The 144,179-nt window shown below is 37.8% G+C and overlaps 2 protein-coding genes across 3 annotated transcripts; one reads left to right on the top strand and one right to left on the bottom strand.

The window, feature by feature from the left end:
• The first annotated feature begins 71,859 nt into the window (after positions 1 to 71,859).
• LOC107786561 (putative ubiquitin-like-specific protease 2B) lies at positions 71,860 to 97,892 on the top strand. 2 transcript variants are annotated; one of them, XM_016608052.2, is made up of 16 exons: positions 71,860 to 72,317; positions 76,955 to 77,244; positions 77,337 to 77,424; positions 77,521 to 77,570; positions 78,202 to 78,402; positions 78,493 to 78,568; positions 81,694 to 81,790; positions 82,378 to 82,452; positions 86,144 to 86,275; positions 86,533 to 86,733; positions 86,814 to 86,869; positions 86,946 to 87,042; positions 88,333 to 88,423; positions 92,325 to 92,447; positions 94,131 to 94,541; positions 97,021 to 97,892. In XM_016608052.2, exons 1-16 carry the CDS (start codon positions 72,218 to 72,220, stop codon positions 97,621 to 97,623), a joined length of 2,691 nt encoding a protein of 896 aa, XP_016463538.1. In that variant the 5' UTR covers positions 71,860 to 72,217; the 3' UTR covers positions 97,624 to 97,892. The 2 variants fall into 2 exon arrangements, with proteins under 2 accessions (XP_016463538.1, XP_016463536.1); XM_016608050.2 differs by having other exon boundaries at positions 81,679 to 81,790.
• Positions 97,893 to 101,186: 3,294 nt separating this feature from the next.
• On the bottom strand, positions 101,187 to 109,188 carry LOC107786562 (eukaryotic translation initiation factor 3 subunit I). Its single transcript, XM_016608054.2, has 8 exons — positions 108,930 to 109,188; positions 107,535 to 107,750; positions 105,612 to 105,739; positions 105,070 to 105,189; positions 104,810 to 104,899; positions 104,223 to 104,309; positions 104,011 to 104,090; positions 101,187 to 101,510 (listed from the first exon to the last, which is right to left on the bottom strand). Exons 1-8 carry the CDS (start codon positions 109,111 to 109,113, stop codon positions 101,435 to 101,437), a joined length of 981 nt encoding a protein of 326 aa, XP_016463540.1. The 5' UTR covers positions 109,114 to 109,188; the 3' UTR covers positions 101,187 to 101,434.
• Between the last annotated feature and the right edge of the window lie 34,991 nt (positions 109,189 to 144,179).

Raw genomic sequence — 144,179 nt, 5'->3', positions numbered from 1 at the left:
TAAAGGCAAATAGAATGTTGCACACCTCAAGCGATTTTACTTCTAGACTCCATGGTTTTGTTTCTCTATCTATTTCAACTTATATCTTGAACTTGTTATCTTATACTAACATTCTTAGATGATGGGAAATAAATCGGCCTGGCCTGGATGATGACCCCAAAGACTTTTCCGACATAACCAATGCACCTCCGTAGTTCTACGCCAAGGTCAAATTTTCTGATAACGAAAGGACCTGAGTACCATCTTTATCTAAAGAATACTCCCCCAATCCCCCAAATTTCTTATGCAGGAATTTGATCGGAATAAATTGTTGGCACCAGATGGCATTCTAGGGTCCGAGTCTTCATTCCTCAAACCCGAACACTAGGGGGAATGACACCATGTATAAGGTTCATACATGAACACCCAGAATGAAAAGAACATTAAAAGATTGGGGAAAAGGCGATTGGAAGACCTCATGAAAAAATGGAAGACCCATGTTCCCAAAGCCTCGAAGGTGCATTGCAACCAGACGACCAAAGACCCCAAAAAAGGAAAAAACGGTCAGGATCCTTCGAAATATGTCTCCCCAAAAAGGGACATAACTGCAAATTTAAATTAGCATAAGACATCTTTTGATTATATTGCTGAAAATGCACCCAATATGATAAACGTATTCAGAGACATTGTCTCGTTCGAATAAATGAAATTGTATTTATTTTTTCTACTTATGTTTCGCTCTTATGATTTTCGAAAATCATTCCATAAAGCATAATATAACGGCCATATCTGTGAGAAAAACTTTCATTGCAAAGTTACGACTAACAACGAATACTCCCAAAGCAACGAATCTAAGAAGTCTCTGAAATCAAACAAAAATTAAAGAATTTGACGGAAAGGAAATAGGCACAATTGAATTTTCAAGAAAAGACACGTGTATACAAAATGGGATCAGAACTAGGAAATACAATAAAGCGCCTAAGAAAAACTACGGACTTGGGCTATGGCAGAGGGCTTGAGAAGTGAACGTACATGGGGCATTTGGGTCATCATTGGTTGTCAAAGAGATTGAGGAGTCAGGATCAACCTCTTCCCCTTCCACGTCTTCATCATTGAGTCCCTCCTCATACAAATCAGTACTTAACCCCTGCCTGTCAGGGGAAGGAACGCCAAGCAATACCCGAAGCTCCCTCGCCTCAACCTCAAGTTAAGAAAGCACGAGAAAAATATCCAACTCTACAATTCCCCCCCCCCTTCCCCATAAAGGGTATTAAGGCGAGTGTCCACAACTACCCATGCCCGATCAGCGACCATCCTCTTCTATAAATTCATGAAGGCCTATTAAGCAGAGTCCTAATTAGGGGTGGGTATCGGTTCGGTTCGGTTATGAATATTATCGGTTTAGCATATCGGTTATCGGTTTACAAATATGATAAACCGATAACCAAATCAATAAGATATTAGTTATCGGTTATCGGTTATCGATCATTATCGGTTCGGTTATCGATTTACCCGAGAAGATAACTCAAGCTAGAGTTAAGCAAAAAAGAGAAGAGTAAAACAATTTTAAAACTCGTTTCTGGCCACAACTAAAACAGTTTTATATCGGTTATGGACACAACTAATATTTGAAGCTTCTGCTCGGAGAAACTAATATTCAATTTGTTGAGAGTTGTAAAATAGTTTCACTTCAATACTGACGTAATAAATGGAAACCTTACTATTGGTATTGAAACAATTTGACAACATTTCCAGTTTCCAACACTATTGGTGCTACTACAACTTTCCAGTTTCCAACACTACAAACATCAACATAATGTTGCTGCTAAGCCACAAAATCTGCAACTAATATTCACATATTGAAGTAGTCAAGAATGGTACCAATTCAATAGAATCAAACAATTTAAATTCAAGTAGTAGCAGTTCTTCAACAACAATTGTCCAATTCTTCAAACACAACAATTGTCCAATTGTTTGAAAGAGTAGGGATGACATCGATAGAATCAAACACAACTAATTGTTCAAAAACATTAATAACAATACAAAGTAGTAGTAATTTCACCTTAAGATTAACAAGTCCAAACATAGTACTAATAGTTCAACTTAAGATGAAGATGAAGATGAAGCAACTAAAAACTTACACAAAGAATGAAGATGAAGCTGAAGAATGCGGCTGAGAAATGTGAACTTTGAAGCAACTGAAGAGTGAAGAGTCTGAAGAATGCGGCTGAGGCTGAGAAAGAATAGGAAAGACCAAAAGAATGAAGCCCTAGAATATCTCCATATGTATATACTTAAGGGTAAAGTAGTAATTTTATTAATCCTTATTGGGTTATCGGTTAACCCATTAACAGAATTGCCAAACCGAGGCCCGAACTGATAACCCAATAGTGAAAAAATTCTAAACCATTACTGAACCGTTAACCCAATAACCTAATACTGATAACCCAATAAATAATTAATGGTTCGGGTTATCGGTTTTACCCGATAAATGCCCAGCCCTAGTCCTAATCTCGGTTGTTGGCTAAGCCCCTCTCCTCAGGCACTTCCCATTCTGGCTGTAGTTGTCGAACCTCGTCCTCAAAATCAATATTACTTAAATCGCACTTCCATGTTCGTCTTCGAATCCAGCTCCCTTTTGAGGATTGAAATTCTCTCAAAAGCCCTAGATCGCTCAACCCGAAGGGCAACCTCGCTAGCAAAAACTTCTTGCACCATTTAATTGACACTTCTTTCTCCAGCTTTCATCCCCGCCTAAAGGGCCTCCTTCTCAGCCCTGAGCTCATCAACCTCCTTCTGGAGCTTCTCATTTTCAACCTTCAGAAGCTTATCGTACCTCACCACCTCCTTGTCCATGGCCATCTCAAACTAAACTTTTTTTAGTCCCCCGAGGAGAGGGCAACAAGTTGCTTTGAAAAATGAAGAAGAAAATAGGAATGAGAAAAATAACTCCAATAATGCGAGTGCAAAATGAAAATTGTCCATAATGTAGTTTACCTTGGAGGCTTCGTGGGTTATCTATGTCACCAACACCGCGGAGTTGGAATACATCTGAGCCCAGTCATACTGATTCAGCAACTTGGGGAGTTGCACAACTATGGGCCCGGGATTCGCGAAAACGTCAGCACCACCAGGCAAGGAAATACTAATAACCATCTGGTCGTCAATGGTTAGGCACGACGAAGTGACCGGAGCCTGAACCGGCATCTCAGAAGCATCCCCCAAGGGCGCCCTCTCATCCGTGGACTACTTTGTGTACGAAGGTAGACCTTCCAGACTCGAGGGAGGGGGGAGGGTGACAACCATCCTTACCTTAATTTGGGCGGGTTGCCCGATTATTAATCCCTCTTTTTGGGATAAACTCTACTACTTCCTTGGGCCTTAAGATTGCGAGATGAGGGGCCTCTTCGTTAGACTCAATCATGGCTCGGATAGGGTCACCATTCCTTTTTCAACCCTAGGGTGAGACGTTCTTATCTTGGAAACTCGTGTCACGACGGGGAGGGAAAGCACTAATTGTCTCCTCGCGTCACTTTAGAAAGTAGCTCTCGGAGCAGCCTGGTAGCGTCGACCACGGAAGGAAGACATGCTGGGGCTTGTAGTTGAAAAGGGACCCTCAACCCAAAGTGAAAATTGTTAGGAAAAGAAGATGGTTATCGTGGTATTGCGCTCGAATATCGCCAAGTGCGGTAGCGATAGATTTCCAAGTCCTCAAGCAGTTGTTTGAAATCTACATGATCTTGGACACCTAATACTCGATGTCGGGAACCCTTTTTAAAGGCACAATTATAGCTGCGAAGTTCAAAAAAGAAATGAGGATCAACGATGGTTCAAACCAAAATAAAGCAAAGATATTCATACACTTACGATTGTTGTTCCATTTCTCTGGAAATCAAATTTTGTCGTTTGCGTAAAGAAACTTGGTCGGAATAACAAAGCACCTTTAAATAACTAATGATCAAAGTCGTCCCCCGTAGTCCGAAATAAGGGCCTTCGAACCCCGATGCGTCATTTTAATTACTCCTCGTCGTTGGATCTTGGGAGAATACAAATGGAGCAGATGCTGATAATATAAAACTACACCCGCCTTTTAGGACAGATGGCAAAGACATATAATGAGCCTCCATCTGAGGGCCAATTTGTGCCAAACATAGTTTATACCAAATACACATTCGGCAACCACGTCATCAATGTGAAGGGAAATTACATGGAAAAAGGTACATGGTTATAAATGAGTATCCTAGACGATGGCTGGTTAACCTTTTGTTGTAGTGGGGAAGATCTTGGACAAGATCCGTCCAGTCCTCCCACCCGCAATCCTTCTGAGCACGGGAAAGAATTTCATTGGTGATAAGATTGAGGTAGTGGAAAACATGAATATTCTGATCCCCCATCGATTTTTCCTTAATGTTGAAGTCATTGTCCTTTTTTCAGCTCCCTAGGTACAATGTCAGGGACCGTCCTCTCTGGTTGAGAAGATAAATACAACCTTTTGGTTGTCCTCCTCCTTGGTGGTGGAGGGGCGGTTAAGACCACCATCTTTTCTATGTCGGTGTGGTACGAAAGCTTTCTCTCGTGCACCAGAAGGAGAAACGTACGATGACTGATCTAAATAGCACTAATTGTGAGAATCCATTGGGAAAAAATGAGAATTGATTTTATGGAAAAAGGGGTTGAGTTGTAAGGGAAATGACATTTGAGATTTAGAAGAAATATCAAAACTGAAGGCTAGAAGGGATGAAAGGACAAGCAATGAGCCACCCCCTCCTTTTATACTCGTCCAATCGGTACATCTCCCAAAGACGATTACAATTGGATACGACCCCGTGTCAGTTACATTTAATAGGTACTACATCAAATGCCAAGTAATTGAAAGGATGTCTAAACAGAACAATGCGCCTTTTCAAGTTATCCTTCCTGAGAAATGACAAACCTGGCTCGAAAGCTGCAAATACCGAACACATATTCTGATAGCTAATAGGAGTTGGCGTCGTATGAGCATCGCGTGTCGCCTCACGTGTATGCTTCCTAGAGAATTAGATGAGACTATCCGAGGCTCAGAGAGGCATGGTTAATGTAATTCAGAATCACAATTTGTCATGAAAAGAGTAAAGAAAAAAGTACTCTTCATTAAAGCAAGATTTATTACAAGACTAAGATATAACCTCAAACGAACGAAAAACAAGGGGAACATAACTTGGCCAACTAGGTAAAGCCTTAAGACTCGTGCATGTTAGAACCACGCTCTCAATGGTACCCACCTGAGGATTGTCGCCATGAGATCTATCCCATGGGGTCGAAGGGCCAGGGCGCGAACTCGAAGGTCCTGTGTCGCCTCCTTCCGAAGGGACACAATTTCTTCATCCCCGAGAATCCCCCTTCGAACGGTAAAACCTATGATCCTCTTAATGGTATCAAAGCCATGTTGAGCATCAAAGGCTAAACCTCTTATACTGTCTTTAGGGTTCGTCGAAATCTTGTTATCATGTTCATGTTATAATTCTTAGATATTTCTATATTGTTCATTTCTGCATAGGTTTACTGTTCATCTTCTTTAAAGCTTCTGATCGTATTCTCTAAGTGTGAGGTCATTGTTCTATGTTCATAGTATGAGGGATCCTTGTAGGATGTCGATTAAACCTTATTAAACTGCCGTCAGCTGCCGTCGTCCATAGGCTAGGGAGTGCCGCGAGAGACAGGACACAGTTAACACGTTTAATCCCCAACCCCCAAGATAACTTAGAACTAAGAACACTACCAAGATAACTTAAGAAAAAGATCAATATTGAAGAAGAAGATAAATAGTAGACACTATACAGTTAAGAACATTATAGAACTATTAAGGACTAATATTACATGATAGGATAACAGAGAAAGTAGACTTACGCCTTAAAGATAGTATATCACTCAAATACTGATAAAACTTTGAAAAGTTTTTGAAATGAAAAAACATCCTTCTTTTAATAAAATAAGATTATTAAATAGAGGCAAATGGATAATTTTAAAGGGATTAAGAAAAATTGATAAAAAAATATCCCGTGCTGATTACAATATTCAGATTTATAAGGAACTTGTTTTTGTTGAACCAAGAAAGCAAACTTTAGAAGAAATTTCTTAAGTAATAAAAACTTTAGTACAAAAATTAGATGATTATAAAAGTAGAAGATTTTGTATTTTACTTAATCTAAAAGTAATAAACATTTGCCTTAGAAGGTACACGACCCTTTTTAAAAATGAATAATTCAGATAAAAGTAAAATTCTGAATAACATAAACCAATCTCTGGCAGTAATGAATATTGCCAAAATAGAAAATGATTTACAAAATTGGAGTATTCCTAGAGAATCCTATAGTACAATCTATCATACTGGTAAGTTTGATTTTATAAAAAAATTATAATATCAAAACTTGCGAATCTACTATTGCCATCAATAACTCGATAGAAACAATCAAGTTATTAGCTGCACAAGATATTCAACAATACAGAAAGAAATTCAATTTCTTCACATCGGATTAGTACAGGTGGCAGTCAAACCTTAATATAGATTAGGTTTAGACACCCCCCTGTCTATTACTAAGAGATGACAGACTTCTTAACTTTGATGATTCATTATTAGGAGTTCTGCAAAGTAACCTAGCCCAAGGCCCGGTATACTTTAATTGTTATCCAAACTTTTCAGTTGACATAAATGACCAGAATGTTTTGGATACCTTAACTCTTAATATAAAAACTAAAAATATGAACAGCAAAGTTAATACAAGAGAAATAGTTGTAATATATAGAGTTTATTACAAACTAATGATGTAATGACCCAACCGATCATTGTAACTTTTAGAATCCCGTTTTCTAAAATAAAACTTTCTGTAGGTCCTTGTAATGATTTATGACTTGCGGGGATAGTTGGTTCGGGATTTGGAAGTGTTTGGGGTGAAACCAGAATACTTAGTTCCTTAAGTTGGCCTTAAAGTGCTAAGTTTGACTTCGGTCAATATTTTGTGAAAATTACCTCGGAATAGAATTTTGATGATTCCAACAGCTCCGTGTGGTGATTTTAGACTTAGGAGCGTGTCCGGAATTTTATTTGGAAGACCGTAGTTAAATTAGGCATGAAATGGCTAAAAACAAGAGTTTAAGTTTGGAAGTTTGACCGATGAGTTGACTTTTTGATACCGGAGTCGGAATCCAGTTCCGAAAATTTTTATAGCTCCGTTGTAATTTATGACGTGTGTAAAATTTGAGGTCAATCGGAGTTGATTTGATAGGTTCCGACATTGAATGTAGAAGTTGAAAACTTTTAGTTTCATTAAGCTTGAATTGGGGTATGATTCATGGTTTTAGCGTTGTTTGATGTGATTTAGAGGTTCGACTAAGTTTGTATGATGTTTTAGGACTTGTTGGTATATTTGGTTGAGGTCCCGAGAGCCTCGGATGAGTTTCGTAGGGTTAACGGATCAAAAATTTGAGTTAAAAAGCTGTTGCAATTTTTCCTCTTCTGTTGGACATTCTGGGCTGTGATCGAGCCCAGATATCGAGCCCATGATCGAGCCCTGAGTCGAAGCCAGGGACGAGACTCAGTATCGAAGCCTCGATTGAAGGCAAGGCTCGAGGGCATGATCGAAGGCAAGGCTCGAGGGCATGATCGAAGGTAAGGCTCGAGGACTAGGATCGAGACCCAAGTTCGATGCCCTGAGCGAAGGCCCAACCTCGATGCCCTGAGCGAAGGCACAACCTCGATGCCCTAATCGAAGGCACATGTTCGATGCCCTGATCGAGGCCGCGATTGAGGCCCAGTTCGAGGCCCATTTCTGAAGGTTGCTGGGCAGTTTTATAAAAAGAGGGGATTCGTCCCATTTGTCATTTTTGACGAACTTGAGCTTGAGTAGAGACGACTTTTCGCAGTTTTCAAGGGAAAAATATTGGGATAAGTGATTCTAACTCGGATTTGGTCTACATATACAAGTATATTATTTTTTTCACCATAAATTAGTGTTTTCAGATTTAAATTTGGGAAATTTTTAGAAATCTCATAGAAACTAATTTTTGAGATTTCCGTATCGATTCGAAGTCGGATTTGAGTGAAACTGGTATGGTTGGACTTGTAATTGAATGGGTTGTCGGATTTCATAACTTTTGCCAGATTCCGAGATGTGGGCCCCGCGGGCGAATTTTTAACTAATTTCGGGATCTTTTCTTTAAAATATAGTATTTTCTTATAGAATTGATTTCTATAATATTTAGTGATTGTATCGAATTATTTTGGCTAGATTCGAGCCAGACGGAGTTGGATAATCGTGAAAAGGGCCTGATAGTGGATTAAATTGGAGCAAGACGAGGTAAGTCTCTTGTCTAATCCTGTGAGGGAGAAATTACCTCATAGGTGATTAAAATTAAATAATTGTTGCTAATTATGGGGGGGGCTACGTACGCACGAGGTGACGAGAGTCCGTGCGTAGCTACTATTAATGCTAAAGTTCGGGTAGTTTAGGACTCAAAGCATGTCTTACTTGTTTAAATTGTATTCTTTGATTTATTTATATTAATTGATATCTATATGAATATATTGTGAATTGTTAGATAAAGATATTAAAGGATGGAAATCTCATAGGCTTGATTGTTTGTTTAAATCAATTAATTGTTAAAAGAAATTGTTCTCCTCCCGAATTTACCTTATAATAAATATACTCTCCTTCCGGAGGCACATAAGAAAATGTCCTCCTTTCTTGTGGAGCGGGCCTAACGCCTCGGCAGAATAGATGCATCTATGGATCACGACGCACGTCTCTCGACAGTGTACACGACACTCTGGATCGGGTCGTACGTCCTCGGCAGAAATCGTGCTTAATAATAATAATTACACGATACTTTAATAATTTATTTCAGCTTGTGAAGCTAATTAATAAATTAGAAAATCCTTGGAATTTAATGAATTATTATTCTTGCTTGTTAAGGAATTAATTGTTACTCCTGTAAATGAGATTTAATTGATAAATTGGAAATTATTTGAATCGAAGGAATTTAATTAATATATTGAGAATTGTTACATTTGAAGGAATTTGATTATTTCCGCTGATTAAATAAATTATTGTAAATTCTGTAAATCATGCTGATTTAAAAATCCTAGTTTTATTTCAGTTATTATTATTGACCCATAGTGAGTGTCAAAGTCGGCATTAGGCTTGATACTTACTGGGTACACTTTATTTACGTACTCATACTACACTTGCTGCACTTTTGTGCACGATCTGAGACAGGTACTAGTGTAGGACATATCATCACATACCCACGTCATCCCGAGGCATAGTGGTGAGCTGCCTTTCTGAGCTGTTCTGCAGCTACCAGTGTCTCTTCTTATATTTACATTCTGTCTATTTCATTTCAGACAGTATTTGGAGTTTTGTATAATCTACTAGATGCTCGTTCACTTGTGACACCAGGTCTTGGCACACACATTGGTAGAGTTTGGATTTATATTTTTTTGGTTTTAAATTTTATCAATGTATGCTTAATTTATTAGTTGGCTTGCCTAGCTGTAGTGTTGGGCGCCATCATGACCTACAGGTGAAATTGGATCGTGACAAATGAAAACAACTTTAGCCCCAAAAGATAAAATAGAAAGTAATAAAAGAGTTACTATGCTCATGGAAGCAAACCAAGAACATAGTAATACCTTCGTCCCTAGAATGATTCAGTGGGATGAAATTCTTTCGAAAATTGAATGGAGTTTTAACGCCATCACCCAACCAAATTATGAACCTGAGAGTTCATACATTGAACAAGTCATTCAATATCCTTCTGGAACGATAGACTTAAAGTTCTTAAGTCCAGGTTCAACTAGTGAAGCTTCTTCCAGCAGAAGAATGACCTTTACTAAACCTGCTTCTTCTAAGGATAACAAGAGTGGCGGAGAGTTAATTGAAGAAATTGATACAAAACTTAAGGGAGTAAACTTTAATAAAACTGTTCCCAAAGCTATTTATCAAAATAGACCCTTTGTAGCCACTCCAAGAAACCCAACTACAGAGACAGTTGATCAATTAACTGTAATCCGAGCGGATGACTTTGAAATAGATTGAAAAAGTCTAGATGCTCAGTGGTTACATCCCAACAACATTATTAACAGAAAATGGTACGTAGATACATATTCTTTAAAATAAAGATTATATTTTAAATATAAATGGATAAAAGACTTAAAAAGAATCAAATGTAATATTGAATTCTTTAAATGGTTTGAAATAACAGGACAGATTCCAAATCAAAAGGAATCTTTACAAATGATAGTTAATAAATGGTATACCAAAAACAAAGGTATAATATAAGCCGTTAATCCACCCTTAGAAGAAATTCTAATACCAGTTCAAAGCGAAGTAATCACAGCTTCCCCTTTTAAAAGAGAAAGTGTTCATACTGATAGTGGACCAACTAACAAAGATATAAATAAAATAATTGTGCAAAATAATTACACAAATAATTTATTACATGTAGTTTCAAATCAATTAAAGGATTCTAATAAATTAGGAATCCCTACAAGATCCATAACAACTTCTAAAATTGAAACACATCCAATAATAAAACTTCCTGAATATTCTAAAGAGAAGTTTCCCGAATTAGAAGAAAAGTTCGATTTTACAGATAAGCTTCTGTAACAAATCGAAGAAAGACTTAAAACAAAGTTAACAATCTCTAAACCAGAGACAACTTTAAATCAGGCTAGTACTAGCAAAAATAATAAAACCATAGAACTTCATAATTTAATAAAAAAAATTAAGCTCTATTGAAAAAGAATATACTGATTTAAGAGCAAAAGAAGATTTCCCTGGTAAAAAGGAAAAACTTGAGTATTTAATACAATGTTCCAAAAGAACTTCTGAAGATATTAGTAAAATATAAACAGTCTCCACAATCAAATCCATTGATTCTGAAATCAATAGAATTACTAATGATCCAAGACATTCTAATAAAAAGAATTACTATGAAAGAGCATCTTTCCTAGATGTCCAATTCGAAGAAGATATTTATTTAACTAGTTCTAGTCATGAAGGAACTGGTATCACAGAATGGAACATAGATGGATTGGCAGAAAGTCAAATATATAAAACAAACTACACGAAATTGATATTGCAGTAACTACCTATAAAATTAAAAGAGCGTCGCATAAATATGCCGCAACTTTAATTATTTCAGGATTTACTGGAATGTTAAAAAATTGGTGGGATAATTATCTTACAGAAGATAATATAAATCAAATTCTAGGAGCTACTACAATTGCAACTGTAATAAAAACTGAATCAAAAATGCAAGTTGCAGAACAAGAAGCTAGAGAAGATGCTTCTGCAACCCTAATCTACTGTATTGCTAAACACTTCATTGGAGAACCAAAACTTTTCCAAGATAGGAGTTTAGAACTTCTTAACAATCTCAACTGTGATAACCCAAAATGTCATCTTTAAATTTAATAATTAATTATTTGTTCTAAGACCTCGAAAATTACTATTTATCATTCCTCGACTTGTGTGCGCAATCCGTAAAATTTCATGGAAATTTTTTAATGTGAAAAATGGATTAAAATGTGGATTAGAGCTTTAAAACTCAATTGAGTTAACTTTGGTTAATATTTTTGAGCAAACGGACTCGGATCAGTGTTTTGACAGTTCTGGTAGGTCCGTATCATGATTTGGGACTTGGGCGTATGCCCGGAATCAAATTCCGAAGTCCCTAGCCCGAAATATGGAATTTTGAAGAAAAATTAAAATGTTTAAGTTTGAATAGTGACCGGATGTCTAATTATATGAAAACGACCCCGGAATAGAATTTTGATGATTTCAACAGCTCCGTATGGTGATTTTGGACTTAGGAGCGTGTTCGAAATTTTATTTGGAAGTCCGTAGTTAAATTAGGCTTGAAATGGCTAAAAACAAGAATTTAAGTTTGGAAGTTTGACCGATGAGTTGACTTTTTGATACCGGAGTCGGAATCCAGTTCCGAAAATTTGCATAGCTCCGTTATGTCATTTATGACTTGTGTGTAAAATTTGAGGTCAATCGGAGTTGATTTGATAGGTTCCGACATTGAATGTAGAAGTTGAAAACTTTTAGTTTCATTAAGCTTGAATTGGGGTATGATTCATGGTTTTAGCATTGTTTGATGTGATTTAGAGGTTTGACTAAGTTTGTATGATATTTTAGGTCTTGTTGGTATATTTGGTTGAGGTCCTGAGGGTCTCAGGTGAGTTTCGGATGGTTAACAGATCAAAAAATCGGACTTAAAAGCTACTGCAGTGTTTCCTCTTCTGTTGGATATTCTGCGTTGATATCGACCCCAGGTATCGAGCCCAGGGTTGACGAGGCTCAGGCTCGAGCTTGAGATCGAAGCCAGGATCGAAGGTCCAGCTCGAGGACATGATCGAAGGTAAGGCTCGAGGGCTAGGATCGAGACCTATGCTCGATGCCCTGATCGAAGGCACATGCTCGATGCCCTGATCGAAGGCACATGCTCGATGCCCTGATCGAAGGCCCAACCTCGATGTCCTGATCGAAGGCAGGCCATGACCGAGGTCCAGGCTGGAGCCTGTGATCGAAGCCGCGATCAAGGTCCAGTTCGAGGACCAGTTCCGAAGGCTGCTCGGCAGTTTTATAAAAAGAGGGCATTCGTCCCATTTGCCATTTTTGACGAACTTGAGCTTGAGCAGAGACGACTTTTGGCAGATTTTCAAGGGAAAAACATTGGGGTAAGTGATTCTAACTCGGATTTGATCTACATATACAAGTATATCATTATTTTCACCATAAATTAGTGTTTTGAGATTTAAACTTGGGAAAGTTTTAGAAATCTCATAGAAACGAATTTTTTTGAGTTTTCGGTATCGATTCGGAGTCGGATTTGAGTGAAACTGGTATCGTTGGAATTGTAATTGAATGGGTTGTCGGATTTCATAACTTTCACCGGATTCTGATATGTGGGCCCCACAAGCGAATTTTTAATTAATTTCGGGATATTTTCTTTAAAATGTAGTATTTTCTTATAGAATTGATTTCTATAATATTTAGTGATTATATCGAATTATTTTTATCTAGATTCGAGCCAGACGGAGTTGGATAATCGTGAAAAAGGCCTTATAGTGGATTAAATTGGAGCAAGACGAGGTAAGTCTCTTGTCTATTCTTTTGAGGGAGAAATTACCTCATAGATGATTAAGATTAAACAATTATTGCTAAATTGTGGGGGCTACGTACGCACGAGGTGATGAGAGTCCGTGCGTAGCTACTATTAATGCTAAAGTCTGGGTAGTTTAGGACTCAAAGCATGCCTTACTTGTGTAAATTTTATTCTTTGATTAATTAATATTAATTGATATATATGAATATATTATGAATTGTTAGATAAAGATATTAAAGGATAGAAATCTCATATGCTTAATTTTTGTTTAAATCAATTAATTATTAAAAGAAATTATTCTCCTCCCAAATTTATCTTATAATAAACATACTCTCCTTCCGGAGGCACATAAAAAAATGTCCTCCTTTCTTGTGGAGCGGGCCGAATGCCTCGGCAGGATAGATGCATCTATGGATCGCGCCACACGTCCCTTGGCAGTGTACACGACACTCTGGATCAGGTCGTACGTCCTCGGCAAAAATCGTAATTAATAATAATAATTACACGATACCTTAATAATTTATTTCAGCTTGTGAAGCTAATTAATAAATTAGATTTTTTTTTGGAATTTAATGAATTATTATTCTTGCTTGTTAATGAATTAATTGTTACTCCTGTAAATGAGGTTTAATTGATAAATTGGAAATTATTTGAATTGAGGGAATTTAATTAATATATTGAGAATTGTTACATTTGAAGGAAATTTGATTATTTCCGCTGATTAAATAAATTATTATAAATTCCGTAAATCATGCTGATTTAAATATCCTAGTTTTATTTTAGTTATTATTATTGACCCTTAGTGAGTGTCAAAGTCGGCCATCTCGTCTCTACCAATTCGAGATTAGGCTTGATACTTGCTAGGTACACGTTGTTTACGTACTCGTACTACACTTGCTGTACTTTTTGTGCAGGATCTGAGATAGGTACTAGTGGAGGACCTATCATCACATACCCACATCATCCCGAGGCATAGTGGTGAGCTGCCTTTCTGAGCCGTTCTGCAGCTATCAGTGTCTCTTCTTATATTTATATTCTGTCTATTTCATTTCAGACAGTATTTGGAGTTTTGTATAATGTACTAGATGCTCATTCACTTGTGACACCAGGTCTTGGCACACACATTGGTAGAGTTTGTGTTTATATTTTCTTAGTTTTAAATTTTATCAATGTATGCTTAATTTATTAGTTGGCTTGCCTAGCTGTAGTGTTGGGAACCATCACGACCTACAGGTGAAATTGGGTCATGACATTAACTGTCCAAAATTAACTGATTTTAGATGGTATAAAGATATATTTATAGAAAAAGTAATGATTAGAGAAGGTTGCGGTAGTGCTTTCTGGAAAGAAAGATTTATCAGCGGTTTACCAAGATCATTTGCTGAAAAGGTAAGAACCAAAATCAAAGATAAATTCAACGGTCTAATCCCTTATGACAATCTTACATATGGAGATTTAATCGGTTTTATTAATGTAACAGGCCTTGACTTATGTACAGACCTAAAACTTAAAAGTCTTATTAAAAAGACAGACTCCAATCCAAAACAGAATTAGGAAGCTTCTGTCAAGACTTCGGATTTAAAACAATTGATGCTCCATCTAAAAGAGCAAAACAACATAAAAAATCTTCTGAAAAATCAAAAAGACGCCATAAGCGTAAAGAAAAGAAGGAAGGAGCTCCTAAGAAGAGAAGATTTAAAAGACGTTCTAAAAAAGAACATGATGACAAATGTTGGTCATGTGGAAAGACAGGGCATAGAGCTAATGAATGCCCAGTCACCAACAAGAAAAAGAAAAAGGTTAATACCTTAGAAATTGATGAAAATGTTAAAGAAAAGCTTTTTGCTATTCTTGAACAAAATGAAAACAGCACATCATCGTCATCATCAGATGAAAGCTATTCTGACAGTGAAGATGAAATGATAAACATGGCATATAGCTCAGACAGTAGCAGTAGTTCTAAAGAAGACAATTGTAGCTGCACTGATGCAATATGTGTGTGCGGACAGAATTCTATTAAAGTCCTTACTAATGACTCTAAAGAAGTCTTATTTGATATCATTAATCACATAGATGATGAAGATATTAAAATAAAATACTTAAAAGAATTAAAAAATATCATCACTAATTAGAAATAAAATCATCATAAAATAGAACCCTTTAATATGAAAGAGGTAATGAATAGATTTTCAGTCAAAGATGATAAACCTACTATTCAACATCTCCGAACAGAATTAAAATCTGTAAAAGATGAAATAAAAATGGTTAAGCTTAGACTTGACAAAATAGAAATGGAAAATCTTACTAGAGAAGTATTACAAGCAGCCAATAAGAAAGAAACAATTGGTGAATACTTCACAGAAGATGATAATTCAAAAAATGATGAAGAATCAATCAGCAGTACAGCAGTGGCAAAAATTACTAAAGTAAGAGCCTATAGCTATCATATTCCTATTACCTTAAAGGTAAAAGATATTACGATAAGTAAATTAGCATTATTAGACTCATGTGCAGATAGAAACTGCATAATGTAAGGAATAATACCAACCAAATATTTTGAAAAAAGTATTATAAAATTATATTCTACCATAGGAGAAAAATTAAAGATAGATTATAAACTATCAAAAACCCACATTTGTAAGGATGGAATCTGCTTTATAAATGATTTTGCGGTAACTAGGGATATTAATGAAGAAATTATCCTAGGGATACCCTTTATAACTCAGATTAAACAATATCCTAATAATTTAGAAGCTATTTATACCACAATATTAGAAAAGGAAATAAAATTCCCTTATCTTAGTTCTATCTCCAAAGAGGAAAGTGACTTCCTCAAATCAAAAACTATTTTAAAAATAAACCTGCTTTCAAATCAGGTAAATTATTTTAAAAATGATATAAAAGTTCACAAACTTTAAAAACCCCGGGAATGGAGGAAAAGATTAAAAATTTCCAAGAAAAACTTGAACTTGAAGTTTATTCAGAATTATCCAATGCCTTCTGGGAAAGGAAAAGGCATGTAGTTGAACTTCCTTATATAAATGAATTCACTGAACAAGCCATACCCACAAAGGCTAGGCCTATTCAAATGAATCATGAACTCATGGAAGTTTGTAAAAGTGAAATAAATGATCTCCTTAAAAAGAAGATTATTAGACCTTCTAAATCACCTTGGAGCTGTGCATCTTTTCATGTTAATAAAAGCGCAGAAAAAGAAAGAGGATCTCCCAGACTTGTTATTAATTATAAACCATTAAACAAGGTTTTACAATGGATTAGGTACCCGATACCTAATAAAAGAGACTTATTAAAAAGAACTTATAAAGCTAATATCTATAGCAAATTTGATATGAAGTCAGGATTTTGGCAAATTCAAATTAGCGAAAAAGATAAATATAAAATTGCCTTCAATGTCCCATTTGGACAATAAGAATGGAATGTTATGCCTTTCGGGTTTAAAAATATCCCATTAGAATTTCAAAACATTATGAATAACATATTCAATCCATACAGTAATATGTCAATTGTTTACATTGATGATGTTTTAATATTTGCTGAGGATATAGACTCTCACTTTAAACATTTAAATACGTTCTTTAAAGTCATAAAACATAATGGATTAGTGGTAAGTGCTAAGAAGATTAAGTTGTTCCAAATAACTATTAGATTCTTAGGACACGATCTATACCAAGGCACCTATAAACCAATATGTAGAGCCATTGAGTTCTCTTCTAAATTTTCTGATGAAATCTTAGATAAAACATAATTACAAAGGTTCTTAGGAAGCCTTAATTATGTAGCAGACTTCATTCCTGATATTAGAAAAATCTGTGAACCACTATACAGACGTCTCAGAAAGAATCCAGTCCCATGGAGTCAAGAACAAACTGACACTGTCAAAAGAGACAAATTTATTATTCCAAAACTTCCTTGTCTAGGTATTCCTAATCCTGAGGCATTCATGATAGTTGAAACTGACGCTTCTGATGAAGGGTACGATGGTATTCTCAAACAACGAGTCTCTTTAAACTCTCTAGAACAATTAGTCTGTTTCACTTCCGGAATCTGGAATTCGGCTCAGAAAAATTATAGTACAGTCAAAAAAGAGATTTTGTCTATAGTACTATGTATTACAAAGTTTCAATACGATTTAATAAATAAAGAATTTTTATTAAGAGTTGATTGTAAATCAACTAAAGAGATTTTACAAAAAGATGTTAAAAACCGCATTTCAAAACAGATTTTTGCCAGGTGGCAAGCACTATTATCTAGTTTTGATTTTCAAATTGATTTTATTAAAGGTGAGGAAAATTCTTTACCCGACTTTCGAACCAAAAGGGTCCCTTCAGGGCCTCACCAAAGAGAGAAAATAGGTATTCTGCACTTGCAGATAATTACCCGCATTTACCCGTGAGACCACCTATAAATATAATGGTAACCCCTCCGAGAGTTCCCACTACAAATAAACCAGCAACAATGGCAGTCCTTGGTACTATTCCAAAAATAGAAGGACCATTCCAACAAGCTTCCTCGAAAGCTTCGACAAGCCAAGCTGGTAAGATACTCACCAGTTCAAATTACGAAATGAAGACCCTAGAGTCATTCGCACAAGCAGTCAAGCCAGAGACACCATCCAAAAAGGAAGGTAAAAAACCAGTTTCTCAGGAGAAAGAAACATTTGAAATAATTTCCAAAGAACCAATTAAAGTGGTAGCATTAGACAAAGGTTACAAAAACTTTGATAAACAAGATTCAATCAGACCCTGTTACACAAACAGAAACTATGTTGAAACCAGTGACCCCCTAAAATCAAGGAGGTATTATGAATTTATTCTTACAGATATAGGATCAGTCACTTTTAAGCATACCCTCAGAGATGACAAAGACCGTGACAGTATTAGGTATTCTAGATTTACCATTCATAAAATTATTAGCCCTTTTGAATGGGGAATGGATCACTTGCACACCCCGATTGTGATCTCTGTACAATTCAGACCCCAAACATATAATTTCAAAGATTACATGTACGCCTGGTATAACTTTATTTACCTACGCCCTGGTTCACACACATGGTTCGTAAAATATAGCGAACAAGCAGCTAAGTCAGTCATACCAAGATGGTTTTATGACTGGTGGAAAATATTTGGAGGAATAGAGCAATCAATGCCTCGAAGCTTCCATATTCATTATGAGATATTCCATAAAGAACAGGAAATCTCTACTCTGCCTGACCACATTAAAATCTGCAAAATTAGAAGAAAAGTTCGATTTTACAGATAAGCTTCTGGAACAAATCGAAGAAAGACTTAAAACATAGTTAACAATCTCTGATACCAGAGCGGATGACTTTGAAATAGATTGAAAAAGTCTAGATGCTCAGTGGTTACAAAGGGTCTATTTTGATAAATAACTTTGGAAACAGTTTTATTAAAGTCTACTCCCTTAAGTTTTGTATCAAAGTCATTCAATATCCTTCTGGAGCTATAGACTTAAAGTTCTTAAGTCCAGGTTCAACTAGTGAAGCTTCTTCCAGTAGAAGAATAACCTTTACTAGACCTGCTTCTTCTAAGGATAACAAGAGTGACGAAGAGTTAATTGAAGAAATTGATACAAAACTTAAGGGAGTAGACTTTAATAAAACTGTTCCCAAAGTTATTTATCAAAATAGGCCCTTTGTTTTAAAGAATAGGTATCTACGTACCATAAGATTCTCTAGGAATACTCCAATTTTGTAAATCATTTTCTATTTTGGCAATATTCATTACTGCCAGAGATTGGTTTATGTCATTCAGAATTTTACTTTTATCTGAATTATTCATTTTTAAAAAGGGTCGTGCAAGGCCGAGTCTTAAACTCCAACTCCTAAACTCAAAACTGGCCGGAAATACCCATTTTGAGCTCGCTCATCAAACAAGGATCGTCCATTTAGACGGTTGAGATTAACTCAACAGAAATCTGAAGTCTATGTAAGACTTCCACAAAATTGTAATGATCATCCAAAATATTTCTAAGATTTTCCCTATCTTTTCTCTCCCCTCTGTAAAAATGTTCTCTTATGTTTGAATAAAGCTTTTAACAAGTAAGTGTTTCTGTCTTACTATTTTAATTCTGCATTTATTTTATCTAGTCTAAAGATAAAACCTATGATCCTCTTAATGGTATCAGAGCCATGTTGAGCATGAAAGGCTAAACCTCTTATACTCTCTTTAGGGTTCGTCGAAATCTTGTTATCATGTTCATGTTATAATTCTTAGATATTTCTATACTGTTCATCTTCTTTAAAGCTTCTGATCTTATTCTCTAAGTGTGAGGTCACTGTTCTATGTTCATAGTGTGAGGGATCCTTGTAGGATGTCGATTAAACCTTATTAAACTGTCGTCGGTTGCCATCGTCCATAAGCTAGGGAGTGCCGCGAGAGACAGGACACAGTTAACACGTTTAATCCCCAACCCCCAAGATAACTTAGAACTAAGAACATTACCAAGATAACTTAAGAAAAAGATCAATATTGAAGAAGAAGATAAATAGTAGACACTATACAGTTAAGAACATTATAGAACTATTAAGGACTAATATTACATGATAGGATAACATAGAAAGTAGACTTACGCCTTAAAGATAGTATATCACTCAAATACTAATAAAACTTTGAAAAGTTTTTGAAATGAAAAAACATCCTTCTTTTAATAAAATAAGATTATTAAATATAGGCAAATGGAGAATTTTAAAGGGATTAAGAAAAACTGATAAAACATATTGTGTTGATTACAATATTCATATTTATAAGGAACTTGTTTTTGTTGAACCAAGAAAACAAACTTTTTAGAAGAAATTTTTGAAGTAATAAAAACTTTAGTACAAAAATTAGATGATTATAAAAGTAGAAGATTTTATATTTTGTTTAATCTAAAAGCAATAAACATTTGCCTTAGAAGGTGCATGACCCTTTTTTAAAATGAATAATTCAGATAAAAGTAAAATTCTGAATGATATAAACCAATCTCTGACAGTAACGAATATTGCCAAAATAAAAAATGAATGGAGTTTTAACGCCATCACCCAACCAAATTATGAACCTGAGAGTTCATACATTGAACAAGTCATTCAATATCCTTCTGGAGCCATAGACTTAAAGTTCTTAAGTCCAGTTTCAACTAGTGAAGCTTCTTCCAATAGAAGAATGACCTTTACTAGACCTGCTTCTTCTAAGGATAACAAGAGTGACGAAGAGTTAATTGAAGAAATTGATACAAAACTTAAAGGAGTAGACTTTAATAAAATTGTTCACAAAGTTATTTATCAAAATAGACCCTTTGTAGCCACTCCAAGAAGCCCAACTACAGAGACAGTTGATCAATTAACTGTAATCCGAACGGATGACTTTGAAATAGATTGGAAAAGTCTAGATGCTCAGTAGTTACATCCCAACAACATTATTAACAGAAAATGGTACGTAGATACCTACTCTTTAAAACAAAGATTATCTTTTAAAGATAAATGGATAAAACACTTAAAAAGAATCAAATGTAATATTGAATTCTTTAAATGGTTTGAAATAACAGGACAGATTCCAAATCAAAAGGAATCTTTACAAATGATAGTTAATAAATGGTATACCAAAAACAAAGGTATAATATAAGCCGTTAATCCACCCTTAGAAGAAATTCTAATACCAGTTCAAAGCGAAGTAATCACAGCTTCCCCTTTTAAAAGAGAAAGTGTTCTTGGTTTTCTTCCATGAGCATAGTAACTCCTTTATTACTTTCTTTTTTAGCTTTTGGGGCTAAAGTTATTTTCATTAGTCTGTAATAAACTCTATATATTACAGCTATTTCTCTTGTATTAACTTTGCTGTTCATATTTTTAGTTTTTACATTAAGAGTTAAGGTATCCAAAACATTCTAGTCATTTATGTCAACTAAAAAGTTTGGATAACTATTTAAGTATACCGGGCCTTGGGCTAGGTTACTTTGTAGAACTCCTAATAATGAATCATCAAAGTTAAGAAATCTGTCATCTCTTAGTAATAGACAGAGGGGGGTGTCTAAACCTAATCTATATTAAGGTTTGACTGCCACTTGTACTAATCCGATGTAAAGGAAATTGAATTTTTTTATGTATTGTTGAATATCTTGTGCAGCTAATAACTTGATTGTTTCTATCGAATTATTGATGGCAATAGTAGATTCGCAAGTTTTGATATTATAATTTTTTTATAAAATCAAACTTACCAGTATGATAGATAGTACTATAGGATTCTCTAGGAATACTCCAATTTTGTAAATTATTTTCTATTTTGGCAATATTCGTTACTGCCAGAGATTGGTTTATGTCATTCAAAATTTTACTTTTATCTGAATTATTCATTTTTAAAAAGGGTCGTGCACCTTCTAAGAAAAATGTTTATTGCTTTTAGATTAAGTAAAATATAAAATCTTCTACTTTTATAATCATCTAATTTTTGTACTAAAGTTTTTATTACTTAAGAAATTTCTTCTAAAGTTTGTTTTCTTGGTTCAACAAAAATAAGTTCCTTATAAATCTGAATATTGTAATCAGCACGGAATATTTTTTTATCAATTTTTCTTAATCCCTTTAAAATTCTCCATTTGCCTATATTTAATAATCTTATTTTATTAAAAGAAGGATGTTTTTTCATTTCAAAAACTTTTCAAAGTTTTATTAGTATTTGAGTGATATACTATCTTTAAGGCGTAAGTCTACTTTCTATGTTATCCTATCATGTAATATTAGTCCTTAATAGTTCTATAATGTTCTTAACCGTATAGTGTCTACTATTTATCTTTTTCTTCAATATTGATCTTTTTCTTAAGTTATCTTGGTAATGTTCTTAGTTCTAAGTTATCTTGGGGGTTGGGGATTAAACGTGTTAACTGTGTCCTGTCTCTCGCGGCACTCCCTAGCTTATGGACGATGGCAACTGACGACAGTTTAATAAGGTTTAATCGACATCCTACAAGGATCCCTCACACTATGAACATAGAACAATGACCTCACACTTAGAGAATAAGATCAGAAGCTTTAAAGAAGAAGAACAGTAAACCTATGCAGAAATAAACAGTATAAAAATATCTAAGAATTATAACATGAACATGATAACAAGATTTCGACGAACCCTAAAGACAGTATAAGAGGTTTAGCCTTTCATGATCAACATGGCTCTGATACCATTAAGAGGATCATAGGTTTTATCTTTAGACTAGATAAAATAAACGCGAAATTAAAATAGTAAGACAGAAACACTTACTTGTTAAAAGCTTTATTCAAACATAAGAGAACATTTTTACATAGGGCCGAGAAAATATAGGGAAAATCTTGGAAAATTTTCGGATAATTATTACAATTTTTTGGAAGTCTTATATAGATTTCAGATTTTTGTTGAGTTAATCTCAACCGTCTAAATGGACAATCGTTGTTTGTTGTGTGCTGCTTTTCTGAAAGGTCATCTGCTTTTTTGAAGAGGCAGATACTGTTTCTGTCTTCTTATGGTTGTCGTTGTCAGGTGACTTCTCCTTTTCCGGAAAGTCATTTGTCTTTTGTCTGGAGAGTTATTGTCTTCTGATACTATTCTTCTTCTGCATAGGCACGGTAGGCTTGGACTATACCGTGTGGGTCTTACATGTCCCCATTGTCTTGGTTCTCTGTTGAAGAGGATGCTGATACTGTGTCTACCATAGCTTGTATTTCTACTGGGCTTGCTGTCTCAATGTTTGCCAGAACTTCCAAGAGTCTCTTTTTTAATTCTGCTTGTGAACTAGTAGATCCACTTCTGCTTGCTGGTTTGGGTTTCTTGATTTCTCTTGATTCAGCAACCCATCCTTTGATTTTTGGTATTTTAACTAAATATTGAATTCGTTCGATCTGTTCAATTTCGAACGTCCAACTAATAATAAAAGAAATTCTTTTTTCAAAGTAATATTTGCAGATTTTAATGTGGTCCGGTAGAGTAGAGATTTTCTGTTCTTTCTGGAATCTCTCATAATGAATATGGAAGCTTCAAGGCATTGATTGCTCTGTTCCTCCAAAAATTTTCCACCAGTCATAAAACCATCTTGGTATGACTGACTTAGCTGCTTGTTCGCTATATTTTACGAACCATGTGTGTGAACCAGGGCGTAGATAAATAACGTTATACCAGGCGTCCATGTCATCTTTGAAATTATATGTTTGGGGTCTGAATTATAATCTGAACTGGTGATTATCTTACCAGTTTGGCTTGTCGAAGCTTTCGAGGAAGCTTGTTGGAATGGTCCTTCTATTTTTGGAATAGTACCAATGATTGTCATTGTTGCTGGTTTATTTGTAGTGGGAACTCTCGGAGGGGTTACCATTATATTTATAGGTGGTCTCACGGGTAAATGCGGGTAATTATCTGCAAGTGCAGAATACCTATTTTCTCTCTTTGGTGAGGCCCTGAAGGGACCCTTCTGGTTCGAAAGTCAGGTAAAGAATTTTCCTCACCTTTAATAAAATCAATTTGAAAATCAAAACTAGATAATAGTGCTTGCCACCTGGCAAAAATCTGTTTTGAAATACGGTTTTTAACATCTTTTTGTAAAATCTCTTTAGTTGATTTACAATCAACTCTTAATAAAAATTCTTTATTTATTAAATCATCTTGAAACTTTGTAATACATAGTACTATAGACAAAATCACTTTTTTGACTGTACTATAATTTTTCTGAGCCGAATTCCAGATTCCGAAAGTGAAACGGACTAATTGTTCTAGAGAGTTTAAAGAGACTAGTTGTTTGAGAATACCATCGTACCCTTCATCAGAAGCGTCAGTTTCAACTATCATGAATGCCTCAGGATTAGGAATACCTAGACAAGGAAGTTTTTGAATAATAGATTTGACTTTTTTGACAGTGTCAGTTTGTTCTTGACTCCATGGGACTGGATTCTTCCTGAGACGTTTGTATAGTAGTTCACAGATTTTTTTAATATCAGTAATGAAGTCTGCTACATAATTAAGGCTTCCTAAGAACCTTTGTAATTGTGTTTTATCTAAGATTTCATCAGGAAATTTAGAAGAGAACTCAATGGCTCTACATATTGGTTTATAGGTGCCTTGGTATAGATCGTCTCCTAAGAATCTAATAGTTCTTTGGAACAACTTAATCTTCTTAGCACTTACCACTAATCCATTATGTTTTATGACTTTAAAGAACGTATTTAAATGTTTAAAGTGAGAGTCTATATCCTCAGAAAATATTAAAACATCATCAATGTAAATAATTGACATATTACTGTATGGATTGAATATGTTATTCATAATGTTTTGAAATTCTAATGGGACATTTTTAAACCCGAAAGGCATAACATTCCATTCTTATTGTCCAAATGGGACATTGAAGGCAGTTTTATATTTATCTTTTTCGCTAATTTGAATTTGCCAAAATCCTGACTTCATATCAAATTTGCTATAGATATTAGCTTTATAAGTTCTTTTTAATAAGTCTCTTTTATTAGGTATCGGGTACCTAATCCATTGTAAAACCTTGTTTAATGGTTTATAATTAATAACAAGTCTGGGAGCTCCTCTTTCTTTTTCTGCGCTTTTATTAACATAAAAAGATGCACAACTCCAAGGTGATTTAGAAGGTCTAATAATCTTCTTTTTAAGGAGATCATTTATTTCACTTTTACAAACTTCCATGAGTTCATGATTCATTTGAATAGGCCTAGCCTTTGTGGGTATGGCTTGTTCAGTGAATTCATTTATATAAGGAAGTTCAACTACATGCCTTTTCCTTTCCCAGAAGACATTGGGTAATTCTGACTAAACTTCAAGTTCATGTTTTTCTTGGAAATTTTTAATCTTTTCCTCCATTCCCGGGGTTTGTAAAGTTTGTTCAAGTTTGTGAACTTTTATATCATTTTTTAAATAATTTACCTGATTTGAAAGCAGGTTTATTTTAAAAATAGTTTTTGATTTGAGGAAGTCACTTTCCTCTTTGAAGATAGAATTAAGATAAGGAAATTTTTATGTCATTTCCTAATATTGTGGTACAAATAGCTTCTAAATTATCATGATATGGTTTAATCTGAGTTATAAAGGGTATCCCTAGGATAATTTCTTCATTAATTGTAATGACCCGGCCGGATATGGACCTATATGTAACCCTGTTTTCCCCATTCCTACTTATTTTTGTGTTATTCAGCTATATTATGTTATATCGGGTAAGTTGGTTCGAGTCCAAAAGGAACTTGGGGTGAAATGAGACACTTAGTCTTATAATTGAAAATTTTAAGTTAGAAAAGTGGACCGGATATGGACCTATATGTAAACGACCTCGGATTTGAATTTTGATGATTCCAATAGTTCCGTATGGTGATTTTGAGTTTAGGAGCGTGTCCGGAATATTATTTGGAAGTCCGTAGAGGAATTAGGCTTAAAATGCCGAAAGTTTTATTTTTGAGAAGTTTGACCGGGGGGTTGACTTTTTGATATCGGGGTCGGAATCTGATTCTAAAAATTGGAATACCTCTGTTATGTCATTTAGGACTTGTGTGCAAAATATGAGATCAATCGGACGTGATTTGATAGGTTCCAGAGTTGCTTGTAGAAATTAGAAATTTCAAAGTTCATTAGCTTTGAATTGGGGTGTAATTCATGGTTTTAGCATTGTTTGAGGTAATTTGAAGATGCGACTAAGTTCGTATGATGTTTTAGGACTTGATGGTATATTTGGTTGAGGTCCCGAGGGCCTCGGGTGAATTTCGGATGGTTAACGGATCAAAATTGAACTAGAACAACTGCTGCAATTTCCTTCTGTTGGAAATTGCTTCTGCCTAGAAATCGAGCCCAGATCGAGCTCAGGGTCGATAGCCACGATCGAAGCCCAGATCGAGCTCAAGGTTGAGGGCCATGATCGAGCTTAGGGTTGAGGGTCATGGTCGAAGGCATGATCGAGCTCAGGGTCGAGGGTCACGATCGAAGGCATGATCGAGCTCAGGGTCGAGGGTCACGATCGAAGGCATTATCGAGCCCAGGGTCGAGGGTCACGATCGAAGGCATGATCGAGCCCAGGGTCGAGGGTCACGATCGAAGACATAATCGAGGGCCAGGACCAAGAACCAGGATCGAGGACCTCGATCGAAGGCCAAGATCGAGGCAGAACCGAGGATGTCTGGGCAGAATTATAAAAAAAAAGGGGCTTCGTCCTATTTGCCATTTTTGACAAATTGGAGCTTGGGGAGAAGTGATTTTTGTTATATTTTCAAGGAAAAACTTGAGGTAAGTCCCTTGTGATCATTTCTACTCCATAATAGTGAATTATCATCGAGTAATCCGACTAGATTACATGATTTTGAGGTGTAAATCAGAGATTGAAACTTAGAAATTTGGAAATTTGATTTGTTTATTTGAGGGTCGAGTTAAGGTCGGATTTTGGTAAAATTGATATGGGTAGACTCGTGGTTGAATGGGATTTTGAATTTTATAATTTTTGTCGGGTTCCGAGATGTGGACCCCACAGGCGATTTTTGAGCCAATTTCGGGTTTTTGGTCTAATTTTGAAGCTTTTCTTGTGGAATTCATTCCATTAGCGTATATTGATGGTACTATATTGATTGTGAATAGATTGGGAGCATTTGGAGGCAGAGTCCAGAGGCAAGAGCATTGCGGGGTAGAGATTTGACCGGTTTGAGGTAAGTAACGATTGTAAATCTAGTCGTGAGGGTATGAAACATCGGATTTTGTATCATTCTACTATTTTTAGTGACGCACATGCTAGGTGACGGGCGTGTGGGCGTGCACTGTTGGGGATTTTTTACTTGGTCCGCCCCGTAGCAACTGTAAAGTTGCATACTTTGTTGAAACCATTGACACTTATATGATTTAGAAAGATTTTATGTAAATTGGGCTGAATGCTATGTTTGGGCCTTGCGCCAATGCTGTTTGGACCCTTAGGGGCTTTTTCATATCATCCTCTCACTGTTTTCGATTGAAAAATCTATACTCAGTCATGTTTATACTTGTTTACTGCATAACTCAGTTTTATGACTCTATTTTGATGCATATAAATGTTTTGGGCCGAATGCCCTATTTTACTGAAATGCCCGAGTGGCTTGATTTATGAGGATGAGTGTGGATCGGGGCTACCCGCCTGCAGCATACTTATGACTGAGTGAGGCCGAGGGCCTGATTGGTGAGGATGAGTGTGGATCGGGGCTGCTCGCCTGCAGCATACTTTATTATTATCGCACATGAGTTGTCCGTGCAGATTATAGCGCTTGGGTTGAAGGAGCCCCTCCGGAGTCTGTACACCCCCCAGTGAGCGCAGGTACCTACTGAGTGCGAGTGCCGAGTGATGAGTGACTGGGAGGCAAGAGCGATTGTGAGGTATGCCCGAGTGGCAAGAGCGGTTATGAGGTATGCCTGAGTGGCAAGAGCGATTGTGAGGTATGCCCGAGTGGCAAGAGTGATTGTGAGGTATGCCCGAGTGGCACGAGTGACTGTGAGGTCTGCCCGAGTGGTTGTTTATGATTTCATCATTTTTGCTCACCTTTGCATTGAGCCTTTGTTTGAAAAACTATTGGAAAATAAAAAAATGATTTTTATTGGAACTGGGTTTTACACGAGATGTTTGATTCAAATCCTGATTTTTAAGAGCATGTGGTATTTTACTGAGATTTCCTGATATGAACGTTATATGCTTCATTGCTCGTCACTACTGCTCAGTCTTTATTTATTGTTGTTACTTACTGAGTTGGCATACTCACTTTACTCCCTACACCTTGTGTGCAGATCCAGGTGTGGCTGGACACGGTAGCGGATATTGAGTGTTCTGGTTGCAGATTTTCTTGGAGATAGCAAGGTAGTTGTTTGGCGATCGCAGCCCCTGCTCTTCTCCCTCTTATCTTTCTCTAGTAGTATTTAGCTATTTTTCCAGGCTGAGTTAGCCTTGATATTGTTAGATAGATTATAGTAGATGCTCATGACTAGTGACACCCCGATGTCGGGCTTTTTCTTTTCCGCACTTCTATTTTTCTTTGATTTGAACTCTTTAAATGGAGGTTTTTATGTTAAATAACCTTGAAATTATCTTTGAAATGAAAATATCATTTGTTTTGGAAATGAGTCGGCTTGCCTAGTTCCACGATAGGCGCCATCACGACAGGGGGTTAGTTTTGGGTCGTGACAGATTAGTATCAGAGCCTAGGTTACATAGGTCTCATGAGTCATGAGCGAGTTTAGTAGAGTCTTGCGGAACGGTACGGAGACGTCTGTACTTATCTTCAGGAGGCTGCAGAACCTTTAGGAAACTCCATATTAGTGAATTCTTGTCGTGCGAATCTGTTGATTTTAGTAACTAAACATCTGTTGTTTCATTCTCTCACAAATGGTGAGGACTCGTGCTACCGGTCAGGAGGGTCAACTACCAGTACCACCAGCCAGGGCCACGAGAGGCCGAGGCCGCGGTAGAGGCCGCGGTAGAGGCCGTGGTAGGGGCAGAGGTACAGCCCGTATAGCAGTTGGGGCAGTACCTACAGATCCACTGGTTGTCCCAGATCAGGACCAAGTTCCAGTTGTTGATGCACCAGCTCAGGCACCACATGTGCCTATTGTGATTCCACGCCTTCAAGAGGCCTTAGCTCAGATTCTGACAGCGTGTACTGGCCTTGCTCAGGCGGTCTCTATTTTGACGGCCGCAACCACTTCTCAGGCCAGGGGAGGCACTCAGACTCCCATCGCTCGCACACCCGAGCAGGTTATTCAGGGACTTCAGACAGCAGAGGCACCACCAGCCCATCCGGTTGTTGTTGCTCAGGATTATGTGTTTCCTGCTATGCCTAAGGATGATCAGCGTAGGTTGGAGAGGTTTGGGAGACTTCAGCCACCACATTTCAGTGGCACAGAGAGAGAGGACGCTCAGGACTTTTTGGACAGGTGTCAGAGGATACTCCGTACTGCTGGTATTTTGGAGACTTGTGGGGTCTCGTTCACTACCTTTCAGTTTTCTAAGGCTGTACTCAGATGGTGGGAGACTTACGAGAGGCGTAGGCCTGTTGGCGCAGCACCCCTTACTTGGCAGCAATTCTCCGTGTTCTTTTTGGAGAAGTTCGTGCCTCGATCCCACAGAGTGGAGCTGTGTAGACAGTTTGAGCGGCTACGCCAAGATGATATGTCTGTGATGCAGTATGAGATGCGGTTCTCCGAGTTGGCCCGTCATGCTATCTAGTTGGTTCCCACGGACAGAGAGAGGATCATGAGGTTTATTGATGGCCTCACTTATCAACTACAGTTGCTCATGACCAGGGAGCGAGTTTTGGGTGCTACCTTTGATGAGGTTATCGACATTGCTCGGCAGATTGAGATGGTTCGCGGTCAGGAGAGGGTTAAGTAGGAGGCCAAGAGGCCTCGTGGTCAGGGTGGATTCAGCGGTGCTCCTTTTGAGGGTCAATTCCAGCACGGTAGAGGTCGTCATTTTAGACAGGCTCAGTCAGCTCGGCCATTTCATCGGGGTGCATCATCTGGCCATGGTTCTCACAGTTCTCATCAGGGCCACTCATCACTTAGTGCCCTTCCAGTTCAGAGTTCGTCCTGTGCTCCACCTGTTCAGGGCTCTTCCATGCCAGGTTCTTCTACAAGTCATCCCGGTGCTAGGGGTTCCCTTCAGTTTCTGCCACCAGCACCAGGGAGTTGTTTTGAGTGTGGGGAGCTTGGGCATATGTGGAGGCATTGCCCTCGTTGTCATGGAGGTCTATCTCATCAGAGGAGTTAGCCTCCGACTACAGCACCAGCTACCTCACCACCCGCCCAGTCAGCTCGGGGTGGAGGTCAGTCAGCTAGGGGTCGCCCTAGAGGGGGAGGCAGATTAGGGGGTGGTCAGGCCCGTTTCTATGCTCTCCCTGCCAAACCAGATGCTATTGCTTCACATGCTGTGATTACAGGTATTGTCTTAGTTTGCCACAAAGATTCCTCGGTATTATTTGACCCTGGTTCCACGTATTCATATGTTTCCTCGTATTTCTCCCATTTTCTGGATATGCCCTGTGAGTCTTAGTTTCATCTGTACATGTATATACTCCTGTGGGCGATACTATTATTGTGGATCGCGTATATCGGACATGTGGGGTGACTATTGGGGGTTTGGAGACCCGAGTAGATCTATTGTTGCTCAGTATGGTTGACTTTGATGTGATATTGGGCATGGATTGGTTATCTCCATGTCATGCTATTCTAGATTATCACGCTAAGATGGTGACGTTGGCTATGCTGGGAATTTCGAGGGTTGAGTGGAGCGGTTCTATAGATTATGTACCAAGTAGGGTGATTTCATATTTGAAGGCTCAACGCATGGTTGAGAAGGGTTGCCTATCTTATTTGGCTTTTGTGAGGAATGTTAGTGCAGAGACTCCTGTCATTTATTCTGTTCCGGTGGTACGTGATTTTCTGGATGTGTTTCCTGCAGACCTACCGGGCATGCCGCCTGACAGGGATATTGACTTTGGTATTAATTTGGTGCCGGGCACTCAGCCCATTTCTATTCCACCGTATCGTATGGCACCGGCGGAGTTGAAGAAATTGGAAGAACAGCTTCAGGAACTCCTTAATAAGGGGTTTATTCGGCCTAGTGTGTTACCTTGGGGTGCACCGGTTCTATTTGTGAAAAAGAAGGATGGTTCCATGAGAATGTGTATTGATTACAGGCAGTTGAACAAGGTCACAGTCAAGAACAAGTATCATTTGCCTCGTATTGATGATTTATTCGACCAGCTTCAGGGAGCGAGGGTGTTCTCCAAGATTGATTTGAGGTCCGGTTATCACCAGCTGAAGATTCGGGATTCAGATATTCTCAAGACAACTTTCAGTACCCGATATGGCCATTATGAGTTTATGGTGATGTCTTTTGGGCTGAACAATGCCCCAGCAGCATTCATGCATCTGATGAACAGTGTATTCCAGCCCTATTTGGACTCATTCGTCATTGTATTCATTGACGACATCCCAGTGTACTCTCGTAGCCAGGAAGAGCACTCTCAGCATGATTTACAGAATTTACAATAATTTATTTAATCAACGAAAATAATCAAATTTCCTTCAAATGTAACAATTCTCAATATATTAATTAAATTCCCTCAATTCAAATAATTTCCAAAGATTTTTCAAATTTATTAATTAGCTTCACAAGATGAAATAAATTATTAAAGTATCATGTAATTATTATTATTAAGCATGATTTCTGCCGAGGACGTGCGGCCTGATCCAGAGTGTCGTGTACACTGCCGAGGGACGTGCGACGCGATCCATAGATGCATATATCCTGCCAAGGCATTCGGCCCGCTCCACAAGAAAGGAGGACATTTTCTTATGTGCCTTCGGAAGGAGAGTATATTTATTATAAGATGAATTTGGGAGGAGAACAATTTTTTTAACAATTAATTGATTGAAACAAAAATTAAACATATGAAAATTTCATATTTTTCTACTTTTCATAACAATTCACAATATATACATCAATTATTTTTAATTAATAAAGAATACAATTCACACAAGTAATTCATGCTTTGAGTCTTAAACTACCCGCACTTTAGCATTAATAGTAGCTACGCACGGACTCTCGTCACCTCGTGCGTACGTTGCCCCCGCAATTAGCAACAATTATTCAATTTAATCCCTATGGGATAATTTCTCCCTCACAAGATTAGACAAAATACTTACCTCGTCTTGCTCCAATTAATCCACTATAAGGCCTTTTCCACGATTATCCAACTCTATCTGGCTCGAATCTAGCCAAAATAATTCGATAAAATCACTAAATATTATAGGAATCAATTCTATAAGAAAATACTACATTTTAAGAAAAGATCCTGAAATTAATTAAAAATTCGCCCGTGGGGCCCATATCTCGGAATCCGACGAAAGTTATGAAATCCGACAACCCATTCAATTATGATTCCAATGATACCAGTTTCACTCAAATCTGATTCCGAATCGATACCGAAAACTCAAATAAATTCATTTATATGAGATTTCTAAAACTTTCCCAAATTTAAATCTCAAAACACAAATTTATGGTGAAAACAATGATATACTTGTATATGTAGACCAAATCCGAGTTAGAATCACTTAACCCAATGTTTTTCCCTTAAAAATCTACCAAAAGTCGTCTCTGCTCAAGCTCAAGTTCGTCAAAAATGGCAAATGGGACGAATGCCCTCTTTTAATAAAACTGCCCAGCAGCCTTCGGAACTGGTCCTCGAACTGGGCCTCGATCGCGGCTTCGATCACAGGCTCGAGCCTGGACCTCGGTCATGGCATGCCTTCGATCAATACATCGAGGTTGGGCCTTCGATCAGCGCATCGAGCATGTGCCTTCGATCAGGGCATCGAGCATGGGTCTCGATCCTAGCCCTTGAGCCTTACCTTCGATCATGTCCTCGAGCTGGACCTTCGATCCTGGCTTCGATCTCAAGCTCGAGCCTGAGCCTCATCAACCCTTGGCTCGATACCTGGGGTCGATATCAACTTAGAATATCCAACAGAAGAGGAAACACTGCAGCAGCTTTTAAATTCGATTTTTTCATCTGTTAACCATCTGAAACTCACCTGAGGCCCTCGGGACCTCAACCAAACATACCAACAAGTCCTAAAACATCATACGAACTTAGTCAAACCTCTAAATCACATCAAACAACGCTAAAACCATGAATCATACCCCAATTCAAGCTTAATGAAACTAAGAGTTTTCAACTTCTACATTCAATGTCGGAACCTATCAAATCAACTCCGATTGACCTCAAATTTTACACACAATTCATAAATAACATAACGGAGCTATGCAAATTTTCGGAACTGGATTCCGACTGCGGTATCAAAAAGTCAACTCATCGGTCAAACTTCCAAACTTAAATTCTTGTTTTTAGCCATTTCAAGCCTAATTTAACTACGGACTTCCAAATAAAATTTCGAACACGCTCTTAAGTCCAAAATCACCATACAGAGCTGTTGGAATCATCAAAATTCTATTCCGGGGTCGTTTTCACATAATTAGACATCCGATCACTATTCAAACTTAAACATTTTAATTTTTTTTCGAAATTCCATATCTCGGGCTAGGGACCTCAGAATTTGATTCCGGGCATACGCCCAAGTCCCAAATCACGATACGGACCTACCGGAACTATCAAAACACTTATCCAAGTCTGTTTGCTCAAAAATATTGACCAAAGTCAACGCAACTGAGTTTTAAAGCTCTAATCCACATTTTAATCCATTTTTCACATAAAACATTTCCATGAAATTTTACGGATTGCGCACACAAGTTGAGAAATGATAAATAGTACTTTTCAAGGTCTTAGAATAAATAATTAATTATTAAATTTAAAGATGATATTTTGGGTCATCACAGTTGAACCAAGAAAACAAACTTTAGAAGATATTTCTTAAGTAATAAAACTTTAGTACAAAAATTAGATGATTATAAAAGTAGAAGATTTTATATTTTACTTAATCTAAAAGCAATAAACATTTGCCTTAGAAGGTGCACAACCCTTTTTTAAAATGAATAATTCAGATAAAAGTAAAATTCTGAATGACATAAACCAATCTCTAGCAGTAACGAATATTGCCAAAATAGAAAATGATTTACAAAATTGGAGTATTCCTAGAGAATCCTATAGTACTATCAATCATACCGGTAAGTTTGATTTTATAAAAAAAATATAATATCAAAACTTGTGAATCTACTATTGCCATCAATAACTCGATAGAAACAATCAAGTTATTAGCTGCACAAGATATTCAACAATACAAAAAGAATCCAATTTCCTTCACATCAGATTAGTACAAGTGGCAGTCAAACCTTTATATAGATTAGGTTTAGACACCCCCCTCTGTCTCTTACTAAGAGATGACAAAACTTCTTAACTTTGATGATTTATTATTAGGAGTTCTGCAAAGTAACCTAGCCCAAGACCCGGTATACTTTAATTGTTATCCAAACTTTTCAGTTGACATAAATAACCAGAATGTTTAGAACTTGAAGTTTGTTCAGAATTACCCAATGCCTTCTAGGAAAGGAAAAGGCATGTAGTTGAACTTCCTTATATAAATGAATTCACTGAACAAGCCATACCCACAAAGGCTAGGCCTATTCAAATGAATCATGAATTCATGGAAGTTTGTAAAAGTGAAATAAACGATCTCCTTAAAAAGAAGATTATTAGACCTTCTAAATCACCTTGGAGCTGAGCAGCTTTTTATGTTAATAAAAGCGCAGAAAAAGAAAGAGGAGCTCCCAAACTTGTTATTAATTATAAACCATTAAACAAGGTTTTACAATGGATTAGGTACCCGATACCTAATAAAAGAGACTTATTAAAAAGAACTTATAAAGCTAATATATATAGCAAATTTGATATGAATTCAAGATTTTGGCAAATTCAAATTAGCGAAAAAGATAAATATAAAACTGCCTTCAATGTCCCCTTTGGACAATATGAATGGAATGTTATGCCTTTCGGGTTAAAAAATGCCCCATCAAAATTTCAAAACATTATGAATAACATATTCAGTCCATACAGTAATATGTCAATTGTTTACATTGATGATGTTTTAATATTTTCTGAGGATATAAACTCTCACTTTAAACATTTAAATATGTTCTTTAAAGTCGTAAAATATAATGGATTATTGGTAAGTGCTAAGAAGATTAAGTTGTTCCAAACAACTATTAGATTCTTAGGACACGATCTATACCAAGGCACCTATAAACCAATATGTAGAGCCATTGAGTTCTCTTCTAAATTTCCTGATGAAATCTTAGATAAAACACAATTACAGAGGTTCTTAGGAAACCTTAATTATGTAGCAGACTTCATTCCTGATATTAGAAAAATCTGTGAACCACTATACAGACGTCTCAGAAAGAATCCAGTCCCATGGAGTCAAGAACAAACTGACACTGTCAAAAGAGTCAAATCTATTATTCAAAAACTTCCTTGTCTAGGTATTCCTAATCCTGAGACATTTATGATAGTTGAAACTGACGCTTCTGATGAAGGGTACGGTGGTATTCTCAAACAATGAGTCTCTTTAAACTCTCTAGAACAATTAGTCCATTTCACTTCCGGAATCTGGAATTCGGCTCAGAAAAATTATAGTACAGTCAAAAAAGTGATTTTGTCTATAGTACTATGTATTACAAAGTTTCAAGACGATTTAATAAATAAAGAATTTTTATTAAGATTTGATTGTAAATCAGCTAAATAGATTTTACAAAAAGATGTTAAAAACCTCATTTCAAAACAGATTTTGCCACGTGGCAAGCACTATTATCTAGTTTTGATTTTCAAATTGAATTTATTAAAGGTGAGAAAAATTCTTTACCCGACTTTCGAACCAGAAGGGTCCCTTCAGGGCCTCACCAAAGAGAGAAAATAGGTATTCTGCACTTGCAGATTATTACCCGCTTTTACCCATGAGACAACCTATAAATATAATGGTAACCCCTCCAAGAGTTCCCACTAAAAATAAACCAGCAACAATGACAGTCCTTGGTACTATTCCAAAAATAGAAGGACCATTCCAACAAGCTTCCTCGAAAGCTTCGATAAGCCAAACTGGTAAGATACTCACCAGTTCAGATTACGAAATGAAGACCCTAGAGTCATTCGCACAAGCAGTCAAGCCAAAGACACCATCCAAAAAGGAAGGTAAAAAACCAGTTTCTCAGGAGAAAGAAACATTTGAAATAATTTTCAAAGAACCAATTAAAGTGGTAGCATTAGACAAAGGTTACAAAAACTTTGATAAACAAGATTTAATCAGACCCTGTTACACAAACAGAAACTATGTTGAAACCAGTGACCCCCTAAAATCAAGGAGGTATTATGAATTTATTCTTACAGATACAGGATCAGTCACTTTTGAGCATACCCTCAGAGATGACAAAGACCCTGACAGTATTAGGTATTCTAGATTTACCATTCATAAAATTATTAGCCCTTTTGAATGGGGAATGGATCACTTGCACACCCCGATTGTGCTCTCTGTACAATTCAGACCCCAAAAATATAATTTCAAAGATTACATGGACGCCTGGTATAACTTTATTTACCTACGCCCTGGTTCACACACATGGTTCGTAAAATATAGCGAACAAGCAGCTAAGTCAGTCATACCAAGATGGTTTTATGACTGGTGGAAAATATTTGGAGGAACAGAGCAATCAATGCCCCGAAGCTTCCATATTCATTATGAGAGATTCCATAAAGAACAGGAAATCTCTACTCTACCGAACTACATTAAAATCTGCAAATATTACTTTGCAAAAAGAATTTCTTTTATTATTAGTTGGACGTTCAATATTGAACAGATCGAACGAATTCAATATTTAGTTAAAATACCAAATATCAAAGGATGGGTTCCTGAATCAAGAGAAATCAAGAAACCCAAACCAGCAAGTAGAAATGGATCTACTAGTTCATAAGCAGAATTAAAAAAGACACTCTTGGAAGTTCTGGCAAACATTGAGACAACAAGCCCAGTAGAAATACAGGTTATGTTAGACACAGTATCAGCATCCTCTTCAACAGAGAACCAAGACAATGGGGACATAAAAGACTCACACGGTATAGCCCAAGCCTATCGTGCCTATGCAGAAGAAGAATAGTATCTGAAGACAATGACCCTCCAGACAAAAGACAAAAGACTCTTCGGAAAAGGAGAAGTCACCAGACAACGACAACCATAAGAAGACAGAAACAGTATCTGCCTCTTTAAAAAAGCAGACGACCTTTCATAAAAGCAGCAGACAACAAACAAGGATCGTCCATTTAGACGGTTGATATTAACTCAACAGAAATCTGAAGTCTATATAAGACTTCCAAAAAATTGTAATAATCATCCGAAAATTTTCCAAGATTTTCCCTATCTTTTTTCTCCCCTCTGTAAAAATGCTCTCTTATGTTTGAATAAAGCTTTTAACAAGTAAGTGTTTCTGTCTTACTATTTTAATTCCACATTTATTTTATCTAGTCTAAAGATAAAACCTATGATCCTCTTAAGGGTATAAAATTAGATGATTATAAAAGTAGAAGATTTTATATTTTACTTAATCTAAAAGCAATAAACATTTGCCTTAGAAGGTGCACGACCCTTTTTAAAAATGAATAATTCAGATAAAAGTAAAATTCTGAATGACATAATAATTCAGATAAAAGTAAAATTCTGAATGACATAAACCAATCTCTGGCAGTAACGAATATTGCCAAAATAGAAAAGGATTTACAAAATTGGAGTATTCCTAGAGAATCCTATAGTACTATATATTATACTTGTAAGTTTGATTTTATAAAAAATTATAATATCAAAACTTGTGAATCTACTATTGCCATCAATAACTCGATAGAAATAATCAAGTTATTAGCTGCACAAGATATTCAACAATACAGAAAGAAATTCAATTTCCTTCACATCGGATTCGTACAAGTGGCAGTCAAACCTTTATATAGATTAGGTTTAGACACCCCTCTCTGTCTCTTACTAAGAGATGACAGACTTCTTAACTTTGATGATTCATTATTAGGAGTTCTCCAAAGTAACATAGCCCAAGGCCCGGTATACTTTAATTGTTATCCAAACTTTTCAATTGACATAAATGACCAGAATGTTTTGGATACCTTAACTCTAATATAAAAACTAAAAATATGAATAGCAAAGTTAATACAAGAGAAATAGCTGTAATATATAGAGTTTATTACAGACAAATAAAAACAACTTTAGCCCCAAAAGCTAAAATAGAAAGTAATAAAGGAGTTACTATGCTCATGGAAGCAAACCAAGAACATAGTAATACCTTCATCCCTAGAATGATTCAGTGGGATGAAATTCTTTCGAAAAATGAATGGAGTTTTAACGCCATCACCCAACCAAATTATGAACCTAAGAGTTCATACATTGAACAAGTCATTCAATATCCTTCTGGAGCCATAGACTAAAAGTTCTTAAGTCCAGGTTCAACTAGTGAAGCTTCTTCCAGTAGAAAAATGACCTTTACTAGACCTGCTTCTTCTAATGATAACAAGAGTGATGAAGAGTTAATTGAAGAAATTGATACAAAACTTAAGGGAGTAGACTTTAATAAAACTGTTCCCAAAGTTATTTATCAAAATAGACCCTTTGTAGTCACTCCAAGAAGCCCAACTACAGAGACAGTTGATCAATTAACTTAATCCGAGCGGATGACTTTGAAATAGATTGGAAAAGTCTAGATGCTCGGTGGTTACATCCCAACAACATTATTAACAGAAAATGGTACGTAGATACCTATTCTTTAAAACAAAGATTGTCTTTTAAAGATAAATGGATAAAAGACTTAAAAAGAATCAAATGTAATATTGAATTTTTTAAATGGTTTGAAATAACAGGACAGATTCCAAATCAAAAGGAATCTTTACAAATGATAGTTAATAAATGGTATACCAAAAATATAGGTAAAATAGAAGCCGTGTCACTGAGTACTTCTCAGTCTTTATTTATTGTTGTTACTTACTGAGTTGGCGTACTCACTTTACTCCCTGCACCTTGTGTGCAGATCCAGGTGTGGCTGGACACGATAGCGGTTATTGAGTGTTCTAGTTGCAGATTTTCTTGGAGATAGCAAGGTAGCTGTTTGGCGATCGCAGCCCCTGCTCTTCACCCTCTTATCTTCCTCTAGTAGTATTTAGCTATTTTTCCAGACTGAGTTAGCCTTGATATTGTTAGACAGATTATAGTAGATGCTCATGAATAGTGACACCCTGATGTCGGGCTTTTTCTTTTCCGCACTTCTATTTTTCTTTGATTTGAACTCTTTAAATGGAGGTTTTTATGTTAAATAACCTTGAAATTATCTTTGAAATGAAAATATCGTTTGTTTTGGAAATGAGTCGGCTTGCCTAGTTCTACGATAGGCGCCATCATGACAGGGGGTTAGTTTTGGGTCGTGACAGATTAGTATTAGAGCCTAGGTTACATAGGTCTCACGAGTCATGAGCGGGTTTAGTAGAGTCTTGCGGATCGGTACGGAGACGTCTGTACTTATCTTCAGGAGGCTGCAGAACCTTTAGGAAACTCCATATTCTTGAATTCTTGTCATGCGAATCTGTTGATTCTAGTAACTAAACATCTGTTGTTTCATTCTCTCACAGATGGTGAGGACTCGTGCTACCGGTCAGGAAGGCCAGCTACCAGTACCACCACCCAGGGCCGCGAGAAGCCGAGGCCGCGGTAGAGGCCATGGTAGGGGCAGAGGTGCAGCTCGTACAGCAGTTGGGGCAGTACCTACAGATCCACCGGTTGTCCCAGATCAGGACCAAGTTCCAGTTGTTGATGCACCAGCTCAGGCACCATATGTGCCTATTTGATTCCAGGCCTTCAAGAGGCCTTAGCTCAAATTCTGACAGCGTGTACTGGCCTTGCTCAGGCGGTCTTTATTTCGACGGCCGCAACCACTTCTCAGGCCAGAGGAGGCACACGGACTCCCATCGCTCGCACACCCGAGCAGGTTATTCAGGGACTTCAGACACCAGAGGCACCACTAGCCCTAGGGGTGGGCGTCGGTCGGTTTGGTCGGTTATTATGAAAGTACGGTTCGGTTTATTGGTTTTCGGTTTTGTAATATTAATAACCAAATCAAACCAAAGTATTTACGGTTCGGTGCGGTTTTTTCAATGTTCGGTTCGGTTATTTCCGGTTTAGTTTTTCGATTATTAACGGTTCAAAATTTTTATATCCGATGTAGACTACGGATCTTTAATTGTAGTAAATTCTTTCACTGTTTCTACTTGGCAGTCCGACACTCTCGAAATACCAGTTATGCCACTAGATTTTAAGCCTGGGCAATGCATGAAAAAGAATAGAAAAAAGATTGCAGAAAAGACTGCAAAATCTCGAACAGTAGAGCATTCTGCAAATGCAGCTTCCCATTTCAAAGAACCAAAGACTAACACCTAATTTGAGCATTTGGGCTTAGTAAGACTAATAGGCTAATAGGCTAAGGTACAGATGGGCTTGGCTAACTTGGGCTTCAGATGGGTATGGGTAGCGTAAGTCTGTAGGCCGAAAATTTTGGGTATGAGTCCAAAATTTTGATTTTTCGGTTTAACCGAAAACCGAAATACCAAAACTGTAAACCGCACCGAAAAACCAAAATTTAATATTTTTAAAACCGCACACCGACCGAATAACCGTTTAAACCGAAACCGAAAAATCAAAATTCACGATTCGGTCAGTTTTTTCGGTTCGACCGGTATTATGCCCACCCCTAACCAGCCCATCCGGTTGTTGTTGCTCAGGATTATGTGTTTCCTGCTATGCCTGAGGATGATCAGTGTAGGTTGGAGAGGTTTGGGAGACTTCAGCCACCACATTTCAGTGGCACAGAGAGAGAGGACGCTTAGGACTTTTTGGACAGGTGTCAGAGGATACTCCGTACTGCTGGTATTTTGGAGACTTGTGGGGTCTCGTTCACTACCTTTCAGTTTTCTAAGGCTACACTTAGATGGTGGGAGACTTACGAGAGGCGTAGGCATGTTGGCGTAGCACCACTTACTTGGCAGCAGTTCTCCGTGTTCTTTTTGGAGAAGTTTGTGCCTCGATCCCGCAGATAGGAGCTGCGTAGATAGTTTGAGCGGCTACGCCAGGGTGATATGTCTGGGATGCAGTATGAGATGCGGTTCTCCGAGTTGGCCCGTCATGCTATCTGGTTGGTTCCCACGGACAGAGAGAGGATCATGAGGTTTATTGATGGCCTCACTTATCAACTACTGTTGCTCATGACCAGGGAGCGAGTTTCGGGTGCTAACTTTGATGAGGTTGTCGACATTGCTCGGCAGATTGAGATGGTTCGCGGTCAGAAGAGGGTTGAGCGGGAGGCCAAGAGGCCTCGTGGTCAGGGTGGATTCAGCGGTGCTCCTTTTGGGGGTCAATTCCAGCACGGTAGAGGTCGTCATTTCAGACAGGCTCAGTCAGCTCGGCCATTTCATCGAGGTGCATCATCTGGCCATGGTTCTCATAGTTCTCATCAGGGCCACTCATCACTTAGTGCCCTTCCAGTTCAGAGTTTGTCTTGTGCTCCACCTGTTCAGGGCTCTTCCATGCCAGGTTCTTCTACAAGTCATCCCGGTGCTAGGAGTTCCCTTCAGTTTTCGCTGCCAGCACCAGGGAGTTGTTTTGAGTGTGGGGAGCTTGGGCATATGTGGAGATAGTGTCCTTGTCGTCATGGAGGTCTATCTCAGCAGAGGAGTCAGTCTCCGACTACAGCACCAGCTACCTCACCACCCGCCTAGTTAGCTCGGGGTAGAGGTCAGTCAGCTTGGGGTCGCCCTAGAGGGGGAGGCAGATCAGGGGGTGGTCAGGCCTATTTCTATGCACTCCCTGCCAGACCAGATGTTATTGCTTCAAATGCTGTGATTACAGGTATTGTCTCAGTTTGCCATAGAGATGCCTCGGTATTATTTGACCCTGGTTCCACGTATTCATATATTTCCTCGTATTTCGCCAATTTCCTGGATATGCCCCATGAGTCCTTAGTTTCATCTGTACATGTATCTACTCCTCTGGGCGATACTATTATTGTGGACCGCGTATATCGGTTATGTAGGGTGACTATTGGGGGTCTGGAGACCCGAGTAGATCTATTGTTGCTCAGTATGGTTGACTTTGATGTGATATTGGGCATGGATTGGTTATCTCCATGTCATGTTGTTCTAGATTGTCACGATAAGACGGTGACGTTGGATATGCCAGGAATTCCGAGGGTTAAGTGGAGCGGTTCTATAGATTATGTACCAAGTAGGGTGATTTCATATTTGAAGGCTCAGCGCATGGTTGAGAAGGGTTGCCTATCTTATTTGGCTTTTGTGAGGGATGTTAGTGCAGAGACTCCTGTCATTTATTCTGTTCTGGTGGTATGTGATTTTTCGGATATGTTTCATGCAGACCTACCGAGCTTGCCGCCTGACAGGGATATTGACTTTGGTATTGATTTGGTGCCGGGCACTCAGCCTATTTCTATTCCATTGTATCGTATGGCACCGACGAAGTTGAAGGAATTGAAAGAACAGCTTCAGGAACTCCTTGATTAGGAGTTTATTCGGCCTAGTGTGTTACCTTGGGGTGCACCAATTCTATTTGTGAAAAGGAAGGATGGTTCCATGAGAATATGTATTGATTACAGGCAGTTGAACAAGGTCACAGTCAAGAACAAGTATCCTTTGCCTCGTATTGATGATTTATTCGACCAGCTTCAAGGAGCGAAGGTGTTCTCCAAGATTGATTTGAGGTCCAATTATCAACAGCTGAAGATTCGGGATTCAGATATTCTCAAGACAGCTTTCAGTACCCGATATGGCCATTATGAGTTTATGGTGATGTCTTTTGGGCTGACCAATGCCCCAGCAGCGTTCATGCATATGATGAACAGTGTATTTCAGCCCTATTTGGACTCATTCATCGTTGTATTCATTGACGACATCCTGGTGTACTCTCGTAGCCAGGAAGAGCACTCTCAGCATTTAAGGGTTGTATTGCAGAGATTGAAGGAGGAGAAGCTTTATGCAAAGTTCTCTAAATGTGAGTTTTGTCTCAGTTCAGTAGCATTCTTGGGGCACGTGGTGTCCAGTGAGGGTATTCAGGTTGATCCGAAGAAGATAGAGGCAGTGTAGAGTTGGCCCAGACCGTCCTCAGCCACGGAGATTAGGAGATTTCTTGGTTTGGCGGGTTACTACCGTCACTTTGTGGAGGGATTTTCATCTATTGCATCGCCCTTGACCAAATTGACCCAAAAGGGTGCTCCATTCAGGTGGTCGGATGAATGTGAGAAGAGCTTTCAGAAGCTCAAGACTGCTTTGACCACAGCTCCATTGTTAGTTTTGCCATCAGCTTCAGGTTCTTACACCGTGTATTGTGATGCCTCGAGGATAGGCATTGGTTGTGTTTTGATGCAGAAGGGTATGGTGATTGCCTATGCCTCGCGCCAGTTAAGGACCCATGAAAAGAACTATCCTATCCATGATCTTGAGTTAGCAGCCATTGTTCACGCTTTGAAGATTTGGCGTCATTATTTGTATGGGGTTCATTATGAGATCTATACTGATCATCGGAGTCTGCAGTATCTGTTAAAGCATAAGGATCTTAATTTGCGTCAGCAAAGATGGTTGGAGCTTCTTAAGGACTATGATATCACTATCTTATACCATCCGGGGAAGGCCAATGTGGTGGCCGATGCTTTGAGTCGCCGGGCAGAGAGTTTGGGGAGTTTAGCCTATCTTCCAGCAGCAGAGAGACCTTTGGCATTAGATATTCAGACCTTGGCAGGCCAGCTTGTCAGATTGGATATTTTGGAGCCTAGTCGGGTATTGGCTTGTGTGGTATCTAGGTCTTCTCTGTATGACCGTGTCAGGGAGCGTCATTATGATGACCCTCACTTGTTCGTTCTTCAGGACAGGGTTCGGAGAGGTGATGCTAGGGATGTGACTATTGGTGATGACGGGGTGCTGAGAATGTAGGAAATACATCAGGGAACTCCCGAACTATAGGCACTGAATCAATAGCCGGAGTCTTTGCAGTAGTATCCCGAACATAGGCTAGATAAGCCAAACAACCCTTCTCAACCATGTGTTGAGCCTTTATAAAAGAAATAACTCGATTAAATGAACTAACAGGCGAACCCTTCCACTCCAGCTTAGGCAATGCTGGAATAGCCAAGGTAACAGTCTTGGCATGACAATCTAGAATAGCATTGTATGGAGACAACCAGTCCATGCCCAGAATAATTTCAAAATTGGTCATCTCAAGTAATATGAGATTTTCTCTAGTTTCGTAACTGTAGAATGTAATAATACAGGACCGGTAGATCCGGTTCACAATAACAGAATTGCCCACATGAGTGGACACATAAATAAGAATACTCAAGGACTCACGAGAAACACCCAGGAATTGAGCAAATAGAGATGACACATATGAATACGTAGATCCTGGATCAAATAATACTGAGGCATCTTTGCCACAAACAGAAATAATACCTATAATCACGGCATCTGAGGCCTCTGCATCTGTTCTAGCCGAAAAAGCATAGAACCGAGCTGGAGCACCAACTGGCTGGCCTCCGCCTGGCTGACCTCCACACCTGGGACGGCCCCTACCCACCTCTCCTCCGCCTCTCGGTGGTCGGACTACTAGTGGAGCAACTGGTCCAGTAAGCATAGGCTGCTGACCCTGCTGTACTGGTCTACCTCGAAGCCTGGGGCAAAACCTCCGCATGTGAGTGGGATCCCCGCACTCGTAACAACTCTTCGGTGCGATGGGATATTGACAAAGTGTCTGGGCTTGGGGACCTGAATACCCATCGAAAGAACCCTGAATAGCTGGTGGGCGATAAGAATTCTCTGGTATAAAACTGAAATACGGTCGTACTGGAGCACCTCGAAGAGGTGGTGGTGCTGGATATGGGGGTCTGCTGGACTGCCCTATAATGACCCAACCGGTCATTTTAACTTTTTGAACTCCGTTCCCTAAAATAAAACTTCCCGTAGGTGCTTGTAATTATTTTTGACTTGCGGTAATGGTTGGTTCGGGATTTGGAAGTGTTTGAGGTGAAAACGGAACACTTGGTTCCTTAAGTTGGTCTTAAAGTGCTAAGTTTGACTTCGGTCAATATTTTGTGAAAATAACCCCAAAATAGAATTTTGATGATTCCAACAGCTCCGTATGGTGATTTTGGACTTAGGAGCGTGTTCGAAATTTTATTTGGAAGTCTGTAGTTAAATTAAGCATGAAATGGCTAAAAACAAGAATTTAAGTTTAGATGTTTGACCGATGAGTTGACTTTTTGATAACGGAGTCGGAATCTAGTTCTGAAAATTTTCATAGCTTCGCTATGTAATTTATGACTTGTGTGTAAAATTTGAGGTCAATCAGAGTTGATTTGATAGGTTCCGACATTGAATGTAGAAGTTGAAAACTCTTAGTTTCATTAAGCTTGAATTGGGGTATGATTCATGGTTTTAGCGTTGTTTGATGTGATTTAGAGGTTCGACTAAGTTTGTATGATGTTTTAGGACTTGTTGGTATATTTGGTTGAGGTCCGGAGGGCCTCGGGTGAGTTTTGGATGGTTAACGGATCAAAAATTGGAGTTAAAAAACTGCTGCAATATTTCCTCTTCTGTTGGACATTTTGGGTTGTGATCGAGCCCAGATATCGAGCCAGATATCAAGCCCAGGTGTTGAGCCCAGATATCGAGCCCACGATCGAGGCCTAAGTCGAAGCCAGGGACGGGGTTCGGTATCGAAGCCTCGATCGAAGGCAAGCCTCGAGGGCATGATCGAAGGTAAGGCTCGAGGGCTAGGATCGAGACCCAAGCTTGATGCCCTGATCGAAGGCCCAACCTCGATACCCTGATCGAAGGCCCATGCTCGATGCCCTAATCGAAGGCACATGTTCGATGCCTTGATCGAGGCCATGACCAAGGTCCAGGCTCGAGCCTGTGATCGAAGTCGCGATCGAGGCCCAATTCGAGGACTAGTTCCGAAGGCTGCTGAGCAGTTTTATAAAAAGAGGATATTCGTCCCATTCGCCATTTTTGGCAAACTTGAGCTTGAGCAGAGGCGACTTTTGGCAGATTTTCAAGGGAAAAATATTGGGGTAAGTGATTCTAACTTGGATTTGGTCTACATATACAAGTGTATCACTGTTTTTCACAATTTAATTAGTGTTTTGAGATTTGAGATTTGGAAAAGTTTAGAAATCTCATAGAAATGAAATTTTGAGATTTCAGTATCGATTCGGAGTCGGATTTGAGTGAAACTAGCATGGTTGGACTCATAATTGAATGAGTTGTCAGATTTCATAACTTTTGCCGGATTCCGAGATGTAGGCCCCGTGGGTGAATTTTTAATTAATTTCGGGATTTTTAAATGTAGTATTTCCTTTTAGAATTTATTTCCTATAATTTTTAGTGATTGTATCGAATTATTTTGACTAGATTCGAGCCAGACAGAGTTGGATAATCGTGGAAAAGGCAACATTATGGATTAAATTGGAGCAAGACGAGGTAAGTCTCTTGTCTAACCTTGTGAAGGGGAAATTACCTCATAGGTGATTAAAATTAAATAATTGTTGCTAATTGTGGGGGGCTACGTACGCACGTGGTGACAACAGTCCGTGCGTAGCTACTATTAATGCTAGAGTCCGGGTAGTTTAGGACACAAAGCATGCCTTACTTGTATAAATTGTATTCTTTGATTTATTTATATTAATTGATATCTATATAAATATATTGTGAATTGTTAGATAAAGATATTAAAGGATGGAAATCTCATAGGCTTGATTGTCCGTTTTAAACAATTAATTGTTAAAAGAAATTGTTCTCCTCCCAAATTCATCTTATAATAAATACACTCTCCTTCCGGAGGCACAAAAGAAAATGTCCTCCTTTCTTGTGGAGCGGGCCGAACGCCTCGGCAGGATAGATGCATCTATGGATCGTGCCGCACGTCCCTCGGCAGTGTACACGACACTCTGGATCGGGTCGTACGTCCTCGGCAGAAATCGTGCTTAATAATAATAATTACACGATACTTTAATAATTTATTTCAGCTTGTGAAGCTAGTTAATAAATTGAAAAATCCTTGAAATTTAATGAATTATTATTCTTGCTTGTTAAGGAATTAACTGTTACTCCTGTAAATGAGATTTAATTAATATATATTGAGAATTTTTACATTGGAGAGAATTTGATTATTTTCGATGATTAAATAAATTATCGTAAATCCTGTAAATCATGCTGATTTAAATATCCTAGTTTTATTTCAGTTATTATTATTAACCCATAGTGAGTGTCGAAGTCGGCCATCTCATCTCTACCACTTCGAGATTAGGCTTGATACTTACTGGGTACACGTTGTTTACGTACTCATACTACACTTGCTGCACTTTTTGTGCAGGACCTGAGATAGGTACGAGTGGAGGACCTATCATCACATACCCACGTCATCCTGAGGCACGATGCATAGTGGTGAGCTGCCTTTCTGAGCCGTTCTGCAGCTACCAATGTCTCTTCTTATATTTATATTCTGTCTATTTCATTTCAGACAGTATTTGGAGTTTTGTATAATCTACTAGATGCTCATGCACTTGTGACACCGGGTCTTGGCACACACATTGGTAGAAGTTGGTATTTTATTATTTTTTGGAATAAAAGTTTAACCAATGTACGTTTGACTTATTAGTTGGCTTGCCTAGCTGTAGTGTTGGACGCCATCACGACCTATAGGTGAAATTAGGTTGTGACATGCCCCCTCACGAACTGACCTCTGCCCCCGGACGGAGCACCTCTGAACTCTCCAGAGTACCTGAATCGTTTATCTCTCATAATCTGCTCTCGGCTCTGCTGACGTACACCCTCAATCCTCCGGGCTATCTCCACAACTCGCTCATAAGAAGTACCCATCTCAACCTCTCGAGCCATAGTGGCCTGAATAGCAGTATGTAAACCAGCTACAAACCTTCGCACTCTCTCCGCCTCAGTAGGGAGTATCATTAGTGCATGGCGAGATAATTCAGAAAACCTCGCCTCATAATCAGTCACTGACATCTGACCCTGCTGGAGCTGCTCAAACTGAAACCTCAACTCTTCCCTCTGGGAGCGTGGAATATACTTGTCCAAGAAGATACAGGTGAACCAGTCCCAAGTCATGGGAGGAGAATCTGCTAGTCTGCCAAGAGCATAAGACTGCCACCATCTACGGGCTCTACCCTCTAGTTAAAAATTAGCGAAATCAACCCCACGGGATTCTAATATCCTCATGTTGTACAGTCTATCCTTACAACGATCAATGAAATCATGTGGATCCTCATGTCGCTCACCCCTGAAGATAGGAGGATGTAGTCTAGTCCATCTGTCCAATAGTTTCTGAGGATCGGCGGCTACAGCTGGACTAGGCTCAGGTGTAGCTGCTGCCACTGGCTGGACTCCACCTATGGGTAGTGCACCCTGGGTCTGATATACAGCAGCTGCCTGTCCATGAGCCTGTGCGGTAGGGGTCTGTGCTCCCCCGCCAGCCTGAGATGTGGCTGGGTCTGCCGGAAATAAACCGGCCTGAGTCATATTGTCCATGAATTGCAGCATACGACCCATGACATCCTGCAATCCCGGTGCAGATGTGAAGTCCACCGGAGCTGGCTCTGCCACAGGCACCTCACCCTGCTCCTCAATAGTGGGATTATATGCTGGATCCACTGGCGGCATAACCGGAATAGTCCTGGGATGTCCTCGCCCTATACCACGGGCTGGAGCCCTCCCTCGGCCTCTAGCAACTGGGAGAGTAGCTCTTCCCTGGTTTGGAATCTCATTAGAGCGTGTTATCACCATCTGTGAGAGAATAAAAGAAGGATATTTAGTGCTACATTAATTGCACAGTGGAATGTGAAGAAAGGTAATTTCCTAACACCTTATAGCCTATCGAAGATAAGTACAGACGTCTCCGTACCGATCCACAATACTTTATTAGGTCTACTCATAACTTGTTGGACCTACGTGAACCTAGTGCTCTGATACCATGTTGTCATGATCCAATTTCACTTGTAGGTCGTGATGGCGCCCAACACTACAGCTAGGTAAGCCAACTAATAAATTAAGCATACATTGATAAAATTTAAAACCAAGAAAATATAAACACAAACTCTACCAATATGTGTGCCAAGACCTGGTGTCACAAGTGAATGAGCATCTAGTAGATTATACAAAATTCCAAATACTGTCTGAAATGAAATAGACAGAATGTAAATATAAGAAGAGACACTTGTAGCTGCAGAACGGCTCAGAAAGGCAGCTCACCACTATGCCTCGGGATGACGTGGTTGTGTGATGATAGGTCCTCCACTAGTACCTGTCTCAGGTCCTGCACAAAAAGTGCAACAAGTGTAGTATGAGTACGTAAACAACGTATAACCAGTAAGTATCAAGCCTAATCTCGAAGTGGTAGAGACGAGATGGCCGACTTCGACACTCACTATGGGTTAATAATAATAACTGAAATAAAACTAGGATATTTAAATCAGCATGATTTACAGGATTTACGATAATTTATTTAATCAACGGAAATAATCAAATTTTCTTCAAATGTAACAATTCTCAAAATATTAATTAAATTCCCTCAATTCAAATAATTTCCAAATATTTTTCTAATTTATTAATTAGCTTCACAAGATGAAATAAATTATTAAAGTATCATGTAATTATTATTATTAAGCACGATTTCTGCCGAGGACGTGCGGCCCGATCCAGAGTGTCGTGTACATTGCCGAGGGACGTGCGGCGCGATTCATATATGTATCTATCCTGCCGAGGCGTTCGGCCCGCTCCACAAGAAAGGAGGACATTTTCTTATGTGCCTCCGGAAGGAGAATATATTTATTATAAGGTGAATTTGGGAGGAGAACAATTTTTTTAACAATTAATTGATTGAAACAAAAATTAAGCATATGAAAATTTCATATTTTTCTACTTTTCATAACAATTCAAAATATATATACATCAATTATTTTTAATTAATAAAGAATACAATTCACACAAGTAATTCATGCTTTGAGTCTTAAAATACTCGGACTTTAGCATTAATAGTAGCTACGCACGGACTCTCGTCACCTCGTGCATACGTTGCCCCGCAATTAGCAACAATTATTCAATTTAATCCCTATGGGGTAATTTCTCCCTCACAAGATTAGACAAAAGACTTACCTAGTCTTGCTCCAATTAATCCACTATAAGGCCTTTTCCACGATTATCCAACTCTATCTAGCTCGAATCTAGCCAAAATAATTCGATACAATCACTAAATATTATAAGAATCAATTCTATAAGAAAATACTACATTTTTAAGAAAAGATCCAGAAATTAATTAAAAATTCGCCCGCGGGGCCCACATTTCGGAATCCGACGAAAGTTATGAAATCCGACAACCCATTCAATTACGATTCCAACGATACCAGTTTTACTCAAATCCGACTCCGAATCGATACCGAAAACTCAAAAAAATTCGTTTCTATGAGATTTCTAAAACTTTCCCAAATTTAAATCTCAAAACACTAATTTATGGTGAAAACAATGATATACTTGTATATGTAGACCAAATCCGAGTTAGAATCACTTAACCCAATATTTTTCCCTTGAAAATCTGCCAAAAGTCGTCTCTGCTCAAGCTCAAGTTCGTCAAAAATGGCAAATGGGACGAATGCCCTCTTTTAATAAAACTGCCCAGCAGCCTTCGGAACTGGTCCTCGAACTGGGCCTCGATCGCGGCTTCGATCACAGGCTCGAGCCTGGACCTCGGTCATGGCCTGCCTTCAATCAGGACATCGAGGCTGGGCCTTCGATCAGCACATCGAGCATGTGCCTTCGATCAGGGCATCGAGTATGTGCCTTCGCTCAGGGCATCGAGCATGTGCCTTCGATCAGAGCATCGAGCATGTGCCTTCGATCAGGGCATCGAGCATGGGTCTCGATCCTAGCCCCCGAGCCTTACCTTCGATCATGTCCTCGAGTTGGACCTTCGATCCTGTCTTTGATCTCAAGCTCGAGCCTGAGCCTCGTCAACCCTGGGCTCGATACCTGGGGTCGATATCAACTTAGAATATCCAACAGAAGAGGAAACACTGCAGCAGCTTTTAAGTCCGATTTTTTGATCTGTTAACCATCCGAAACTCACTTGAGGCCCTCGGGACCTCAACCAAATATACCAACAAGTCCTAAAACATCATACGAACTTAGTCAAACCTCTAAATCACATCAAACAACGCTAAAACCATGAATCATACCCCAATTCAAGCTTAATGAAACTAAGAGTTTTTAACTTCTACATTCAATGTCGGAACCTATCAAATCAACTCCGATTGACCTCAAATTTTACACACAAGTCATAAATGACATAATGGAGCTATGCAAATTTTCGGAACTGGATTCCGACTCCGGTATCAAAAAGTCAACTCATCGGTCAAACTTCCAAACTTAAATTCTTGTTTTTAGCCATTTCAAGCCTAATTTAACTACGGACTTTCAAATAAAATTCCGAACATGCTCTAAGTCCAAAATCACCATATAGAGCTGTTGAAAACATCAAAATTCTATTCCGGGGTCGTTTTCACATAATTAGACATCCGGTCACTATTCAAACTTAAACATTTTAATTTTTCTTCGAAATTTCATATCTCGGGCTAGGGACCTCAGAATTTGATTTCGGGCATACGCCCAAGTCCCAAATCACGATACGGACCTACCGGAACTATCAAAACACTTATCCAAGTCCGTTTGCTCAAAAATGTTGACCAAAGTCAACTCAATTGAGTTTTAAAGCTCTAATCCACATTTTAATCCATTTATCACATAAAACATTTTCATGAAATTTTACGGATTGCGCACACAAGTCGAGGAATGATAAATAGTACTTTTCAAGGTCTTAGAACAAATAATTAATTATTAAATTTAAAGATGACATTTTGGGTCATCACAGTAGAACCAAGAAAACAAACTTTAAAAGATATTTCTTAAGTAATAAAAACTTTAGTACAAAAATTAGATGATTATAAAAGTAGAAGATTTTATATTTTACTTAATCTAAAAGCAATAAACATTTGCCCTAGAAGGTGTACGACCCTTTTTAAAAATGAATAATTCAGATAAAAGTAAAATTTTGAATGACATAAACCAATCTCTAGCAATAACGAATATTGCCAAAATAGAAAATGATTTACAAAATTGGAGTATTCCTAGAGAATCCTATAGTATTATCTATCATACTGGTAAGTTTGATTTTATAAAAAAAATATAATATCAAAACTTGTGAATCTACTATTGCCATCAATAACTCGATAGAAACAATCAAGTTATTAGCGGCACAAGATATTCAACAATACAGAAAGAAATTCAATTTCCTTCACATCGGATTAGTACAAGTGGCAGTCAAACCTTTATATAGATTAGGTTTAGACACCCCCCTTTATCTCTTACTAAGAGATGACAAACTTCTTAACTTTGATGATTCATTATTAGGAGTTCTGCAAAGTAACCTAGGCCAAGACCCGGTATACTTTAATTGTTATCCAAACTTTTCAGTTGACATAAATGACCAGAATGTTTAGAACTTGAAGTTTGTTCATAATTACCCAATGCCTTCTGGGAAAGAAAAAGGCATGTAGTTGAACTTCCTTATATAAATGAATTCACTGAACAAGCCATACCCACAAAGGCTAGTCCTATTCAAATGAATCATGAATTCATGGAAGTTTGTAAAAGTGAAATAAATGATCTCCTTAAAAAGAAGATTATTAGACCTTCTAAATCACCTTGGAGCTGAGCAGCTTTTTTATGTTAATAAAAGCGCAGAAAAAGAAAGAGGAGCTCCCAGACTTGTTATTAATTATAAACCATTAAACAAGGTTTTACAATGGATTAGGTACCCGATACCTAATAAAAGAGACTTATTAAAAAGAACTTATAAAGCTAATATCTATAGCAAATTTGATATGAAGTCAAGATTTTGGCAAATTCAAATTAGCGAAAACGATAAATATAAAACTGCCTTCAATGTCCCCTTTGGACAATATGAATGGAATGTTATGCCTTTCGGGTTAAAAAATGCCCCATCGAAATTTCAAAACATTATGAATAACATATTCAACCCATACAGTAATATGTCAATTGTTTATATTGATGATGTTTTAATATTTTCTGAGGATATAAACTCTCACTTTAAACATTTAAATATGTTCTTTAAAGTCGTAAAACATAATGGATTAGTGGTAAGTGCTAAGAATATTAAGTTGTTCCAAACAACTATTAGATTCTTAGGACACGATCTATACCAAGGCACCTATAAACCAATCTGTAGAGCCATTGAGTTCTCTTCTAAATTTTCTGATGAAATCTTAGATAAAACACAATTACAAAGGTTCTTAGGAAGCCTTAATTATGTAGCAGACTTCATACCTGATATTAGGAAAATTTGTGAACCACTATACAGACGTCTCAGAAAAAATTCAGTCCCATGGAGTCAAGAACAAACTGACACTGTCAAAGGAGTCAAATCTATTGTTCAAAAACTTCCTTGTCTAGGTATTCCAAATCCTGAGGCATTCATGATAGTTGAAACTGACGCTTCTGATATTGGGTACGGTGGTATTCTCAAACAACGAGTCTCTTTAAACTCTCTAGAACAATTAGTCCATTTCACTTTCAGAATCTGGAATTCGGCTCAGAAAAATTATAGTACAGTCAAAAAAGAGATTTTGTCTATAGTACTATGTATTACAAAGTTTCAAGACGATTTAATAAATAAAGAATTTTTATTAAGAGTTGATTGTAAATCAGCTAAAGAGATTTTACAAAAAGATGTTAAAAACCTCATTTCAAAACAGATTTTTATGAGGTGGCAAGCACTATTATCTAATTTTGATTTTCAAATTGATTTTATTAAAGGTGAGGAAAATTCTTTACCCGACTTTCGAACCAGAAGGGTCCCTTCAGGGCCTCACCAAAGAGAGAAAATAGGTATTCTGCACTTGCAGATTATTACCCGCCTTTACCCGTGAGAACACCTATAAATATAATGGTAACCCCTCCGAGAGTTCCCACTACAAATAAACCAGCAACAATGACAGTCCTTGGTACTATTCCAAAAATAGAAGGACCATTCCAACAAGCTTCCTCGAAAGCTTCGACAAGCCAAACTAGTAAGATACTCACCAGTTCAGATTACAATTCAGACCCCAAACATATAATTTCAAAGATTACATGGACACCTGGTATAAATTTATTTACCTACGCCCTGGTTCACACACATGGTTCATAAAATATAGCGAACAAGCAGCTAAGTCAGTCATACCAAGATGGTTTTATGACTGGTGGAAAATATTTGGAGGAACAGAGCAATCAATGCCTCGAAGCTTCCATATTCATTATGAGAGATTCCAGAAAGAACAGGAAATCTCTACTCTACCGAACTACATTAAAATCTGCAAATATTACTTTGCAAAAAGAATTTCTTTTATTATTAGTTGGACGTTCAATATTGAACAGATCGAACGAATTCAATATTTAGTTAAAATACCAAATATCAAAGGATGGGTTCCTGAATCAAGAGAAATCAAGAAACCCAAACCAACAAGCAGAAATGGATCTACTAGTTCATAAGCAGAATTAAAAAAGAGACTCTTGGAAGTTCTGGCAAACATTGAGAAAGCAAGCCCAGTAGAAATATAGGTTATGTTAGACACAGTATCAGCATCCTCTTCAACAGAGAACCAAGACAATGGGGACATGGAAGACCCACACGGTATAGCCCAAGCCTATCGTGCCTATGCAGAAGAAGAATAGTATCTGAAGACAATGACTCTCCAGACAAAAGACTCTTCGGAAAAGGAGAAGTCACCTGAAAACGACAACTATAAGAAGACAGAAACAATATCTGCCTCTTTAAAAAAGCAGACGACCTTTCAGAAAAGCAGCAGACAGCAAACAAGGATCGTCCATTTAGACGGTTGATATGAACTCAACAGAAATCTGAAGTCTATATAAGACTTCCAAAAATTTTTAATAATCATCCGAAAATTTCCCAAGATTTTCCCTATCTTTTCTCTCCCCTCTGTAAAAATGTTCTCTTATGTTTGAATAAAGCTTTTAACAAATAAGTGTTTATGTCTTACTATTTTAATTCCGCATTTATTTTATCTAGTCTAAAGATAAAACCTATGATCCTCTTAAGGGTATAAAATTAGATGATTATAAAAGTAGAAGATTTTATATCTTACTTAATCTAAAAGCAATAAACATTTGCCTTAGAAGGTGCACGACCCTTTTTAAAAATGAATAATTTAGATAAAAGTAAAATTTTGAATGACATAAACCCAAACCAATATGATATTCAATAAGCCCACTTTTTTGAGAGAAAAAACCTGAATTTGTTGAGGAAGATCAGCTGTAGAGGAAAACCATAGAAAATGATTTACAAAATTGGAGTATTCCTAGAGAATCCTATAGTACTATCTATTATACTTGTAAGTTTGATTTTATAAAAAATTATAATATCAAAACTTGTGAATCTACTATTGCCATCAATAACTCGATAGAAACAATCAAGTTATTAGATGCATAAGATATTCAACAATACAGAAAGAAATTCAGTTTCCTTCACATCGGATTCGTACAAGTGGCAGTCAAACCTTTATATAGATTAGGTTTAGACACCCCTCTCTGTCTCTTACTAAGAGATGACAGACTTCTTAACTTTGATGATTCATTATTAGGAGTTCTCCAAAGTAACATAGCCCAAGGCCCGGTATACTTTAATTGTTATCCAAACTTTTCAGTTGACATAAATGACCAGAATATTTTGGATACCTTAACTCTTAATATAAAAACTAAAAATATGAACAACAAAGTTAATACAAGAGAAATAGCTGTAATATAGGGAGATTATTACAGACTAATGAAAACAACTTTAGTCCCAAAAGCTAAAATAGAAAGTAATAAAGGAGTTACTATGCTCATGGAAGCAAACTAAGAACATAGTAATACTTTCGTCCCTAGAATGATTCAGTGGGATGAAATTCTTTCGAAAAATGAATGGAGTTTTAACGCCATCACCCAACCAAATTATGAACCTGAGAGTTCATACATTGAACAAGTCATTCAATATCCTTCTAGAGCCATAGACTTAAAGTTCTTAAGTCCAGGTTCAACTAGTGAAGCTTCTTCCAGTAGAAGAATGACCTTTACTAGACCTGCTTCTTCTAAGGATAACAAGAGTGACGAAGAGTTAATTGAAGAAATTGATACAAAACTTAAGGGAGTAGACTTTAATAAAACTGTTCCCAAAGTTATTTATCAAAATAGACCCTTTGTAGTCACTCCAAGAAGCCCAACTACAGAGACAGTTGATCAATTAACTTAATCCGAGCGGATGACTTTGAAACAGATTAGAAAAGTCTAGATGCTCAGTGGTTACATCCCAACAACATTATTAACAGAAAATGGTACGTAGATACCTATTCTTTAAAACAAAGATTGTCTTTTAAAGATAAATGGATAAAAGACTTAAAAAGAATTAAATGTAATATTGAATTCTTTAAATGGTTTGAAATAACAGGACAGATTCCAAAACAAAAGGAATCTTTACAAATGATAGTTAATAAATGGTATACCAAAAATAAATGTATAATAGAAGTCGTTAATCCACCCTTAGAAGAAATTCTAATACCAGTTCAAAGCGAAGTAATCACAACTTCCCCTTTTAAAAGAGAAAGTGTTCATACTGATAGTGAACCAACTAACAAAAATATAAATAAAATAATTGTGCAAAATAATTACACAAATAATTTATTACATGTAGTTTCAAATCAATTAAAGGATACTAATAAATTAGGAATCCCTACAAGATCCATAACAACTTCTAAAATTGAAACACATCCAATAATAAAACTTCCTGAATATTCTAAAGAGAAGTTTCCCGAATTAGAAGAAAAGTTCGATTTTACAGATAAGCTTCTGGAACAAATCGAAGAAAGATATAAAACAAAGTTAACAATCTCTAAACCAGAGACAACTTTAAATCAGGCTAGTACTAGCAAAAATAATAAAACCATAGAACTTCATAATTTAATAAAAAAAATTAAGCTCTATTGAAAAAGAATATACTGATTTAAGAGCAAAAGAAGATTTTCCTGGTAAAAAGAAAAAACTTGAATATTTAATACAATGTTCCAAAGGAACTTCTGAAGATATTAGTAAAATAGAAACAGTCTCCACAATCAAATCCATTGATTCTGAAATCAATAGAATTACTAATGATCCAGGACATTCTAATAAAAAGAATAACTATGGAAGAGCATCTTTCCCAGATGTCCAATTCCAAGAAGATATTTGTTTAACTAGTTCTAGTCATGAAGGAACTGGTATCACAGAATGGAACATAGATGGATTGGCAGAAAGTCAAATCTATAAAAAAAACTACACGAAATTGGTATTGCAGTAACTACCTATAAAATGAAAAGATCTTCGGATAAATATGCCGCAACTTTAATTATTTCAGGATTTACTGGAATGTTAAAAAATTGGTGGGATAATTATCCTATAGAAGAAAATAGAAATTAAATTCTAGGAGCTACTACAATTGCAACTGTAATAAAAAACTGAATCAGGAATGCAAGTTGCAGAACAAGAAGCTAGAGAAGATGCTTCTGCAACCCTAATCTACCGTATTGCTAAACACTTTATTGGAGAACCAAAACTTTTCCAAGATAGGAGTTTAGAACTTCTTAACAATCTTAACTTTCCAAAATTAACATATTTTAGATGGTATAAAGATATGTTTATAGAAAAAGTAATGATTAGAGAAGACTGCAGTAGTGCTTTCTGGAAAGAAAGATTTATCAGCGGTTTACCAAGATTATTTGCCGAAAAGGTAAGAACCAAGATCAAAGATAGATTCAACGGTCTAATCCCTTATGACAATCTTATATATGGAGATTTAATCAGTTTTATTAATGTAACAGGCCTTGACTTATGTACAGACCTAAAACTTAAAAGTCTTATTAAAAAAGACAAACTCCAATCCAAAACAGAATTAGGAAGCTTCTGTCAAGACTTCGGATTTAAAACAATTGTTGCTCCATCTAAAAGAGCAAAACAACATAAAAAATCTTCTGAAAAATCAAAAAGACGTCATAAGCGTAAAGAAAAGAAGGAAGGAGCTCCTAAGAAGAGAAGATTTAAAAGACGTTCTAAAAAAGAACATGGTGACAAATGTTAGTCATGTGGAAAGACAGGGCATAGAGCTAATGAATGCCCAGTCACCAACAAGAAAAAGAAAAAGGTTAATACCTTAGAAATTGATGAAAATGTTAAAGAAAAGCTATTTGCTATTCTTGAACAAAATGAAAACAACACATCATCGTCATCATCAGATGAAAGCTATTCTGACAGTGACGATGAAATGATAAACATGGCATATAGCTCAGACAGTAGCAGTAGTTCTAAAGAAGACAATTGTAGATGCACTGGTGCAATATGTGTGTGCGGACAGAATTCTATTAAAGTCCTTACTAACGACTCTAAAGAAGTCTTATTTGATATCATTAATCACATAGATGATGAAGATATTAAAACAAAATACTTAAAAGAATTAAAAAAACATCATTATTAATTAGAAAGGAAATCATCATAAAATAGAATACTTTAATATGAAAGAGGTTATGAATAGATTTTCAGTCAAAGATGATAAACCTACTATTCAACATCTCCAAACAGAATTAAAATCTGTAAAAGATGAAATAAAAATGGTTAAGCTTAGACTTGACAAAATAGAAATGGAAAATCTTACTAGAGAAGTATTACAAGCAGCCAATAAGAAAGAAACAATTGGTGAATACTTCACAGAAGATGATAATTCAAAAAATGATGAAGAATCAATCAACGGTACAGCATTGGCAAAAATTACTAAAGTAAGAGCCCATAGCTATCATATTCCTATTACCTTAAAGGTAAAAGATATTACGATAAGTAAATTAGCATTATCAGACTCAGGTGCAGATAGAAACTGCATAATGGAAGGAATAATACCAACCAAATATTTTGAAAAAAGTACTACAAAATTATATTCTGCCACAAGAGAAAAATTAAAGATAGATTATAAACTATCAAAAGCCCACATTTGTAATGATGGAATCTGCTTTATAAATGATTTTGCGGTAACTAGGGATATTAATGAAGAAATTATCCTAGGGATACCCTTTATAACTCAAATTAAACCATATTCCGGAAGTGAAACGGACTAATTGTTCTAGAGAGTTTAAAGAGACTCGTTGTTTGAGAATACCACCGTACCCTTCATCAGAAGCGTCAGTTTCAACTATCATGAATGCCTCAGAATTAGGAATACCTAGACAAGGAAGTTTTTGAACAATAGATTTGACTCTTTTGACAGTGTCAGTTTGTTCTTAACTCCATGGGACTGGATTCTTTCTGAGACGTCTATATAGTGGTTCACAGATTTTCCTAATATCAGGAATGAAGTATGGAGGAAAAGATTAAAAATTTCCAAGAACACTTTTGCCTAGTGTACGGTTCCACATCACTAATTCCGATCGAAATAGGTGAATCGAGTCTAAGTCAGCCGGAGACTCGAAGGATGAAGCAATCGTGCACAGTCTAGACTTGGTCGAGGGATGAAGAGAGATGGCTTTGGTTCATATGGCCGCACAGCAAAAAAAAAAAAAAAAAAACCGAAAGATATCACAGCAAGAAAGTTAACATACAGAAAATTCAAGGTAAGCGACTATGTGTTCCGAAGACTGTTTGTAGCATCCTAAGAGCCGAACGTGGGAAAGTAGGTCTGAATTGGGAAAGACCCTACTAAATCACCGAAATAATGCATAAGGAATCATACAAGCTTGAAGAAATGGATGGTAAGCCAATAAAGGCAAATAGAATGTTGCACACCTCAAGCGATTTTACTTCTAGACTTCATGGTTTTGTTTCTCTATCTATTTCAACTTATATCTTGAACTTGTTATCTTATACTAACATTCTTAGATGATGGGCAATAAATCGGTCTGGCCTGGATGATGACCCCAAAAACTTTTTCCGACATAACCAATGCACCTCCGTAGTTCTACGCCAAGGTCAAATTTTCTGATAACGAAAGGACCTGAGTACCATCTTTATCTAAAGAATACTCCCCCAATCCCCCAAATTTCTTATGCAGGAATTTGATCGGAATAAATTGTTAGCACCAGATGGCATTCTAGGGTCCGAGTCTTCATTCCTCAAACCCGAACACTAGGGGGAATGACACCATGTATAAGGTTCATACATGAACACCCAGAATGAAAAGAACATTAAAAGATTGGGGAAAAGGCGATTGGAAGACCTCAAGACAAAAATGGAAGACCCATGTTCCCAAAGCCTCGAAGGTGCATTGCAACCAGACGACCAAAGACCCAAAAAAAGGAAAAAGCGGCCAGGATCCTTCTAAATATGTCTCCCCCAAAAAGGGACATAACTGTAAATTTAAATTAGCATAAGACATATTTTGATTATATTGCTGAAAATGCACCCAATATGATAAACGTATTCAGAGACATTGTCTCGTTCGAATAAATGAAATTGTATTTATTTTTTCTACTTATGTTTCGCTCTTATGATTTCCGAAAATCATTCCATAAAGCATAATATAACGGCCATCTCTGTGAGAAAAACTTTCATTGCAAAGTTATGACTAACAACGAATACTCCCAAAGCAACGGCTCTAAGAAGTCTCTTAAATCAAACAAAAATTAAAGAATTCGACAGAAAGGAAATAGGCACAATTGAATTTGCAAGAAAAGACATGTGCATATAAATATATGTTATTCACTTACAAAATAGGATCAGAACTAGGAAATACAAGAAAGTGCCTAAGAAAAACTACGGACTAGGGCTATGGCAGAGGGATTGAGAAGCGAACGTACATGGGGCATTTGGGTCATCATTGGCTGTCAAAGAGATTGAGGAGTCAGGATCAACCTCTTCCCCTTCCACGTCTTCATCATCGAGTCCCTCCTCATCCAAATTGATACTTAACCCCTGCCTGTCAGGGGAAGGAACGCCAAGCAATACCCGAAGCTCCTTTGCCTCAACCTCAAGTTGAGAAAGCACGAGAAAAATATCCAACTCTACAATTTGCCCCCATAAAGGGTATTAAGGCGAGTGTCCAAAACTACCCAATTCCCGATCAACGACCATCCTCTTCTATAAATTCATGAAGGCCTATTAAGCAGAGTCCTAATTAGGGGTGGGTATCGGTGGGTTCGGTTCGGTTATGAATATTATCGGTTTAGCATATCGGTTATCGGTTTACAATTATGATAAATCGATAACCAAATCAATAAGATATTAGTTATCAGTTAACGGTTAATCGGTTATCGATTATTATCGGTTCGATTATCGATTTACCCAAGAAGATAACTCAAGCTAGAGTTAAGCAAAAAAGAGAAGAGTAAAACAGTTTTAAAACTCGTTTCTCGCCGTTACTAAAACCGTTTTATATCGGTTCTGGACACAACTAATATTTGAAGCTTCTGCTCGGAGAAACTAATATTCAATTTGTTGAGAGTTGTAAAATAGTTTCACTTCAATACTGACATAATAAATGGAAACCCTACTATTGGTATTGAAACAATTTGACAATATTTCCAGTTTCCAACACTATTGGTGCTGCTACAACTTTCCAGTTTCCAACACTACAAACATCAACATAATGTTGCTGCTAAGCCACAAAATCTGCAACTAATATTCACATATTGAAGTAGTCAAGAATGGTACCAATTCGATAGAATCAAATAATTCAAATTCAAGTAGTAGCAGTTCTTCAACAACAATTGTCCAATTCTTCAAACACAACAATTGTCCAATTGTTTGAAAGAGTAGGGATGGTATCGATAGAATCAAATACAACTAATAGTTCAAACACATTAATAACAATACAAAGTAGTAGTAATTTCACCTTAAGATTAACAAGTCCAAACATAGTACTAATAGTTCAAATTCAACTGAAGATGAATACGAAGCAACTAAAAACTTACACAAAGAATGAAGATGAAGCTGAAGAATGCGGCTGAGAAATGTGAACTTTGAAGCAACTGAAGAGTGAAGAGTCTGAAGAATGCGGCTGAGGCTAAGAAAGAATAGGAAAGACCGAAAGAATGAAGCCCTAGAATATCTCCATATGTATATACTTAAGGGTAAAGTAGTAATTTTGTTAATCCTTATTGGGTTATCGGTTAACCCATTAACACAATTGCTAAACTGAGGCCCGAACCGATAACCCAATAGTGAAAAAATTCTAAACTGTTACCGAATCGTTAACCCAATAACCCAATAAATAATTAACGGGTCGGGTTATCGGTTTTACCCGATAAATGCCCAGCCCTAGTCCTAATCTCGGTTGTTGGTTAAGCCCCTCTCCTCAGGCACTTCCCATTCTGGCCTTAGTTGTCGAACCTCGTCCTCAAGAGCAATATTCCTTAAATATCACTTCCATGTTCGTCTTCAAATCCAGCTCCCATTTGAGGATTGAAATTCTCTCAAAAGCCCTAGACCGCTCAACCCGAAGGGCAGCCTCGCTAGCAAAAACTTCTTGCACCATTTAATCGACACTTCTTTCTCCGGCTTTCATCCCCGCCTGAAAGGCCTCCTTCTCAGCCCTGAGCTCATCAACCTCCTTCTGGAGCTTCTCATTTTCAACCTTCAGCAGCTTATCGTACCTCACCACCTCCTTGTCCATGGCCATCTCAAACTAAACTTTTTTTTAGGGCCCCCGAGGAAAGGGCAACAAGTTGCTTTGAAAAATGAAGAAGAAAATAGGAATGAGAAAAATAACTCCAATAATGCGAGTGCAAAATGAAAATTGTCCATAATGTAGTTTACCTTAGAGGCTTCGTGGGTTATCTGTGTCACCAACACTGCGGAGTTGGAATACATCTGAGCCCAGTCATACTGATTCAGCAACTTGGGGAGCTGCACAACTATGCACATGAGATTCGCGAAAACGTCAGCACCACCAGGCAAGGAAATACTAATGACCATCTGGTCGTCAATGGTTAGGCATGAAGAAGTGACTGGAGCCTGAACCGGCATCTCAGAAGCATCCCCCAAGGGTGCCCTCTCATCCGTGGACTACTTTGTGTAGGAAGGTCGACCTTCCGGACTCGGGGGGGGGGGGGGCATCAACCCTCCTTACCTCAATTTGGGGGGGTTGCCTGATTATTAATCCCTCTTTTTGGGATAAACTCTACTACTTCCTCGGGCCTTAAGATTGCAAGATGAGGGGCCTCTTCGTTAGACTCGATCGTGGCTCGGATAGGGTCACCATTCCTTCTTCAACCCTAGGGTGAGACGTTCTTATCTTGGAAACTCGCGTCATTTAGGAGACGACGGGGAGGGAAAGCACTAATTGTCTCCTCGCGTCACTTTAGAAAGTAGCTCTCGGAGCAGCCTCGTAGCATCGACCACGGAAGGAAGACATGCTGGGGCTTGTAGTTGAAAAGGGACCCTCAACCCAAAGTGAAAATTGTTAGGAAAAGAAGATGGTTATGGTGGTATTGCACTCGAATATCGCCAAGTGCGGTAGCGATAGATTTCCAAGTCCTCAAGCAGTTGTTTGAAACCTACATGATCTTGGACACCTAATACTCGATGTCGGGCACACTTTTTAAAGGCACAGTTATAGCTGCGAAGTTCAAAAAAGAAATGAGGGTCAACGATGGTTCAAACCAAAATAAAGCAAAGAGATTCATACACTTACGATTGTTGTTCCATTTCTCTGGAAATCAAATTTTGTCGTTTACGTAAAGAAACTTGGTCGGAATAACAAAGCACCTTTAAATAACTAATGATCAAAGTCATCCCCCGTAGTCCGGAATAAGGGCCTTCGAACCCCGATGTGTCATTTTAATTACTCTTCGTCGTTAGATCTTAGGAAAATACAAATGGAGTAGATGCTAATAATATAAAACTACACCTGCCTTTTAGGACATGTGGAAAAGACATATAATGAGCCTCCATCTGAGGGCCAATTTGTGGCAAACATAATTTATACCAAATACACATTCGGCAACCACGTCATCAATGTGAAGGGAAATTACATGGAAAAAGGTACGTGGTTATAAATGAGTATCCTGGACAAGGGCTGGTTAACCTTTTATTGCAGTGGGGAAGATCTTGGACAAGGTCCGTCCAGTCCTCCCACCCGAAATCCTTCCGAACACGGGAAAGAATTTTATTGGTGATAAGATTGAGGTAGTAGAAAACATGAACATTCTGATCCCCCATCGATTTTTCCTTAATGTTGAAGTCATTGTCCTTTTTTCAGCTCCCTAGGTACAATGTCAGGGACCGTCCTCTTTGGTTGAGAAGATAAATACACCCTTTTGGCGGTCCTCCTCCTTGGCGGTGGAGGGGCGGTTAAGACCACCATCTTTTCTATGTCGGTGTGGTACGAAAGCTTCCTCCCGTACACCAGAAGGAGAAACGGACGGTGACTGATCTAAATAGCACTAATTGTGAGAATCCAATGGGCAAAAATGAGAATTGATTTTATGGAAAAAGGGGTTGAGTTGTAAGGGAAATGACAATTGAGATTTAGAAGAAATATCAAAACTGAAGGCTAGAAGGGATGGAAGGACAAGCAATGAGCCACCCTCTCCTTTTATACTCGTCCAATCGGCATATCTCCCAAAGACGATTACAATTGGATACGACCATGTGTCAGTTACATTAAATAGGTACTACATCAAATGCCAAGTAATTGAAAGGATGTCTAACAGAACAACGCGCCTTTTCAAGTTATCCTTCCTGAGAAATGACAAACCTGGCCCGAAAGCTGCAAATACCGAACACATATTCTGATAGCTAATAGGAGTCGGCGTCGTATGAGCATCGCGTGTCGCCTCACGTGTATGCTTCCTCGAGAATGCGATGAGACTATCCGAGGCTCAGAGAGGCATGGTTAATGTAATTCAGAATCACAATTTGTCATGAAAAGAGTAAAGGAAAAAGTACTCTTCATTAAAGCAAGATTTATTACAAGACTAAGGTATAACCTCAAACGAACGAAAAATATGGGGGAACATAACTTGGACAACTAGGTAAAGCCTTAAGACTCGTGCATGTTAGAACCACTCTCTCAATGGTCCCCACCTGAGGATTGTCGCCACGGGATCTATCCCGTGGGGTCGAAGGGCCAGGGCGCGAACTCGAAGGTCCTTTGTCGCCTCCTTCCGAAGGGACACAATTTCTTCATCCTCGAGAATCCCCCTTCGAAAGATGTCATGTTTAGATCGAATATAGCTTCCCCCTTATTATTTATCTCGTCTTCCATATCAGGAATCCCTGGACGAACATCCTCCAATGTGGATAACTTGGACTTAAAGAAAATAACATTATATGCCAACTCTGATTGCATCTTCAACTGATCAAGTTTTTTAGGGCCATGTAGTCACTCTCTCCTCGTAGCCTCACTGCCTCGCTTTGTTGGTAAGTGGAATCCTTTTATGAACCAAGGCTCTCCTCGAGACGTATACAACTTGGCCCAAACCAAGTCATAAGGCAGAGTGGCATTCTCTTCGGTCAATTGGTTTGTTTGTGCCTCCTTCTCGCCCAACGAGGCTCCCTACTTATCTGCCTCCTTTCTCAACTCCTCTATCTCGTCCTTGTTCAGGCAGGCCAACATCTCGTAAGTCTTCTTGTCCGAAAGCGCGCCTTCACAATGAGCTTCCCAAACTTTGGCATGCTTCCTCAATCCCTCTATGGATCTTTTATAGAAAAAGAACTTTTCTTTGATACAAGCCGAAATTAAATTCACCTGCACAAAACAACTTATCCTTATAAGCAAAGAAAGCAGAAAGATCAAGGAAATGGAGATCAGAGGAATTACCCGGATGGGACAGTGAAGTACGTCATCATCCATCACAGTTTGGGATTGGGAAGTACGTCATCATCCATCTCGAGTGGTTCAGAAGGTTGAGCCCCACAGGTAAATTAATCAGAAACGGGCGATCACCGACGCTCGTCGAAGAGCTGATAAGGGAGTGGTATGGAGTAGAAGGATGCAAAAGATGAAGATGTTGCCCTAAATCGAACACGCAAGTATACATGGTCAAATAAAGTAATAACTAGCGAGTAGAGTATCGTTCCAACGAGGAATTGTGATCAATTATCAACTAAATCAAGCAAATTCTAATTTATCGAGTCAAGAACACAAGGTGATTTTTGTTTGATTAATTCTACTAACTAAAGTTGCGATTAAAAGAAGAATTAACTAACTAGCACACTTAGCACGAAAGGTTGAACTCACTAAGAATAATATGTTGGGGCCATGGTTGGATAACAATCCTATTGAATTCTTCAATCAACTCGACTTATCAATTTATCGGGGTTATTAACCTGCAAGGACAATAATACTCGTAAAAATTTGACAACTTCAACTCGCCTATTCGATTTATTCTAAACCCTTTATTTCTATCAGATTAGATATAAAAAGACCGCATTAACAATTTCTTGCTCAATTGGCTAAGCACGTCAAATAGGTATATTTCTATCCGTATTCGCAAATCAATTCCCCAATGACTAGGTTCAAGATCGCGCTCTATTCAATTCTATTGCAACCAAGAATTATCTATTTTAAGTTCAACTCAAGATTCACATATAGTATTTCACCGTTAGCTAGGCATTAAAATAATCAAGCTCGGGATATGAATAAACAACCCAATATGATTAATTTAATCGTCAAATCAATCTCTGAATATCAATATTCATGTAAAATCATAACCCAGAATAAACGAGTTTAGCCACGAATAGTCATGGTAGCAATCTCAATTAATTGCCAAGAATACATAAAAATCAATAATATAAGGGAAAAAGAAGAACTCAAGATGAATTCCATGGTTTTCGAACTTTGTTATGGCTTTTCTCTGCTTCCAAGTGTGTTCTTGCCTCCCCAAAGTCTTCTCTCCCTTCAAAAAGTGGTTAACTATCATATTTATATGGTTTAGGGTTCAATTGGGGCGAATTTGGCTTCTCCTAATTCGGATTGGAGAAGCTGATTTTTTCTGCTCCGGTCCCGGTCTGGCGAAGCGAACCTCTCGTTGTCCCAGATTTCTGTCTTCACCTTTTCTTTCGCCAATTTTGCTCCTATTTGATCCTTTTCCGTGCAAGTTTGTTCCTACACATATATGTAATGAGCATATTTTTACTTTAAAATTAGTGTGAACTCACACACAAATTAATACACAAACACACTCAAAACATACACTTTTTACCCTTTATCAGAAGACAAGAAGGTCCCTCAGAGGGCTTGGCCATAGCTACCCCTTCCCTGATCCAGGGAAGAAGGTTCGCCTACCGTTGGCTCCAAAGCAGGGGACTCCAAATCTTGGTCTCCCCTTCCCTGATCCAGGGAAGAAGGTTCGCCTACCGTTGGCTCCAAAGCAGGGGACTCCAAATCTTGGTCTCCGAAAACTTCTTCCAGTGGCTAAAAAATGGGGACTCCGACCCCACGTCCTCCAACTCAACGGGAGTGGTATCTCTTGGACGCTCAGATCGGGAGATAGTTCTGAGAAAACTCTTAACATTATCAGTACCTATCAGAAAATTGACCTTGTTCTTTTTTTAGGGAGACCCGCTAGAATAAAAACTGGAGGGTCGGTTTTTTTTCAAAGTAGAAATTTGCATATCCCTTTTCTGGCAGAGTCAATAGAGGTGGAAAGCTTTATCAACATATGCATAGTGGTTTTACTCAGAGGAATCCCTAGAAAGGAATAAAAAAAGACGCCAGGATAAGAAGCTTGAACAATTGAAATATAGTTGGTATGAATACTTATCATGATACCTGGCTCGCCACTCCTAACCTTCATATATGAATCTCCAGGACCTCTCCGCTATCTAATAAGATGCCAAAATCTTTCCTACCCACTCATCAATGTTCGGAATACCTTTCAGGGCTGCCATAAAAAGACAAAGAAGATCAGATCAATTAAAGAAAAGGGGAAAGGAAAATGAGGAATGCTGGTACAATCAAAGGAAACTATGGTTACGTTTTCGTTCCACCTCTCCGAAATAAGCCCATCTTCGGGCTTGACCAACTCACGAGTGGGGACTGCAATAAAACTATCAAACCACCCTATGTCGTGGTCATCCTAGGTATCCACAAGGGTCCGAGTACCTCGACTAGCATCAACATAATTTTTCCCCTCAGCGGCTTGGGGGCAAACAAATGTTGAAGGTGCAAGAGAGAGAATGGAATGTCAGCTACACTTGCTAATAAATAGAAGCACGCACAAGCCTTCATACATTTGGCCCAACTTGGCCTAAACATATATTGAAATGGTGATAAAAGTCGAAGATCACATGATCTATCTTCGAACCCAAAGGTGAACGGATAAGTGTAGATGAAGGAGAAACCCGGTCTATGATCGAAAATTCTTGGCCTGAGGGACGTGAATGGCAACACAATCACCCCATCAACTATTATGAAGGATTAGGGGAACATGTTCTTCACGGACAAGGAAATCTATGTTATTAACATGTGAACTCCCACATTACGCTACTGTCTTGTTCTACACTTCAATTACTTCCTCATAATCCTAGCTTTTGGGAAGTACCTCCGAGATTGTAGGCTCAGAGGTCTGCTTCTCCTTTTTTGTCTTTGTGATATTTGGGAGCTCTTTTACCAGAAGGACCAACAAGTGAAGCCTCCACTGAAGCGATAAATGCAGAAGAGGGGACGTTTCCTGGCGAAGGTAAAGAAGCACCACTGACCAAAGGCGTAGAAGGCTGGTTGTCCCTTGAAGTGAAGCCAAAGCCCTAGGGATCCATGTGAGTTACAATCAGGGGGATAGAAGAAGGAATAGTTGACCAAAAAATAAGGGAAACAAGAAAGGCAGAGAAGAAAATCAGCAAAGGAAGTTTGAGTTAATGGAAAGGCCCATAACCCAATATATATAGGCGGGAAAATTCTCCTTATTTAGCTGCCAAAATCAGGAAAGATTCCCTATCATAAGTAACCATCATTGCCTACAAACCGTAATAGGTGAGAAGTCCAATAAAAACGGTCATTTGTCCTTGCATATTAATTGCGGATTGCGCATGAGTCGCGTCAATCTTGAAGATTGAACTTCGATGAGACTCTTTCTTGCAAAGGAAGAACCCTCTGCAAAATCGACTCCTAACAAGAAAAGAAGACTACCACTTATTGAGAATTCGTCATCGAGTCGCCTAATAAGTTGGGAAACTGACTATATGAGTAAAAATTATCCTCTCTACGCATCTTGACCGAAAAGTCCAACGTGACAATTAAGACCTAGAAATCAAGTGATGGGAGCCTTTGTCGAATTCAAAAGATTCTGAGGTTATGGCCATTGAAGGGTCAAGTATTCGAGAGATGGTCAAATAAGTTCAGGGGCTCAGTCAACCTTATCCAATGGAAGCAACCTACGTTACGCCCAAATGGAAGCCACTATCGAGGATCCCGCTATCCACTACCTAATCCAATGGCGTGCTGGCTCAAAACTCAGAAAGATAATTTTCTTCTCGACATTATAAAAGGTGCTCCTACGCTCAAAAGGAGGATCATCGAATATACACAGAAAAACTCTCCGTAACAAAAATACTATCTTGTGCTAGCCTTTTTTCTGACTAAGCTTTGTAATTCAGTCATACTTGTGAGCATAGATCGCTCGGGACTAGAAATAAAGAAGAATTTTCTCTGTCGCATTATTATTTTTTAATTATTTCACTATTCCTCGTTTATCTTTCTTCATTTTTTATAATTGCATCGAGGCAAACAAATTGCCAGTGGCCCTTGAAAAATACAAATTTGATTGTTTAATCTCAAAACCAGTTTTTGGGTTAAACAACAATTTTCCCTTTAAGTGCATAATAAGTATTATTTCGGTGCTAGTCAAACAAATAATTTTTCAAGACTAGTCTAGTAGCCCGTTTGGCCAAGCTACAAAATTGAGCTTATTTTGAGAAGTATTTTTTTTTCTAAAATAATTTTCTCAAAAGTAATTTTGGTGAGAAGGAGTTTGTGTTTGGCTAATTAACTTGAAAATCACATATGAGCATCAATTAGTGTTTGGCCAAGCTTTAAAAAACTGATTCTAAGTGTATTTTTCTCAAAAGTGCTTTTCAAAAAAGTGTTTCTCGAGAGAAACTATTTTTTTCTGCTTCTCCAAAACTGATTCTGCTTCTCCTCAAACACACTTTTTTTCCTTTCAGAAACTTGGCCAAACACCTTAATTTTAGAAAAAGCACTTTTAACAACAATTTTTTTTGCCTCAAAAGAAGCTTGGTCAAACATGCTATAAGTTTTTACAATATTCAATTGAATATTATATGGTATAATTTGTTGGGATCTCGATAAAAAAATGGCCACTACCCGATCAATATATGACCAATAGCCAACACAATTTTGTCAACTCTTTGACATAATTAGCTCCTATTAATCAATTAACCGATATGAGTAGTTTTTCATATATTGGTGGTTCATTGATCTAAATTACCGTCTAAAACATATCAAAATTGCTAGTGTGAGCACGTGATCTTTGCCTCATACGAATTACTTTCTTTTGTCGTACACCCCGAACGAGCTAAGAAAATTATTATTGTCGATCCTAAATTCTCACCTCAATCCATTGCTAGATGATAAGACCTTCATCCTTTTTCATATGTCAAACCAAGCAAGTAAAGAGAATTTCTCATTTTTTTAATCTAAACAAAAGTAAGAAAATAAATTTATTTTCACTTTCCAACCTTTTACCTTCTCTCTTTCCAAAAAACAAAGGTAAAATCCAAAATTCCAAATCATATCAAGTTTCTACTACTTATATATAAGAGAGGATAAGCAACTGATGGTCAACATGCTTGGCACATAAATGGCGATTTGGTAATTTAAGTTAAAATATAGCAATATGATTGCTTTACTTTACCGTATCTTCAACATAATCTTTTGAACAATTTGACTAAATTGCCCCTGGGCTTATTTCATCAAACATCACCACACTTCTACACTCCAATCCCTCATATGGGCCCCAACGTCCCACCCTACCCAACTTTCTTCCTAATAGTTGAGTAATGCACTTAGAGGTCCCATTTATCTTTTCCATTTCTTCGTTTGATTTATATTGTTTCAGTGTTGATTGATCAGAGTAACTAATATGTGATGTTTACTCAAAAAAATAATACTTCATAATTTTAATATCTAAATGCGAATTTTTTACTTTAGTTATCTCAAAAGTGTACTTCTTTGTTGGTTCTTTCTTGGCAACTAAAATATTATTTTCTTTCACAATAATTTACATAAAAAGATTTATAGTTTAATTAAAGCTAATGTAACTTGTGAAATTGTAGTTATTTTTGCTGATAATTTATTTTTGTTTAAAAAAGTCTTTCTCATTAAAAGAATCCCTATTAAATTTATTGGCATCAATTTTATTGAGTTATCTTTTACATTGCATATATATTGTGTGCCAACATCATATTTTTAGTTTATTATTGAAATCTTACATGATCAAGCAATTAGACAAATGAACATTATTTATTAGTCTATCTAAAAGACATATATAACGAGCATTTTAAATTTATAATAAAGCACAATATTTATTAATAATGACGTCATAAGTAGGAATAAAGAAGAAAAATATACAATAAATCATAAATTACTATAATATACGTATGCAGTAAGCAAAATGAATCCAGAAAAGTATGCAATAAGAGGAGAAAAAGGGGAAGAAGGAGTACAAGCAGCTGGACTAGCAACAAGAAGACTCTACAGATAAAACGATAAAAAGGGTTAAAAAGATTCATAGTAAGAGAAAGTATGCAGCATGCAGAAAAAAGGTAAAAAGAGCACTGGGGCAAGAGTTAGGAGTAAGAAGTACACTCTTAGAGACAAATATGAGGAGGAAGAGAGTTTTTTTAAAATATATTAAAAAGAAAAAAAATAAGTTTTGAAATATCATATGGTAATTATACTATATTATTACCATTAATTCTTTATCGCCTTTGACCAAAGTGTAGTTATCTTATTTTAATTATGCATAATTTTATGTGGACTAAGTAATTAAATATACAAATAAATATATTAAATTGTATAATTACATTAAACTATACTCAAGTTCAATTACATAAATATTTTCAAACAAGCTCAGAGTTTAAATATTTGAGTTATTTCAGAAACAGAAAAAATTGTCTACTTGAAAACCGAGTTTCTATTGGCGTTCATTGTCGGAGCAAATATAATATGCTATCCTCTCATACCAAAAGTCACACGCTCGATCGATGATACCCCTTTAATACTATTAAAACCTTTCCAAAGTGTTAAGCAATTCAATTTCCCCCAATTCTCTTGCTCTATCTCTCCCAAATCGTACGATTTAGAAAACCCTAATGTGATAAATGCTACTTTAACCCCCAATTCTGCAAACCCTAGAGCTCGTAGCTTTTGATCCTCGTTAAAATTCTCCTTTTTATATCGTTTTTGTAATGAAGAATCCTACGGACGTTTTTGAGTTCAAAGTTGAGGAGCAGCCTTCGGAAACCGAAGCTAATAGGTTTTGCAGCAAGTATACATTCACCCAAAATGGTAATTTTCAGCTTTATAAATTTTTGTTGTTATAGAAGTAAACCATGGTTTCTGAACTGTTTACATTTTATTTTTTACTTTTTGGTTCATGGGTGTGTAGTAACTTTTAATTTTATGAATTGTTTTTTTATATTTATTGTAATTATATTTAACTGTTTAACTTTTTAGTTCCCATATGCGTGGGTAACTTTTAATATTGTAACTCTGCTTCTGTATTTTTCCTTCAGAAAGTATCATGTCTTTTAAAACTCTTTTATGAACATTTGGGTTCTGTGTTTTCCCCTCAGCAAGTATCATGTGTTATTAAGCTCTGTTCTGAACATTTAGGTTGTGTATTTTATTGTGTAACAACTACTTCAATCACAAGCTAGTTGAGGGTCATTTATATGAATTCTCAATTTTCATTTCCCTTCATTTAGATATGTCCCCCTAACATTGAAGGTTCTTTAAACTCTCTATTGACATGCAAATCTTAAAAAAGATTTGTTTTTTCAGCGCTCTTGTTGACTTGGATTCTGTTCCCGTTTGAGTATAAATCAAACTCATGAACTCTGGTAGATGGAGCACACTAGTATATTTTTCTTAGATCAAGAATTTGCTTGATAGAATGTTAGAGTTCGTGGTAAGTATTAGAGTAAAGTTAGCCCCTGAATGGTCAAATGTAAGATGTTAGCTGTATCTTCACATCTATTTAATACTCCCTCCGTTTGAATTTATGCGAACCTATATCTTTTTTTGTCTGTGCCAAAAAGAATGACCCCTTACCCTATCCGGAAACAATTTACCTTTATGCAATGATTTATAGCCACACAAAATATATGTGCTTCATTTTACACCACAAGTTCAAAAGACTTCTCTCTTTTCTTAAACTCCGTGCCAAGTCAAATGAGTTCACATAAATTGAAACGGAGGAAGTATCAGAACTTTTATTTATATATATATATATATATATATATATATTTTTTTTTTCATTCCTTCTTTATTTTCATGTTGCATCAAAGCCTATACATCCTACCAGTGTTGTCAAAGGCGCGCTTAAGCCCTGAAGCGAGGCTCAAAACATGTTGAGCGCTTCGTCTCGCTTTGTGGGCGCTTTAGTGTCGCATCAAGGCTCTAAGGCATACTTTTCCTTGTCAATGAGTGTAATCCTGAAAATGCGACATTAAACATTTGATATTTTACTTTATCGTAATTTTTTTCAATTTCTTTGTCCATATATTTGTTATTCAACAACAACAACAACAACCCAGTAATATTTATTATTCATGCTTATAATTATTAGTCTTGGACTACATATACATATTTTTACTTTTTCTCCCGTTGCGCCCTTTTTCATTAAAGCCCATGCTTTATTTGCACTTTGCGCTTAAAGTCCCAACGGACCTTAGAGTTTTTTTGCGCTTTTCGCCTTTGATAACACTGCATCCTACGTTTCAAAAATAGATAATTTGGTATCTATATAAAGGTGGGGGCTGATCTATGAGTAGGAGATGTTGTACTAGCACCTACAAGCCCCAAATTATCAATAGGTTCTCTGAGCACATTAAAAATTCGTCCCAGTCATTTCACCTACCGGAATTCTTATAGGAGCTCCTGTCTCAATCACTTCTACTATCTGTTCCTCTTGTTAGACCGTCTGTAGCACTCATAGCTACAATGCTTACTCGATTATTTCCTAATTATTGTTGTACCCCACTAGTCATATTAATTGGTTGACTTGGTAAATTGGGAGACCGTCACCACGTCAAAGTGTTGAGGTGGATTTGGGGTCAAAGAACTAAGGGTATTTAATGTTGCTCTATTGGGAAATTGGTTATAAAGACCTGTGATAGAGGATAATGCTTTTTGGAGGGATGACTGCGGAGAAGTATGGGGTCTTGGAAGGGGGAGGAAGGTCTAAAATAGTCTCACTTCCCTACGAGTGTAAGCTATGGAGAAATATCTTAAAGGTTTTGAACGGGAAAATATCATTCTGGGTGGATTATGGGAGTAAGGTAAGTTTTTGGGGACCTTGGTGGTGCAAGAACAACATTTTGTGAATCATATTTCCAAATATGTATAGAATCTTCTGCCAAAAGGAGATGCTAATCTCAAAGATATGGAGTCTAGAACGAGAGAAGTGCATCGGATTTTGAGGTTTACGAGGAACTTACAAAATTGGGAGATTACATGATTTTTAAGTTTGGTCGAATTGCTTCACAAACTAGAAACTATACTTGATAGCCATGATGCACAAAGATGGGGGCTGGGGATAACAGAGTTTTTTCTGTTAAGTCCGACTATGAGAAGCGTTTGACTAGGGAGAAGTCAACTTTTTCACATGTCTCAACATGGGCCCCTTGGATAACGAAAAAGGTTTGCTCTTTCACTTGACTAGCTGCGAGAGGTTTGATCTTGACAATGGAGAATTTGAGGAAGAGGAAAATTACTTGTATCAAACTTATCCAAAAAAAATAAATTACTTGAATCAATTGGTGCTTCATGTGTAAAAGTTCAGGAGAAGAAGGAGAAGAAGGGCAAGGGCAGGTTTATAAGCAAAATTATGGGGCACATGAACCCATGGTCTTTCCTCAAAATTAGATATTTTATGTATATATTTTCTAAAATTGGTATAATATGAACTGTTGGCACCCATGCTTCAAGAAAGTTGAATGGTGCACTAGGTTGAGTTATTTACTAAGAGGGATAGGGATCAATTCCCATTTAATACATTTTTTCCTCCTTTTTTTAGTAGCGCACCCATGTACTAAAAATCCTAGATCCGCCTATGATTAGAAGGGAATGATCTCTTTTTACATTGTCAAAATGCATTTTGTTTGTGGTGGAAAATTTTGAGGTGGTTTGGACTTCAGATGATGATGTCAAGCACTTTAAAAAGAACAATGTTTACCTCCTTTAGCACTTATGTGGACAATATGGAGAGAGAGAAGTAGGAGAGGGTTTTATCGAGTAGAGAAGGATTTGCACACTTGAGGAATACCTTCTTATCCTTTGGTTCGTCTGTCCCAATTTATGTAATACTCTTTCCTTTTTAGTCCGTCCCAAAGGGATGAAACTTTTTTTATTTTGAGACAATTTAGCTTTTAACATCACATTTTACGCCTACTGAATGATTTATAGTCACACAATTATCTGTGCCTTGTTTTAAAGTTTCAAACTTTTTCTTCCTTGCTTATATTTTGTGCCCAGTCAAACATCACATAAATTGGGCCGCATGGAGTATTTTTTTTTGGGTGCGCACACAAGGTTCCTATGTAAAAATGATTGAGTGTCATTTGTAGAAAATCGTATCTTTTTTGTAAGGTTTTATACTTTTTCACTTTCATCCCTTTAACGGAGTTGCTGCCGCTTCTTTTTGTTTCTTCTTTCTCTGTTTCCCAGTTTGTACAAGCAAAAAAGAAATCCAAAAACAAAAGAAGACTACTATTAGTGGCAAATTAGTATTTAATACTTTCTCAGTTTCTCTGTTTCTGCTAATCTCTTGTTTAATAGTAAAAAATCAGCTTATATTTGCATTTATAAACCTTATAAAGCTTTTTTTCCCCGTTTAGTTGCTAATTGGTGTTTAATACTTTCTCTAGTTCTTCTAATCTTTTGCTAATAGTAAAAACTCAGCTGATATTTTCAATTATAAATTGATTAATGTCTCTTTTTCCTAATAACAATTTCAATGGCATTTAGCATTTAAAATATGCTAATAAGAGTATTATTTTTGTTGACTTCTTGTTTGTTTAGTTATTTTATTTATTTGTGCAATGCCATTTTGATATTCTTTTAAAATTGCGCTTCACTTCAATGAAGCAGCATTTCGCTTCTTCTCGCTTAAAGCCCTAGGGCCTTTGTTTCTTTATCGCACTTCTCGCTTTAAACAATACTGCTTTTTAGGTACAAATCTTGTATATGGGCATGTTATTGCCCCCTTTTTAATAATTTTTTTTATTATATCAAAATAAAGAGTAGACATACTGTTTCCTACGTTGAGCTCGTTTATGCTTTTGGTGTTGTGCATTTCTCATTTAACAAGGAAGGGTAGATGCAAGTCTAATAAGGATTAACTGCATGATCGAATTTGGGAGAATGACTTGACTGGTTTGTCCTCTTACCTAAGCTGTTAAAGAAGTGGAAAATATGGTTTTCTCTTGGGTGAAGTGAATTACAAAGTATGTTAGTATAGGAGCATATTTATCAATTAGATAGTAACATTTACTGCACAATTTGGATTTTGTGTAGTTGTTGTTCGAGAGTTGTGTTACTCATTAGTCTTGATTGGTACTTTGGTCAAATGAATTGATGGGCGCATTTGGTAGGTTGTTCAATATTTTTGTCGACTATCCATTTATGCATTCTTCCACCTCTATTTGTTTATGGGTTATTGGTTGTTAGGCAATTTGCAGTGACTAGTTAGATTATTCTGTAAACCCTGGTTGTCTGTTGCCTAAATAGAAGGGCCCATTGTGAGATACTTGAGGTTCTATTGGTCTACATACCTAATTTGTGATAAATTTAAGCCGGTTCCTACTGCCTGGTTCTGCTGAAAAAAAAGTAATAGAAGATCAGTCCTTTGTATTTGTGGATTCATCTATATTAATTTTGGTTCACATTTTTTATGTAAATTTGTTTGTCAACATTCATTTAAGGTGCACGAGGAACCAATATAAACTCGAAGGAGACTGGTGATGAACCTACTGTAGACATGGAAGCAGCTGACGGTGATTTCAATGGTAAAAGTGCTCGCTCAACTCTGGATGCAGAAGATTGTAGTGATGAGAGAATGCTGAGATTGGGTGGCATTCCAACAATTACTTCGACAAAACAAAGGCGATATCCTGATAGGGAACCTAACAATTGTATAGATGGAAGTTTCTTGGAAGGCAGTTCATATACTGGAACAGCTTTTCAGGAGATTTTCCATGGATCTCCTTCCAAAGTATAATGACAATCCATGTTTTTCTTAGTAGCTTTATCATTTTGATATATTTTTCTCTAAAAACGGCCATTTCAAAGATGGAATATGTGCAGGATGAATCAGTTGGCACAGATTCTGATGTTGATGAAAGCAGAAGTGATGAATCAGCATCATACTCATCTGCCACCCGAGACAATTATGGTGTGTTCTTATTGCCCGTGTCATTCTTTTACACCAATATCACAACAATTCAAATATTGTATGGTCTGCTTACGTAGCTTCTTGTAATTGTTTCAGACATCTTGGATGGACCATTATCAAATCATCAGTTTGACCAGTGGGGAATGGTAATGATAGCTGCTCAATTAATGAAAACATTAGTGTAGTGTAAATAATATCTAGCAATGAACACTCGCTAATCCTGCTCAGTTAGTAAGTGAATGATTGAAGTATCTGCAGTTGCTGGCACCAAAGTCTTGTCATTTTGTCTATGCTCTATTTCTATCGTTATTACATTTTAAAACAAACTGCATTTGCATTGATATTGTATTCTCAATGTGTAAATATAAATGTCAAAACCGATAATGATATGAAACCAGGTGAAGTTTTGCAAATATTCATGATGTACTTGTGGGAATATTGACTTTCAGGGACTACTTGGTACAAGCTCTTCATAAGGATTGCTGTTTGTTCTCTTTTATCCTTTTAACTTTGAGAAAGAAAAATGATACAGTTTTTGAGCAATAGCACTAGTGGAAGGTCCAGGTATCCACATGCTGGATATTATCTATCCTGAAAAATTCATGCGCTAGGACTTCTACTTTCAAGGATATCTGCTATTCTTTGGCCTGAAGTCTCTTAGAATTAATTATTGGTCTACAGTAGTGAACTCATTTGAAATTTAAATTATTTCATGACTTGTGCAGTTTAGTTTCTTCCATTTTATCCTTTATTTACCAATATTTTTCTATTTTGCAGTTTGAAAACAAGCCAATTGTTTTCTGTCCTGATTATCTCTATTATCGAGGAACATCCTACGCAGTCACAGACACTACAGTAACCTTTTCCAGTAATTGTGTTGAGGTCAAAGGCTCAACAATGAACGGGAATTCAGAGACATCTTGCATTCGCTTTGGAGTTGAAGACATATTCCAAATTCAATCTCATTTGTCAGGGAGGGTGAGTTTCATAGTTATTCATTTTGGAGCGAGTGTTATCTGATGCTTGCAGATGTCATGGGGCTGAAAGCTCTCATTGCTTTGTTTCCAGTTTGACGTGGCTGTGTTTAAGATCCATGTAAATAAAAGATCAACAACACAAAGTGAAAATGCTCACGAGAGTTCTGGTATGCTAACACTCATGCTCTTTTTCTTGATGTATTCATTTTCTGTTAAACTCTGGTTATATCTTAATTCTATGCTCTTCTTGTTTTGAAGTTTTTATGTTATTATGCGTAAGTGGGGATCAGTAATGGGGCTGTTTGGTCTGATTTTTGTATCCAGTCCATCCTTTCTCCCTTTCGCTCTATGGTTTTTGAGTAATGAACATAAGCATAGGAAATAAATTGAAAATATGTTTATTGTTTGGAGTTTCTTGTATGTGGACCTCTTCACTTTTGGAAGTCCTAGGGCTATGGGAATTGGGAAGTTGCTTATAACCTGCGAGAGCTGTCAAAATGGGCTGGCCCAGCCCAACCTAGCTCAGCTCACGTGGGCCTAGGCATTTTTATGGGTACTTTTGGTATGTGCCTAACAATCTTTCTTTCTTTCTTAAACTCCATGCCCAATCAAATGCCACCATATAAAATAGTGGAGAATTACTATTATATAAAATAAAAAACGCAATGAAATAACTTTTTTCGTTGTTGCAAAGAATCAAACCATTCTGTATAGATGACGTACTAATTATAGGTAACAGATTCCGTATTGGACAAAGATAATGTAGAAGAAATCAAGCCTCTTACTACTTTCCAATAATGTAGACAATATCAAGCTATGTTGTCGCGCAAGTTTACTCTTCTGTCCTTCCTTTTGATGGTACCTGTCTTCTTTCCTCTCACCATTGTATATTCATGTCTGTGTTGCCGTTTGTATCTACATAATGCTTCAGTCTCGTCAGTTTGTTTCTTAGAATGTGATTTGGTTTCTTCAACTTTATCCATTGTATATTCACATCTATATTGCCTTTCTTATATACATAGTGTTTCAGTCTCGTCAATTTGTTTCTTGAGCTTTTTCCAAAAAAAAAAATTGTTTTGGTTTCTTGAACTTTCTCTGTTATATATTCACAACTCTAATGCCTTTCTTATGTATGTAATGCTTCAGTCTCGTCATTTTGTTTCTTCTAAAGTGTTTTGGTTTCTTGAACTTCCACCTTTTTGGCAATCTCATTGATAGAGAGGCAAAATATCTCCTTGTCCTCTCTAGATTCTCTTCACAATTTTAAGCTTCTACCCCCACTGGATAGTAGAGTTTGGTCTCAGGAACCTTCAAGCCTTTGTACTTGCAAGTCTCTTCTCTTAACTGCTTTGTCTTAGGAACCTACTAGATTTTATTTTGTCTTAGGAACCTACTGGATTTTATTCTTCTTTTATTTCAAAAGTGAAGGTTCCTTCCAAAACTAAAGCTTTAACATAGTCTGTATCGAATGACAGGCTAAACACTTGTGATTTGCTTCAAACTCAGAGCAAATAATGGTTATTTCTTCTAACTAGTGTGTAACGTGTAAAGAACTAAGCATATCAATGAGTTTCATGCACACTAGATGATGCACTGCTCTTTGCAAAGGAAGTCTCGAGGACATTATCTGCAATTATGGGGGAACCGTATGTCCTTTTTGATGAGATTTTGTGGCTTTGTAGTTATTGCAGAAGGCAAAACTTTGTTGGAGTATGCTATATTTGCAGTTCTGAGATGAATTTGGATTGAGTGAAATGCATTATTTGAAGTTAAAACTAGTCCAACTTTGGTTTTGGGCCCAGTAGTTTTGGCATTGAAATAGTGCAAGGCAGGAAGATAGGATCAAATGACATCCAAAGGGGCAACACTCATTCTTGTATACTCTTATTTGCTTTAAAACTTTTGATGTTGCTTTTTGAGGATAGCGTGACGCCTAGGCCTTGTTTGATTCTTCATCAACATTAATAATTAATGTTTTTTCGTAAGAATCATGCTTTTATAATGTAAAATGATATTACTAGAAAGAATAATAAAAAAATATAAAATTTTTATTGAAATGAATTTACTCTCCATCTCCAAGAATAATATTAACATCTTCATTGTGACCTCTAAGAAAATGCAGAATCACATGAATCATGTGATCGTGACACAATACATTGCAGAACTGCAGGATACTGATGGGTTCACTCACTAAATGAATATTTTAAAGCAGGATATCTTTTTCTTGAAGTATTCAAGCAGAATATGGCAGTAGAAGTATCCGGTATCATAACATACGACAACTATGTTTGAGTCTTCAAGCATACTCTGTTAAACATTAGAGCATTTATTTTGCTGTCTACAGCTTTTACTCTCAAAGTTGTATATTCCTTGCAATGACCACCAATTAGCGTGGAGCTGTTTCAGAAATCTAAAATCTGGTTAAGAGTTCAGGGCGGATGTTGCGCTGAAACGTTAGCAGTATTGTGATGTTGTTCTACCAGGTTCTCTAACCTAAGTTCAGCTGCAGGAGGACAGCAGATCTTGGTTGATGCTACATTTGTTTAGGGCTGAATTAGAGCTGAAACTGTTAGGAAAATTAGAGCCTTTCATATTGGAAAATCACTGAATTTGGAGGGTCAAATATTCAGGTTTTTAGAGCTGCTTAGGTTGGTCTGTCGACGTGCAGTGATTTGGAATTTTAGGAGGGAAACCATAAGATTGAAATCTCTGAAAATCCTGTTGCATTCCCTAGGAATGTCCCAAAGATGAGGCTGAATAAAGAATTAAAGAAGCAACAAATGCTTGCTTTGAATCCATATGAATGTAATCATGATCTTTCACCATTTCAAGTTCCAGGTACTGCATAAAGCAAGGATTTTTTTATAACTTCGCTTCTTTTCCACTTAGAAGTGCAAATCAAATAGGAAAGATTAATAAAATGAACTTAAGGCCTTATTGCCATATTAAGAGCAAACATGTTGAGAGATCTAAGGTTGTAGGGCAACTTCAACTCTAGAAACTTAAAAAGAAAACTGAAAAACTTTAAACAACTTATATTCTTAGTGTTAAACCTTTGACGCATGCTACAAGATAGGTCCGTATATATTAATTTTTCTTCTTTCTTTCTCCACTTGTGTTTTATATTTGTCTTTATAGAAAGGCTTGTGTTATATATACATTGATGCAACATGTCTAAGAGAGTATGAGGTGGTTTAGTGTTTGCTGCTTGTTTCCTTGAAATCCCTATGGTCTCCCCTGATAAATTTGATCTTGCCTCTGGTAATGAATGCTGAAGTGCTTAATGTCAAAGGTATTGAGGAGGTGGAGTTTGCTGTTAATGATTTTGACTTGTCCGAGAAATGTGAAGCAATTCAATCTTTGGATGGCTACAAAGCAGTATGGAACTAGTGAGTCCTTTCAATCACCTTTTCTCACTTGTGCTATTGCTTTTGGTTGCAGAATTAATGTGTATATTAATTCCTCTTATGTTTTTGCTAGTTTTTGTTGAATGATGGGTAATTTTTGCCTGTTGAACTGGATTTTGAATTGTTATTAGTTCTAATTACTGGGGCTAATTCTCCGTGGAGTAACATTTTCTCATTCTTCTTTAGTTAAGAGGAAAAAATTACTGCTAGAGACATATGAATCTGGCTGCTTTACTGTGTTCTAGAGTTTCTTGTAGACTGAAATGCTTGGTTTCTTACTCCACTTTCATCCTCAGCTGGTTGGTTCTACCTCTTGATTTTAGTGCAGTGTTGTTTTGATATTTTAATAAGTCCCAGTTCTATCCATTTGCTGACAATTGCTTATTATTGGACATCATGACACTGCCCTTTCCAAATGCATGAACTTTAACATTGCTTCAAGCTCCATCAAGACACTGAGCTTGATTGATTCAGCGACTCTGCGTACCTAGGACTTAAGCTCTTCATTTATTATTTATATGTTGTAGTTGTGTTATTCTGCTATAATCTTGATCCACCTGGTCATGTAGCAATGAGATTGAAGAATGGAGGGAGAATTCACATGGAGAAACATCAAATCAGCAATCTAAGAAATATTTTCCAAGGTTAGTGAAGCGGTTTGTTATACTCTCTGTCTTTGCTGGTGGAGATTTGGATTCTGTTACATGAAGGGTCTCTTTTCTTATTTGTGTTAATAGTTGTCTTGTATCCATACTTTCTTATGCGATTTTAGTGATATTACTTTGGCGGATGCTTATAACTTGGTAAAAACACTACCCTTTCTCTGTGCATGTGCAGTATGCAGAGCCATGACTTTGGTACACAATATTTGGTTTCCATTTTATGGATGTTCTTTATTCTCATTCCATCTTTGACTTAGTAAATTAATCTTGTGGTGAGGGTTTCTTTGTCTTGGATTCTTTTCTCTCTGAAACTCTAGGTATATGAGCTATAATGGTCGAACTTCTGTCCAACAACTAGCCTTTTCCCCATATTCCTTATGCAATAGGTGATCCATGTTTTGGCACCTCCATGTTGTCCTTTTTCTTCTTTTTTTCCCTTCCTATTATGGTATTTATTCATTGAGCTCTTATCTTTGACTGGGTAACTTAGTCCTGTAGCAGTAGGCAATGAGAATTTGGATGTTGATATATCTAAGCTGCCTAAAAGATATTCTCCCAGTTGATTGAAACAGTTTGTTCTCCTTTGTATGTGGAGATTTGAGTGCTGCATTGCTTTTCTATCCAGGCTTTCTCGTTTCTTATGTGTCTGTGTGTCTTTTCTTAGGCAGAGTTTAACACATCGGGGTTCATTGCGGGGTTCATTGTTTCACATAATGATCATCAAAATGGGGTGAAAATACCCATGCTGTTTTGATTAAAAAAAGGTTTATGCAGCAACTGTGAAGATCATCAAAATGTTATAAACCACTAACTTCATAAAAGAAAGAATCACCCAAGAAGGTAACTACATTGCTGAAAATCAGAGCAGCATGCAGGATCAGCCAATCAAAAGAACCAATGTATACATAGGACCCGTTTGGCCATGAGTTTTGCCAAAATAAATTTGGGATTTATTTGGCAAACACATGTTTGGCCATAGATTTTGCCCACATTTTGGCAAAATCCCAAATCCCAAAATCACCTCAATTGCTGATTTTGGGCCAAAACATGATTGTTACATTTTTAAATTATTTTAAATATTACCCCAAACTTTTATAATTTGTAAAAGAGCCCACATTTATTACGACCAACTAAATATTTGATGAATATGCTCCCTTATCAGCTCAATCCTTTGTGCATCTTACTTTTGCTTCTGATTTGTAGGCTAAATGGCTTTCTGAACACTCATATCAGTTAACTTTTTCTTCTTAATTAGGAGCCGTAATTTTCTAATGGGATTTCACTGTAATTAATGATTTATATAGTTCATTATAAAAATGATAATTTTGTACCAAACTTATTTAAGTTCAGGGCTATGGTTTGTGATAATGATACTATTGGGTATTTGTGATAGTTTTAGAACTTGTGGGTATAAGTCATGTTTCATGTTTTTTCAAATAAAAAGTGAAATATGTTTTGAAAAATCATGTCCAAACACATTTTCATCTTCAAACCAAACTTCACCCAAATCAGATTTTTCAAAACAAATTTGGGAATCTATGGCCAAACGCTAGCATAGTAAACCCCTGAGTAAATTTGGTTTTGGCACTGTTTTGGAGCGGGAATGAACTAAACTTTGGCAAGTGGGCGCCTGGGCGGTAGGACTTAACCCCACGAACCGGTCCAAGGTTCGAGGCTCAGATTCGCTGCACTGTGGTGGGCCCAACCTGGCCTGACTCAGCTCCTAGGGGGCTGAGGCTGTCCACCCCTTAAAAGCCCTAACTTGACAGGCCCAGTATACGGTTTAGCTCGAGATCTGCCAAGCCCACTTCCCTCAAGACAAAGGTATTCTTTAGGATGCTACTTTTAAGATATGACCCTTATCTTGTATTTCCAAGTTTAAAGGGTGCAACCAACTTCATAGAAAAGGCTTTTTGTGAAAAAATACACACCTTCGGTACATGTAACTTAATTACTATTTAAATTTATGACTTAATACAAATTAAATAGTTGCTATTGAAAAATTAACATCATATGAATAATCATTATTAGATTAACATTCTTACAAGTTACAAGGAATATGTTTGATCCCTTGATCTTGTATTTCCAAGTTTAAGGCCAAAATCAATTCCACCAAAAAAGAGAGGCTCTTTATTTAACAAAGCTCACACCTTTAATAGAAATAACTTATTTACTGTTGAAATCTATGAATTTTATACAAATTACATATTCACAATGAACACAATTAGCGTCACATATAAATAATACTGTAAAGTAAGATAATAGTTGTCGAAGAAGTTAGCTGAAACCAAGATAGACGTACGATACAAAGGAGGAACTGCAAGAGAAGGGGTAAAGAATGGATCACAACTTGGAAGGGTTAGAGAAGAGAGAGAGAGAGAGAGCACAAGACCCCGAGCCGGATTTTAGAGAAACTTAAAGAAAAAGAGAGTTTCGAACCTTAAAATCGTTGTTCCATTGTAAACTATATATTAGATTTGAATAAAGGAGATGGTGTAGAATGGACGTGGGTTCTACCTAGATGGAGTTGTACTTGTATCATTATCAAGAGTAGGTCGTTGGTGAAGATGACATGTGCTGGTGCATGGCTCGGCATTGACAACAAAGAAAAGGCACGCGAGCCTCAAAGGCTTTGGTTCAATGGCAGAGCACAATGCATTATGTGCGGGTTAGATGCAAGTGACGAGTTCGGATCCTGCCGCAGACAAAGGCTTGGTATTTTAGTAAAGAATGATAGAGCGCGGGCCCATTATCCATTGTTTTTGAATTTTGCACTAGTTGGCCCTTGGGGATTTGTCGATTATAAAACAAAAGAGGCACATTTTCTCACACACGATGCTGGTGATGGTTTAGGTTGTGGCTGGGTTATATGTTTATATAAGAGGTGCGATTCAAAGATCTTCGACTAGAGATTAATTGAAGATGTGGTTTTAGTATGTTCATTAGAGTTCTATAATGGATTCGTTTTTTATTTTTTCGGTGAATAGAAGAAGGGATTTTTTTATTTATTTGATAGGGGATATAGAGAAGCGACTTAACTAACTCTGGTACCATGTGGAAAAAGAAGAGAAGAGGAGAAAGAAGAGGTGTGGAAAAAGACGGTTAAAAGATTTTGGTAATGTCTAGATTGATCATTTCCTCAAGCCGTTGTGGTTCAAATAGTTTGTAAAGATGCTCTAAATTAGGAAATAATACATAGTGATAGTAATTGATATCCCTAATTGATCCCTAATTACCTTTAATGTGCATGATATTTTTAATCTAAATTCATATTTACAGAATATCTGTGATTGCTTTCAACGAAAGAAAACTATGACATCGCACTGCAGTTATGTGTAAGGATTAAAGAATAGAATTTTGGCTCTGCTCCTGACATGTTCTCCCAGTTGCAAACTAACCCATTTTTAAGTTATGGTTGTTAATCTGGTAAAATTCAGGATGTCCATATTAATCCTTTTCAGTGTACTTTTACTGGGCCTCACTAGGAAGTAGTTCAAGGACAGACTTCTTGGTGCAATATTTATAAAATTAATGTTGAATTATAAAAGGGACCCTTTTTGGCTTGTAAAATTTGGTCTTTCTCATTTGAAGTGTTAGTGGTAATTAGATATATAATAAAAAGCAAGATTTCTTTTCGTACTATCTGATGCTGAAGAAATTCAAAACTTTGCAGTTACGGTGAGCCGCTTGAAGAAGTTTATTATCCTAAAGGAGATCCTGATGCTGTTTGCATTAGTAAAAGGGACTTTGATCTTCTGGCACCAGAAACATTTGTCAATGATACAATTATTGATTTCTACATACAGTAAGTTCTCTGATTGTCATAGTCATACCAACATATAATTTTGGCCTACAATGAAGAATCATTGAATATTCTGAAACTAGTCACCTTGCTTAGTGCATGCTTCGTACATTTTCTTTTCTTTGTTCTCACAGAATTGAACAATATGTGAGGACTGTTGATTTATATTTTTTTTCCTTTGACTTTAAACTTAATTTCTTGGTTTGCTTTGTGCCACACCATTCTCATTTGGTATGAATTGAAACTCAAAATACTGACAGGTATTTAAAGAATGGAATTCCACCAGAGAGGAGGCAACGATACCATTTCTTTAACTGTTTCTTTTTTCGAAAGTTGGCTGACATGGATAAAGATCCAACCAGTGCATTTGATGGCCGTGCTGCTTTTTTGCGTGTCCGTAAGTGGACAAGGAAAGTGGACTTATTTGATAAGGACTTTGTTTTCATTCCTGTAAATTACAAGTAAGAAATGTGAACTTCTGTTTTCTGTAGAGGTGCTCTTTTGTAGTTAGTCGTAAGTAACTTATCTCGTGAACTGACAGTTATCACTGGAGTCTGATTGTCATATGCCATCCTGGTGAAGTGGCTAACTTTACAGGCAAGTCCATTCTGTTTTGCTTGACTTTTGCATTTGCCTTACTGTTTTTCCTAAGAAATTGTTTTGTGTCTTTTAGATGATGATACTGCAGTTGGCCCAGTCAAAGTACCATGTATATTGCACATGGATTCTTTTAGAGGAAGTCATGTGGGTCTCAAAGATCTTCTGCAAAGGTAGCAGTTTCCCACTAACCAGATACTAATATTTGAGAGAGTTCTTCAATGTTTGCCAGGGTACCATGCAAGAATATCTGACAAGCAGGGGTAGTAGGCAGTGATGCTTGAATTATCACTGGTCGTATCACTACCAAGCTGTATAGTTTTTATGGATGTTTTTATAAACTGAAAGTTTAGATGCTACAATTTTTTCTATCTTGTCTTTAGGAAAGCAATGAGTGCATATGGGGTTGAGATTATGCAACCACAGGCAATTGCGTTCTAATAAACTAGGTGTTTATGGGGTACATATGTCAGGCTCAGCCTAAGCGTACTCATTAAATTGGCAATCATAACTATTGTATCATCTTAGGAATCATTTGGTTCAACGAAAGTTATACGGGGATTATATACTGGGATTGTAATATGGAGATTAACAATCATGAGATTATTTTGTGCATATGTATGTATATACGGTGTGTAATCTTAAATATGTGTTTGGTTTTGAATGGTATAATATTTGCTTACTATTATACCCCTGAGATTCTTAGTAACATTTATTTGGATTAAAACAATGCTAATTCCCATGTAAAGCCTTCTCAGTTCATTGGAACTAGAAGGAATTGATTGGATCCAATATCGACTACCTTAGAAATGTGGATAAATAAATAAATGATAAATAGTACAAAACAAGAAGAAAGATCATGTTTCCTTCTGTTCTTTGTTCTCACCTGGAAAAGCAACTATAATAATAAGTAGCAGTCATTTGAGGAGATTGTCTTCAAAGTTCTTTTTTTCTCATTAGGTGTGGAGTAGTTGGATTTGGAAATTTTTATAGAGCAACTATTAAGATAGAATCAGTTGTTTGTTGATTATACAGATATTTGATAGGAACCTCGTCATGCTCCAACTCTATAGTCGTGCCTCAGTGTCAATCACTTTTCTGAACAATTATATACCCTGCAGAATCATCTGCTTCTCACTTAAGTCTTTATGCTACCCACCCTGAACCGAAGAGGAGTAGGGGAAGATAGACTTAATGATAAAAAAGATGCTTGAAAGATGTTTTATGTAAACAATGCAATCTTTCTACTTCATCAGAGGCTTAATGTTACAAGTTAATTCAAAGTTTTAGCTGGCATAGAGGCACTTAAAAGTTGTATCGTATTGCTTCAATACTCTATGCTGCTGCAGAATCTAATGAGTGTTGTCATTTCCATCTTAGTTTGCAGTTATTTTCCTTGCAGACAGCATCAAATTGACTGAATTTGACTTCAATGCTGTCTTAATTTCCTCTTTTAATAACAGCTACCTCTGGGAGGAATGGAAAGAGAGGACAAAGGAAACGTCTGATGTTGTCTCCTCAAAATTTCGAAATTTGAGATTTCTCTCTCTTGAGGTACAAGCTGAAGTTTCATTGCCCATTCCTATAAATTATTTGCATTCCCATACAAATCTTGTCTCATATGAGGAATTTGAATGTTCAGTATGAGAATAAATTTCAAGTTTATGAGATGATGTAATTTTACCTTCTTTGATATTGCCTTTCTGTGTTAGAGACATGGTCTCTAGTTGATTGTGATGCTAGTTGGTTAAGAATTGTGGTTGTCATCATCCTCATGGACTCCTTGATACAAATGTTTTGATATAAAATTCACTGAGGGGGAATGGTATAAAGGTAAAGTGCATCGGATGTATGACAAAATTTATTGGATAAGAATCACTATGAAGTTGAATTTTCGTAGCAAAGTTCTGTTTTCGGTAATATCATTAAAATCTGTTCAAGTGTTCATATCCTACCACGTCAAAGGCTGTGGTTTGAAAGAATTTGTACTTCCAAAATTACATTGGAGCCAAATCATTGATTTGTGCATCTATGGTCTTTAACATAACTAACTTTGTCCTAAATTGCCAAGTGGTTTATTGTGAGGCTGCAACTTAGCTTAATGTGGATGTTTTTTCCTCTCCTTTTAATAATATATAGATTGCAAAGGAGAAATGTAATCGAAGAGTCTGAACAAAACAACATATACCCTTTTTTGCTACCAGGGAAAAACCCTTTGTCCCATATGATCTAAGATATCTTGCTTGCTTCTTCAGGTTAATTGAGAAGTTACCGTTTTTCTTCAAAACTTTTTCTGTGTATCATATTACGTATAAAAAAGATCAGATACACTTCTAAATGAAGAGCAGAAGTTCAAGTTATTATAGGAGCTGATTTTATGCCTACTTTGGACCTACTTGGATATAGAGAATTATTCTTGCCTGGAAGTTCAAATTATTATAAAAGTTGATTTGATTACCAACTTCAGACACAATTGCATTTAGAGAATTGTTCTTGTATTACTGCCTCTGTGTAATAAAAGTTGGTGTCATTGTTAGTGCTTTGTATACAATGATTTAATGGATGATACAACAACAACAAACCCCGTGTAATCCCATAAGTGGGGTCTGGGGAGGGTATTGGGTATGCAGCCTTACCCCTACCTTGAGATGGTAGAGATACTATTTCTGATAGACTCTCGGCTCAAGGAAATATGAAAAAAGAAGCAGTAGCAACAAGCAGTAACACCAGGAAGATAATAAGAAAGCTGAAGCGAAAGAAATAGCAGGTAGTAATAGAAATCTAAGAGTAAGAAAATACAAGACTAACACTCATACCACTGTTATGGACAAGGTCATGTACTCGGTAAGTTGAAACAATGCCATATCCTGCCTTATTACCTCTCCTCAATATTATTTTGGCCTACCTGTACCTCTCCTCAGACCCACCAAGGCCAACCTCTTACACCTCCTTACTGGGGCATTTGTATTTCTCTTCACATGCCCGAATCATCTTACCCTCGCTTCACGCATCTTGTCCTCCACGGGGGCTACACCTAATCTTATCTATCTTGGTATGCCCGCACATCCATCTCAACATCCTCATTTCTGCTACCTTCATCATCTGAACATGCAAGTTCTTGACTAGCCAAAACTCTACTCCATACAACATAGTCGGTCTAATCACCGCTCTGTAGAACTTAGCTTTAAGTCTTGGCGGTACATTCTTATCACATAAAACACCGGATGCAACCTTTCATTTCGTCTACCCCGCTCCAATACGATGTGTGACATCCTTGTCAGTCTCCCCATTTCTTTGGATTACTGATCCAAGGTACTTGCAACTCTTCAACTATATGGAACGGGGTCATTGAGAAATTTGAGAGAAGATTAGCCTCCTGGCAGATGCAATACCTTTCTATGGGTGGTAGACTCACACTAATCAATAGTTTCCTAGACAACATTCCCACATACTACATGTCACTACATCATATGCCCAACAAAGTGTTAAATTGTTAAATCAGTTGGACTGGATAAGGAGAAATTTCCTTTGGGAAGGGAATAACACTGAGCATAAGTTTCATTTGGTGAAGTGGAAAAAGGTCATCCTCCCAAAACACCAAGGAGGATTGGGAATCAAGGACCTGGCAATTCACAACAAATGCCTACTGATGAAGTGGCTTTGGAGGTACACACAAGAGGAGCAACCTTTGTGGAAGATGGTGGTCAATGCTAAGCACGTAACTCAAGGCAATTGGTGCACTAAACTCACAAGAGTACCCCATGGGGTGGGAGCGTGTAAGTGCATACGCAGATTGTGGGAGAAATTCTCTGAACACCACCACCTTACAATTGGAAATGGGCAACAAATCAAATTTTGAAAGGATAAATGGTTTGAGAATTCAGCCCTAAGGATTGACTATCCTAACCTGTTCCAAATTGCAAGTGATTCCGACTCTACATTCATTCAAAATAAGGATGGCCCCATTTGGAATGTTACTCTAAGAAGGAATTTGCAGGACTGGGAGGTTTCTGATTATGTTCGACTGTTAGAGGCACTACATGGCAAATTCCTTTCTTGCAAGAGATGAGGATGGAATTACCGATCTTTGGCCATGGAAATTAATATGGAGAACCAGACTACCACCCGAGGTCATCTGCTTCAGCTGGACTGCACTTTATGAGGCATGTTTGACTCAGGAGAACCTTGTTAAAAGGAACTTCCAGTTAGTTAATAGATGCTACATGCGTCAAAGGGATGTAGAAACCAACAACCACCTATTTCTACATTGTAGAGTTGCAGCAGATATTTGGAGCATGTTTTGCTCTATTTTTGGTATTAGCTGGGTTATGTCTCACAACATGAAGGAGGCATTTCAGAGTTGGGGCAGCTGGAAAGTTGATAAGACCATCAAGAATATCTGGAAAATGATACCTCGTTGTATTTGTTGGAGCATATGGAATGAAAGAAATAGAAGATGCTTTGATGGACTTTCAACTCCTAACCACACCCTAAAAGCTAAATGTCTTTTGTTTTTATTAGCTGGGCAAATGTTTCCCCTGTAGATTCCCCCGAAACATTTGTGAACTTTGTTAGCTCTTTGTATCTAAGTTAGCATATATGTAGTAAGCTAACAAGTGATCTTTTTTTTTGCTTTTTGAAGCTTCTATGCTTCTGCTGCTTGTAATATTTTGCATCTTCTTGATGACATCAATGAAGACAATTATTTCATCCAAAAAAAAAAAGAAGGTACTTGCAACTTCCTTTCTTGCAAGAGATGACTTGTGGATTAAGCCCCACATCCACGTCCACGTCCGCTTCATGAGCCATGTGACTAAACTTGCACTCCAAGTTTTTTGTCTTGGTCTTGCTCAACTTGAAACCTTTAGACTTCAGGGTTTAAAGGTTTGTTAAGAAAATAAATCACCTGTAGGTCCCTTTTCCAAATTAAAACTAATATCTCACATCGATAGTACCCAATGTGACGACTTCCCCTATCTTTGCAGAATGCGCTTAGTGTGACAGCTTCTTAAATCAGTAACTTTTTCCTCACTCCTCAATGCTTTCTGCGAATAATAAACACAAGACACCTCCGACTAAAAAATCTAAATCATTATTAATTTTGGGCATAGGACTACATTTTATAAAACCTGTGGTAAGCAATATTTTTGGATTGTGTTGTTGTAGACTAAGGATGCAATACTTTATCTTTAGCATAGAATGTGAGTCATGTTACCTCTATTTGGGCCTTCAAGAATTTGGGCATGTTTAGTGTGAATTGTGAAGAGAAATCTGAGGTTGATGGGCCGGTTCTTGGACCCAAGTTACTGGTTCACCTGTCACTTAACTGATAAAAATTAAAGCTCTCTAATGTTTCTTTCACTAAGAAATTATTTATTTCTCGACTCTTATGCTTTGTTAGTGCATCTTTGGAGAGAGTACCACCTTACTTGCATTTTCTCTTCACCGATTGTAGCTACCACAACAGCAAAATCTATCAGACTGTGGTCTCTTTTTACTACACTATGTGGAGCACTTTTTGGCGGAAGATCCTGCTTGTATCAGTCCATACAGGATAAAGAACTACCACAATGAATTTGTAAGCGTGCTTGATTTGCACTTCAGTGTTATTCTTCAAAGTTCTTCAATTTTTGTTGTCTTCCACAATTTTAAATCACTTATTGCATATGAATGGACATTAATTTTTTGATTTCCTCTATTCTGATTTGATGCCTATCCTAAGGTGTATTAATTGTTGAATCCTTTAACCTGTATGGGAAATGTAGTCTCAGAAATAGAAACCTTCTTCAGTAAGATAGTTTTGAGACCACTTGGAAGAATTCTCTGTCTGATATGCATTAATGTGAGACAACAATGTTGAGCTGCCTTTACATCTCTGTTATCTTAGTTGTATTTGATACATGTTAATCGCCTTTAACAACTGTGTTTTTTGCGTGTATGTGCGCCTGATGTACAATTTGGCATTAACTGATATGCATTAATGTGAGACAACAATGTTGAGCTGCCTTTACATCTCTGTTATCTTATTTGTATTTGATACATGTTAATCGCCGTTAACAACTGTGTTTTTTGCATGTATGTGCGCCTGATGTACAATTTGGCATTAACTGGTTGCAGTTAATATTTGTTTTGTGGTGACCAAAAACTTGGTTTCCCTGCGTTAGTGAATAAATAATGTACTATCCCCTCTTATGTCTTGTGGGAATCTGCTCATTACCTTTTGTCAGGCAATAGGTGCATAACCACCCTATGTTTTTGAACAGCCATTAACCCGTTCTCCAATTTGTGACAAAAACAAGCTCAGAAATGCAATCAGCCCTGTGTCTTTAAATGTGGTTTTGATGGGTGGGATTACCTATGTGTCAAAAATCACTAGGAGTAGGAGAGCAACTCCACTCCAATTTCTTTCTCAAGGTGCGGTGATTTACTTAACTAAAAGTAAGGAAGTAATTAGTACTATATTGCATCAAGCGTGCTGCTGCTTCAGATTGCTTCTTCCTTATTTTGCTTTCACGAGCAAGTGATCCTGAGAAGATATTGTGCATTCTTACAATAGTACTATGGTTATTTAGAGTTTCATCTTTATTGTTAAATGAAAACTTTGGTGCACTTCTTAATTTCTCTCTTAACCAGAGTATATTGAGCATTAAATTTTTTTACTGGACTTATTTATGCTACTGGTTGCACCATCTGTGACCACCCATTCTCCCAAGTTATAGAGAAGAAAGAGCAACGGAAAAGAGATAAAGGAGGCAACTGCATATGAGTGGATTATGGGTAGGCTTGATATATTTCAGACATTTGTGCCATGTCAATCGAACTATCTCCTGGGTAAAGAAAGGAGAATCTAGAAAAAGAACTCCTCTCCCTGCTGTGAATATGAAGAAAATAGATCTTTTCCAAATTGAGGAACTTGGTCTTGATTAAACAGAGCTCTCTGCTACTTCCACATAGCTGACATAGTATAGTGGTTACCTTGCTTAGTGTAGCATTCGTCCTGGTTAGCAAAGTCCATATCCTTAGATCTCGGATTGGTATACTAATTTTCTTTCCTTCTTCCCTTCTGCTAGCATCATTCTTCTCAGTTCTATTTTAGTGACTTCGATTATTTTATTATGCTGTTTATGCGTTTGTTTCTTGCATTCGTTACTCTTTTCCGGATTCTTGCTTGTATGCTTTGGGAATTTATTTTTGGAATTTTGTTTCTTTGAGTTGATGAGTTTTCATGCATACTAATTACTCTACTTTCTTTTGAATTCAGCTTAGCGTAAACTGGTTTCAACCTCATGAGCCTTCTATAAAGCGCAGTGCAATTCAAAGACTAATCAGTAACCTCCTCAAGAACCTTTCTCTAGAAAATTCTCCCTCTTGTGCGAGTGACAGTTGTTATCCTGAAGATGGTCTCAAGACAAGCAATTATGATGAAAATGCTGTAGAATTAGTATCTGAGCAATTTGGTTCATCAAAGAGTTCAGACAATTTACCATGTTCTCAAGCTAATGAGATAAACCCATTTCCTACTTCCTCCCTCAGGGGTGTTTGTGCTAGTGATTCAGGCCTTGTTTTGAACGAATCTTTTGAGCCTGAATCTGATGAAGAGTCATTGCTTGACATGCGCTTTGGTCACTCAGCATCTTTTAACGAGTTTAGGAGTTCGTTGCCACCAATACAGGTATGTTGTTATATATCGGCAACTAGTTTAATAGTTCTCAAATTGGTAGACATAAACATGAAAATAAGTACCTATGGTTATAATGTAATCTTCAGATCATGAAGTTCATCATTGTCCTATTTCCTTTCACTTTGCCCTTTCCTTTTGGTTTCAAATGAGAAAGAGGGTGGTGCTATCTTCTACGAGCAGTATACTGATTATTGATGCATAACATAGAAAAAGCTAGCTACTTCATTGAATATGTTCTTAGAATATCCTTGGGAACTAGGAAGTATTTATGGTTTAGTGAAAGATAAATTTCTTTTCCTTTTTAAGCTTATTTTGAAGAAACTGAATGATATGGTTTGATTTATAATCTAATAACAGTATGTTAATATAGTTTCTCTATATAAAAGAGTAAATTATAATATAAGGGATAACTTTGCGACTTGTGAATTTAATTATAGCTTTGTTACATAGAAGTTAAAAGAGGTGAGGTTTAAATGCATGCCTCCAGTGAAAAAAATTCAAGTATAATTTCTGACACAAAATAGAAAACAAAAATTTAACATATAAAGGACTAACTTATTTAAGTTATAAAATAATTTATTTACACTAAATATCAATGAATGGAAGTTTGTGTTATATCTGAAACCATAGGGGGTATGTGTTACATGCTGAAATCTCAGGGGAGGTTTGTGAAATTATCTCTAAAAAGTAAGAATAAATATAATAATCATATTGAAGAAGGAATTGAAAATTCAATTAATTGAAACATATGAAGTAAAAGCGATGTCAAACAAGTTCAAAAATCATTTTTAATTTTTTTAATTCAGATGCAAATTTCTAATTCAATTAGTGACTAATTCTTCTACTAAAGTTCTAATTTCCTGTCCTAATATTCTTATATATTCATCTAAACTTTCCTTAACAATTAGTGTGTCGCTTGTCATATGTATTATTGTCTAATGTTGTCTTCTCTAAGAACAAGTTATGGGCATTGAGGTGTACGTGGTGCCTGCACTATATTGCCGGTTTAGCAAGGCGAACGACCTACCCTATGTTATACCAAGAGTTAGGGGCTGGTGCGTGTATAAATGGCCTTAGCGACACCTGCTTTTATTGCGCGGCTGAATAATTACTTGATTTTCTTTCAAACTTGATGTGTGGCATTTAAAACTATTAGTTTAAACACTTTGCAGCAAAATTCAGTAAAATGATAATATCACCAAAAAGAAATAATCTACAACTCCTTGGAAAGAAAATTGGATCCATCATAGTGGGATGAGGTACAGTAAAATTAAGTGAGTCCATTTCCAGCAATTCAAACAGTGCCAGTGATTTGGCCATCTTTTGCTACATTTGAATGAACTTGTCTTTGTACAATTTTTGCTTTAAATAACTTGATAACTGTCAACTTTTTTTTTGATATGGTAAAAGTTGATAACTGTCTACAAATTGTTTATCTCAAAAACAGCGTAAAGGTTAAATTGGAGTTGATATTATCAAAAAATTCCAAGATTTTTTCTGTTATTCCGAGTTCCAACTGACATTTTTTCCGAAACTTATCTCAAAACTAACACTTGTATTGTCACTATCATGCGTTCCATGTCACAATAGCAAATTGAAATGTTACATGTCAGTTCTTTTGTTTCTCCCTTACAGGCCCCCAAGCCCATTTTCCCAATGGCCCATATTTACCCTCACCAATCCCAGCTCTTCAAAGTTGCAGCTCTTCCCCTCAAGCCCCTCTCTTTCATTAAATGATAGGCCTGTAGCTAGGACACACATTAACATAATGATCGAATGCTTTAAAAAATGCTCCCTAGATGCACTTGAATCCATTGATTAAGTTTGTCTGTGTGTGGGTGAAAGAGAGAAATTGAGAGAGAGAGAGAGAGAGAGAGAGAGAGAGAGAGAGAGAGAGAGAGAGAGAGAGAGAGAGAGAGAGAGAGAGAGAGAGAGAGAGCTGTGCAAGCGAGGAACAGAGAGGTGATGGCAGGTGAACAGAAGCTCTGTTAATCATACAGGCATCAGAATTAATTTTTTAACATTGCAGCCTGACATCTTTTCTCTTATGTATGTAAGAATCTTAGTGTTAGTTTTGGAATTACTTTTGAACACGTGCTGGGATGAGAGTTATATATAATGCAAGTCTTTATATAGAACTTTTGCAAAGATTCCCTTTCTGAGAATTCCTTAAAAATGGACGGTGTTCTGTTATCGTGGTCATTTATGATACTGGTTCACCTTTTGGACATCAAAGGAGTAATCTACAATGCATCTTGTTGACCGCTCCTGCTTGCTTTATTTTTGCTTGGATATTAGCCAGTTGTCTAAGTTGGATATCTGATGGACTGATTTTTGGTTGTAACATTCCACTTTGCTAAAGGGTCTGATTCTGTTTCATATGCATTATATGCATAAATCACATTGAATTCGTATTATTGTGTTGAAACTCTGCTAGAAGTCAGAGTTGTTGATGACCTTTTTGAAACAGGAAGAGGTAGAAGCTAGAGATCACCTCGTGTATACGTCAACTGAGACTGGTCTCCAGCATCTGGGTGGTAGTGGATCTGAACCCTGTGCTTTATCCTATTCATCAGGGTCTCTGACTGCTGAAGCTTCCTGGATACCTGGAGTGTCAGTTGTCGAAGCTGTGGACGAGGAAGACTCATCACCAACTAATTCAGTCCACGACTCTGAAAATCCATTGGAAGTTGAGGTTGTAGAACCATGCAGAGTAGATCAAAACATGAATTCAGATGACAAAATTAATCATCCAAAATCTGCATCTGTCAATAATATTGATTGTTTGGTTGATGGCGAAGCCACTTCTGGCGAGCTGCTGGACATCACTTTGGCACAATGCTCTGCCGAGACACATGATAACAGTGATACTGGTCCTGTCACCTCTTGCCAGGAAAACCTATATGATATCCATGGAAATGGAAACCTTGCCTGTAAACGTTTGCTGCTCATGGGTAGCGGTCCTGGCTCAGAAGCAGATGCTCAACACAATGTGAAAAGGATACGGCTTACACCCTTGGATGAAGGGGAAGTAGCATTTAGAAGTAACTTGTTAGATGATCTGCATTTGTAGATTAACGTATGGGAATCTTATCAAGCATTCTTTGCTCTCAAGGAACTAGGAATACAAGATTATCTGTTAGATGCACACCCCATCCTGTGAATATATTTTAGTGGGTAATATCTGTACACCCGAGATCTGATTTGTTGTAAATGCTCTTAACCCGGGTTTTGGTATCATCCAGTTAGGCACTAATAGGTGCTTGATATACAGTATTTGGACTGATCGCGAATGCTGTCTTATTTTAGTTTCTTATCTATGCTAACAGATATTTGGTTGAATGCTGTCTTATTTTAGTTCCTTAACTATTTGATGCTAACATGCTTATGCAGAAGCATTCCTTTTACGCTACTATATTTGCAGAAACTCTACTGCGGTTGACTTTGTGACAAGTACTCCCTAGGCTTTCAAAAGTTGTACAAGGTTATAGCTGGGCTGGGACGAGTTTTTCAATTAAATTGGGAAACGACTTGAATTGAGAGCTAGACTAGTAATAAACCTCAAGTTAGGAGTTAGCTTAGGGTTTTGAGTTTTTACCTTAAAATAATCGAATCCTAGTGTATCAGTTGAAAATTCAATCCAAACATATAATTAGATTTTTCGGTTTCAATTCTTATTTGTTTCTGCTCTTCAGGTTTCTCTGGTCACGTATGTCACGCCCCGACCTCGGGGAGCGCGACCGGCGCTCCACCGAGATAACCCGGCCGAGCAAGCCTGTACAATACTTTCTACCCGAACTCACTCATGAATAAATGGAAGATCTATAGACAGTAGGGAGATTCATGTGAACAATACCACCAATCCATTATCAGCAGTTTCATCATCTACAAGTTTCAGAATACATACACTTTCATAGTTTGATGTGGAACGTGTGATGCAGTTACCAAAATTACTAGTTTGACTTTCCCAACACCGACATACCACCCACACAATGTCTACGGAGCCTCTAATAGATACAATAGAGTACGATGATAGTGCCGGCAACAAGGCCCCGGCTATACCTCAAAACATAATACATAAGGACGAAAGATATACGACCCCAAATGAGGTGGGGTTCACCAAGTCAACTGGGAAGAGGGTGTACCGCTATCAACGATCAAAGACGCCTGCTGTGGAACCACCTGCATCCATTAAAGATGCAACACCCCCGACAAAAAAAGGACGTTAGTACATATGAAATAGTACTAGTATGAATGACTAAGCACCCTCTCAATAGAACGAACGATAAAACAAGAATGAACAATCATAAAATCAATGGGAGTCTCAAACAATACCCAAAACATCAAGTTTTCAAGTGATTTCCATGTTTTAAGTTGGGAGATCTTTAGTACCGATATGCCACCGTTTACAATTTCGATTACAATTTCCAACACAGTCACTACCATGTGTGCGGCATGGCGTCCGATCACGACCCGATCGGCTAGGCTGTCTCATACGAGACATCAACCACAATCACAATTTCAATTTCAATTTTCAACACAATCACCACCATGTGTGCGGCATGGCGTCCGATCACGACCCGATCGGCTAGGCCGCCTCATCCGAGACATCATCCTTTTCTATCAAACATCCCATTTCATAACTCTTTCACATCTTTTTATTTCATTGGCACTAGTGGTCATAATTGTAATATCCCCTTTTTGTGTGGCGTGTTGGCCGTATTTCATATTTTATATTTCATGCTCACCTTTTCACTTTCAACCATCATCATGAATTTTCAACAAAAGGCATTTACGTTCAAGACACTAAGCATACATACGAGCAAACAAGAGTCTCAAGTGCATTGAGATTTCTTACACAATTGGCATTAGCTATCATTTGAAACGCAACTTGAAGCCATAGCATTTAGCAAGGCAACCAATACTTTGAACACATTACCAAATAGTAGTACAACTTAACAAGAGCATTTGGAATACATATTGAACACAAAAGTCTTTTAACACAAAGTCTATTCGAAATAATCGATTCATAATTAGTAACTTGGGACTTACAATGACATTGTGAGATTCAATTCTAAGGGAAGCGTTTAGCCAACATACCTCACTTGAACTTCCTTAAAGTCTAAAATATTCCGAAAATCTTAGCAACTTCGATCTATTTCAGAAATATAACAAATTGAACCAAAAATTAGGAAGACGATCATAGTTCCAGCTCATTCGAGCGTTTTATCATATACTAGGTGTGCATTAAGGTTTCAAGGCCCTACTATGATGGATTCCATCATCCACCCATTATCTACCATTTTTAGCCCAATAATCTTCCTGCACCCCTTGATAACACATGCATGCAAGAGGAACAACTCCCACACCCAAGAATTGCCTTACTAATTACCTATTTTTAGTTAAATTTAGAAATTGAGGGTTAGGGTGTAGAATCTTATCTCTAAGATGAAGACCTAGTGTGTTTTCCTTGTTAATCTTCCAAGATTTGAGTAAGAATTGAGGAACAATTGGTTGAGGAACTCTCTCCCTCTCTAGAGCACTTTCTCACTCTCAAAATGTGAGGTTCTTACTTAAGAAATGGTCCATAGAGTCTATATAACGAAATGTGGTCGGGTTATAAAAACCAAAAAAATGAAGCTCCGAAACAAAATCTCCGGTCGCATATGCGACCGCATAATGCTTATGCGGTCTGCGAAATGGCCCTCCGGAACTGGGCATCTCTGCCTGGGTATGCGGCCATTCTGCGATGGCAAAGTGGACCGCAAAATCTCCTCCCGGAATTCCTCATGTCGATCCTGTGATGCAATCTGCAGCCCGCAAAGTAATTATGCGGCCGCATTATGGCCCACAAATTTTGCTCAAGTTTCTGCTTCACTGTGCGGCTCGCAGAGTGATTCTGCAGCCGCAGAGTGGGCCTCAGAAATGTCTTTTTCTGCCAATATTTTCCTTTAACTCCCTAACGCATTGTTCAACCCAAAAAGGCCATACTACCATCACCAAACATATAGCCTACCTCGCCACCACAGAACCTCGGGTTTTAGGTAAAATTTTACGGGACCTTACAACGAAAATCAAAAACTCAATCTCGTCTTGTCGCTTGCGGCGATGATAATTTGGCAGATGCCAAGATGTTTAACAAGAATTGACCAACGGACAAACCTATAATTCACGAAGACGTTTTTGTGAGTAATTTCCACCTTTACATGACCATTATTTGCTTCATAAATTCGACAGCAATCTTTTATTCATATATATTCCAATATTACTCAAACTTAATGATCATAACAATAAACAAATAACTAACGAAAGATCTTTAATATGAAAGAAAACAAAATTTTAAATAAAAGAGTAAAGATGGATATGCTCCATTCATCAGAAAAGTATCGATGCAACGCTATCTTAAAACCGGGAAAGAATTTGGGACATCATCTCCAACTTTTGAAATATCAAGCACAACAATAGGGGACCTCGAGAAGAGTGTAATAAAAGTTACACCCTAAACAAATGCTGAAGACCAAAGGAGCAAAGAAAAAGAAGAGAAAAGCTACATAAAGAGTTACTATTTAGTTGAGTATGGGATAAAGCTAAATCATGCAAACTAAGACATTTTGCTGAGGTTCCCTCCTAGCTGTGTAGTTGCAAGTGTAACCTTGAAAAAATTGCCCCTCAAAATAACCCAACAAAAATATGTTTGCTTAACTTATCCATAAAGAAAATGTTATTTTCTCCAACCTGAAAAACATAGCTTGCAACAATAAAAGTATACAAGAAATTCATTGGACATAATCTAAAAGATGTTTCCAGAGAAACATCAATAAGCACCATTCTTCTCTACTGGACACCAAAAAAGCTCAACTTCCCAAACCCTATCTTATCAAAATCTAAATCTTGATATTGAAGTAATCATGGTCAAAATGATGCAATCTCACATATCCATCTTCACCACCACTTGAGAAACTGCAAAATGAAATAGGGAGTTCACATGACACTCTAGATGGAAGAATCAATTAACCTGGTCATCATCAGAGGCTTAAAACATATTCAACATGGAAATTGATCAACATTATACCATCTAGAAGTAAACGAGGATATAACAGGTAATTAGAAACAACACATTTTAACATGACAAAATGAAAGCGGAAAGCAGCATAGAACACATTGGGGCGCTAGTGGACATCAGATAAAAGATAAGATCAGGACAACAATAAAAGACATGTTTGCTGGACCATGACATGAACCTCTGAGAATGACATCAAGATATCGTTTTTCCTACCACAAGGTTTAGGATGCAACTGCAAAGGAGGAAGTTCAAAGGAGCTGTCTGCATATTTTATTGTTTTTTTCATAGCAGATTTCAAATGTCTACAATAGAATAATGGTCACAGTAGTATGTTCTCCTATCTCATTTTGAGCTCCAGTTTTTATTAACCAATTGAAGTTGTAATCCTCAAGGATGCAATTGATTGATGGTAAACAGAGAGACACGTTTCGAGACCAGAATAATACCTCACTTTCCTATCCTTTTTTCCTTATCCAAAAAAGGGGAAGGAAGCTGAGAGAGGTTCTACTCTGATCTCAAAAAACATTTGTGTTTCTGTTCTAGATTCTAGTGTAAACAACAACATACCCAGTATCATCCCACATAGTGTTCTAGATTATAGTGTATGTGTTTCTTCTACAACACGAAACCTCTTTCAAGATCTGTCCAACATCAAACAAAGATCCATTTTTATGGCCTTCCTATGTATCTTTTTACTTCCTTCACCTCTACCCTTCTTCACTCACTTCTCCTCTTTCGACCCATCATCTCCTCACCCCAATCAAACATAAGATGGAAGAGAAGTACGCACATGCACTTGTTGAGCTTGAAGCTACAAGAGAAATGATATATATGTTTTGGTTGTGCACAAAAAAAATGCTAACGTCAAGAACTCTAGTCCACTATGCTTGAGCCTATATTCTTGCACCAGACATGATGTAGCTACGGGATACTAAAAGTTGCAAAGTGAGGAAAGAGAGATGCCACAAGCTCACCGCTTGTTATCAATGTCCACAGCTGAAGAAAAGACGTGACAAACCAACCAAAACTAAAAAAATACCAAAGACAAGTACTTGCTCCATTACTTTTCTCATGCAGCACTACACTTCAACAACTTGCTGAAGATCAAATAGATATTAATGGAAACAATGTCCATTGTGCTCTCTCCAACATTGGAAAAAACAAGATTTGAGTTTTGGAGTTCCTAAGAACCATTCGCACTGCGTTGTCAAATGGAAAACTTAGCTCCGTTCGACATATCCACCAACATAAGTTCTCAGTAAATATACACCATGAAAATTTTAAACTCCGAGCATCGAACAATAGCAACAGGGGCATCAGATTTTCAAAACCCCACCACAATGCAGTCACCAAACATCAACTAGAGTTTCCTTGATAATACTCCTACCATAGAAACAATCCTACCAAAAGACAGGAGGCATCAAATTTGCAAACCCCACCAGACAAACACAAGATTTCTCCTTACTGTAAGCTTATCTTAATATGTGCTTTCAGTTACACCTCAATTTCAAACTAGTTGGAATCAATTATATGAATTCTCTTTATCCGTTCAGCTTTATTCGGGCCAATTTCACTAGAATACTAAATAATTTGTCTTGTAAAACAAATTACAGGTAGTCTAAACTAGAGATTCACTAAACTTAGTAACATACACTGACATACAAATCTCTAACAAAACTGCAAAGGTCCCTGACAAACATCTTAACTTTTTTTTAATCTAAATAAATCTTAAAAGCACTTCAAGGAAAATTAAAAAGGATCAATTGAATTAACTCAATTTCAACCTAATATAAAATTAGGAACCATGGTCCTAACAAAAATGAGTTCCAATCAAATATGACGTCTTTCTTTTCCTCTTTTCACCTTTTAGTTGAAAGGATCCAAAACTCGTTACTTGGTCCAAAAACTTGGAGAGAAAATAAAGAGAATCATCAAGGACTGCCACACTGGCACCAACAGGCAGTTGGCACATTGAAACAAAAAATTTCACTCTTCTCGTCCAAAAATGGTTGCCTTAAATTTCCAAGCTGTCCTAAGAAAAGTCCACCTTTTTCTTGAACAGGAACATTTTTATTCACTCATCATTACTTTTCAATATACATGCGATTCAAAGAAAAACTGATTAGGAACCACTATCATTCTTATTAAACTTAATTCTTAAAAAGCACAACTTCATCTTTGGCATATGGAGGTAGCAGTAATACAAAAAGAACCGATAAGACGAGAAAAGATGAGATATCTTAAAACCCCATAAAGAAAAAGGCAAGAACACAATTTTTAGGAAAAAGTATTGCATTAAAAATCTAGAATACGTGATCCCAAATCAACTTCAAAAATGGGCATAAGTACGTGAGCACATCCACATATGAGATGCAAGAACATGGAATGATCAGTTACCTTTTCCCGTCAGGATTGAAAGCCAAAGCATTTATTGGTCCAAAATGCCCTTTAACGCCTCCTATCTCTTGTTGAAGAATCTGATGCATTTCCAGATAGAAATTACAAACACTCCGAAATGTTACGAAACCGAATAAAACTCACCCTTTCTCCTTTTTCTCTTTATCGGGGTGGGGGAGATCATTCCTAACACTAAGAGCATCTCTGCTTACCTTGTCGTAGAATTTGGCCTCAAACTTTCCAGCACGGTGATCAGTAGTTGTGACAGCTGAAGCATCCTGACCACCTCCCAAAACCACCTATAGACAATGAGGAGCATTAGATTAGAAAGATACTTTAAGAAATATTACAGAAGCCATCGGAGAAACTGTTGCTTGTACAAACATGGTACCAAATTTTAGACAAGCAAAAGCAAACCGGTGCAAAGTGAGACATCTCCATTTTTGTTTTTTGTGAGTATTTTTTAATCAGTGATATCACAAGAGAAATATCCTGCGCAGGATTAAAGATCTACCGCAGGATAAACGGATTATTCATTCTCTTGTGATAGTGGACTTGTAACTCTCCACCCAAAAATTGTTTTTGAGCTTAAAAGACTTCATAAAAGACTTAGAACACTGACTATTAACATAAAGTGAGCTGCAATTGGCAGACATTATCTTCAAGGATGTAGGGTAACTGCATGAATATTTGAAGATTTTAACACGTCGCACAAAACAAAGCACGCTACATAGGGACAACAGATATTTGTACAGTAGAACCATTCAATATATTAGTTAAGGAGTGTGTCAATACATACATGATTAAGAAGCGGCGACATTGTGACAGCATTCACTGGTCGTTCAGTTGTATAGTTCTTGATAAGTGTTAAAGTTCTGATGTCCCAAAGCTGGAAAATCAGCAGAGAGATTAGTAACTAAGAGGAATTATAAAAAGAAAGAAACAAAGTGGAATTTGGGCGTGCAAAGCTAAAAATCAGAAATGGAAGTATATTGCCAGTGAGTTGCAAGAACTTAGAATGAAACACTGGCCATACTTCCAAGGGCTATAAAGAGCTACCTTTGCAGATTTATCAAGGGAACCGGTAATGAAGTGCGAACCATCTACTGACTTTTGTAGCGATGTAATACCCTTTTTATGACCAACTTCCTTGTCAGACTCCTTCAGTATCTTTCCTGTCTGCAGATTTTGAAAGACCGTCAGAACACTACAATAGCTTACAAACAGCCAGAACTATCTTAAAACTAAATAAAATTTTAAAAAGAAAAACAAAACAAAAAAACAGGCAGTGCAATGTAAATTGAGCAAAAGCACTCCTTCAGTATCTTTCCTGTCTGCAGATTTTGAAAGACCGTCAGAACACTACAATAGCTTACAAACAGCCAGAACTATCTTAAAACTAAATAAAATTTTAAAAAGAAAAACAAAACAAAAAAACAGGCAGTGCAATGTAAATAGAGCAAAAGCAGGCCCACCTGACCAAAAAACCTAACTGTTCAAAAAAAATTAAATAAAGTATCTAGAGTAATAAGACAAATTATCTTTTGAACTTCACATATTGCCAGCATATTTTTCCATAATGCTGAAACGCACCAACGTACCTCAACATCCCAGATACGTATTACAGCGTCTTCACCGGCACTTATGATTGTTCTATTCAGGGGTCCCCACACAGCTCTATTGATTCTTCCCTGGGGACCCTTTAATGTGAGCACTGATTCGCCAATCTCTAAAATAATAAGATGACTTATTAGATACTGTGAATGTCAAGATCATGAGATGAAAGTCACGAAGTGCCCAAATTATGGAAGATAAAGTGGGTCACAGTAAGAGAGCAACCACCGGGGAAACAGCAGAAAACTATAAAAGGCATATATCGTCATCTCGAAGTCCAAAGCATATCAATGCATTAGATCATAGAGTTGACAACTCTGGAAGCATATCTGGCTTAACCCTTGACAACAAACATTCCCTAATGATACGTATCCTTTCTCATTTGTATTAATTGAATAGAAGGAAAACCCTGATATTCATTCACTTGTGCATTAACCGCACACGTCTTTATTTTTGCTTTTGATAACTTTCTTTACAGGACAACTGTTATCAATTCTCAAATTCTGATTCACGTAGCATAAAGGAAAATACAAAAAGCTAATTAGTCAAATATTAATGATAAGTGAATTGGATAAAAAACAAAAAGGGAATACAAACCGACTAGAGGAATTTTTTTAAATCCAAAAATGAACTTAAAAGAGGCGAGTGAGAAATAAATGTGATCTGTTTTGCCTCCCCAAGACCCCACACCAAGTTCCATATCCCCAGTAAATTATTTATTAAGTCAGAAATAACACTAGTAACTCTACAGTTGAAAGGACAAGTAATTGTAACAGGACAATTGATCTGGTTTCTCTAAGCTGCTTTCTATGGAGCAAGTATGGGAGTAGCTCTGTACACCATCAGCTTCCAACATGCATCAATAAATTCACTTTACATACCCAAATGTATCATGCTCCAAAACCAACATATAGTATCTAAGGGGACTAAGTGGCCAGTGGTAGAGGTACTCCAAACTTGAAAATAATGAGTGGACATGGTTTTACTCCAGTATTCTGGTTGCACTGATCACAGAGAATAAATGAAATGGTGGGATTTCTGCATTAATATTGGTTTTGGCAAGTATTGATGGATAAAGTAGGTGCCCGTATGGAAGTTGGGTTTTGAAACTGCTGCCACTGATGGCAGAATCAGTACCAAGAGGGAACCTTATGCAGGTTAAGTCTCCGTGCTGTTTTCAGCTTGAGAACAGGGGTCAGGGCACACATATATAGAACCGGGTGGCCTGAGTTGGCAAGTCAGAGAGAAATAGAATAGCACATTAAATCGACATATTTTAACAATTAGTCATATGCTGATATTTGTAATGAATAACCACATAGTCATATGCTGATATTTATAATGACAAGACTTCTTCAACATTAATAACCACTGCAGCCATACCAGGAACAATCTCAACCACCAAAATATCAGCACAAAAGAAAAAATAGAAAAACACCTGATAAATGATGGCAATGATAACACAACACGATAAACTAATTAGGAATCAGCAAAATTATTATAGCTACTTAATTGGTGACTTGAGAAACTATTCACAATATATCTAAGTCATTTAAAATTAGCTACGTGCTTATATAGTCATAATCAAATAGAAAATGCATCTGTACAACTCTGACTGAAGGTCATAAAAGAGTCCACTCTTCACATCTCTGAAAAGGAAACACAATAGGCTTAAGAATGGCTACAGTGGAGACATGATGCCTGTGCACAAGATACTTGAAACTTCATAGCAAAACAGCTCGCTCAGTGCTTTCACAATAATTCAGTTCATTAAAAAGAAAAGAGAAAACAAAGTTAACATATACTATACAAACACAAATATAATCCTGCAATTACTTATCAAAAAGACAACCCAACGATTAAACAAGATAACACAACAGAAGATCACCCTTAGAGTTCCAGAAACTTACGGTCACTGGGATCTCTGCTGATGCGTTTGACATGGATAGCAGATGGCAGTCCCATAAAAGGATCAGTGGTGATCACTGCGAGCTTATCACCAACCGAAAAATCAACAGACCTAGCAGGGGAATCAAAGTTGAATGTGAACAGCTGGGTACCAGTTTGGACATCCCACAGCTTTGCACTCTGATCCGCGCTTCCTGTTATTAGCCTGGCCGAATCCCCTTTAGCAAACGGGCAACAAGTCAACAACCACAGATAGTCATTTTACCATAGTTATAATAAACCTTTACCACACAAATACAAACAAAAAAGTTTCATTTGTTCTCTCGGTCTGTGACTTTGTATATTCATTAACTTTTTTTTAGAGAGAAAAAGAAAACATGTCAGCAAGTATTGAACCTCTGAGCTCTTTTAAGTTAAAAACTGACAAAACCAATGAGCTATAGCTATTTTAGTACTTTCAATTTTCAATGACCGAAGTGGATATAATACATAAAGAGAATACTAAGAAATTCCGTGTATTCAGATTGAGCTATATGAAGAAAAATAATGTAGAGAAATAAAGAGATCTGTGAAAGAAAGCTGTATATTCTTTAAGAAAAAAGACTATTTGGGTAAGGAAAGAAGTAAAAGATAGAGGACAATAAATCATCCTAAACAAAAGAAAATAAATGACTTCCAAAAGTTAAGCGACTGAAGCAACTTGGTTTTGCAGTAAATCAGTAAGACAAGCCCAGGATGATTATTGGATATTCAACTCTACAGTAATCACATTCATTAGAAAAATCTAAGTGGTTTAGCCAAAAGTGAGTTTAACATGTGAGAACCAAACAATGATCACTGGACAAGCCCTTAATGTTCTTTGTTTTTTTCACCTGACCAAAATCAATGCTTGGTTATTAGACTAATTATCACTTAATAGGAGATAATCAACTATTTGTCAACGAAATTGATTAATAACTAATTTTTTTGAGTGCCGCGGTTTCTGTGATGCCTTTTTCTCACCTTTACTAATCCACCAGGTAATAGCAAATGGGACTCGAATTGAGCCTCTACAGCTGAAATAAAACCTCGCGGTTGTTACTTCTAGCCTCAACCATTTAGTAATACCCTAGGGAATTAATTGATTTCAAACTTATTTTTTTCTAATCAGTGGATAATGAACGCGCCGTCTACCCTTCTTAAATAACAGGCTTTTTGTAACAGGGTTCGAACCCGTGCACTTAACCCATAGACCAAATCCCTAAGGGCGATTGATTTCTAACTTTAATTATCTGATAATCGCTCATCTAAATAATCAGAATCAATCAATCATCTAATTTGGCCCTAAACTAGAAAAAAGCTAATAAGCAAATAAAACAAGCGATATAATGTTAAATAAATCAGTTGGGGGTAATTACTGGAAACGTCGCAACACCAAACAGCGCCGTTATGACCACGGTAAGTGCCGAGACGCTCGCCGTTATCGGCGAACCAAACGGTAGGGGTATGGTCCTTAGCGCAAGAGAAGAGCAGATCCCCGTCTCTGTTGTATTTCAGAAACGTCAATGGCCTTTCGTGGCCCTTCATCAATATCGGCCTCATCTTCTACCGGACGACGATTACTCTGTGACAAGGGCGGCTCTAGGGTAAGGCAAGGGCTTCACTTGTAGAGGTTTTAATTTTACCAAAACGCATAGATAAGCCAAAAAGTGCTTATAAGCTTAGCCAAACACCCTCTTAATACTCCATATACTTTATAATTTATATTTATATAATATTTAATAAAAGATTTTAAAATTTGGTAAAAGTAAGATTGAGTGAGTTAATAGGATAAATTTTTTCTCTCACTGAATTAAATAATATATTTACCTTCTCATCAATTCTATTTTTCTTCCTTTATGTATAGTCTTTTTTCGTGTTTCTCACGATTTTACTTTCTAATTTTAACTCACATTTGATTGATCTACACACCGGAAAGTAAGTTCTTTTGTGTCTCATCTTTTCTAACTAAGAAATCTATGAGACAAATGTCGCAAGGTTCAAACCTTGATGAATAATGGGCTCACCCTTTTACCATTTTCACTTAAAGGAAGAATTCAATATCATATGACGTGCGCCTAACCCATACATAATGAGTTGCGCTCTCAATACTAGATCAAAGTTATGTAGTTTTTATAAAAGAAGTTACAGGGTCTTTTTAATATATTTTAGTTTTAGGCCACCAGTTTTGTTGAGTTACCCATAATTGATGATCAATAATTATTTACAGACTATTTTTCCACCATGAACGTATTGTTCAACTAGCTTCATTCACATTTGATAACTGAATGACACACTCACGTCATTTAATGTTCTTGCCATTATTGTCTTATCTTAATTGAGACTTTACAAATTTTATTGAGAATATCAGGGGTGAGCAAGTGGCTCTAGCAGGAGACTAGTAAAGCCTTGATTTAGGTCCCCAAAATTTTAATAATAGATTTTATAATTTTATTTTAAGTTAGACAATATTAATATTTGTAGAAAAAATAAAAAAAAAAACTACAAAAAAATGTAAAAAAGAAAGAAAGATGTCTACTCTTTAACAATAAAAATATTTTTAAAATTCTAAATTAAATTACTTAAATCTTCATATTAGTAAATATATTGTTTTACAACAATATCAAAGGTACTATATGGCAAATACATTTCTAACATCTCATTTATTTAAATTACCCATTTTTAATATAAATAATAATATTACTATGTGAAATTAAAGACTTTATCCCATTAAGAATATATATATATATATATATATATATATATATATATATATATATACCATAAACAACAAGTATTAAAAAAATGGCAAGATTAATTTTTTTGCATATATGTGTGTATATGTACTAATAAAAAAGTATAAGGCCTCTTATTAAAATTTGGCTTTAGCCACTACTTTTATGGAGCCGCCCTGACTTGGCAGAGATTCCGGCAAGGTAGCGAGGTGGCGAGCTAATATTCCGCTGTGTAAGAGTGACTGGGGCGGGTTGTTTTGTGTTTAGTGAAAGTAGGTTCGCTAGCATTGGGTTTATTTGTAAGGGTTTAGGTTTCGTGCTTCTCAACCCATCAAGAAAACAGTTAGACTTAGGCCTGGCCCATTCATTTTTGAGAAACTACAGGTTATGCAAGCTCATAAGCAAATTAGTATCAAAATTAACCAATTTATAAAATATTAACAATATTAATCAAATGTTACTAATATCATCTAATTAACTATTTGTAAGTCAAACTTTTTGCTTTCATTTGAGCGGGTGCTTTAGGAATAGATTGGATACATGTTAAGGAGTTTGATCTCGATTTTGGGATGATTTGGTAGAGTTTTGAGGTGGTTTGAATTGAAAATTCAAAGTAGAAGATAAACATGAAAAAAGATGATATGTATATCACACTGTGTATCATTTATGTATTACATTTATATTATATGTGTATCAAATGTGTATCACATGTATATCCATGTATACATGTGTATGGGATACATGCGTGATACATCTTAGATACACGTGTTGCAGACATTTTTTATAACTCGATTTAACTACGAATTTTGATAGCAAATAAGTTCAAATCACATCTAGTATTCCTCAAATTTTGTATATTGAGTGTTTTAAAAGAATTTCAACCATACACATTGAAATAGGTCCCTTTTTTCTTAGGTTTTTTGAATCCTGTATATTTTTTTTTCTTGTGTTTCATCACCTTGTTTGCTACCGCATCTATGAAATTTTCTTTCCGTTTTGCATCTAATGTTGTTGATCACGCTTACAAATATGGAAGGAGATCTTTGAGTTTGATTCTTGGAGAGAAAGATCCTTATTTATCTGGTTTTTAATTTTTATATATGCTTGGTTAGTTTTGGTAAGTATGTGATTAATTGCTAGAGACGTAAGCTTGGGCTTATTTTGGATATTTCCGTAAGATTCTCTTCATTTTTTTCACGAGTATATTTCCCATTCACAATTCCCAAGTCCTCCTAAAATAGGGAAAAAACAAAAATAGTCTGATTTACAACTGTTAAATGAAAAGTAGCCACAAGTTTAAAAGTAATCCAAATTTAACTACTTTTTTCATGTAAAAATAAAATCTGAACAAAAAGACTCTTAAAAATCCAAAAAAAAATCCAGCTTAATATGACGAAGTTCGAATTTTTTACAAATGAGATTCCAGCATAACGTGCTGAAATTTTATAATGTGTTGGAGTTCTAACATAATATGCTGAAAGTTTATACGCATGAGCTCCATAATTCAGCAAATTATACTAGAACTTTTCGTATTTCAGTTAGATTATTTTTGTCCATATTTTATCTTTTTATAAATAATGGCTATTTTTCATTGACTTTGCAAATATTGGCTATTTTTTAATTACCAGTCCGAAAACTGGCTAGCCTATGCTATTTTGACCCTAAAATAAGATATATTTCCACATTCATACTTTACCATAACACACGTTTTATTAATTTTAATCCTATATAATATAAAGTTAATGTCCGATGTATCGCAAAATTGGGGCATCAACTTAATTTTAAAACCCACTTAAGAACGTAGATGAATTAGTTTTGGAAGGGTCCCAAATTATGTTTTAATTGAACTTGCAATTCAACATGCTAATTGACTTCTCATTTAATGTTTGACCTTTTTTTAAGTGAGTTATGCATGTTGTTAATGCATATTCAATTCGTTAATTCAGAATTTAGTAAGCTAGAGTTTTGATGTTAATGTTCTCTAGGTCCAATGCACAGTTCTGAAAACAGTTAATGTACATTTAATTTATCAATGTAGTATTTAGTAATTTGAGATTTTGCATACTAATATTGTACAGATTCAGTCACTTTGTGTGAATGCTTTAAATTGTATTATTGTTAATTATTTCTCCTTCTTTACCCTATTCAATCCCCCAAATTATTGACAATCCTCACAAATTTTTCAATGATTCACCATCAAGAAATTGTCCACGCCGTCCATCTCCAACTTTAGTTTCTTAATTTTACTATAGCTTATTGCTCCACCATTGATAATTCGACAAATTTGAGTCGTAAGCTTCTTTTCCCTCTCTCCTGCTCTCGCTATATATATGTATTTTTTTAAATGTATATAACATTATCTTTTATATTTGTCTCTTTTATAAACCAATCTTGAATTTCCTCTTTCTTTATTGCCTTAACTTCAGTGTAGCTATTCTTGTTGTATTTCTTCATTGTATCATATCCATTGTTTCTATTATTATACTGTGCTATACCTTTTCAAATTCTTTATTTATTCCGGTAGGTGTCGTGACCTAACCTCATCACTACTCTATCGAGGTTAGGCTTGATACTTATTGGGTACCATTGTGGTGTATTCATATTATGCTTCTGCACTTGTTTTTGTGTAGATCCAGGTAGCTCATACCAGCCTAGGCATCCGTGAGTTGATCTTGGATCGGAGACTTCAAGGTATACCTGTCGACGTTCGCAGGCCTCGAAGTCACCTTCTATCTTACTTTCTAATGCGTACTCCTATTATAGACACTGATGTATTAGGGATGTTTCAGAATACTCGTGTACAACTTATGACTCGGTCTCACCATATTTTGGATATTACTTTGAGTTGTATTGTGGAGTCCTTTTATGATAGCTATTGGTTTAAATTGGAAGCTTTATTATTATTTTTGTTAATTCTTCATGTATGTTAGGCTTACCTAGTCTTAGAGACTAAGTGCCATCACGATATCCTACGTAGGGAGATTGGGGCCGTGACAGCTGACACAATATTTTATATACGTTCTTTAGTTATGGGCATTTATGCCAGGCACCCGTACAGTGCTAAGTGTTATTGTGTGTGATGGTAAGGGCCTTGGTCCAGGAACCGTGAGTGTGTTAAGTGTGGTTATTCTTGTTGGTTTCATTAGGATGATATTGAGTTGACATGTATACTTGACATGTAGGCATAAAGATGTATTTTTCTCATGCTAGACGGTAATATGAAATTTGATGATTTGATATGTATACTTGACACATAGATGTAGATATGTATTTTTCTCATGCTAGACGGCAATATAACATTTGATGATTTGACATGTATATTTGACATATAGACATAGAGATGTATATTCTTCATGCTAGACGGTTATGATTATTGATGACTCAACATGTATATTGACATGTAGGCATAGAGATATACTTTCCTCATGCTAATTGGTAAACGAAAATTCTTATCTAGTGTTGTGAATTGGAAAATACAGTTCTTTTGACAAATTCATGTTTAGTTGATTTTGGTGGAAAGATTTGGACTTGACTGTTATGCTTGAAAAGCATGTCTATCTTTCCGTAACTGCGATCTAGTTGAGCATAATATGTTTTGAGATTTTTTTACTGTTTTCGGCATTATCATATCTCATGTTATTATCGATTATTGATGTGGACTCCGACTATCTTCCGAGCTCATTGGTACTTTTAACTTAAGATTAGGTTTGTTACTTATTAAGTACATGGAATCGGTTGTACTCATACTATACTTCTACATCTTGCATGCAGATCTTGGAACTGATGTTGTTGTGTATGGTGGGAGTTGGCATTAAAGATGTACCTATTTTCAGGATATAGCTATCACTTGTCCTTGGTAGCTTTAGATTTGCAAATCTGCTTATATATATACCGAACAAATAATGTATTTATTTCATGCCATCTTGTTAAATTTTAAATTTTTGAAACTCATGATTTGTACTATCAATCCTTGGGTAAATGTATAAGAATTTCAATTATTTCATTTAATTAGTTTTTATTTATCTTGATTGGAAACTGTAAAATTGTTGTTTGGATTACCTAGCGGGTTGGATTAGGTTCCATCATGACTGGTGGATTTTGGGTCGTGACAGTGAGCCCCCTCCCCCCCTCCCACTCTCTCTCTTTATCTCTTTCCTCGGCTCGCGTGCCCCTTTCCCGACCCTTCTGCTCTCTCTCCTTCCCCGTCCGTGTCCCCCTTCTCTGACCCTTGTATTCTCTCTCCCTCCCCTGTTCGTGATCCCTTCCCTGACCCCTCTGTTATCTCCCCCTCCCTTGTTTGTGAACCCCTTCCCCGGCCCCACTTTCTGATTTTATTTCAATTTTTTTGAATTTGTTTGACTCTTTGTCTAATTATTTCTATACTCATACATTTTATAGTAATAAAGGAAGGAGAGAAAGCTGTAAAAACGATAGAAAATTTTGTGAATTTTTGCATCTAGGTTCACTCCACTGATAATGGTTCACTAGCTTGCCTCTAGGTTCCAGATATTTTTTAGATCCCTATTTGAAAATATTTTAGAATTGCTATAGATGTTTCTTATAAATAGATTTTTTGTTTGAGTAATTATAGTTATTATTCAATGCTCCTGTTAAATAGTAGTGGTATTATTTTGACTGAATTCACCTACAAAGGTAAAAATAATTATATGGATACGCTAAAATGAAATAATATTTAACCTTTCAAAATAGGAACCTTTAGATGAAATAATATTTAACCATTTTGTGTAAATTAAATTTGCACATCGTAGATGAATGTATAATAGGAATCATCTTAATCGTGTGGGGTTCAGGGGTGAATTTAAAGAAGGAGTTGCTGGATTTATTGCTAAAGCAAGGCCATTTGATGATTTTTGTATAGAAGGGACGATTAGGTGCCCTTTTGTGAAATACAAGTGTGTTAAGTTATTGGGAGAAAATGTTCTTATATGTCATCTTTTTAAAAATGAATTTTAAATTACGTGTGGACTGATCATGGTTAGAATCATGATAGCATGGATGTTGTTGATATTCAGAATTCTTTTGGTGGTAAATAGGGTAGTCCCATAGCGGAGAATAATGTTAAAAATTCTTGATTCGATGACATGATAAAGAATGCCTTCCAAATGTTCCTAGGGGCACAATCTGTACCAAATGATGAGGCTAAGCAGTTCTTTAAACAGTTAGAGGAAACTAGTTGTCCGTTATATGAAGGCTCAGCATTCCAAGCTGTCTGTTGCAGTTCGATCACTTCACATTAAGCCAGATAGTTCTATTTCTCAAGCGGGCATGGATTCAATCATTGGGCTTATGAATGAACTTAATCCGAGTAATATTTACCTACCCAAAGATTTCTACACGGCAAAAATATTAGTTACCAAGTTGGGTATTTCATCGGAGAAGATAGATTATTGTGAGAATAGTTGCATGTTATTCTATAAGGATGATGCATCTCTAGAGAATTGTAAATTTTGTAACAAGCTTCGAAAAAGAAGATTCATGTGAAGATGATGCATTACTTACCCCTTATACCAAGGTTAAATAGGTTGTATGCATCAATGAGCTCTGCTCCCCATATAATACGACACTATGAATATAAAAGGCCAGATGGTATTCTATGTCATCCTTCAGATGGAGAAACGTTTTGATAGGGTGTTATCGGAATTTGCTAATGAAACAAGAAATATTAGGTTGGGATTATGTGCAGATGGATACACTCAATTTGCAGTCTCTACTGCACCATATTTATGTTGGCTGGTGCTTGTTATGCCGTATAATTTTCTGCCTCGGTTGTGTATGACAAGTCTATTTTTGTTTTGAACTTATATTTTTTTAGGTCCACGCAATCCAAAAAAGGTTGATTGATATTTACATGTAGCCTTTGATTGATGAGTTGAAGTTATGTGGCATCAAGGTGTAAAAGCATATGATATATCAACTAAGCAAAACTTCAGATTGCATGCTACTTTGATGTGGATTATAAATAATTTTCCTGCATGGAATGATATCCGGGTAGTCGACTGCCGAAAAATTAGCTTGCTCGACTTGTATAGAAGACACAAAGCATTCACTTTGAAACATGAATGTAAAAACACATGATTTGACTGTCAATGTTGCTTCTTGCTAAAGGATCATGAGTTTAGAAGAAATACTGGTGCATTTATGAAGAACAAAACTAATTTTGAGGAGTCATCGTCCGTCTTGTCGCTAGAAAAAATTTGGAACATGGTTAGGGATCTACATAAGGTAACAGAGTATCCATTGTCTAATAAGATACCTGGTTATGGTGTTACACACAATTGAACTAATAAAGCATATTCTGGGAGTTATTTTATTGGAAGCACAGTCACCTTCATCATAATCTTGATGTCATTCATGTCAAGAAGAATATTTTTGACAACTTGTTTAATATTGTTATGGATGTCAACAATAAGACAAAGGATAACTTAAAGGTCATGATGACTTAAAGGAATATTGTAGGCGAAGTGGACTTGTACCTGACATACTTGAACAACAAGATTCAGAAATCTAAGGCTAGTTTTACATTCACCTGGAATGAAAGAAGAGAGGTATGTAATTGGTTTAACAATTTGAGGATGCCTGATGGGTGTGCGTCAGACCTCTATAGGTGTGTTGACATAAAATAAGGAAAGTTGAAGTCTATGAAAAGCCATGATTGTTATATTTTCATGGAATCTTTGATGCTTATTGCGTTCAATGCATTGCCTAATAGAATAAGGAAGCTCATCACAAAGATAACCTTATTTTCAAGGAGTTCTGTTCTAGAAACTTGAGAGTGGAGAACCTAAATTATATGGAGAATAACATTCACTTAACTTTAAATAAGTTGGAGAATTTTCCCTCTTGGTTTTTTTGACGTAATGGAACATCTTCTAATTCACCTTGCCCAAGAGGCACAACTTGGAGGTCTTGTTCCATGCAGATGAATGTATCCATTCAAGAGATAATGACTTTTAATAATTTATCCTTATGTGTTTTATTTTAATATTATTCCATCTAAAAATCATGTTATGCAGGATTATTAGCAAATATAAGCGGACTATCAGAAATAGATCTAGGATTGAGGGATCGATTTATGAGGCATATTTGGCTAGAGAAACTTCTTTTTTCTGTTCATACTATTTTGAACATGATGTGCCATATTTGAGAAATAGACCAAATCGGCATGATGATGGAGGTGTTACTGATCATTTGGCACCACCATTTTCCATATTCAATCAACCAGGTAGAGACGGTTCAAAACATAATCCATAATGACTTTTGACTGAGATGGAACTAAAGTCAGCTACAACATATGTACTACTGAATTTCCTAAAGGTCCAACCTTATTATAAGTAAGTATACATTCATATTACCAATATATTGTAACGACCTGACCGGTCATTTTTCTTTCTAGATCCTTGTTCCCTTATTTAAGACTTCTCGTATGTGTTTTTACTATTTTATGACTTGAGGGGATAGTTGATTTGGTTTTGAAATGATCCGGGTTGAATTCGGAATATTTAATTTCATAATAGTAGCCTAAGGTGGTCAAGTTTGACTTGAGTCAACACTTTGAATAAATGACCTTGGAATCGGGATTTGAAGGTTCCAATAGACTCGTATGATAATTTTAGTCTTGCGCGTATGTTCGGATTGAGTTTCGGGTGGACTGGGAGTGTCTCAGCGCTTATTGTTGAAAGTTGGCGTCTTGAAAGTTTTAGAGTTTTGTATGTCTAATTTGAAATAGACTTTGGCGTTATCGATGTCCGTTTGGAATTCCAAATATTAAATAGGTTCGTATTGTGATTTGTGACTTGTGCGTAAAATTTGGCATCATTCCGAGTTGTCTAAGTATGGTTCGTCACATTCGGAGTTAGTTGAAATGAGTTTGAAGTTTAGAAGTTGATTAATTTGGTGTTGAGGTGCTATTCTTAGTTTCAATGTTATTTTACATATTTTGAGACTTCGAGTAGGTTCATAGTATATTTGACTTGTTGGTATATTTGGACAGGGTCCCGGGTGACTCGGTGAATTTCGGACCACTCGGAGCAAAGTTGAAATTGGTTAATATTGTTGGTTTGCTGGTATGCTTCACCATCGAGCGGAGTTCCCCGCGAACGTGATGGAGGATCTGGTTCCTCTTCGCGAACGCGGAGCCATCTTTGCGAATGCAGAGCCATCTTCGCAAATGCAACGAAGGTTGAGGCTGGGGGACCGCGAACATAAAGGGTTGGGGGTATTGATCATCGCGAACGCGACCGGTCTGGCGTGAATGTGCAGAGTATGATGCTGCGCTGATCCAGTTTGGCCTTCGCAATCGCGAGGAACTTTCCGCGATCGCGAAGAAGGATCGCCTGGATAAATTACATTTTATTTCGGGACTTAGCTCATTTCGCTCACTTTTCACTTGGGTTTGGACGAATGCGAAAGCTCTTTTGAGGGGGATTTTGATCAAACATCACAACGTAAGTGATTTCTACCAATTATGAGTTATATACATGCAGTACGGGTAGAGTTTAATATTGAAATTAGTGAAATTATGGGAATTTGTTGGAAAACCTAGGGTTTATTAAAAATGGTATTTGACTATGAAATTGATTATGGAATTGGGAATAAATTATATATTTGAGTTCGTAATGTCATGGGTAATAATTATCTTCAAATATTTTCAAAATCCGGGCATATGGGCCCAGGATTAACTTTTGTTGCCTTTTCGAACGGGGTTAGAAAATTACTCTAGGAGTCTAATTATGAACTTTTGAGCATATATTGATTGGTTTGTACGACCTTTGACTAATTTTAGATTACTCGGCATCGATTTGAGGCTACTAGTGAGGTTTAAGAGCCGAGTAGTGAGCTTGGAAGCGAGGTAAGTCTCTTGCCTAATCTCGTAAGATGGAATTATCCTCGTAGTTTTATTAATTTTTGTGTGTGCTACGTACATACGAGGTGATGAGAGTCCGTATATAGCTAGATTCATTTTTATGTCCATGTAGGATTAGAGTCACATCATGCTTTAAATATGCTATTTGAATTAATCTTGTTTGTTTGAATTCTTCAATTTATGACTTAGATTGAGACTAGAATAAAAATATTTATCGAGTCTCTTACTTTGGAAATTTTGAAATATTTGATGAACGCTAGTTCCGTGTCTTCTCGACTCGTATGTATTTTCGCGAGTGACAGAGTTTCTCTATTCTTGTGGGATCGATTTGTTCACTTCGACAAGATTACAAACTATTCTTATGGGATCGAGTCGTTCACCTCGGCAGTGTGGTAAATTACTCTTATAAGATCGAACCATTCGCCTCGGCGGTATTGTATAACACTATTCCTATAGGGTCTAGTCGTTCGCGTCGGCAGACTCGTGTGTAATACTTGAGATTTGATTTGGTACTAGTATCAGTTGACCTTGTGCCTTCAAGGGAAGTTGTGGTATTTGGTGATTTCGTAATAATTCTTGTCTGAAAGTTATATTATTTTTATTTTACATGTATTGTTGCTACTTGTTCGAGTTTTGTACTTGTCTACTTTATGTACTTTATTATTTTGACCACTAGTAAGTGTCAAGTCGATCCCTCGTTGCTACTTCTTCGAGATTAGGCTAGATACTTACTGGGTATATGTTGATTTACGTACGCATACTATACTTCTACATTGATTGTGTAGGTACTGAGACAGGTACTTCCGATGGTCATACGGGCACGTAGACGCAATATAAAGAGATTTAGTGGTGAACTGCCTTCCATGCTTCGATCTGCAGCACCCAGAGTCTCCCTCTTATCATATTTATTACTTATGTCTATTGTATTTCAGACAATAGCTATAGAGGTTTTGTGTACTCTACTAGATGGCTAATACACTTGTGACACCGGGTTTTAGGGGTTCCTAGTAGATATTCATAGTTGTACTTATTATTATTATCACTTTGTTTTATGTATTATTCGTACTCGAAATTTTGGTAAATAAGAACATATGTTTCCATGAGTTCTAGATTTATTTATGTGTATTTAATGAAATTCTTGATTTTAAAACTTAAAATGGATAATTAAGTTGGAGGTTCACGTATTGGCTTGCCTAAGAACATCGTTGGGCATCATCACGACCTATTATGGGATTTGGGTCATGACATTTTGGTATTAGAGACTTAGGTTCACATAGGTCTCACAAGTCATGAGAAGACCTAGTAGAGTCTTCGGATCGGTGCAGAGATGTCCATACTTCTCTTCGAGAGGCTATAGGGTGTTAGGAAACTTCTCTTTCTTCATATCATATCATGTAGTTGATGTTGTGCTAAGTTTCTTTCTCATATTCTCTCACATATGGTTAGAACGCGCATGACGGCTGTACCTAGTGGCAGAGCAGCTGCTCCCCCAGTTATTAGATGCTGAGGCAGAGGCAGAGGGAGGGCCACAATTCCTGCTAGAGGACGAGGGCATCTTAGAGTTGCTCATGTATTAACACTAGTGGATCCAATGGAGGATCCTGTTATTAAGGAGCAGGATGAGGCGCCTGTAGCTGATCCAGCCCCAACAGATTTTATGACTGCACCGGGCTTTTAGGAGGTCATGGGTCGTATGTTGCGCTTCATGGATTTTATGGCTCAGGCTGGGATATTTTCAGCAAATCCGGCCACATCTTAGGTGGGAGGGGGAGCACTGATCCCTACCGCTTATTCCCCTGAGCATGCTGCTTCCATTTATCAGACCCCGGGTGCATTACCTGCGGGCGGGGCTCAGCCAGTTGCAGCAGTTAGACCAGAGGCTAGACCGACCGCGACCGTTGAAGAGCGAAATCAGCTAGATAGATGGACTAGGATTCATCCTCTTATCTTTAGCGGTGAGCAGTCGGAGGACCCACGGGATTTCATTGACCGTTGTAAGGAGAGGCTGCACAACATGGGAGTCATGGAGTCCAACGGGGTAGACTTTACCACATTTCAGCCAGAGGGTAAGGCCTGAAGATGGTGGCAGTCTTATCTCCAGAGCAGGCAAGCAGGTTCACCTCCCTTGAGTTAGGATTAATTCATACATATCTTCTTGGAGAAGTATATTCCACCTTCACAACTAGAGGAGCTACGGGGTCAATTTGAGCGCTCCGACAGGGTCAGATGTCTTTGACTGACTATGAGAAGAGATTCACTGACTTGTCTCGTCATGTAGCCCTTATAATCTCCACAAATGTAGAGAGGGTGTAGAGGTTTATTACAGGGTTTCACCCTAAGATCCAAGTTTCTATGGCCCGAGAGGCAGATATGGGGACTCCAATCTTCCAAGTTGTGGAGATAGCTCGGAGGATTAAGCATATCCGCAACCAGAGCAGATATTTTCTGTCGAGGGATAAGCGGCCTCGGCATTTTGGTAGATTCAGTATTGGGGCAGGGGTTAGTTTATGAGGGGCCATCATAGCAGGCCCATGCATTCAGCACCATAGCCTACTCGAGGTGCTCCAGCGCAACCCCACTTCAGCGTTATTCCAGAGAGTACTTATCGCTCACTAGCTATTCAGGCTTCCTCTAGTTGGTATTCAGGCTATCAGTGTCAGACTCAGAGTCAGCAGTTCCACGCTCAGCGAGCTTGTTTTGAGTGTGGGGAGTTGGGCCACGTGAAGAGGTTTTTTTCTAGACTTCGGTTCAAGGCAGTGCAGTAGGACCATCGACCTATGATTACTGCACCAGCTGTCGCACCGCCCGTCCGGCCGGCCAGTGGCGGAGGGTAGGTGGGTAGGGGTCATCCTAAAGGTGGAGGCCAATTAGGTGGAGCTCCGACTATATTCTATGCCTTCCCAGCTAGACCAGAGGTAGTCGTCTCCGTTGCAGTGATCACAAGTACTATTTTTGTCTGTTATTGGGATGCTTCGGTACTATTTAACCTAGGGTCTACTTATTCCTATGTCTCTTCTCTATTTTATCCTTATATGCATGTATCTCGTGAGTCCTTGGTGTTTCTGTATATGTGTCCATGCCCGTGGGTGATTCTGTTGTTGTGGATCGAGTTTACCAGTCCTATGTAGTAACTTTCTGTGATAATGACACTAGAGCGGATCTTCAATTGCTCGATATGATTGACTTCGAGGTTATCCTAGGCATGGACTTGTTGTCTCCGTACCATTCCATTCTCGATTTCCATGCTATGACTGTTACCTTATCAATGCTAGAGTTGCGTAGGTTGGAGTGGAGAGGTGCATTTATTGGCACATCCAGTTAGGTTATCTCTTTCTTAAAGGCTCGACAAATGGCCGAGAAGGTTTATTTGGCCTATCTGGCATTTGTTCGAGATACTACTGTGGATACTCCCACGATAGATTTAGTGCCTGTGGTGTGGGAATTTTTTGATGTATTTCCTCCTGATCTACCAAGCATGCCACCGAATTGTGCTATCGATTTCGGCATTGATTTGGCACCAGGCACCCAGCCTATCTATATTCCGTCTTATCTCATGGCTCCAATAGAGTTGAGGGATTTGAAGGAGCAGCTTCAAGAGTTGCTTGAGAAGGGATTCATCATGCCGAGTGTGTCGCCTTAGGGTAAACCGATATTATTTGTGAAGAAGAAGGATGAGAGTATGCGGATGTGCATTGATTATCGCCAGCTGAACAAAGTCACCATCAAGAATAAGTACTCGTTGTCGCATATTGATGACTTATTTGATAATCTACAGGGTGTTAGAGTGTTTTCAAAGATCGACTTGAGATTTGGGTATCATTAGCTAGGGTTCGTGCTACAAATATTCCGAAGATAGCTTTCCGGACTAGATATGGGCACTATGAGTTTCTAGTGATGTCCTTCGGCTTGACTAATGCCCGGGAGACATTTATGGATTTGATGAATCGGGTGTTCATGACACATATCTTGACTTCTTTGTCATTGTCTTCATTGATGACATATTGATCTACTCACGTAGTATGGAGGAGCACGAGCAGCATTTGAGGATAGTGCTTCAGACCTTGCAGGAACAAAAGTTATATACAAAATTCTCAAAGTGCGATTTCTGATTAGATTATGTGGCTTTCTTGGGTCATGTTATATCAGGTGAGGGTATTAAGGTGGATCCTAAGAAGATTGAGGCAGATCAGAGTTGTCCTCGTCCTACCACAGCGACCGAGATCAGGAGTTTCTTGGGGCTAGTAGGTTGTTATTGTCGGTTTGTGGAGGGCTTCTCGTCTATTACAGCTCCTTTGACTAGATTGACCTAAAAGGGTGCTCAATTCAGATAGTTCAATGATTCCAAGGCGAGCTTTCAGAAGCTCAAGACCGTATTGACTACAGCACCAGTGTTGTTTTTGCCCTCCGACTTGGGGATATACACCATGTATTGTGATGCTTCACGCATTGTTTTGGGTTGTGTATTGATGTAGAAGGGGAGAGTTATTGCAAATGCTTCACATCAGTTGAAGACGCACGAGAAGAATTACCATGTGCACGATTTGAAGTTGATTGAGATAATTCATGCTCTAAAGATCTGTAGGTATCATTATGGAGTGTTATGCGAGGTCTACACCAACCACCGTAGTTTGTAGCATTTGTTTAAGGATAGGGATATTAATCTGAGGCAGCGCAGTGGCTTGAGTTACTGAAGGATGATGACATTACCATCCTCTATCATCCGGGCAAGGAAAATGTGGTCGCAGATGCTTTGAGCAGAAAGGCCGAGAGTATGGGTAGTTTGGCATTTATAACAGGAGAGGAGAGGCCGTAGGCTTTAGACATTCAGTCCTTAGCTGACCGACATATGAGGTTGGATATTTCAGACCCCAGCCAAGTCCTTGAATATGTTGTAATTAGTCTTCTTTATTCGAGCGGATCAAGGCTCATTAGTACGATGATCCGCACTTACTGGTTCTTCAGGAGACAGTGCTGCGAAGTGATGCCAAGGATGTTACTATCGGAGATGATGGTATTATACGACTCTAGGGTTGCTTATGTGTTCCTAATGTTGATATCATAAGGGAGACGATTCTAGAGGAGGCGCACAATTCACGCTATTCTATTCATCCAGTGCCATGAAGATGTACCATGACCTGAAGTAGCATTAAAAGTGCCGACGGATGAAGAAAGACATAGTTGAGTATGTGGCGACATGTTTGAATTACCAGCAAGTTAAGTACGAGCACTAGAGGCCAGGTGTCTTACTTCAAAAGATGGTTATACCGGAGTGGAAATAGGAGTGCATCACTATGGATTTTGTGGTTGGTTTTCCGTAGACGTTAAGGAAATTTGATGTCATTTGGGTCATTATCGACAAATTGACCAAGTCTGCACACTTTATTCCGGTGATGACTACATACACTTTAGAGAGGTTGGTCCAAATCTATATTCAGGAAATCATCCGGTTGCATGGCGTGCCTATTTTCATCATTTCAGATAAAGGCACTCAGTTCACTTCACACTTTTGGAGAGTTGTACAGAGTAAGTTGGGTACTCGAGTAGAGCTCAGCACAGCCTTTTATCCGTAGACCGATAGGCAGTCGGAGCGGATAGTTTAGATTCTGGAGGGTATGCTCAGAGCATGTGTGATTGACTTCGGAGGGCAAAGGGATCGATTCTTACCACTGGCCGAGTATGCTTATAATAATAGTTATCAGTCCAGCATCGAGATGGCTCTATTTAAGGCCTTGTATGGATAGCGATGTCATTCCCCCATTGGTTGGTTTGTACCCGGTGAGGCTAGGTTATATGGTACTGATTTGGTGAAGGATTCCTTGGATAAGGTAAAGTTGATCTAGGAGTGACTTTGCATAGCACAGTACAGGTAGAATAGTAACGCGGATCAGAAGGCATGTGATTTGTCATTTATAGTGGGCGAGAAGGTTCTCTTGAAAATCTCACCTATGAAGAGTATCATGAGGTTTGGAAGGAGGGTCAAGCTGAGTCTGAGATTTGTTGGCCATTCGAGGGGTTGGAGCGAGTTGGAGAGGTTGCATATAGACTTGCTTTTCTCCTAGTCTATCAGGAGTTCATCAGGTATTCCACGTGTATATGCTCCGAAGGTACCATGTTGGCAGGTCACATGTGTTGGATTATAGTACAGTTCATCTAGATGAGAGCTTGGTTTTGAGGAGGAGCCAATTGCTATTGTTGACAGGCAGGTCTACAAGTTGAGGTCTAAGAAGATTTTAGTAGTAACAGTGGAGGGGTCAACCAGTCGAGGAGGCGACTTAGGAGATCGAGGAGGACATGCGAAGCAGATATCCACACTTATTCGGCGCTCCATGTATGATTCTAAACCCATTCAAGGATAAACGTTTTTTAAGAGGTGAAGAATGTAATGATACGACGGGTCGTTATGCTTTCTAGATCCTTTTCCCCCTACTTAATACTTCCTGTATATGCTTTTACTATTCTATGACTTGTGGGGATGGTTAGTTTGGTTTTGGAAGGGTTCGGGTTGAATTCTGAACACTCCATAATAGTGTCCTAAGGTGTCCAAGTTTGTCTTGAGTCAACACTTTGAGTAAACGACCTCGAAATCGGGATTTGATTATTCTAATAGGTTTGTACGATGATTTTGGGCTTGGACTCATGTTCGGATTTAGTTTCGGATGGACTGGGAGAGTTTCAGCGCTTATTGTTGAAAGTTGGGATTCCGAGCCATGGAATAGGTTAGTATTGTGATTTTTGACTTGTGCATAAAATTTGGCGTCATCCTGCAACTGATTTGGTCGCAAATTTACCGACCAAATCGATCACAAAACTTGAATTTATCCGGTCAATCAATTTTTTCTTCTTTGCGACTAGTTTGGTCGTAAATTTCTGACTATTTTGGAAGAAAATATTTTACGACCTTCTATTTTCCGACCACCTCATTTCCATAAGAAATACGTTGGAAATAATAGAGTTTTGACCAATTTTTGACGGAAATGGTGGTCGAAAAATAGAAATTTTCCAATAGTGAGTCTTGCCGATTGGTACAGATACATTTGTACTTATCTTCGAGGGGATACAGGGTTGTTAGGAGAACTTCCCTTTCTTGATTCCTTGTCATGCGAATTAATTTTGGTCGAAGTCTACTCATTCGTACGCGATGTGAAGCACTCGATATTAGTTGGGTGTTGAGTAGTTGTGGTGGTGCTACAGGTGTGGTGCAGGATGTTCTTCCCTGCACTATGAGATCAGATTACTATCATTGCTTTGTGGAAGGGTGTCCGATCATTCAGTCGGTGTTGGTGTTGCCCATGGTTTCGGGGTTATACACAGTATATTGTGATGTTCATGTGTTGTTATCGCACAGTGTTGGTGTGAATGGTAGGGTGCTTACCTATGTGTTGTGGTAATGAATGATTCGGGAGGAGAATTATTCAGTTCGTGATTGAAAGATTCAGTATTTAATCCTAGAGCACGAGAGGCAGTTGGGCTATAGATGTTCAGGCCTTAGTTGACGGAGTAGCGAGATTTGATATTTCAAGACTTGGTGGAATTCTTGTTTATGTTGTGATGTCGTCGTCCTTGTTTGAATGTATTAAGGCTCACCAGTATGATGGTCTCCATTTATTGCCTTTGGGGGGGATGGTGTTGTGAAATGTCAACTAAGAAGTGGTTATCGGAGATGATGGTGTGTTGTGACTTCGGGGTCTTATCGGTGTTTCCAGTGTTGGTGGTTCGAAGGAAATGATACTTGAGGTGGCTTCTATACTTAGAAAGTTTGAGTATGACGAAAAGAGTTTGTTTGGAATATAGAGGAATGTGAATACTCGATTATCGTTTTGGGATGTACTATAGCTTCGAGTTTAAAACATATTGTTGGACCTTTAGGTGATGTTAATGGAATGAACAGACTCTTACGGCTGGTGGATGAGTGCAGACCCAGGAGAATTAACTGATTTCATAATGGATGTAATTATGGCAATGCCATTGGAGGATGTCGATATGAGGTTACACAAGTGGGATATCTTTTGTGAGAAGGTTAAGGATTGCATGACTTCTGATGAAGTTTCTATGAAGAGTTCTACTTTCTATCCGACATGAGGCATGTACTGCGATGTGGGTCTGGGTCTCCTGAGGAAGATGGCGCGATTGTCATGAAGTTGAGTGTGCATTTAGGACTAATAATTCGGGATGTGTGATGATTAGTCAATAAGAGTTTCTGAGAAACTTGGCTGAGTAACAGTGTGAGATATGGTAGCTAGGAGAAGAAGTCATTGTGGTACCGCTATGTGCCTTTGCAGTTTCTGGTTAGCGATACATTAGTGGATTAGTTATGACCGAGGAAGAGAACATTAGGGGTAATTCGAGCAAGGAATTTGATGGATGTGTGATACATTTCACCTTATTGATGTGTGAAGGTTGTGGAATGACTCAGATTGGATATTTCTTTTGTGGATGTTATGTGCAAGGGAAAGGATTCCTTCGGTTTCCTTTTTTGTAGTGTTCGTGTGCTAATGAAGCACTAGCTATTTAGTTGTGTATTGTAACGACCCGGCTGGTCATTTTGAGTATTGTAGCTACTGATTTCTGCTACTGGTTTTCTTATATGCGATCGCGAGTGTGATGTCACAATCGCGAAGGGTTGTTGGTCACTGATGGAAATTGTTCTATGTGATCGCGAGGTAAGGTCTGTGATCGTGTAGGTTGAGCAGTTAATGTATCGCGAATGTGTAGTCTTAGTCATGTCCGTGAAGAAGAAGAAGAAGAAGAAGAAGAAGAAGAAGAAGAAGAAGAAGAAGAAGAAGAAGAGAAGGTTGGGGTCACGCGCATTGTTCGTCACGGTCGCGTGAGGTTGTTCGCGATCTCATAGGTTTGGGAAGTGTGTGCTTCGCGTTCGCGTGTGGGATTCTGCATTCGCGAAGAGTAATTTGGGCAGCCTTTGAATTTGTGCTTCGCGATCATGAAGAAGGGACTTCTAGGCAGAATATAAGTTTCAAAAATGAGGGTTTGAGTTATATTTCACAATTTGATTTTGGGAGCTCGGATTGAGGCGATTATTGGAGAGATTTTCAAGGGAGTGATTAGGGTAAGTGATTCTAATTCGGATTTGGTTAAATTACATGAATATATCATTGTTTTCATCATTTAATTAGTGTTTTGGGCTGAACAATTGGGGGAAAATTGTAGAAACTTCCTAGGCTTTAATTTGAGGATTTGAAGGTCGAGTTGTGATCGGATTTGAGTAATTTTGGTTTGGTTGGACTCGTGATTGAATGAGTGTTCGGATTTTATAAGCTTTGTTGAATTCCGAGATGTGGTCCTGGGATTGACTTTTTGAGTTGACTTTTGATTAAAAACTTAGCCTTTTCATATGGAATTGATTCATATAGATTGTATTGATTGTATCGGGTTGTTTATTGCTAGATTCGAGGCGTCCGGAGGCTGATTCGTGAGGTAAGGACTTATTGGAGTAGAGATTTGCACGGTTTGAGGTAAGTAGCACTTCTAAACTGGTTTTGAGGGTATGAATCCCTGAATTTCATGTTATATGATCGGTTTTAAGGTGACGCACATGCTGGGTGACGGGCGTGTGGGCGTACACTATAGTAATTATGACTTAGTCGATTTCGTGGGACTATGTAGTCACCTTATCTGAATATTATTACTGTACTTTATGTGTTAGAGCACTTGAGCTGTGAATTTTGTTAGAAATCATGCTTAGGCTATGAGCTGGTACTATTGGGACCCATAGTGGTTGTTCTTTTGCTGTTGAGATTATTTGCTTAATTTGCAGTTACGTACTTAGTCGCATTCATTATTGGATATCGTATCTCAGTCTCTGTTATCATACATTATCATATCATGTATCATCGATCCGGGATGCTTGGCGTGAGTGTTGTGAGCCCGAGAGACCGGAGATATTGATGATAGAGTTGGGGCCTGAGTGTCGTGTGTGAGTGAGAGATGTGGATCAGGTTGCACGCCGCAACAAGCCTTATGGCTATATGTAGATCGGTTTGCACGCCGCAACAGGCCTTATGACTATATATGGATCGGGTTGCACGCCGCAACAGGCCTTATGGCAATATGTGGATTGGCTTGCATGTCGTATCAGGCCTTATAGGCTTTATGATTATTGATTGGATCGAGTTGCGCGCCACAGCAGGCACCGTACAGTGATGAATGACTGAGTGTGACGAGCGTGAATTGAGACAACCAGTTTGAGTGCTCTGAGAGTGTGAGTATGTGAAGTTTTCATTGTGTTGCATCACATACGGTATTTATAATGGCATATAGATATAGAGATGTCATATTCCTCATATTAGTCACACTTGGTATATTTTATCTATGTTGAACTTGACTGTTAAACCTGGAAGCATGTCTACATTTCTCGTACTATGTACGAATAGATAATGGGTTTTTCTTGGAGATGTTATTGTCATATTTCCTGTCATTTATGTACTGTCAAACTCTGTATTTGAACTATATTGGTTGAGCTCGTCACTGCTTTCAGCTCAAAGGTTATACTTGTTACTTATTGAGTTGGTTGTACTCACGCTACACCCTGCACTTCATGTGCAGATCCAAGTATCTTCGGGTACAGTGGTTGCTAATCTTGGATTTTTTACCCGTTCAGAGATCATCAAGGTAACTTCTTTGGCGTCCGCAGACCTTTAATCTCCTCCTCTATCTCAATGTTTTACTTATACTGTTCTACCTTCCTAGACGATGTTTCAGACAATGTTATTGTATAGATGCTCATGTACTCAGTGACACTCGAATTTTTAGAAAGTTGTATCCGAGTCACAGTTGCCTATATTGGCTATTTATGAGAGTTATTACTGTTAAACTTGCTTTATCTTATTTTTAATATATAAAAATGCCTAGTTTTACTGGGATTATTAGCTTGCCTAGTTTTGTGATAGCCTCTATCACGACATGTGGAGTTTTGAGTCGTGACAAGTTGGTATCATAGCCTAGGTTACATAGGTCTCATGAGTCATGAGTAGGTTTAGTAGAGTCTTGCGGATCGGTACGGAGATGTTTGTACTTATCTTCGAGAGGTTGTCGAACCCTTAGGAAAACTTCACTTTCTTGTATTCTTCTCGTGCGAATTTGTTGATTTTAGGAACTAAACTTCTGTTATTCTATTCTCTCACATATGGTGAGGACACGTGCTACCGGATCGAGCGGGCGACCACCAGTACCACCAGCTAGGGCCACGAGAGGATGAGGATGCGGTATAGGTCGAGATGCAACTCGTACAGCAGCTAGAGCAGCACCTTAGACCCACCAGTTGCTCCAGCTCCGGAGCAAATTCTAGATGTAGTTGAGCCGGTGGGTCCAGTTCAAGCACCAACTATGCCCATTGTGATTCCAGACCTTCAGGAGGCTTTAGCCCAGATATTGACTGTTTGCACTAGCCTTGCTCAGGTGGTTTCAGTTCAGGCCGCACCAGCCACTTCTCAGGTCGGGGGAGGTGCTCAGACTCCCGTAGCCCGTACTCTAGAGCAGGTCGTGCAGGGACTTCAAACACCGGGGGTACTACCAGCCCAACCGATTGTAGTTGCTCAGGCCCTAACGGGTCCCATTAAGAGTAATGAGGAGCAGAAGAGACTACAGAGATTTGGGAGGCTCAAGCATCCAACTTTCAGTGGGACTGTCTGAGGATGCTCGGGACTTCTTGGATAGGTTCCAGTGGATTCTTAGCACGACGGCTATTCTGGAGACTAGTGGGGTCTCATTTACTACTTTTCAGCTAACGGGGCAGCCTTTAGATGGTGGGAGGCCTATGAGCAGAGAAGGCCAACTGATGCTACACCACTTTCATGGTACAAGTTCTCCCCTCTCTTTTTGAATAAGTTTGTGCCACCGACTCGTAGGGAGGAGTTGCATAGGCAGTTTGAGTAGCTACACTAGGAGGGCATGTCTGTGACCTAGTATGAGATGAGATTTTTAGAGTTGGATCGTCATGTGAGCTGGTTGGTTCCCACTGAGAGGGAGAATATTAGGAGGTTCATCGATGGCCTCAGCTATCAGTTGTATTTTGTTATGACTCGGGAGAATGCATCAGGTGCTAGGTTCAATGAGGTGGTTGATATTGCCCGGCGACTAGAGTTGGTCCTTAGTTCGGAGTGTGAGGAGAGGGAGGCCAGGAGGCCTCGTGGTTTAGGTGGTTTCAGTGGTGTTCTTTCTAGGGGACAGTCCTACCACAACAAGGGTCATCCTTATAGGCCCGCTCAGATGGCTCGTCAGGTTCATCGTGGTGCATCAGCTAGCCATGATTCATATAGTGCTCGCCCAGGGCAATTATCTCTTAGTGCTCTCCCAGCTCAAAGTTCATATTATGCTCCTTCAATTCAGGGGTCATCTGCACCAGGTTCTTCTAGCGGTTATTCTGGTTCTCGGGGTCTGATTCAGTCACCACCACCATTGACGGATCGGGGTTGCTACGAGTGTGGGGAGCTTGGACTTGTGAGGAGGTGTTGTCCCCGTCTCCTGGGAGGTCCAGTTCAGCAGAGAGGTCAGGCAACGAATTCTGCACCAATCATTTCACTACTCGCGCAGCCAGTTCGGGGTGGGGCCTAGGCAGCTAGAGGTTGGCCTAGAGGGAGAGGCCAATCAAGTGGCGGTCAGGCTCGATTCTATGTTATTCCTGCCCTGCCAGAGGCTATTGCTTCATACACAGTGATCCCAGGTATTGTCTAAGTATGTCACAGGGATGCTTCTATATTATTTGACCCTAGTTCCACTTATTCATATGTATCATCATATTTGCTCGTTATTTGGATATGCCCTATGAGTCCTTAGTCTCACATGTTCATGTATCTATGTCGATGGGCGATACTATTATTGTGGACTATGTGTATCGGTCGTGTGTGGTGACTATTGGGTGATTGGAAACTAGAGTTGACCTCATATTTCTTAGTATGGTTGATTTCAAAGTGATTTTGGGTATGGATTAGTTCTCTCCATGTCATGCTATTCTGGATTGTCACGCTAAGACCATGACGTTGGCGATCCCGGGGTTTCCAAGGATCGAGTGGAGAGGTTCTCGAGATTATGTTCCCAGTAGGGTGATTTCATATTTGAAGGCCCAACGGATGGTTGGGAAGGGGTATTTGTCATATTTGGCCTTTGTAAGAGATGTTGGTGCTGATACTCCTACTATTGATTTTGTTTCGGTAGTGCGAAACTTTTCGGATGTGTTTCCTGCAGACCTGATGGGAATGCCACCTAACAGGGATATTGATTTTGGTATTGACTTGGTGCTGGGCACTCAACCCATTTCTATCCCTTAGTGTCATATGGCACCAACAGAGTTTTAGAAATTGAAAGAGCAGCTTCATGAGCTTCTTGATAAGGGGTTTATTAGGCCTAGTATGTCACCTTAGGGTGCACCAGTTCTATTTGTGAATAAGAAGGATGGTACTATGCGGATGTATATCGACTATAGGCAGTTGATTAAAGTTACAATCAAGAACAAGTATCATTTCTCGTGCATTGATGATCTATTTGACCAGCTTCAGGAGCGAGGGTGTTTTCTTAGATTGATTTGAGGTCTGGGAATCACCAGTTGAAGACTCGGGACTCAGATATTTTGAAGATGGCATTTAGGACCCGTTATGGTCACTATGAGTTCCTTGTGATGTCTTTTGGGCTGACCAACGCCCCAGCAACATTCATGCATCTGATGAATAGTGTATTCCAGCGATATTTTGATTCGTTTGTCATAGTATTTATTGATGATATCCTGATGTACTCACATAGCCAGGAGGAGCATGCACAACATTTTAGGATTGTACTACAGAGGTTGAGGGAGAACTACGGTGTGTTATGTGAGGTATTTACGGATCATCAGAGTCTCCAGCACGTGTTCAAACAAAAGGATCTAAATTTGAGGCAGCTTAGATGGTTGGAGCTGCTAAAGGACTATGATATTACCATTCTGTATCATCCCGGGAAGACCAATGTGGTGGACGATGCCTTGAGTAGAAAGGCGGTGAGTATGGGTAGCCTTGCATTCATTCCTGTTGGTGAGAGACCGCTTGCGTCAGATGTTCAGGCCTTGGACAATCAGTTCGTGAGATTAGAGGTTTCGGAGCCCAGTCGGGTTCTAGATTGTGTGGTTTCTCGGTCTTCCTTATATGATCGCATCAGAGAGCATCAGTATGATGATCCCCATTTGATTTTCCTTAAGGACACGGTTCAGCACGGTGATGCCAAGGATGTTACTATTGGAGATGATGGGGTGTTACGGATACAGGGTCGGGTTTGCGTGCCCAATGTGGATGGGCTACGTGAGTTGATTCTTGAGAAGTCCCACAGTTCGCGGTATTCCATTCATCCGAGTGCTGCAATGATGTATCAGGACTTGAGGCAGCACTATTGGTGGAGGAGGATGAAGAAAGACATAGTGGGGTTTGTATGTCGATGCCTAAATTGTCAGCAGGTGAAATATGAGCATCAGAGACCAGGCGGATTGCTTCAGAGGCTTCAGATTTCAGAGTGAAAACGGGAGCGTACCACTATGGATTTTGTAGTTGGGCTCCCACGGACTTCAAGGAAGTTTGATGTTATTTGGGTGATTATGGATCGGTTGACCAGGTCTGCATATTTCATTCCTGTTGGGACTACTTATTCTTTGGAGCAGTTGGCAGAGATCTACATCCGCGAGATTGTTCGCCTTCATTGTGTGCTGGTGTCCATCATTTCAGATCGGGGCACGCAGTTTACATCGTAGTTTTGGAGAGCAGTGCAGCGAGAATTAGGCACACCGATTGAGTTGATTATAGCATTCCACCCTCATACAAACGGACACTCCGAGCGCACTATTGAGATGTTGGTAGGTATGTTACGCGCTTGTGTCATAGATTTCGGGGGTTCTTGGGATCATTTTTTGTCGCTTGTCGAGTTTGCCTATAACAATAGCTACCAATCGAGCATTTAGATAGCTCCATATAAGGCTTTGTATGGGAGGCAGTTTCGATCTTCGGTGGGTTGGTTTGAGCTAGTTGAGGCTAGGCTATTGGGTACTGACTTGGTTCGGGATGCTTTGGACAAGGTTAAGTTGATTCGGGATCGGCTTCACACGGTGTAGTTTAGATAGAAAAGCTACACCGATCGGAAGGTTCTTGATGTTGCTTACATGGTAGGGGAGAAGGTACTACTCAGAGTTTCACCCATGAAGGGTGTTATGAGGTTTGGGAAGAAGGGCAAGTTGAGGCTTCGGTACATTGGCCCATTTGAGGTACTTGAAATGATTGGGGAGGTGGATTATAGGCTTGCATTGTGGCCTAGTCTATCGAGTGTTCATCCAATATCTCAGGTTTCTATGCTCCGGAAGTATGTGATGATCCGTCTCATGTTTTGAACTTCAGCACGGTTGAGTTGGATGGTGATTTGACTTATGATGTGGAGCCGGTGGCCATTTTAGATTGGCAAGTTCGAAAGTTGAGGTCAAAGAATATAACTTCAGTGAAGGTGTAGTGGAAAGGTCAGACAGTCGAGAGGCTACTTGGGAGATCGAGCGGGAGATGCAGAACATGTATCCACGCCTATTTGAGACTCAAGGTATGATTCTAGACCCGTTCGAGGACGAACGTTTGTTTAAGAAGGGAAGGATGTAATGACCAGGTTAGTCGTTTTGAGTGTTGTTGTCTCGTTACCCCATTTAATTCTTATTGTATGCTCAAGTATTGTTATGTGACTTGCCATGGTGGTTGGTTTGGTTCTGGGGATGTTTCAGAATGAATTGGGACACTTAACCCTAAGGTTTGAAGCCCAATTAAAAGAGTTGATCGGATGTTGACTTATGTGTAAATGATTCCGAAATGAAGTTTTGATGGTTCTGATAGCTTTGTAGGGTGATTTTGGACTAAGGAATGTGTCTGTATAGTAATTTGGAGGTCCATAGGTGATTTGGGCTTGAAATGGCGAAAGCTGGAAAATTAGAAGTTTAGAGAGTTGAGAGGTTTGACTGAGAGTTGACTTTGTGGTTACCGGGCTCAGATTTTGGTTCTGGAAGTTGGAATATGTCTGTTGTGTCATTTATGACTTGTGTGCAAAATTTGGGGTCAATCGAAGTTGATTTGATAGGTTTCAGCATCGAATGTAGAAGTTAGAAGTTCATAAGTTCATTAGGCTTGAATCAATGCGCGATTCGTGGTTTTAGTGTTGTTTGATGTGATTTGACACCTCGAGCGAGTTTGTATGATGTTTTAGGACTTGTTGGTATGTTTGGTTGAGGTCCCGAGGGCCTCGGGTGTGATTCGGATCATGTTCGGTGCATTTTGAACCTTGGAGGAACTACTGATTTCTGCTACTCATTTTCTTATACGCGATCGTGAGTGTGATGTCGCGATCTGGAAGGGTTGTTTGTCACTAATGGAAATTGTTCTATGTGATCACGAGGTAAGGTCTGTGATCGTGTAGGTTGAGCAGTTAATGTATCGCGAATGCGTGGTCTTAGTCGCGTTCGCGAAGAAGAAGAAGAGCAGGTTGGGGTCACATGCATTGTTCATCACGATCGCGTGAGGTTGTTCATGATCGTGTAGGTCTGGGAAGTCTGTGCATCGCATTCGCGTGTGGGATTCTGCGTTCGCGGAGAGTAATTTGGGCAGCCTTTGAATTTGTGCTTCGCGGTCACGAAGAAGGGACTTCTGGGCAGAATATAAGTTTCAAAAATGAGGGTTTGAGTTATATTTCACAATTTGATTTTGGGAGCTCGGATTGAGGCGATTATTCGAGAGATTTTCAAGGGATTGATTGGGGTAAGTGATTCTAACTCGGATTTGGTTAAATTACACGAATATATTATTATTTTCATCATTTAATTATTGTTTTGAGTTGAAAAATTGGGGGGAAATTGTAGAAACTTTCTAGGCTTTAATTTGAGCATTTGAAGGTCGAGTTGTGATCGAATTTGGGTAATTTTGGTTTGGTTGGACTCATAGTTGAATGGGTGTTCGGATTTTGTAACTTTTTTTGGATTCCGAGACGTGGGTCTGGGGTTGACTTTTGAGTTGAGTTTTTGACTTTCGATTAAGAACTTATCTTTTTCATATGGAATTGATTCCTATAGCTTGTGTTGATCGTATAAAGTTGTTTGCGGCTAGATTCGAGGTGTTCAGAGGCCAATTCGCGAGGCAAGGGCTTATTGAAGTAGAGATTTGCACGGTTGAGGTAAGTAGCACTTCTAAACTTGGTTCTGGGGGTATGAATCCTTGAATTTTGTATTATGTGATCGGTGTTGAGGTGACGCACATGTTGGATGAAGGGCGTGTGGGCGTACACCATAGTAATTATGACTTAGTCGATTTCGTGGGACTGTGTAGTCACCTTATCTGAATATTATTACTGTACTCTATGTGTTAGAGCACTTGAGCTATGATTTATATTAGAAATCATGTTTAGGCTATGAGTTGGTACTATTGGGACCCACAGCGGTCGTTCTTTTGTTGTTGAGTTATTTTCTTAATTTGCAGTTATGTACTCAGTCGCATTCATCATTGCATATCATATCTTAGTATCTGTTATCATTTATTGTCACATCATGTATCATTGATTTAGGTTGCTTAGCGTGAGTGTTGTGAGCCCGAGAGACTGGAGAGATTGATGACGGAGTGAGGTCCCGAGAGCCGTGTGTAAGTGAGAGATGTGGATCGGGTTGCACGCCGCAACATGCCTTATGGTTATATGTGGATCGGGTTGCACGCCACAACAGGCCTTATGGCTATATGTGGATCGGGTTTCACGCCGCAACAGGCCTTATGGCTATATGTGGATCTGGTTGTACGCCGCAACAGGCCTTATAGGCTTTAATATTATTGATGGTATCGGGTTGCACGACGCAGCAGGCTCCGTATAGTGCTGAGTGACTGAGTGTGATGAGCATGAATTGAAACTGATGACTTATTTGATCAGCTTCAGGGTGCTAAGGTATTTTCGAAGATCTATTTGAGGTTTGGTTACCATCAGTTGAAGATTAGGGCCTCTGATGTCCCTAAAACAGCTTTTCGAACTCGGTATGGGCATTACGAATTCCTAGTGATGTCATTTGGGTTGACAAATGCCCCAACAACATTTATGGATTTGATGAATCGGGTGTTCAAGCCTTATTTGAAACAATGGTGTCTAAATACCATCCCAGAATTGGTGTCACAAGTGCACGAGCTTCTAGAATAAATACAAATAAAGGTCTGAATAAAATAAAGTTGTCTGGAAATAAACACACAGCTAAAGTAAAATAGACAGGGACTTCAGAACTGCGGACGCCATACAGTTATACATGAAGTCTCCTCTGGTAGCTTAAATCCGAGCAAGTCTATGGTACGCCGCTGGGACCAACTCCAAAATTTGCACAAAACGTGCAGAGTGTAGTATCAGTACAACCAACTCCATGTACTGGTAAATGCTGAGCCTAACCTCGACGAAGTAGTGACGAGGCTAAGGCGGGTTACTTACATTACCTGTACACAATATTAGTAATAACAACAATAATAGAAATAAATCAGGTAACTCATTTATAATAGTTGAAGCCAACGCAGCAGTCATAATCAATTATCATTTCCATTAATTCTGGTGCAGCGTGCAACCCGCTCTCACAATATATTCACATTCAATTCTGTTGCAGCGTGCAACCCACTCTCACAATATATTCATATTTGGTTCTGTTGAGGCGTGCAACCCGCTCCTCCAATATATTCATTTTAATCAAGTTTGTTGCGGCGTGCAACCCGATCCCCCAATATATATATATATATATATGTATGTCGACTTTTAAATAAGTCTGTTGCGGCGTGCAACCCGATCCTCCAATATGGACTTTTCATAAATCTGTTGCGGTATGGAACTCGATCCTCCAATATGGACTTTTAATAAGTCTGTTGCGGCGTGCAACACGATCCTCCAATATGGACTTTTAATAAGTTTGTTGCGGCGTGCAACCCGATCCTCCAATATGGATTTTTAATAAGTTTGTTGCGGCGTACAACCCGATCCTCCAATATAAACTTTTAATAAGTCTGTTGCGGCGTGCAACCCGATCTTCCAATATATTCATTATAATCAATCCTGTTGCGGCGTGCAATCCGCTCCTCCAACATATTCATTTACCAAATCTTATAAAAGAAATTTTCCCAATAAATGTAACAATTAAAATAAAATTATAAGACAATAAGCATACAATAATTATGATTTAATCATGAAACAGACAATGACAATTAGCAAATTATTATGGAAATCAGGGATAAAATAGGCAGTTTAATATTTAATATGCTAAATGTCAAATAACAATTAAAACACATAATTCAAATAGCATGTAACAATTAATGCAGGAAATCAAGAATTAATATTTGACAAAGAATAGGAGAGAAACAATTATTATAATAATTAATTTATGATTTAAAATAATTTATAATTTTTCAAGTAAGTAGGCAAACAATTAATTTGACGACGTATAGACACTCGTCACCTCGCCTATACGTCGTTCACATGCAATTCACATAACAAATAATTTAAGGGTTCTATTCCCTCAAGTCAAGGTTAACCCCGACACTTACCTCGCTTTGCAAATTCCAATCAATTATTCAACCACAGCTTTCTTTTTGTGCCTCTGAAAGCTTCAAATCTATTCACAAATAATTTAATACATTCAATACTAATCATAGGAATTTATTCCATATGAGTTTACATATTTTCCGGATAAAAATCCGAAATTCAATAAAATATTTGACAGTGGGACATACGTCTTAAATCTCAGAAAAACTCACGAAATTCGAACACCCATTTCGATACGAGTCCAACCATACAAAAATTCTCCAATTCCGATGTCAAATGGACCTTCAAATCGTAAATTTTTGTTTTTGGAAGATTTTATAAAAATCTGATTTTTCTTCCATAAATTCACGGATTCATGATATAAATGAGTATGAAATCGTGAAATATAACCAATATAGGATAAGGAATACTTACCCTAATATTTTTCTGTGAAAATCGCCCAAAAATTGGAAAAGAGTTGAAAATGGGTCGAAACCCCATTTCCAGAACTTAAGTTCTGTTTCTGGAATTTTTACCCTTCGCGTTCGCGAAGGTACTCTCGCGAACGCGAAGCACAACTTTGTGTTGTCCAATTTTTACTCATTGCGAACGCGAGGGCTACTTCGCGAATGCGATGCTTGCCTGGCTTGGCCTTCGCGAACGCGAGATGCCCTTCGCGAAAACGAAGGCAAATTTTTCCTGGACAGCCTCTTTCCCTTCGCGAACATGAGGCTTCTATCGCGAAGGCGAAGCTTTCAACCTCAAGCCTTCACGAATGCGGTCGCTATGTCGCGAACGCGAAGCACAAAATGTGCCAGCCCCAATTTACTCTTCGCATTCGCGAGAGTACCTTCGCGAACGCGAAGAAGAACACACCAGAAGCCTGAAGTCTATAGAAAACCAGATTTCCTAAGTTTGAAATCATACTGTAGCCTATCCGAAACTCACCCGAGCCCTCGGGGCTCCAAACCAAACATGCACACAAGTTCTAAAATATCATACGAACTTGCTAGCGCGATCAAATCGCCAAAATAATACCTAAAACTACGAATCAGACGCCAAATCAAAGAAAGTTTTCAAGAAAACTTTAAAACTTATATTATTTACAATCGGACGTCTGAATCACGTCAAATCAACTCCGATTCTCACCAAATTCGGTAGACAAGTCATAAATATTATAGTGGACCTACACCGGACTCCGAAACCAAAATACGGACCCGAGGTCAATAAATCCAACATCAGCAATTTCTTAAAAATCATTAAGCTTTCAAGCTTTTAATTTTTTATCAAAATTCCATATCTCGAGCTAGGAACCTTGGAATTCGATTCCGGGCATACGTTCAAGTCCCAAATCACGATACAGACCTACCGGAATTGTCAAAATATTGATCCAGGTCCGTTTGCTCAAAATGTTGACTAAAGTCAACTCAATCGAGTTTTTAAAGCTCTATTTCACATTTTAATCTATTTTTCACATACACACTTTTCAGAAAATTGTACGGACTGCGCACGCAAGTCGAGGAATAATAAATGGTGCTTTTTGAGGTCTTAAAACACAGAATTACTTATTAAATTTAAAGATGGCTTTTTAGGTCATCACATTCTCCACCTCTAAAATAAACGTTCGTCCTGGAACGGAGCTAGAAAAAAGTACCTGAGCTGGTGAATAGGTATGGATATTTACTCTGCATGTCCGACTCGGACTCCCAGGTAGATGCCTTTACCGGCTGACCTCTCCATTGCACTCGAACTGAAGGATAACTCTTAGACCTCAACTATCGTACCTGCCGGGCTAGAATAGCCACCGGCTCCTCCTCGTAAGTCAAATCTTTGTCCAATTGGACTGAGCTAAAATCTAACACATGGGACGGATCACCATGATATTTTCGGAGCATAGACACATGGAACACCAGATGAACCACTGATAAATTAGGTGGTAATGCAAGCCTGTAGGCTGCTTCACCCACACTTTCGAGGATTTCAAAGGGTTCAACATACCTAGGGCTCAACTTGCCCTTCTTTCCGAACCTCATTACACCTTTCATAGGTGAAACCCGGAGCAATATTCTTTCTCCAACCATGAATGAAATATCACGAACTTTACGGTCGGCATAACTCTTTTGCCTAGACTGAGCTGTGCGAAGTCGATCCTGAATAATCTTGACCTTATCCAAGGCATCCTGTACCAAATCGGTACCTAACAACCAAGCCTCTCCCGGTTCAAACCAACCAACTGGCGATCGGCATCGCCTTCCGTATAATTCCTCATATGGAACCATATGAATGCTCGACTGGTAGCTATTATTATAAGCAAACTCCGCAAGTGGCAAGAAATGATACCAAACACCTCCAAAGTCCATAACACAAGCGCGGAGCATATCTTCCAATATCTGAATAGTACGCTCTGACTGTCCGTCTGTCTGTGGATGAAAGGTTATGCTAAACTCCACCCGCATGCCTAACTCACATTGTACAGCCCTCCAGAAATGTGAGGTAAACTACCTATCTCGATCTGAAATAATAGACACGGGCACACCGTGAAGGCGGAAAATCTCACGAATGTAAATTTTAGCTAACCTCTCTGAAGAATAGGTAACTGCCACTAGAATAAAATGTGCTGACTTGGTCAACCTGTCCACAATGACCCAAACTGCGTCAAATTTTCTCCGAGTCCGTGGGATCCCAACAACAAAAGCCATAGTGATACGCTCCCACTTCCACTTAGGAATTTCTAACTTCTGAAGCAAACCACCATGTCTCTGATGCTCGTACTTAACTTGCTGACAATTCAGACACCGAGCTACATATGTAACTATATCCTTTTTCATTCTCCTCTACCAATAATGTTGCCGCAAATCTTGATACATTTTAGCGGTACCCGGATGAATAGAATACCTGGAACTGTGTGCCTCTTCAAGAATTAATTCACGAAGCTCATCCACATTAGGCACACAAATATGGCCCTGCATTCGCAGAACTCCATCTTCCCCCATAGCAACCTATTTGGCATCACTGTTCCGCACCGTGTCCTTAAGGACAAGTAAATGAGGATCATCATACTGCCTCTCTCTGATGCGCTCATATAAAGAAGACCGAGCGGATGTGCAAGCTAGAACCCGACTGGGTTCTGAAATATCTAACCTCACGAACTGATTAGCTAAAGTCTGAACATCTGCAGCTAATGGCCTCTCACCAACCGGAATATACGCAAGACTGCCCATACTAACAACCTTTCTACTCAAAGCATTGGCCACCACATTGGCCTTTCTGGGGTGATACAAAATGGTGATATCATAGTCTTTCAACAACTCCAACCATCTTCTCTGCCTCAAATTAAGATCCTTTTGTTTGAACAGATACTGAAGGCTACGATGATCAGTAAATACCTCACACGAGACACCGTAGAGGTAATGCCTCCAAATCTTCAGCGCATGAACAATGGCTGTCAATTCTAAGTCATGAGCAGGATAATTCTTCTCGTGAACTTTCAACTGCCGTGACGCATATGCAATTACCTTGCCATCTTGCATTAATACTGCACCAAGACCAATGTGAGATGCGTCACAATATATTGTATACGATCCTGAACCTGTGGGTAATACCAACACGGGCGCCGTAGTCAAAGCGGTCTTGAGCTTCTGAAATCTCAACTCACACTCGTCTGAACTTCTGAAGGACACCTTTCTGGGTCAATCTGGTCAATGGGCTTGCTATAGATGAAAACCCTTCCACGAACGGACGATAATAGCCTGCTAAACCCAGGAAACTCCGGATCTCTGTAACTGAAGTAGGTCTAGGCCAATTCTGAACAGCCTCAATCTTCTTAGGATCCACCTTTATGCCTTATGCTGATACAACATGCCCCCAAAAGGAAACTGAGTCTAACCAAAACTCACATTTTGAAAACTTGGCATATAACTGATTATTCTTCAAGGTGTGAAGCACACTTCGAAGATGCTGCTCATATTCCTCTCAACTGCTGGAGTAAATCAAGATATCATCAATGAATACAACCACAAAGATTATTCACTATATTTCAAACTTTGCTTCCGCATTTGTTTCTTTGATTATTAATAATTTAAAAATTGTTTAAAAATTGGTTAATATTATTCTAACATTTGCTTGGCTAGAAAGTGAAATGTTAGGTGCCATCACAGTCCGAAGGTAGGAATTTCGGGTCATGACATTGTGCTATTCGTGTTATGTGAAAGTCGCGTACGCAAGGTGACGAGTGGGTACACGACCTATATTTGGTATTTGACCGATTTAGATTATCTAGACTCTTTCCATGCCTTTAATTGAATTGTCATAACATGTGATATCTCTCATTGTTAATCTACTCTTACATTCTCTATTTGACGTTGTTAGCACTTGTTCTACCTTTTACTAGTTAATTTTCTCTTATATGCTTTAGTTGAGGTTATTGCCTTCCTTATTGTCTTGTTATCTTTCCTTGTTGAGTATATCCATTCATTTGTTATTGTTGAAAATCTTGTACACATTGTGATAGAGCCATGGTCTATTTGTTATGGAAATATTAAATTGTTCGTCCCTTCCGTGACTCCATGCCTATTTGCTACTTGACTTAACTATTTTACTTACACACCTTAGTTGTCACATGATTTACTTGTCCTATTGTTTTGCAATATTTGTTGCATTCCTTTGATTATTACGTGGTTCCTTATTGCCGTGCACTCATACCCTTGGATTATAGAAATTCTTGTAATTTGATTTATTGGATTGTTTGTGGATCGGGTTGTGTGCCGTAACGGGTGGAATAAGGGAGGATTTTGATATTGATAAATGATGATACGGTAGGATTGGATTGCACGCCGCAACGGATGGAATAAGGGAGGATTATTATATTGATAAATGATGATACGGTGGGATCGGATTGCGCGCCACAACAGTTTGTATACGTGATACTTGATATTGCTTATTGATACTATGGTGAAATAAGGGAGGATTATGATATTGATAAATGATGATACAGTGGGATCGGGTTGCGTGTCGCAACGGATTGTGTGTGTTGCACTTGCTGTTTTTGTTATGCCTTGTGTGAGTCATATATCCTATGTGAACTGTTGTATTACTTCAATGTGTCAATCTGTGCTTCCGTGGTTACTTGGTGAATTGATTTTCAAGATGAATTTACTGCACAAAGTTATTATCTCATACCCAACTGAGTTGTTGGTAACATAGCGATTTTAAATAAAAGAATTATTAACATGCTTTCCTTATGTGCCTCTTAAGTTAAAACTCGTCATTTAATTCAGTACTTTACTATTCTTAATAATTTTCATATTTCACTTTAATTGATTTCTCAACTTAAACTCCTTACCCTAACTGATATTTTTACTTTACTTAAAAAAAATCGTTATTAAGTTTTAATTTAACAAATTCTGTATTTAATTCAGTAGCTTATCCGATGCTTTATTTTATTTGAAATGTTATTTTCTTCACCCAAATAATTTCTAAAATAAACTCATTTT

This window comes from Nicotiana tabacum, chromosome 12 (assembly GCF_000715075.1).
Source record: "Nicotiana tabacum cultivar K326 chromosome 12, ASM71507v2, whole genome shotgun sequence".
Classification (NCBI taxonomy): Eukaryota; Viridiplantae; Streptophyta; class Magnoliopsida; order Solanales; family Solanaceae; genus Nicotiana; species Nicotiana tabacum.
This window is presented reverse-complemented; position numbering and strand designations above follow the sequence as displayed.

What these genes read in the sequence shown, in the direction of transcription:
- LOC107786561 (XM_016608050.2), top strand. Translation starts at nt 72,218, where the DNA reads ATGAAGAATCCTACGGACGTTTTTGAGTTCAAAGTTGAGGAGCAGCCT. An exon ending in TGAAGTGGCTAACTTTACAG is followed by an intron (nt 86,870 to 86,945) that starts GCAAGTCCATTC and finishes TGTGTCTTTTAG; the next exon opens with ATGATGATACTGCAGTTGGC. An exon ending in GTTCGTTGCCACCAATACAG is followed by an intron (nt 94,542 to 97,020) that starts GTATGTTGTTAT and finishes TTTTTGAAACAG; the next exon opens with GAAGAGGTAGAAGCTAGAGA.
- LOC107786562 (XM_016608054.2), bottom strand. Translation starts at nt 109,113, where the DNA reads ATGAGGCCGATATTGATGAAGGGCCACGAAAGGCCATTGACGTTTCTG. An exon ending in TGTCGCCGCTTCTTAATCAT is followed by an intron (nt 104,310 to 104,809) that starts GTATGTATTGAC and finishes CATTGTCTATAG; the next exon opens with GTGGTTTTGGGAGGTGGTCA. An exon ending in TTCAATCCTGACGGGAAAAG is followed by an intron (nt 101,511 to 104,010) that starts GTAACTGATCAT and finishes TTCATTTTGCAG; the next exon opens with TTTCTCAAGTGGTGGTGAAG.